The sequence below is a fragment of the Pagrus major genome, chromosome 12 (assembly GCF_040436345.1).
Source record: "Pagrus major chromosome 12, Pma_NU_1.0".
NCBI lineage: Eukaryota > Metazoa > Chordata > Actinopteri > Spariformes > Sparidae > Pagrus > Pagrus major.
The window spans coordinates 26,845,920-26,990,098 of NC_133226.1; the positions used below are offsets into that span (position 1 = coordinate 26,845,920).

A 144,179-nucleotide genomic window follows, 5' to 3' on the forward strand; every position below is an offset into this window, starting at 1 on the left:
CCAGGCTCCACACACCCCTCCAGATAACGTCACTCCCCCTCTTTCCTCTCAGCCGACTCGATGGTGCTTCTCCCCTCTTTTATTATTTTGTTTTATTTCCATGGAGTACTGTGTTTACCTCCTCTTTTCCTCCCGCTCTGCTCCCGAGGGGTTACGGCCTTCCCAGGCTTCTGGTGCTATCAAGTGGGTGCTTCCATTCAGCCCTCTCTCCAGTGTGCTTAAACGTGAGGCTGGATCCAAACAATATGAAATAATATCCTTGTCAGATATCTCTGTTGGTAAATGCTGGTCATGTTATTGTTTTTTTGTATGTATCTGTTTATACCTCACACTGGGAAAATTTTTTCATTGTTAACCGTTGTATTGTTGTTTTGTGCTACCAACAAAAATGGACGCTCGCCCAGTTGTAACCGATCCCTTCTGCCGGTGTCGGTCGTGAAAGGGAACGCCGAGGAGAAACCTGAGAGACGGTGTGCAAGAATCTCATCGAAGCTGTTAACAACTAATTTTTTTTTTTCATTTTGCTGCTGCTACTTTTTCCGTAGCCACCTTCAGTATGACATGTCGAGCAGATTTTTTTTTTTTATCGGTTACCAAACCTTGAATGAGGCAGTTGGGGAAGGACAGTGGATTGAAAACGGTTCGGACTAACTCATCTGCTGGCCGCGGGGGGAGAACGGGAGCCTCCAGAAAAAAAACGAGAAGTGAAATCAATCAAACTGGTACTCATTGCTGTGAACTCGGATGTTTGAATGTCACATTGCTTATACCTGTACCTTAAAGTGCAAGAGAAATGAAAAAAGCATCGTGATTATTTTGCTTATATTTTATATTCAGTATTAATGTTGGTACACTGTTACTAATTTTTTTTTTTCAAATGTAAATTATATGCTAATTTATTGCGTTGTCTCACTTGTACATTTTTATTTCACTGCATGCAAACTGAAATTTAGCATAGTGAAAAAAATGCAGTGATACAGCCCTTCACCAGCCCTTTTTTTTTTATTTTTTTTTTTTAAAAAGTAGATACAATAAAAAGAGCAGCTTTTAAAGAGACTCTGTGTTGGTCGATTCATTTTCTCCTCTGTCTGTCAAAACACGTTCAACTCTGAGGATTCTGTGTTCAAGATGAATTCATTAAAACTTTGATTAAAATAACGACAAGTTGTGGTTTGACATGGTCTTTATTGGTTTTTATCATGTTGGCACATCAGGTTCCCTCGTCTCAAAGTCTATGAATTTTTTTTATTGGTTTTCAGTCGAATGTGTGAAATAAGGTGTGTTGTTCCCACAGGCTGAAGACGTTTTGTTCTACATCATAAAATACATTAAATGTCCCACAGTTTAATTAAAAAGCTCTTACGTGTCTTTAAAAAGTGTCTAAATGAGACTATAGAGGTCGTCGGGGACATTAAAGACTCATCTACTCACTAGTACAACTTTACAACTGTTGTTTACAACTTGTACATTGATCAGTTTATAGAAAACCTGTATGGTAACTGTGTAGAAAGACGCTTAGTGGTGGTGACGTTTAAGTCATGTGCTTGTGATGTCGTCTGTGAAAATTATCTTGATGAATAAAACCTGTAAGAATCATAAACTCCACCACCTACAAAAGTACATCATCTCTACACCTCTGTTGACTGTAAAGCTGGTGGACAGAACCACCGTGAACCGCCAGAATGAAGCTCGGAGTTGTTGGTACCAGACGTCAGCATCTTGGCAGAACCTGACTCCGCCCAGAGCCCTGAAAATAAAGAGTCCCGTCATCTCTGTTTATTCCAGTGGACTCTGGAAGTTAGTGCAAATACTAGCAGTCCAGTAGAGCTGCAGCAGAACAGGCCGTTTTAAAGGGTAAACTGTGTATTATTATCATATCTGAATCAAAAAACATCAGAAGTCTCTGTGCATCATGTGACGACCAAGCGTTTTGAACTTGTTGTCGCGACTCTTCTCTACTCTACAGCTCTGACTCCGCCCAACTCCCAGCAAGTCAAAAATGGGCAAAAAGGTGGAGCTGAAGTGAGCCTAGTTAGTTAAACAAGCCCACCTAGCAAGATAACGAGCAACGAGGGTGTGTTCGTGTTCAGTTTTGTCTTTAAGCCTTTAAAACTGAGGAACAAGAGTACATTATGAAAATTAATTCCTGTACAGCTGTCATGAAGGGATCAATTAGCTAGAGACCAAAACCATATTTGGTACCAGGCTGTTAACATGTTTATTTCTGCTGTGTAGTTGGGCATTTTAACATGAGCTCTTATAGGGACTGAATTGCTTTTGGAGTCTCAAGTGGTCGTTAGATGAACTGCAGGTTTCATTCATTCCCATGAAAGTTGCTTGATAGGCGCCGAAAAGGTTTTAGAGTCAGAAAGCATGCACACGAGAGCCCGCCTCCAAGCCGGCTGACTTCCTGTTGGCTCAACACACTCACGGATGAGATTCAATAAATCGATCGTAATATTTTTGACTTTTCAAATGTTTTTGGACCGAAACAACCAAATTCTGATAACAAGTGTGTGATGTCATGAACGCAGACGTTGCAAAATCCAGGGCGGCCGCTACGCTACAATCCACTCCACAGCCTCGGTTTGTTCCTGGAGAAAATAGTCCACTTAAGATTAAACGAGTCAAGAAGATAGAAGATACAATAAAAATAGCAACTTTCATAGAGACTCTGTGATTGTGGGTAAACCTCAGTAAACGCCTGTGCAACATTTCTGGTCGTCCACACAGTGATCCCTGTGAGAGGAAGAAAAGCCTGACGTACACTGAGGATCGAATGTGTCGGTGCCAGGGTGGATGCCCCGTTCTCACAGGCTCTCAGAGATATATACTCTTGTCCTTTCACTCAACTCTTGGAAAGCACCCACGGCATGAGAAAAGCTAATGGCATCACACCAGGATACCCGTTACCACCGCTGAAGAAATCCATTCATCCGCTGCCTCAGTTTAGGGTGACCGAATCGGAGAAGGAGGGTTTGTAAAAAAAGCTTTTGTCCTTATCGCCCTAACTCTGACACGCCGGCTGCATCATCATCTCAGGCTCAGACATTATAAACGTCAGCTGTTCTAAGTGAGCGGCACCATTCTGAGCTGACCCATCTCTGTTGCCATAGCTCTGGTATGGTACTCTCCTTCCTTCCTCTCATCCCGGCCTTCGAGTGTCTGGATTCACTCTGTGGGAGCTGTGAGGTTTCCACTCTCCTTGGTAATTAATTCCAAATAAACAGTAACTAGCCCACTTGGCTGGGAAACGCTGCCGTCTCCTTCTAATCCACAGTGTCCAATTACAGAGGGAGACAGATGGCCTGTTTGGTCTAATGTAACCAGTTTAGAATACCTGTACGTCTGGCCCGGCTTCTGTCTGCGGCGCTGGCCCGTCTGCAGGGGTCTGTGATTACATTAGTCCTAACCTGCAGAGCTGAGGGCGACAAGGAGAGGGAAAAAAGGAGGGTGATGGAGTTCAGGCCCGATTCGGTCCCTGCAGATGACCTGACAGCCCCGAGGTGGCGACTTCACATGAACCATACGGACGTGATGGTGTTAAATGTGCACATACAGGAGTGTGTTTTTCTTCAGGTGATCTGTTTTCTAAGTCTGATCTGAGTTGCTTTCTCTCGTGTGTTTATGACTTCAGAACTTGAGGATCATCTTTTAAACTTCCTTTTTTGTTTTTGTCCGTCTGTGAAAACACATGAAAAATAAAATTCAGGCCCCCCAAAAAATAAATGTGTGAAACCAACATTATTTTTTCAGGAAAATAATTTTTCATGTGTAAAAAAAAAACCAAAAAAATTTTGGCAGAAGAAAACTTTTTTTTTTTTTGCTTCTCCCAAAACTTTTTTTTAGCTCGGGTTTAAACATGAAAAAAAACGCACAAAAAAATCTGTTGGTTTCACAAAATTTTAAAATTTTTCCTCGTGGGAAAATTCACTCGGTTCTACACAATAAAAAAGAAGAAATTTGTGAAACCAAGTAAATCTTTTTTTTTCAGGAGAAATTTTTTTTCGTGTGTAAAAATTTTTTTTGCACCTCCCAAAACTTTTTTAAGCTCAGTTTTAAACATGAAAAAACTATTCTCCTGAAAATTCAAATTCAAAAAAACAATTTTTCCTCCTGGGAAAAAATTTACTCAGTTCCACATATATATATAAAAAAAAAGAAAAAATTCTTCTCCATCTGTGAAAACACATGAAAAAAAAAATTCAGAACAAAATGAAAATGAAAAAAAAAACTTCTGAGGATCATCTTTCTGAAGTTCCTTAATTTCTTCGCCATCTGTGAAACACGTGAAAAAAGGGCTAAAAAATATTCTCAAAAAATTTTACATTTTTTTCTCCTGGGAAAAGAAATCACAACAAAAACACTTTTTTTTTTTTTTCAAATGAAAAGAAAATATCTCCAGAAAAAAAGTTTTCCTTTCACTTGGTTTTACAATTATTTTTTAGTTTTTGTCCTCCTGGGAAAAAAATGTACTCGGTTCCACATATTAAAAAAAAAGAAAAAGAAAAAAGAAATCCTCTTGAATTATGATCTACATTCGTTTCTCTGCTGTGTTTATAACTTGAGAACTTCTGAGGATCATCTTTCTGAAGTTCCTTCATTTCTTCTCCATCTGTGAAAACACGTGAAAAAAAACTTTTTTTTTAGGACAAACTTTAAATGTGTGAAACCAAATAAATAATTTATTTTCGGGAGAAATATTTTTTTCGTGTGTAAAAAAAAAAAGTTTTGGCAGGAGAAAAAAAACTTCTTTTTTTGCACCTCCCAAAACTTTTTTTAAGCTCATTTTTAAACATGAAAAACAAAATTCTCCTGAAAAAACTATTTTTTCACACAATTTGACAATTTTTCCTCCTGTGAAAAAAAATGCACTCGATTCGACACATCAAAGAAAAAGAAAGAAAATCCTCTTGAATTATGATCTACATTCGTTTCTCTGCTGTGTTTATGACTTGAGAATTTCTGAGGATCATCTTTCTTCATTTCTTTCCCATCTGTGAAAACATATACAAAAATTGTCAAAATTTTTTTACAATTATTTCTCCTGGGAAAAAGAAAACACTCGGTTCCACACATTAAAAAACAGACAAAAAACATTTTTCAATTGAAAAGAAAACATCTCCTTAAAGAAAGTTTTCCTTTCACTTGGTTTTAGTTTTTTTTTTGTTTTTGTCCTGATCTACATTCTTTTCCTGCTGTGTTTATAACTTGAGAACTTCTGAGGATCATCTTCTGAGAATATTTTTTTCGTGTGTGTAAAAAAAAAAGTTTTGGCAGGAGAAAACTTATTTATTTGCTCAGTTTTAAACATGAAAAAAAATTATCCTGAAAAAAATATTTTTTCAGTTGGTTTCACAAAATTTTACAATTTTTTCCTCCTGGGAAAAAATTGACTCAGTTCCGCATATTAAAAAAAATTATGATCTACATTCGTTTCTCTGCTGTGTTTGTGACTTCAGAACTTCCGAGGATCATCTTTCTTCATTTCTGTCCCATCTGTGAAAACACATGAAAAAAAACTTTTTTTTCAGAGCTGAAAACAATTCAGTGAAACCAACTGAAAAAACATTATTGTCAGGATAATTTTTTTTTTTGTCCTGAAAATTTTTTTTTTCATGTGTTTTCACAGATGGAAAAGAAACGAAGGAATTTTGGAAAGATGATCCTCAGAAGTTATCAAGACATAAACACAGCAGGGAAAGAATGTAGATCATAATTCAAGAGGATTTCTTTTTTAATGTGTGGAACAGAGTAAAAAAGATTTCCAGGAGGAAACATTTTAAAATTTTTAGAAACCAACTGTAAGGAGAATTATTTTTTGTCCTTACAGTTTTGAAAATAATTCAGGATTTTAAAGAGGATTTTTATTTTTATGTGTGGAACCGAGTATTTTTTTTTCCTAGGAAGAAAAATTGTAAAAAAATTTGAAACCAACTGAATTGTTTTTGTTTTCAGGAAGATTTTTTTTAGCCCTTAAAAAATAAAATGTTTTCACAGATGGAGAAGAAATGAAGGAACTTCAGAAAGATGATCCTCGATCGAGTAGATTTATTTCCCAGAGGACAAAAACAAAAACAAAAAATTGTAAAAACCAAGTGGAAAAAAAATTTTTTTTAGGAGATGTTTTTTTTCCATTTGAAAAAAAAAAGTTTTTTTTGTTTTTGTTTTTTGATGTATGGAAAAATTGTAAAAAAAAAAAAAAAAAAAAGAAAGGAATGTGTGAAACCAAGTAAATAATTTCTTTTTGGGAGAGAAAAAAACGTTTTGGCAAGAGGAAAAAAAAACACCTTTTTTTGCACCTCCCAAATTTTTTTTTTTAGCTCAGGTTTAAACATGAAAAAAATATTTTTTCGGTTGGTTTCACAAAATGTTACAATTTTTCCTCCTGGGAAAAAAAATACTCGGTTCCACATATTAAAAAACAACAACTATTTTTTTCAAATAAAAAGAAAACATCTTCAGAAAAAAGCTCCACACAGGAAAAAAAGAAAATCATCTTTCTTAAGTTCCTTCATTTCTTGTCCATCTGTGAAAACACAAGAAAAAAACTCCTTTTTTTTTTCAGAACAAAAAAAAATTCAGTCGGTTTCACAAAATTTTACAATTTTTCCTCCTGGGAAAAAAAAAAATACTTACATTAAAAAAAATAAAAAATTATTCAGTTCCTTTATTTTTTTGAGTAAAATAATCTTTTTTCCAGGAGAATTTATTTTTTGTTGAGGCTGCCTAAACATTTTTTTCACTTGGTTTCACACAATACAGTTTTTGTTTTTTCCTCCTGTAAGTTTTTTTTCCAACAGATGAAAAAAAAAAAGAGGAACTTTTTTCTTAAATCATAAACACAGGAGAGAAAACTATTTAGATCAGACTTCATACTTGGATTATTCTTCCCCTCCCCCTCAGGACTTCTGTAAGACACAGATCATTTTTTGATTCCAGGTGTAAATGTGGTGAAAGTCTCCACTGGACGTTAATGCAGAAGTGTTTAACTCTCGCACTCCAGTGTGTTGACTTTACTTGTCGAGGGGACGATGTTAGTCTCCCTGATGTGTCCCACATGTGTCTGAACAAGTGACAAGATGATTCCCTGTACATCAGGCTGCTTATAATACGAGGTGTGGAGAGGACGGGGAGCAGATTTCTCCTCTTCTCTGGGATTCTGCACTTCAAATGGAAACTACTGACAGTGAGAGAAGCCATCACTGCTGCTTATCAGCATTTAAATAACTCTCACAAGCTGCACGACCAAACAAATGTGTGCACGATACGGCAGCGAGTGTAGAGGATGCACAAGAACATGCACAACACGCCATCACGCCCAAATATAAGTCTTCAGCGTCCTCAGGTTTTGTTTCAGCCACATTTGAGTTGGAGTCTCTTGGTTGGTAATCGTCTGCCAACAGACCTGAGGCTTCACTCTTTTCTGGGTCCTGAGGACGTATCACAGCTCTGGACTTAAAGGGCTGTTGGTGTGTTTATCCTCCAGCTGAGAGGTGTGAGGATTAGCGTAGCCTCAAACAACATAGCTCTCTGAGGGTTCCTCGTTCCTAATCAAAGTTGCCGTGGTAGTGCGGTGTCGTCGACGAGTGCTTGAAGCGTTTCCGACACTCTCCCATTTGAACACAGTGCAGCGGGACAAACAGCTCCAGATGGTGTGGCTGGAGACGGTGCATGCACGGACCTGGGGGGGGGGGGGGGGCTGACAGGCAGGAATGCTGGCCTGGGATGGGAAGGTCACGGCTCCAGCACCTGCTATCTACTGGGCTCTGTTTGGGCTCTGTACTGTTAAGCCCTGCTACTCTTTCCCACAGCTGAGGCCCAGATTGAACCGCCGTGGACGAGATCAAAGCCCCGAAGGGCACAGGCTGCGGAGGAGAGGGCACCAGGCCGCCCATCACATGCACCAGGAGGATGTGTTTTTTCCTTAACACCTTCAAAGACGTGAAGAGAAATGCTTCAGCTGTGCACCGTGGCCTCTGTCAGAGCTGTTTTCCTTCAGTGTCCGGAGCTGCGCTGCCGTTATCAGCTGTGAACCAAACACACTACTGTGCACACTGATGCCATCGACACACATGCAAAATTATCTGGTGCATTTTAACAGGATAATGTCTCTCAGAAAGCTCTCTCAGACTGCCAGCCCCAGTTAGCTTCTTAGCAAATCCAGATTGATTTTATAAAGTCTGGACAGCAAAAAAAAAAAAAAAAAAAAAATCAGATTATAACGTACTGTAGTGGCTCTCTTTAGTCTTTCTTATTTTCATCCTTATTTTTAGTTTCTCCTTATTATAAGCACATAATATGGACAATATGAGACTGCTTTACACGTAAATAAAATAGTTTTAATCCACTCCAGTGTGCATTAAAATATATATATACATTTTTTTTATCCCAAATGATCTCATACAAATAACAGTACGGAAAGTCTGTCGCAGATCAGGGTGGCAACAAACAAAACAAAACATTTTGTAGGTATTTTTAATGGTGTTTCAGAGTTTGTATTTCCTGGAAAAAGATCAAAAATGTTAACGACTCATCCTGCACTCTGTGGCGTGAACTAAAGTTTGTCTATAAAACGGTAATTTAAACACTTGACTGTAAAAGAAGGACACGACAGCAGCAGAGTGTTTCTCTGTTCACAAGAACACAACTTTATAAGTTAAATCACTGATTTGGTTGAAATTGGATCATATTATTCGACTTTGGACAGATAGCTTGACTTGTTCCTAAAGTAGCTGCTAACTGCTGCCAAATGTAGCCGCTAGGTTAGCACGGTTAGCTGTGCAGCTAAGTTAGCGGTCCTAGTTTCTGATTCACCCTCTGTAATGTATTCCCTGTCGTCAAACCGGATGCTGTTATTCCCTCCTGGTCCCGTGTTCACTGGGAGCTGCCAGTCTGGGTGGAGTCGACGGGCGGGTGTAGCGCTAATTTAGCTCTGTTTGTAAATGCCAATCAATATCTGCGACAAGTCTGTCCCTAGCTGCCCGTTTTTATAGGAAACATGCAAACGCAAACAGCACTAATTAGTTTCATGGGAACTTTAAAGACCTGAGTTGAGAGATCAGTTTTGCCTGCAGTCTGAACAAAGCCTGAGTGTGATACTGACTACGTCCGGACAACAGATGAAAGACAAGTCAAGATTACTCTTCAGTTTAAGTTCAGTAGGTCTGTGTGAACCTGAACAAGTGCCCACAGATTCTGCTTTCTAGAAATGGACAACACTCAAGGTCTTGACTGAAGCTCTGAACTGATCCTCAGGCAAAGTCAGAAGCATTTTAACCAGTTCAGACAGGAACTCAACTCCTGACATTGGCCTTCAAAGACACCACCTAAAGGCACACAGCGACCTTCTGCTGTGTTGGGGTTCAGTTAGTGATGGATGCAGGTTGTGTCCTCTAACAGAAAAACCTAGATTACCAGATCGTACTGCTGTCAGAAACAGAAACAAGATCGTTTTCTGAAAAAAATGCAAAACTTTCCATCTTGTTCTCCTGAAAGATAAATTCAAATCTTCAAGTCGCCTCCGAGGATATAAAACAGCCATGTTCCTGTGTTTCCAAGCATCAACACAAAGAGACAAATCCTCACCAGCCACATGTCATGATGCACTCCCTGACCCTCCACAGTGTCGGTGGATCAACACGTTCCTCCAAAATGAAAATGTGTTTTCAGTGAATGGTTCTCTGAGTGCAAAGGGCATGAATCTGGAGTCATCAGTCCTGCTGCTGTCCGGTCCACAGGCGAGTCTGAGGTATGTAACCTCAGCCTCAGGTAAAGAAGATGAAAGGGGCTCACAGCCAGGAAACAAGTGGCCGGCGCTCCGTCATTGGGTACCGAAAACAAACAGACTGAGGTCACGTTTGTTTGGCTGCAGGCTTTGCTTCTTCATCATGTTCGCCGAAGTGAGATTTCATCTTCACCTTCGGTTCCCCCCAAATACTTTTAAAATGACATATTTCTTTAAACCTGCTTATATTTTCGATCAAGTGACGGTACACAGTGATGTGGTCAATCATAATGCTGATGTCATTGAGAAATCACACGACTCTGCGGCTCAAGCTTCTCAGGCTCTTCTAGCTCATGCTATTCGCTTTCTACGACAAGTGCTTCCCATCTAACAAACTCACAAAGGCAACGTTTCCAACCGAAATAAATCTCTGATGAATCTTTGGATCATTATGGCGTAGGGTTGGTTGGTTGGTTGGTTGGATGTCATTCTCCTAAACAGCTGAAGTAGCTGGAGACTTGTTTTAAAACGTAATAAACAGCGAGGACAGCTCTTTCCGCTGACCTACACTTGAAGAAGGACTTTGTTCTCTGTTGAGAACAACCGACTGATGAAACTCTAGTTAATTAATAAAATTGCTTGCAAGCAGATCATTTTGTCTTTACAGCCACTTCTTCATTGTAATGAGAGTGCAGAGAGATCACATTAAGGACGACTCACACACACACACTATAAAACAGGATGACTTCTTCCTCCATTAAACATATTGTTACCACAGTTACAAGCTACTGAAAGAACAGATCTTAAAGAGGGGTCACATGACAGCGGACCATCATGACTGCTGTCAAACCTTCGACGTGCCTCCGCCGGACGTCCTCGGCGTGTCCGCATATTAAACAAAGATTCACCTTCTTCCCGTCCAGAGTGAAGGACGTGTGGGCTATGAAACGGAGACGGACGCAGCATTACAATGTAACTGAACAGAGTAATGACCGTGAGCCACGTAGCTTTCTGTTCTGTGCCGGCAGCCCCATTATCATTTGTCCTCATTAGCTTCCTGTCATTTATTAGTTGGAGCAGAGGAGGCTAAATCACAACATAATTCATTCTTGATGGATTTCATAATGTTCTCGAGAGAGAAGATGTCCTTAAGTAAGCTGTACATAGAGTACGCTATTCAAGAGCACCACCCGCCCAAATGATGACACCCACATACACACACTATATTATTCAGTCTCAGCCACAACCAGGCAGAAGTCCTTGGCTTTACTCCATTGGCCTAAGTGATTGGCTATTGATTCTTTATTCACTTAATCCATTTACCTGCCGTCTTTCCTGCTGACAGAGGACAGTATAGGAACAAAGCCACGTCCCTTAAAGGTGACCCAGCTACCTGCAGACCCACAACACATCCAGAACCTGAAGGGTTAAAGTCTCAGTCGACTCACATCGGAGTTTCTGACAAACCAACGATCTGACGCAGAGACACAATCACAACTGTGTGAAAACTACGAGAGTAGAAATGGAGGGTTGATAATTAGCATATATAAGGGTGGGTGGATGGATGGATGGATGGATGGATGGATGGATGGATGGATGGATGGATGGATGGATGGTTGGTTGGTTGGTTGGTGGGATGGATGGATGGATGAATGGAGGGTTGAATGCATGAATGGTTGGTTGGTTGGTTGGATGAATGGATGGACGGATGGATGGACGGTTGGATAGATGGATGAAGGGATGGATGGCTTGTTGGTTGGGTGGTTGGTTGGATGAATTTATGGATGGATGGATGAATGGATGGAGAGATGGATGATGGATGGATGGAGGGCTGGTTGGTTGGTTGGTTGGATGAATGGATGGATGGACGGTTGATAGATGGATGAAGGGGTGGATGGTGCGTTGGTTGGGTGGTTGGTTGGATGAATGGATGGAGAGATGGATGGATGGATGGATGGAGGGCTGGTTGGTTGGATGAATGGATAGATGGATGGATGGATGGATGGATGGATGGACCGACCATCCAGCTGTCCATCCCAGATATAACAGTAGTCCACAAACCAGTGGCTGAGGCCACATCCATCCATCCACCCGTTAAGATACTTCAGTCGGTGATCAGAGTGGTGACGGAGCGACACCACCGTCCTTTGAGCCAAACGATTTGTGTGACTAAAAACATCATTGAACAAAACAGATCAAATTCTTACCTGTAACGATTCAGTTTACCAAAAACTAGATGCTGAAATACTAATTAAAGCATCACGTTGTATTAATACGACTGCAGATATACTATGACTGGTTTGCATTAACGTCTCACATCAGGGCTCCTACTCTCTCGCCAAAATTCAACATGATGCTTCCATCTTTCTCTTACAATCTGTCACAATATGGAATAAATTCACTCAGACCGTACATGGAAATATTTTATAAGGTCCAACTAGGAGGTCAGATAACAACTGCCTTCCATGTAACTCGATGCTAAATATTCTTTCAGCTTGAGGTGAAGTATTTCTGAGGTTTGCCTTCCTGAGTTTAACCTTGGTCTTAGTTGTAGTCCTGGGCTAAATGTACTGTTTACACTAGTTTCCTTCGGTGTGTTCAGTTTCTGAGAAATAGCACTCATTCCTGATCAGTCCTGTCCAATAGCTGTGGTATTGGAAATGTCATGGACGGGCCTCGCTCGGACCTCATGTTTGGCAGGATGTAGAGGAATGAATATGTTATTGTTAATGTCCCGACACCCGGCATCACACAGCACCGCCCCGTTCTCTTCCTCTGACCGCTGACACACACCTCGGCACCGACATTCATCATTCAGGGTGTGTTTGAGTCGTCTCAACAATGACTCACAAACAAAAGACAGTAAAAACACAATGAGCATATTTGAGGATATTGTTCACAGAAGGAAAAAAAGTCAGATTTGATCTCTGATATTAAGACTTTTATTCAAGTTGTTGTGGGTCTTTAAAAGTCTGTGAGTTCAGCTCTCAGAACTTTTGTAGTTTCTTCCTGAATCTACGTTTTTCCCCTGCGTCCCATCTACTTTTTCAAGACACGTAAGAGTTTTATAATTAAATTGTGGGACATTTAATGTATTTTATGTCGTAGAGCGACACAAAAAAGTCTCTTCCAAGAGGGAACTTGAAATCTGGGTTTTAGGACTGTCATGGTGACATCACGGTGGGTTTATACCTGGTTTTCATGCGTACTTTGAAAATGTGCAGAAGAACAGGTGGATGTAAATATGCATCCTATGACCTCCATAGAACTAACACATAGTTCAAGCTGAACTTTCATACATTTGGGTTTTGTCTTTTACTAATCCATCACTTTCCAAAGTAAGTGATGGATTAGTCGATTAATCGATTGAAAGAAAACAAGTTGCCAACTATCTTAAAAATCGATTGATTGTTCGAGTCATTTTTCAAGTAAAAGTTTCAACATTTTGCTGGTTTCGACACCTTAAATATATAGATTTCTTGCTTTTTTGGAAATTCGTGACTGTAGAGTCTTTGGGGTTGTTTGCAGCCGATAACTCTTTCGGTGTACATGTGGACATGTGATGTGAAATCTGGACCTATCCTTTCAGACTAGACACCTGCAGCAGAGACAAACGATCTCCCTGCTCTGTCCTTGGACGTCTGCGAGTGACCAAACCATTAACCATGAAAAACCCTGCTGAGCCTGTCCGAACCATCTTCTCTTTGATCCCACCGACTCATCAATATCCCTCGTATGAGCGCACGCTAACTCACAGAGCTCTCCTCGTCTGTCCATCACACCCCGGGGAGGGAGGACTCGGTTCAGGGGGTCAGACACGTGGTACGAGCTACAGACCCACTTAAACCTGCAGCGTGCAGACCAAGTTAAATGTTAATATTTATGCTTTTGTTTAACGAGAAGAAAAGACAGCCGAGGGGAGAAAATAATCCCCGTCCCAAAAGAAGTGTTGGTTGTATTTCTAAGAGATGAGGAGGATTATCTGGCTATATTTAGCCCTCACACACACAAGGGCACGGGGAGATAGTGGTTGTAGAATAGCTTGATAATGCTATTACCATTCCATCTCATCCCTGGCAGTCACGTGACCGGCAGCAAAGAGTGGTATTTCCTGCTCCGAGCCGGGCACAGTGACACCGGGGAGCGTTAAGTATTCTCCTGGTGGTGCTGGAGAGGAATTACACCGTCCTGTCTTCCTCTCTGCTCGCCACCTTTAAACATAAATTACTGATTTATGTGATGAGCAGTGTCCTTATAAAAAAAGCTAACTCGTCTGAGCGTTTCTGTGCGTCTTCATGAAAAGAAATATTTGACGATTCTTCTCTCAGCGGTTCATCGTCTCAACCTGACCTGCACCCGGCAGCACATACAGTCACTTAGATCACCGGATCACCTGTTTTAGATTTGCGGCAGCTCGGGCCGAGCCGGGCTCATAATGTAACATTAACTCTCCTTCCTGTTCCATATGAAAATTTAAGCATAATCCCAGAAGTGCAGTAAAAAATAGTGTGCCGGCCAAACGCAGCTCCTGGTCACACACATGGCAGCGGCAGATCATTTACCCCGAAACCACCACAGTGAGGTAAAGTCTTTGGTTTAAACAGTTCCTTTTTACAAGCTCTGACTGCTCCAGCGGTGACCTGAGCGGGACGCAGCGCCAGATATTACTGAAAAAGAAATTGCAGCAGGGTGGTGAGGCCATCACTGGTGTCTGCCTCAACGTTAAAGGAACAGTTCACCAATAAATTAAAATCCAGTCATCATCTCCTCCCTCCATGCTGATGGAAAGTCAGGTGTTTAGCAGAACGCTGCAACTCTGTTTCACTGTGAAGCTCCAGAAATGTTTTGTGGACTACGAGACTTCACCTGACTTTCATCAGCGTGGAGGGAGGAGATGATGGCTGGACTTTCACTTGTGGGTGAACTTTTCTTTGATAAGAATAGTTCAACATTTTGGGAAAACATTGCTTGTTTCTTGCCGAGAGTCTGGCAAAAAGTTTGATTCCACTCTATTGTCTTTACGGTGAGTATAAGGCTACAGCCAGGAGGCAGTTAGCTTAGCTTAGCATAAGGACTGGAAACAGATTAAACAGCTAGCATGAAGGTAAATCAAAAGCTCACTGATAAATACGAAATAGTTCCATTACATTTTTTTTTACAGATAAAACAAACAAGATATTTTGTGTTAATTAATGTTGTAAAAAGCACTCAAAAGTCAAACTTGAGTAAAAGATCATGTGATAAACTTTAGTTAAAGTTAAAGTACTCTGTCTCCTGGCTGTATCTTTATATTCAGACTTGAGAGTATTGATCTTCTCATCTACAGAGAATAAGAGAATACATTTCAGAGCTGAGAGGATGAATCAGGTTATTTGTTAACCTCCTGTTGTCTGTAATTAGTTTAATACCACTTTATCTGAGCCGATGATTGTGCCCAGTATTAAGAGTATTTTGGGTTTTATAAAGGGACAACAGGAAAGCTCGACACAGCAGATGTCTTGGCCATGAAAGCACAGCTGTGTCTGAGCTCAGTCTCCAGTGACCAAACTGTCAACTTCACTTTCTGCACATTTCTTTGAGTCACGATTCGTCTTTATTTTGGACAACTTTTGATTATGACCTCAGAAAAAAATTATAATAATTGAATCCGCTCATTTTTTGACAAAGTCACCAAAACCAGAACATTTTGAGCTTCTTAAAGATGTTACTGCATCTTACTGCAGAGCTGTTGTATCTGATTGCATCAGATTATACAGGTGAACCCAGTGAGGTCAAAATCAGATAGAAGAGTCGAATCAGATCGTTACGGACCGTTAACAAATGTCCTTTATTTTTTCTAACAGTCACAGTGAAGCTGAACAGAAACAGACAGAAAGGCGTAGAAAAGTTACCAACACTACACGTAATTAAATCATGACCTCGCTCATTACTACGACCACAGTGAACCTGATGAGAGTCCAGGCGCAGCTGTTTCAAACGGAGAAGCCTGTCCATCACAGATTACAGGGATCTGAGCGCTCAGGTCAGCATCCTCAGTCCAGATGTTCGAGCCAGGAGCCGGTTCAAAGTCTGAAGTGGGTTTTGAAGTGGACAGGCGGGATGCTGTTTGACCAGTTCTTCAGGACCTGACCTCCGACCTCGCGACCTCACCACTTGGCCTTCTTCTCCTTCATGAGCTTCTTGCTCTCCTCTCTCCTCCGCTTGTTGACGGGGTTGCGCGGGTCGTAGATCTCGAAGGTGTCCTCGTCGTGCACGTTGGCATCCTTGACTTTTCTGGTTTGCTCATCAAACTGCAGAACGTGGGCCATCCTAAATCAGAAGGAGAGAGGCGGAGAGAGTTCAAAGAACAGCAGCAGAGGATCCACTAAATCACAGCCCTGCAGGACTTTTACCCAGAGACGAGTCTCCTTCTGCTGTGAGCAGTTTGATTCAATATGATTATCAAAGAAACTTTAGTTATAGTTTCAAAAAAGAAGAAACAAAAACGGCAGATGAAGGTGAATCAACTGAGATGAGTTCACAAACACAAACAGATGAAAATAAAACATTAAAAGCATGAAAACTTAAAATACAAATACTTCAGGTATCTGTACTGTACCTGAGTATCTCTGAGACTTTCCCTCTCTACATCTGAACACAAACATCTGAACTTTCTCCTCCTCACGTTTCCAAAACAGGCTTGTTACTTTAGTTTGATGCGTTTGAGGTGAATTATGGATTATCTTTATTTGGCGTCATCGCACGCCGCCTTTCTATTACTTTGACTGGAGTACAGAAGTTGAATCAATACTTCTACTTTTACCAGAGTCTGTTTTTACACAAGAACTTCTACTGGAGGACAGACTGTGTGGACCTTTGACTCCTCTGTACTTTACTGAAACCGGCTGAAATGATGCTGGTGAGCGTCGTGTGAGTGGACCAAAAGCTGTGGGCAGTAAAACCAAAACAATGAGCTGAAAGACGCTTTGAAGCTCAACAGAGCTGGGAGGAAGAGCAGCGTCAGGTGGGCTCGTCACTACAAACGACCATTTTCACAGTTTACTTATCTTTTCCCAACTGCCTGAACTTTGTCATTTGGACTAAACCTCAAAATACGTCCAAAACATTCTGGTATTCAAAATATAACAAACAACACTAAAGACAACTTTCTGTGCCAGAGGAGCATGAAGCAGGTATTTAACTGTGTCTCTCAGTAAACACAAGAAGTACATGTACAGTTACAGGCTCATATTCTGAGACAGTCCTGAGAGAAAGCCCCGGTCCCCAGAGAACAGACGCTCATGTGTCTTTCATTTCCCCCGTCAGTTTCTCTTCCCCCGAAGACAGATTAAAGCATGAGGACATTCCTCACAGGAGATATCAGCGTCAGGCTCTTCACAGGACACGATTTCTCCAGCCGCTGTGTGAACGCTATCGGTAACATCTAAACAACAAAGCAGGAGTGACTAATCGATCGCAAGCGTTCATTTTTAGCCACGCTAGCGGCTAAAAAACTCTGCCGTGTTTTCAGCCGGTGAAGTCGAAAGTTGTCTGAGAGGAGAAAACCAGAAATAACTGAAAATGTTGGATTCTGATGTGGAGGAGAGCGTTACAGTCGTGCTATCAGCGTGGTTGTAGGTCAGTTTGTGGGTCCACATGGAAATATGCCAACAACAAGTGTCCACAGTATTTTTTTCTGAACTCCAGCTTCTTTTTTTTTCAATTGTTCCCAGTGAGGAGCGAGCGTCTGCAGCAGGCGGCCACCCGGAGAAAAAGCCCAGCATCTTTTATTCTGAGCACTCCGCCTTGTTTGCGCCCGCATCCTCCTCGCTCTGATGTCCCGATGTCAAATAAAAAACAGACAGTAAACCTCAAAGGATCAGTGTCCATCATAAAGCGGCGGTTGTTGTCACAGAGGCAAGATGCACGTGTCCTGGGACCTTATTTTCCTCTGAGAGCAGCTTATTTATTCACTTATGGAAAAAATACATATTTCTGAGTTTGTATTATTACCTCATTAATATTGTAAATATTAAAAGTCTCCATCTACTTCAGTTGTTTTTAAGTCTCCAGCTTCATCCTCCATGTTTTGTGAACTATGAGACTTCACCTGACTTTCCATCCTCCTGGAGTCGAGGAGATTAAAATGGTCTCAGTTTTGTCTGTTTTCTGAATGTTGTCTTACTTTTCCAGTCGACTGGTCTAAATCTAAACTTCAGTCGTTGGGATGGTCCCTTGTTCGCTCGAGCCGCCTCATGTCACGTTCTCTGAAGCTTCCCTGATGATCAGCAGGTCTTTATCATCTGCTGGTGAAGAAATATTTACGTGACCTGGTGCTGTTTATGTCTGGGTGTGTACATTGTGCTCACGTGCAACCAGTGTGTGTTTCAAACTACTAAATAAAGAAACTGTATATTCTCTGCTGTATATTTTAAAATATTTGGTGTTTGATGGCGTGTCTGCCGTGTGTAGCGTGTGGTATGCGTCTCTGGCGTGGTGTGTTTGTGTGTCGACGTGTGTGTGTGTGTGTGTGTGTGTGTGCGCGCTCTGCACTCTCTCCAGTGTTCATTTGAAATCGGCAGGAGTTGTGACAGCTCATCTAGAATGTCATGGCTAGACTCTGGCAGACCCTGAGGACTCCTGCAGTGTGAGCGGGCCGCCTCTGATAATTTGTCTAGCAGTCTCGGTGATGACAGCCCGCCGGCCGTACGGCCTCAGAGTCCTGCAGCTCGGAGACGCGATGTGGAAACCCGGACGTTCAGGGCTTATCAAAACCACTCTGTGCTGCCATGATGCGAGGCCACAGAAGCCTTTCCTCAATTTATTTTTCTTTTGCACAAGTAGGGGGTGGGAGCTAAGGAGTACAGGAGGAGAGAGCAGCTTTGCATTGAGAGTGTGTGTGTTAGAGGAGGAGGAGGAGGAGGAGGAGGAGGAGGGAGAGTCAGAATTTGTAGACACAGACACAGATGGAATAGTTTACCTCCTCTGGCCCAGACTTGACTTCCAATGTCTGACCTGTTGTAACCCACATTCTGTTCGCGGCGCTCCTCGAGTGGCACAGACTTCCCACTGGTGTTTTTCTAGGACTGCTATGCTACCGCCGCTGTCCCTCCCTCCTCGCCATACCTGGCGGGGGCAGCGCAGTGAGGTGTCTACAGGCCGGGAGAGGCTCCGACAGCCAGCCAAGGCCTCGCTCAAATTCACAACACGCGCACACACGCACACACACACACGCACACACACACACACACACACACGGACTGCACTTCAAGGGGGCTTCTGGAGACTAATAGCAACTACAGATTTTGTTATTCTAAATCTCTCACACACACACAGACACTTCTGCTCACATTCAAACACATGGTATTCATTTCAAACCCTCTCTGTGTAGTTAGACTTTGAGATCTTTGGTGAAAAACAGAATATGAGAGGAAAACACAGCGTCAGGGCTGATTTCCTGATGGCCAATCTGGTGGCTGCGGGTTGAAATCCGAAAACTTGACACACACACATACACACACACACACATACATGCACACGACTTGAACTTTGACACACATTTATCAGAACCTGAAGCGAGCTTTGGATCTGACAAAAGGTCAGTTTTATCACTCAGGGAAACAAAGAATGATTTTCTGCCTCTTACTTTTACAATAAATGGTTTCTTTTACCGTCCAGTGTTCACAGTGAGGGTATCAATAGGAACAACACAGCGGAGGCTAATGAAAAAAGCCTTTTCGTGCCAACTTGTCATGCTTCAACTTCACCGTCCACAAAACAGAGCGTTTGCCAAACTGCTTCTTGAACTCTCCAGGAACACTCTGGACTCTGGTGCGCTCACATGCTGCTCACTGCTGCTGCTAATATCTGCTACTGTGAACAGTGTCAGTGATTTAAAACGGAGCACGAGCGCTTCAACGGCACCGACTTTCATTCTGCCTCAGTGTTACTTCTCTTTAACACGAGTGTATCATAAAATCCTGACAAAAATATTCTCTTGACGTTACAATGAAAGAGGAACAAATACTGAAGTGAAACAAAAACCATAAACAGATAAATGTGGCCAGAAATCTGAGCTGATAAAGAAAAATTATAAAAATCATTTACGTTACATCTTCTCTCAGACTTGCGGAAAGAAAACGTCCAAAACACAAACGAAGGTTTTTACTTTACTTCAGATTTCTGTTCTGGTGCTTTATACAAATTAGCACATATTTAATTAGATTTCCTTATTTGCATATTTAAAGATAAAATATCAGAAAACTTGCGATACAAAAAAATAATCGTCTCAACATGAGGAATCAACTGGGGAGGTTTCATGGTGATATCTATACGTTAAAGACAGAAAAGACAGTTTTTTATAATCCGTATCTTTTGTTTTCTCAAAATATTTTTTTCAACACACTCTTAAGCAAACATCTCCACTTCAGCAGCTCTTACATACACTTGGGTGTGTACGTAAGTGTTATGTAACTCTGACCCATTCCAGTTTTGTTCCTCTCTATGTTCTGAAGGTGTTTATAGAGGGGTTTGTTTCACTCACAGCCTGATTTATAGAAGATTTTATTCCTAAAAACATGGAAAAAGTGATTTTTTTTAAGGCTGTTGACATTATTTTCTGGAACCTTTGACTCTAATATGTTAGCAATGTTAAAAATAGTGTGTCGTTTAATGGTTAACAGTTAGTGTAGATGTTTTTCCGTGAGTTTCTGGAGGCGGCGAGTCGGCTACAAGTCCCTGATTTGCATAAAGTAGCCTCGAAGTCAACTTTGTACATATTGTTATTGTTATTCTATTCGGAGCTGATGCCAACATTTACTCCTTTTACACTTTATATTATTACTTGATTGTGTTTTTCTTTTCCATTCTTGTCGAGCTCTGGCACAAGACTTTCCTTCAGGATTAACAAAGTTTTATCTCATCTTCATAAAGCCCTAAACGCTGCCTGCGTCCCTCAGCCATGAATGTAAGTGACTGTACCGTCAGGATGGACTGAAGGAGTCACGGCAGCTACATTTAAAGAATGTTTTGATTGCGTGATGATCGATGACCACAAAACTAAGGAAATACAAAAAATCCACTTCTACATCTTTGATGGTTTGAGGCTCACTGACCATCCTTTGTCGTCGTCCTCTTCCAGCTCCTCCACGGCCTCCTCCGGAGTGTCAGTGATGGCCGAAGACAACTTGGACTTGAATTGATTGAGGAGGGCCAGAGTCTACCAAGAGATCAGACATAATTCATATAGTATTCAGTACAAACTGAACTAGGACAGATTCTCCAGTCTGGCTCCTGATTGAGTTGCGCTGTTTTACCTGGGCTTCTCTGTTCTTGCCTTTCTTCAGTTTTTGCTTCCTGAGCTCTTCGTACTTCTTCCGTCCCTCCAGATATTCAGCCACGGCCTCGTTGGACGGCTTTTCATCCTCTGGAGAGACAAGAAAGACGTCACTACTGATTACTATTACAAATATCTCGTGAAGTCAGTAAAGTATGAAATATTTCTTTAGTTCCTCAGACAACATTTTAACCGAGTCTGGGACTGAACACACTCCACTGAAAGATTCTGCCATCGCAAAACAGATATTAAAATGATTAAAAATGTACTAATTTATTTATTTTTTTGACAATTCACAATCTTATCGTTCATATGTTTCTAGATTTACAATTTTCAAACATTTTCTTTGAAAAATATTTATTGGCTTTTCCGTAAAAACCCTCCCGTCCCAGATAACACGACATTCTCGATTAAAGAAAAAAGAACATTAAATACAGAAAACTTAAACAAACATTAAATAATAAGTAATAAATTAAGGACAAAGGAGAAACTTACATAAATAAAGCAGATTCAAATGGAGGTAAAAGTAAAATAACATCAGTGAAATATGTTTTCGACCATCTTGTTATTGACCAACATTAAAATTAGGCATCTTGAAAGAAATTAAATCTTCCTCCAACAGCTGAATATTTGAAAAACTACTGAATTCAGACATTAAGAAGTTCCCTGATGCTCCCAGTTGACAACATTCGTGGGGAGAAAAGAAATACGAGCGCTTCACATGCTTCCCGGCACTTTGACGGATGAGGAGCTAAAAAACTGGGCAGAACACGATCAGAGAGAAAAGATAAAAGAAGGTGAAGCTCGTCAAGCTGTGACAGTTGCTGCCGTACATGATCTGAGAACATGATAATAAGAGAGGTGAAGAGATGAGGCAACGCAGGGCAGTCCTCTCATCTCACAGTGACAAGCTCTGCATGAATCCATACAAAGATATAGTGAAGCAGAGCCCCGGCCCACTAACCCCTCACTTTATCTTTCTCACAGATGGCCGACTCTCTGGCAGCTACCTTATACCCCAAACCTTATGTAATGGATCGCTCCCAGGCAAGAAGAGACCCTCTGAACGCTCCACAGAGACACGCGAGCATACGGGGATTTTTCACTTCATTCACACAAAAGTCCAGTTTTTTTTTAATGGTTCTGGTCATTCTGAGATTTTGGGCTGTTCTTAGATGAGAGAAGACAGAACTTTATTATTCCTGAAGGGAATTCTTGTGTCAGAGATCGACTCCAGTACAACCAGTAACAGCAGGTCACACACTGGGCCTTTACATAACACGTCTTCCTTCAGACTAGAGCGGGAAACACACCAACAACTTGGGCCATTCAGTCTGATTACATTTAGAAAGTCTAGAAGAGCCACAAGATTAAATTATCTTATCTCCATTCAGGTTAGCCGGGCGCTACACCGGCAGTTAGGGGACCTTATTGTCCTCTGAGAGCAGCTTGTTTATTCACTGATGGAAAAAATGCATATTTCTGACAGATTAACATTGTAAATATCAAAATTCTGAGTTTGAATTTCTTCTCCAAAACTACAGAATGCCCTTTAATTAGATTTAATTTGCATTGTAAAACATTAATTATCAGAAAAAAATAATACATTTTTAAAATGTTTTTTGTAACGTGAGTAATTAACTGGGAAAGTTTCACGGTGATATCTGAGAGTTTTAGTTTTTAAAGCCGTCACACCAAAGCACATGGAATGGAAATTTGGAAACTTATAAAACTGATTTTCTGGGTTCTCATTAACGTGGCACTCTGCTGCAGAACAAAATATGGAGGTATCGTATTATCGTGATATGGCCTGAAAATATCAGGATATTATTTCAAGGCCGTAGCACCCAGCCCCAACTGTATTTGGTTTTATTTATTTTTTGTCTTGGTTTTTGCTGTTTTCATCTTTATCACTTCATTAATTTCCCCCCTCTGCTTCTGACTCTTGAACTGCTGTGACAAGTGAATTTCTCCAGGCTGGGATCAATAAATTCTCATCTTATCTCTGGAACAATTAATTGAAAATGAAGATAATGATCATGTGCAGCTCTGAAGGAACACTAAGGTCTAAACTGTAAACGTTTCATAACTCACTCACAGATGACACGGAGAGTGAAGTCACAGCGCTGACGGCGACGCGGTGAATAATTTTCCACCTCTGCAGTGTGTGTGTGTGTGTGTGTGTGTGTGTGTGTGTGTGTGTGTGTGTGTGTGTGTGTGTGTGTGTGACGTCATCATGAATGAGAGGAGAGACGAGACCATCGGCGTGCTGACATCGGTGTCTCGTACAGTTAACGTGCTTCTGTAAATCTCCGAGCTCAGACTGTGCTCAGGCTGTGAAGTCACAGAGTGGCAGACAGTGAGCACAGTCTGCTGGCTGCTGGAGCGACTGCTTTCCACAACAAAATGTGATGTCACACACACACACACAGACACACACACACACACACAGACACACACATGGCGAGACAGCGTCACCTCGCTGGACAAACTGTGACAAATTCAGCTGCAGCAAATAAATGATGCAACAGAGAAAACACTGAAGTCCAGCGCTCGTCTCGTCTCTCAGAGAGCTGAGCTTCTGTTTATGTGTTTTTTTATTTATGCAGCTGTTTATCACGATGGGAGTGACGTCTCTGAGGACTCGACTATGAAAAGATAAACTGCTTACGAAGATCTACTAATAACTACTAATTTATAGACGGGGAGAATAATAAAACTCAAGACACAAAAGAGGCTGTAAGAAGGACGCAGCATACCTGAACTAACCTGAGTTTGATCCGTCTGCAGAGATTCTGGCACAAAAAAACTTCTCGAGGGTAAAATATATGAATTTAGATAATTAATACATAAAAACAAGTTTGACAAGCCAGATTTTATACAGACCATCTGTTATTCTGCTTGCAAACATATAAAGATTCGAAGCACTAACAAACACAGATTTTATTATAAATACAGAGTCCACTTGTGTACGTCTTAATAAAACAGTTTAGTGCTGCCGTGAAGAAATTACAGTCAGAGTTCAGCCCGAGTGTCTCCAAAATGAAGACAAGTCTCTTTAAACTCAGCTGCTCTCGCTGAAAAATATCCTTAAACGTACAAATGCTTCGATATTAAAGGAATAGTTGGACGTTTTGAGAAAGAAAAGAGGGGTTGTAGATTTCCACTCGAATAATAAAGACAAGGATTGTTCATCAAGTTGAAATATAAAATGCAAACTTCTGAAATCTTAAATGAAGTGTTAGTCCTAGCCCTCATATACTGGTAGATATTTCACTTATGTAACAGGCGGACGTCACTTTTTTTTTAACGTCGAGGAGAAAGTGTTGCATTTATGAAATAGTTCACGTCAGGAAGAACGTAACAACACTCCCGCAGGACGTCTATCATTTAAGAAAACGCTGCAATTATTTTAGGCTGTGGATACTAAAGCAAACACAGGCCTGGAAATCCGAGTGCCACTCTGCAGCTCTGCTCTGCTGCTCGAGGGGCAGAAACCTCTTTGTCTTGATTTATGAGACCAACAAGTGATCTCCCTCCATCTCTCCCCCCGGTCACCTCTCCTGCTCTGCCTCCCTGCTGCAGCCTGTGACATGCTGGATGCTGACTGATGATGCCCCCGAGGTCCTCCCACATGGAGGAACACACATCACCTTCTCCAGCTGTTGTCACTAACTACTATCTTTGAGTTTGATGGCCTTTCTAACTACATTCCTCCCCTCTCCTGTCACCTGGGCTCAGGAGGGCTACAAATCAAGCTGCTGATGTTGTAGCAACCGAAAAGGCTGTTGTGGACGACAAACGCCTTCTTCTATAGGATAAAAGGTTCCTCTTCTCTGTTAAACAATCAGAGGTTTCAAAGAAGAAGTCGAAGCAGCACGGCGCCGAGCTGTGAGGCAACATTACTGCTGATCATCAATCAACTGGAATCAGCGCCTCGTGGTCGTCTTCCTCCACCAACCGGTCAAGACGCAGTTTACATCCACGTCTGTCCAGACTCATATACAGTAATACATGTACTGAAGACTTGGAAGGATTGAAAGCACTAGCATGTATAAATCCAGTGAATAATCTCCAGCGAGAAACACGCCGTCTTCACTTAGAGACTATGTTTTATCACCTGAAGCTAAAAAAAAGAAAGAAGCTGCAAAGAAGCTACAAATTATAAAACCTGGATGTTTCACACAGAACATCTCTATAATCAGCAGAGCTTCATGGTGGACACCAAAGACGAGAGTCACTGATCCAGTATCCGACCAAATGTATGAAATATGATCACAATCGTTCGATTAATGGCCAGAAAAGTGTTTTTGCAGAGCGTGATGATGTCACAGTGACGTTGACCTTTGACCTCGTGTTGCTTTGAAATGAAGACTGCTTGTGGTGATATTTTGGTCGTTACCATAAAGGAACAGTTCACCCAAAAATTAAAATGTAGTCATTATCTCCTCACCCTCATGCTGATGAAAAGTCAGATGAAGTTTCGTCGTCCACAGAACATTTCTGGAGCTTCACAGTAAAACAGAGTTGCAGCATTCTGCTAAACAACTGAAGTAGCTGGAGACTTGATTTAAAATGTGACAAGAAACATAAAATGGCTCCACACAGTTTGTCCAGTGTAATCAAAGCTCCTGAGGCCCAGACAAATTGATTTGTTACTTACACCCTCTCACGCTTTAAGCTCAGCAGCTACAGTGAAGGTTTCTGCTTAAAAAAGGGTGTAAATAACGTCTTTTCAAATTCATTTGGTTGAGTTTTATGTCTTAACACAAGTCTCCAGCTACTTTTTCCAGTGTTCCTTTACAGCAGGGACGTCCAAACTTCATCAGTTGTAGGGTCAAAACTGGAACTATGTTTTGCCGATGTCCTGCACAAAGTGTCGTAGCCCACCGTGATCAGATTATTAGTCTTTTTTCTAGAAAACAAGTGGCCAAGTTTGAACCTCATGGTGGACCAACTGTGGCAACACCAACCATCCATCTTTGATTATGCAACAACACAGAGAACAAAGATGAAGTTAATCAACTCGGTCAAAAACTATCGAGTAGGCGAAATGTCACGCTAATCTTGATCGCAGGTAATTGGTGTGTTCAAATATCACTCTGCTGCAACAAAGTCAACATTATGCATCAGGCACCAGTGTAATAAAACACCAAGAGCACACAGACATAACCTGTATAATATCTACGTGGGATAAAGACCGCTGCCACATCATTCTGGGTGGGTGTTGAATGGACAGTGGTTTCAGAATGGCTCTCTTATTTTTGGCTCTGGTGCACAGCGGTCATGCCAAAAGAGAGAAAACCAGACTACAGGAATAATTTATGTGATGAAAACTGAAGTGATGATTTTAACTTCAAAAAAGGTAAAAGCAGAAGGTTATTTCCTGTTTCCAGCCTCTGCATTGTTAAGATTTGCTGATTTGCTTTGTCGCATGTGATAGTTAACTGAATATCTCTTGGGGTTTTGGACAGTTCGGTCACACAGTTTGGAGATGAATCAATGTTATCTGCATTAAAGCTCAAACCTACACTGCCTGCAGCCCCGCTGACCAGTTTGAGAAGCATATGAGTGGAATGAGACCAGAGGTCGACCTCCACAAAGAGGTCAGAGCAGAACCAGGAGAATGATTTAAGCTTTAAAGGACGGCAGTGTCAGTGTGGGCCTTAATGCGTGTGTGTGTGTGTGTGTGTGTGTGTGTGTGTGTGTGTGTGTGTGTGTGTGTGTGTGTGTGTGCTGCTCCTCCAGTGGGATGAGATAAAACGAGGCCTCACCACAGTGTTCCTCTGTGGCCGAGCTGAGCTTCAAGATTTACAGCATCTGAGCAGACATCCGTCTCCCCTGCAGTGGCCGTTGGCCCATGACATCTAAGAATTCCATCTAATGGAATTAACTTTTGCTTCCAACACAGAGATGTAATGAGGAACTCTTAAAAGAAACTCCTGCCTCTGGCTAAGCTGCCCGAGACGCACAAAACAAAAGGTCCCTGCCTGGCAGAGTTTAAATACCTTGTAAGATAATGGAGGAGCTTAGGCTAGCTGCCACTCGGTGTAACAATGCCGGGCTGTTACTGACTCAACACTTGAGTTTATAACTGGATCTATTAAGAGAAGGTCTCTTTCTGCCTTTTATGTTTATAGAAACAGCTTAGCTCTATGCAGATATCTCTAAGAGCAACACATTAAATCAGACTCAACAGAATCTTAGTTAATCCTTGTATTAAAGTACAATGTCAGGGCTGTATTTTGTGCTCTTTCACCCGAAATCTTGAACCAATCAGCAGCAAGTCAAGAGTGGGCCGAGTGTTTAAAAACATAAAACCATCAGTGTTTGTGGAGACAAAAACAATGTTTGAGCAACAAAAGCCCATCATGGTTTTTAGTAAATTCTGGCTGGTGATAATCCCACAGTGAGGCTGGTCCCTGCAGAACCCCCCGCGAACTGTTTTGTTTTGTTGCACAAGAATATAAACACAACCTCAAGCTAACCTCTGCGCCAGAGCGGCTTTTGGTAATTTCCAAAAATGTGTTTCAGCATCAGCAAAAAAAATCCAAAGATTGACGGCATTATGACAGACTGCAGTGTGGTGAAGACCCGAGGAGATCTTGGGGGGCAGATTTTTTTTTTTTTCTTCACTGACTCGCCTCGGCCAGAGCTGCAAACTAACAAACACACAAAGGGTTTGATGTGCAACTGTGGCGGCCACTCAACAATTTAGCACCCACGCAATTTTCTGTGAGCTTTAACACAAAAAATGCAGACCCTTGGGGAGGAAAAAAAATAGACGTCTGCAACTAATTGACAAAATCAGAGGGTTGCCTGTCTTAGTGTCCATTAGCAGAGAATGTAGCACGGACCACCCTCCAAGAGACTTTGTTCACACTTAGGGCTGTGTGGTGAAACAGTCCTTTTTCAAACATCCTTAAAAATGCACCTCGTTGTGGTACGTGGACAATATATTATGTACCACCAATAAATTCACAGTATAATAACAGTGATACACATTCATCCGGGGAATAAAATCTGCTCACATACCCTCCTTGACTTCATCCACAGCAGGTTTCAAACTCTCCTCTTTCCTTTGCTTTATGGCCTGTAGGTCCTTCTTCAACTGCCGCGCCTCTTTCCGCAATTCATCACTGCGAGGGGAGAAACGAGGTGGAAGAATTTAAACTCAACATATATAACCGTTATAAAGGATTACACCTGTAACAGACAAGAACGATGACAGAGCAACAGGTTCACAGACAAAAAGACAGTCATGACAAATGTATGGAGAAAAGTTTAAGCAGACTCTCGGCTCCACTGGCTCCTGCTGTAGAATAAACACATACATCATCGAAAAAAATTTCATCATACACTGAATGTTCTTCACAAACAAACATCAATTGTTCTGAGACGTTAAGCCTCTCAGAATTTAAAGCTCGTGGCTAATGAGGTGGGTATATAAAACAAACATAAAACACTCGGTAAGGGTCAGAATGAAGAATGTACATTAAAAGCTTTTGTTACTCCAATAAATGTGATGGAGACTTAATAAAGTATTTGTTCTCCCCTCCAGGAGGAGGCTCGAGTCTGAGCAGACTCGGGTGAGAAAAATGTCAATGTGGTCCCTGATTTGAGATCAGTGATCGTGATTTAATCAGTAAAGTTCTCATTTTAAGTCAAGACCAGCAAGTCCGAAATCAAGACCAGCAAGTCCTGAATCAAGTCCCAAGTCAAGACCAGCAAGTCTTTAATCAAATCCTAAATCAAGTCCTAAGACAAGTCCTAAATCAAATCGACATCTATTGCATGACTGATCCCTCCTCTGTGGCTCTTCCTGAGGTTTCTTCCATCGTCTTTTTTTTCTCCCCTGTTAAAAGGGTCTTTTTTCCATCAAGATGGCAAGTTTTTCCTCACTCGAATCGAGGGTCTAAGGACAGAGGATGTCGCTCACTGTACAGACTGTAAAGCCCATTGAGGCAATGTGATTGTGATTTTGGGCTATATAAGTCAAATTTGATTTGATTTGATTTGATTTGAAGTCCATCAAGTTTGAAATTAAGTCCTAAGTCAACAGCCAAAAGTCTGAAGTCAGGACTAACAGGTCCCTAGTCAAGATCAAAAAGTCCCAAGTCTAAAGCAAGTCTCAAGTCATTGTTCTTTTGGGCGACTCAAGTCAAGTCACAGTGTTTGTCAAGTGATGGCAACAAGTCCCAAGTCAAAAGAGACAAGTCCTAATTCAAGACCTATAAATCTTTCGTCAAGACAAACAAGTACTTGATGAGGCCTTCAAAAAATTCAGTGCCTTTGATGTTGGAGTCAAAAGTAGCAAGTCTTTCTGATTTGGTCAGGTCTAAAGCCATCAGATTCATTATTTTAGTCTGACTGAAGTTGTGTGACTTGAGTAATATGCTTAAGTATATGTTAGCAGGGAATCTGCACGTAAAGCAGAGACAACATCCTGGACGACAGCCACGTGATATTATTCCATGTTGTGTTCAATAAACCACATAAACGTCCTGCGATAGATGAAATACACAACTGTCAAATGCTGTGTGTTGCCCAAGTAATGAAAACCTTTTATACTTCCTTCCTCAAGTGGCACAATATTAAGTGTTACAGGCACAGCTCATGTCCAACAACCCTTATAAAACCTTTAACTGGACGACAGCAGCAGGCCAAGACACATCCTCGCTTCCTTGACTCAAGGTAGCGTCCATCTTGGCAAGTGGCCCGAAGCCCAGCTCATGCAAGGCTAAACGCTAGAAGTCCAATGCTGATTATTGTTCCCTTTCACATGATTGAGACTGCTGCCAGTTGCGGAGCAGATATGTTATGTTAGGAAATGATAATATTTTTGTACTGCCTGACAGCTCTGTTTTTGTCCCATTCTCTTGCGGAGCCACAAAGCACAGGTAAGCTGCACAGTCTGGGCCCCTGGCCTAGAAACATGTGAGGCATCTCCAGACCAAACAATGGCTGCCTTTGTTTCTTACATCTGCTTCTCCTGACTGACATTCATTTATGTCCTTTTCTTCCCTTTTATCTGGAACTTTCATTCCCCTGTTTTACCGTTCCGACACTCGTGCTACCTTTGTTCAATTCTCTGACATCGTCCGTGGCAAAGCATGGAGGCATCAAACTGAGTGATATTTTAACTTTAAGTGCCTTGGCAAATATTAACGACTGCGGCTGACTTGATGTCATGCCTCTTCCTCGTTAGCTTCCCTGCTGCTCCCGAGGATACACATGAGGAATCAGTCAGACATACAGTTGTTTTTTTTTTTCCTGAAGAAAAAATGTTGCAGCTGAATCCAGACGGTGTTGCCAAGAGCAGAGCTGGTTGGCAGAGTCAGACTTGGCCTGCGTGAGGAAGTCGCCTGCTCAGCTCTGTCTCGGAGCAATGACAACAAACCTCTTTTCTGGACACACCATTTATAAACAGTATGGTAATGATCCTCAGATGTGTCAAACCAGAGGTGAGCGAAGTAATGTATCAATTCAAGGACTCTAGTTGCCATTCACAATTTCACATAACAGGTAAAAGCCACCCATCAAAAGGTAAACCTATGGAGTTTAACTGAGGCTTTAAATGTTTAATTACAGCAGTTTTTGGAAAAATGACATGAAAATAAAGTCTGTGAAGTCGGTGATTGAAGAGTTGCTTTAACTGTCTTTAAAATATGTCATCATGATCCTGTTTGCAGCCGACGTAGAGAATCTTTTACATCTCTATCTCTCTAAATGAAACATACTGATATCCAATAAGTGAATGAGATTGGATTGCACTGGTCCCTACCTTTACTGGTGTTGTCACAATCCTTGAAAAATACAGATATTCGATACCATTTTCAATACCACGGGGAATAATTGACACATTGAGGGCATCAAATCTTAAATAAAGATAGAAGTAACAAGGCTGTAACATGACCGGATACAACTTTTATCTTTTCTTGGCTAAAAGAAAAGCAGTAGTAAATATTTTAAATATCACACCTTTATAGAAACATAATTTTTTCTCTTTCGATCACGCCTTTAAAAATAAAGCGTGTGTGTCAGTGTGAGAGAGAGAGCAAGAAAGCGGAGCTGCTACCGGTGTATCGATACTGCGGAAAAATAAGTATCAAAACCGTTTCAAATATCCAAATCGATATGTATCGATCAGGGCTGCAATGGTGTGACATTTTCATGGTACGATAACCATCTCAGTAGTACACAGTTGTTATTGTTATTATCAGTAACCATGACACTTTAAAAATAAAAATAGAAGAGTTTCTTTATAGGTTGAACACCCCACGGTGCAACCATAGTATCAATATACTCATGTTTTTTAACAACACTAGTCTGTAGTATGTGTATAAAACGCTGGATCCTACACTTCCCACAATGCAACTTTTTGGTAAAGATTTGTAGTTTCCAAAGCTCATAGTCTCCAAGGTTGTTTTCACAGACCTGGATAAACCACAGGCGATAATATACAACTGTTTTCACAGGCTTTATAGCGCACCTCATGACTAGTAAACTGATCTGTATGTGTAAAACTGCCCCTCAACGTCAGCTCTCGAGGCAACAGATGTGCAGCGAGGCCAGATACCTGCTGTCTGAATTACTGTTGTGTCCGTGGAAAATGCTGCAAAATTATGTAATGAGACAAAATTCATGCGCGCAAAGACCAATAATACATTCACAAAGAAGAACTTAGGACAGAAGTAGATATCTAATTGGATTACTGCGCACAAACTACAAACTACTGTATAACCTGATGATAGTACGAGCTGCTGCAGGGCTGTTTTAATGGATTGCAATATTTTGTGTTTTGGTTGTTTGATGCATCATTTTGTCCAGTTGACGTGACTTCTGTGTGTTTTAGTAAAGGCAACTGAGTCAACAGGGTTTTCCCTTACATCATAACTTAATGTGCACCACCTAAGTCGAATCAATCTAAAAATCAATCAACCGAGAGTCACTTATTTCCAGATCTAATGGTTGTAGTCAGTTCTGAGCAGAGTTTTTTAGTTTTAAAATTAAGCTTTATGAGTTATCTGCTCGAGCTTTTTCCAACTTTCTCCGCTATAAAAGAAAAGTCCGAAATGATGTGAGATTAAATTTTAATTTTTTGGGAAAAATTAAATATTATCTTGGAGTGGGAGCCCTGAACCGCCCACCAAACACATGCACATACATCTTTCACAAACCTGGAGAGAAGACACTTCAAACATGATGCAAGACTCCTGCTTCAACACAGTCCAGCCTCTCCTCCAGGCTGAGGTGAAGCTTCGTGCATACATCCTACAGTGACAAAACTCTGGACCGAATGAGTGATCATTTTTTCGGCCTGCCTTGACACGCTGCCACTCGGAAAACAAGAGACGTATCCGAGGCAACAGCCAAACAATCGGCTGCACAGCCGCGGTGCCAATAAAAGAGAAAGAGGCCAGAAAGGACAGGAAAAGCCCTGACAACACCTGTTAAGACACACCTTGGGGCTCAGCAAATTCCTGCCGAGACCCTGACATCACAACACTACAAATTATTTTGTTTCTACACACTCAGGAATAATGTGAGAACCAAGTTTCTTTTACCAGGATACATGAATCACAATTTGTCGGATTATATGCTGAGTATTTTTTAAGCTTTTGTTTGAGGAAGATCATTTTTAATTTACTTTTAATTATGGGGCAACATATATACATTTACTGATATCTGTGATAGTTATGGCTCTAATTGAAGTATGTTCATCATATTGATAATTAATTAATTGTTTTGTACTTTTAAAGCAAGAATGCAGATCATTTACTGCTTTTCTCCGTTTTATATCAATATAAATATAATATCTTTGAGTTCTGGACTGTTTGTTCTAACAAGAGAAGAAGAGAAGAAGACACGACTTCAGCTATAAAGAGATTGTGATGGGCATTTTTCACTATCACTACTTTTTTAGAGCCCAAGCAATTAATCTATTAATCAAGAAAATAATCGCAAGAGAAAGTTTCCATGGAATATATTCGATTTGTTTGACTACCCCGTAGCTCTCACTGGCCAGCTGGGAGATATGTTAGCGGCTAGTTCGCTATGTTCAACAAGCTCTCTCCGCTTTTTTGGTCAAATAATTACATAAATAAATAACTGTTAAATGCTACAATCACATAAACACAGGTAAAATATCCACACTGAAAAGGCTAACTGATGCTACGAGTTAGCTACTGAACGGTAATAATACCTCGATTCTACCGAGCTGTGTAATAATACGATACTTGGTGGTATTGCGTTATTGCCGGTAATAATAAGAGAAAAAAACATGGAAAATATATTTTTTCAGACAAAATCATAGTTGCATAAATTATTCGAATTTAACAACAACGTGTATATTAGAAATTCATGACCCATCCCTGCTCCGGTCAGGTAGCACATTTAATCATTTCTGAAAGAAACGATTAGATGAGCTAATTGGAGCCTGCGTGAGCCAAAGATACTCGATTTTTATCTTTTAGTTGTCATGGCATTTGATTCATTGATTGCTGTTGGGATGTTGAGGAATATGCTTCTCAAATCACTCACCAACCCGAGCTTTGAGTTTATTATCCAGAAGGAGACTCTGGTGGTCATTTAAAAAAACATTAGTCCGAGCAAAGACATTGATAAACTGGCCTAAAAGGGGCAAAGCTGACACATAATGAATCCTTTCTGTGAATCCCGTCTCGTCTGAGTGGCCCGGGTCTGCCAGCTACTGTCACTCTTTCAGAAAATTCAGAAACAGTGAAACCCAGAGAGCTGTGGATGATTAACTTTTCATAAAGAAAGCATATGAAGTGATTGGCAGGAGACCAAGAAACTCTCTCATGATTCAGAACCTTGCATTTAATACTCCAGTGTCTGGCAGGAGTCTGAGGCTGACACAGGAATTCGACAACCTTAAAAATAGTACGGCGATGACTGTATGGTTCATCAAAAATTCAATCGTTTTCCATAATGGACAAGCAGGCGTGCTTTGCCTTTTTTGGATTTCTCTGGATTCTCATTTTTCCAGCCTTCACGAAATGTAATAACTGATAAAGTCGAACTGTTTTAAGTTAAAATACAGCCGCAGCGTGATCACAAGTGTATATTTAAAAGAAAAATTTAACACCCAAGTCTTATTTGGAGTAAGTACACCGCAGGGATGGCAGCAGCAGCTTCTCCCTGCTACGGTGGACTCGAACCAGTCTAACGACTGAGCAAGTGATGTGGATGAATGTGCTAGAATAACAAGATGGCTGGGTGAACTCCCCTCAGGGGGCACTCCATGGCTTGGTCAAAAGCCAAGGAGAACTGTGAGCTGGAGTGGAGGAATCCAACCTCAACACAGGAATTTGCATGACTTTGCAGAGTGATCTGGACCAACACATTACCCACGCAGTGGACCAAGGTTCCTCTTTTAGAGCGGCTTATCTGCCTTCGCAATTATCGACCAGATCCTTCGTCCTTCTGTTAGTGAGCCGCGATGGAAGAAAGTGTTTTCTGTTATCATTTATATCGGTTACATTTGGTCGTGAATTTTCTATTCCTCTAGAACGGTTTGAGAGAAAAAACACACAGCAAACGTGCACATTTCCAAATGTTGACGTTGATCGCAGTCCAACTGGTGTTCTGCTGCTTTTTTATTCATTTTCAAAAAAGTCTTAACCCCCTCGTCCTAGACATGCATCGCTGTCTGGAACTGTTTCCAGCCAGCGAAATGCCCCATATGGGGTAGACATGCTACAGTGGGCCAGAGATGTGTAAACCTGGCAGTTCCAAAACATACACAATCCCGCTGCCAAGAACTGGATTATCTCAAGCAGTTTTCTGCACAAAAGCAGCGCTGAATGCTTTCTTGATCTCTGCAACCTTTCCCTGCGAACGCGTTGGGTTATGACCGATGACAAGAGACAGGTGCAGCCAATTAATAGAGAGTGACGCACCGTCCGGGGGTACGGCCACTCGGGCAGGATAATTAGTGTCTGATGTCCCATTTAGGTTACACCGTCCACAAGGCGAGAAGGATTATTTCTTAAACAGCAACGTGGCAGAAAGCCAAAATTCAGAAACAATAACATGAAGACTGGAACTGTAACGATCACTCACTTAATCTTAAAATCGATTGATGAAAAATTCATACGTTGTTTGTCATTTTCCCAAACTAAAACTAACAAACATTTAAATATGTCATCTCAGGATTTGGGAACTTACTCTTTTCCACTATTTTCCGACATTAAATAGTCTAAAATGATTAGACTAATAATTTAAATGATTAAACGAGAAAATAATCAGCATGCTTAAATATATAATGAACATAATCGCTAGTGGCAACACTAATTAAGACACACAGCACAATCAGAGGGAACAGTGAGTTTTCAGAGCGTTGCAGGTCGTTGAAACCAAACAATATTTTATCTAACTAGAGTTTACAGTCCTGACACGAGCTGGGCGATAACTCTGTATTACTGTCTATTGACTTTAAGTGGAGTCATGTAATTAATCACAAATTAATGATTCAGAGCAAGTTGTGAGAACTGAATTTACTGGTTCCACCTTCTCACATGTGAATTTCTGTTGGTTTTCTAAGTTTTTTATGAAACTAAAGATCTTTAGATTTGGGCTGTTTCTTCAGAAATAACACTTAATTTCAACATGTCAGCCGGGGATCTACGAAACTGACTTCTGAATAGCTCAACAACACAACAACCAATGAGAGATGCGTCCCAGAGCAGCTGACGGTGCTGCCAAACAACAGCAAACATTGTAGCCCTTGAGGCTAACGTTAGCTAGCATACTAATGTTGACAGAAACTTAAAATCTCGCGTCCAGACTTGTGTAACCTTCTGCTTTTACTACAGCAAGTTGTTTATGTCTGCTTCCCCATGAGATCATGCGAGAGGGATCACGTGTGAGCTCCGCTTCAGTCTGCTGAGCCATGAAGCCAGAGCGCTGAGGACACGCCCCCTGCAGCTGCACATAGCGATGTTTATGGTCTATTCAAAAGGTATTTAAGTTTCCAAACTGCAACAAATTTGACGCTGCACTTCCTCCGGTCCTCAGCAACAAACCTGCCAAGTGTGAAGTAGATCAGAAAAAACGGTTCTCAAGATATACGAGTAACAGACGGACAGATTCCTCGATTTAAAGTTAGTTTTTCAGATTTTTTACACACCAGATGATTGTTTGAGAAGCTGCAGATTAATTATTAATGTATATAATCAAAGCGATCAACTTTATCACACAGTCACTCTCTCTCTCTCTCTCACACACACACACACACACACACACACACACACACACAGTTATTTAGTTACTGTTTTAATGACGTACTGTAAAGGACAATGTGATAAATCTTGACAGCACCTTGATTTTTAAAGCCTCACTGTGTTCATAGTGTACACACGGTATATAAGTACGAGATAACAAGTGATATAAATAACAGGAAGTGCAGCGCTGCCATTATCTCGAGCCTGCACTAACTGAAAAGCGATTAGCAGAGACAGCAGAGGGAGCCAGGCCCTGCTGGCAGAAGCAGCTCACACTGTGTCCCACAGCCATATGGAAGCGTTTTGCTTCCCCAGTCATGCCCCGTCGGGTTTAACAAAAGTGGCGACTACCACATACACTGCTTTTGGGACTTCATTCAGTAGTGTCTTTTATAAAGCAGCCCCCTCCCTTAAAGAGGCCTACTTCAGACACGGCAAAAACCAGACTTGATCAATAGCAACATAAAAGAAGTGTCAAACTGTGAGCACAAAAGCTTAACCAGCATTAACATCAAAACATCACAGCAAGTCGAGACAAACTCAGTATAAACAGGATCTGTGTTGATCGATCGTGACTCTCCTCTCGGTTCAGGTACAGTGCGCCATTATTTGGCAACTTGCTCGTGAATGTGAACAAGTCCAAGCATTCTGCAATCATGGAATATTGCAGTGGAATATCATCTGGCGGCTGGAGAGGCAGCGTAAGATACTTCTGACCTGATGTAAAAACTATTTTGGTTTCAGGGAGACTCCGAATTTCAAGGTTGTCTCAGCAGCCTTGACTTTGAGGAGGAAAAAAAAGATACAATCAGCTTTATAAATCCTCCCCCAACCGAGGCCTGAGTGCACTGCAGAGATCTGTCCCCCACACACATCACACACTGTACACCGAGTACGTACAGTTTGTTAAAGGTAACATTTCTGCATTAAAATGTCGAAGAATGAGAACGAGTTGTCCCTTAAACAAATGTTTCCAACAATGTTTAAACCAGAGAAATCCCCAAGTTTACTAAAGGTAACGGTGTGTTTCATGTGGTTATAACTGACGGCAATATTTTCAAATAAAACGCAATTTTATGGGAACTAAAAGAAATATAACTTTTAATGTAAAACTATTATTCGAACGCCCTTTAGTGGGAGACACTACAAGAATATTTGTTCATTACATCAAGACAATTATCAAGACGAGACACTTGGTTTATTTCAGCTGTTCACTTTAACTTTGATTAACACGCTTTGATCATGATTATTCAATTGTTGCTAATTTTGACGTCATGTTGATGATGGTTGTTTCATTTTAAAGGAGACATTATGCTCATTTTGAAGTTCATCATTTTATTTTAGGTTAATACTGGAACAGGTTTAGATGCTTTAATGCTCAAAAAACACATCAGTTTTCTCATACTGTCCAGTGCTGCAGCACTGTATTCGCCCTCCGACTAAAACGCTCTGTTTTAGCCCCCGCCCACAGTGATCTAGGCTGCTCTGATTGGTCAGCTCGCACACGCCTGAGCCAGCACCGCTCACAACAACAGAGCAGCTGTGCTAAATACATTTTTATGAGCCAAACTAGCTGCTAGGCATAAAGTAATGGAATTAAAAGGCGGGACTACTGACGAGGCGTTTCAGGAGCAGTGCTTTCTGTGGGAGAGAGGAGCTTCTGTTGGTGCAGACTTTAATCTTTTTAACTTTCAACACCTTTTACATGCACAAGAACATTTATAACGAATGAAAAAGCAGAATAAGTCTCCTTTAAATATCCAAAGATGTTTTGTTTACATGACTGTGTCGATGAAACACCAGCTTATGTTGAAAATCCAGCAAGTATATTCAAACTTTTCAGGACTTTGTACTAACCCTGTGCTGATCTGTAAGAACAAACAACTAAAGTCCTGCATTAGTTAAAGTCAATGACACAGAACTGAGAAAAGTGGCTGCTTTGACATCCTCTCTCCTTTTTTTCCCAGGTGACTAGATACCAGTTGGTGTTCGTCCTCGCGCTCAGAGCAGCTCAAAGCTCAAAGCAAAGCAACAGTGGGAGAGCAGAGCTCACCCTGCAACAATGCCCCCTTTGTCCCGGACTAACACTGTACCTACCAGCCTGCTCTTTGATTCCCTGCCAAGACAAACCACTGTGTTGGGTTACAGTTCTTGTAGCAAAACAATCTGCGCTTGTGTTTAATATACTACAGTCTGCCTGCATTGGGCTGGCTGTCAGTCAGGGCGCACACACACACACACTCACACACACACTCACACACACACTGACTGGGGGCCCACACTCCTTATCCCATTAGCACTAATGAGAGAAGGGTATGCTGATTATGTGTGTTGAGGGCTACCTGTTAGGAGGATATGGAGGAGAGATAACCGGCTGACATCAAAGAGAGATGAAAGATAAATCCCTCTCTCGGGCCGTTTTCAGAATAATGTTGTCTCACACACCATCACCTTCCACTCTCACCTTCACGTTGGCTCAGACAGACGTACTGTTTGCCTCGACTGCAGCGCAGTAAGTAATTTGGTTTGAGAGCCAACATTCCTGTTTTCAAATAGCAGGTCCACTGATGTTGGTCCAGTGAGCTACAAACTGAGACGTTTGCATGTGTAGAAACGGAGCTGGAGGATATGTTGATGACGAAGACACGAGGAGCACAGTGTTCATGAAATCATGCTGTCACGATCTCTAAAGTGCTGTTCATGATTAGGTTATTTTTGAGGACCTGGAAGTTTTATTCCCAAGAATTACTTTTGAATGAACTATAAGCTTTCTTCACCCGTTGCTGTCTGCATATTAACCGCAGTCTAAAGAAGAGCCAGACAGATATGATATTAGGGAGTAATCATTCCAATATTGATATATCGGCTGATGTAGACACACGATATGTAACGGAGGCAGGATATTATACAGTTTAACTATAAACTTCATTGTCTAAAATACCATCAGTGCGCTGAAACAATTAACTTCACCATGAATTAAATAATGCTAAATTACATCAGTATATACCAGACACATACGCAGGTCACGCTCCGGTCTATTTATTTTTCTAGTTATTTGTGTGTCCAGCTATATAACTGCAACGGCGACCTTTCCTGAAGGTTTCTGCATCATTTGACTTTTATGGTTGTCTGCTTGTAAACAGAAAAATGTGCGATATTTGAGTGATGCACATGTTTTGAATTACAGGCTGATGAACATCAATCTGTGCATCAAACTGCTTCTGAGGTCCAACCACGAGCTCGTCACAGACAAAAACTGCTGCGGAGAGACTAACTTCCTGCCGAGGGGTAGTAATTAAAACATGTTAATGATTGTTCTTAGTGTGTCTGAGTCCTAACAGGGTCTGAATATTACATGAATCATGCTCGTTTCTTCTGAATGTGTTTTTGTGGTTGTAATATTTCCAGATTGACTCAGTGTGGAGCTGAAACGATTAGCGGATCAACTGGTAACTATTCTGATGATTGATTAATCCTTAAAGTCATTTTTCAAGCAAAAACAACCAAACTTTTCTAGATTCAAGCTTCTCAAATGTGAGAACATGCTGGTTTGCTGTTTCATATATGACAGTGGATGGAATATTTTGGGATATTTTTTGGATTGTAAGTGAAACAAAATACATTTGAAGACGACGCTGTAGAAGTCGACTAATGATTAACCAATAAATCATGAGATTAATCTTCAGATTGATCGACAATAACCATTAAATGCAGCCAGAACTCAGTGATGTGAATAAATAATAAAATAATTAACCGCTGTTGTTGGTTTGTTTGATCGTTTCCGTCATATCTGAATCACATTGCCCTCTTTATTAAGGTTTGTGTTTGTTCAGAAAGCTAAACTTATCATTATTAGTTATTATATAACCGATGTGGTTATTACTGTTATTAATATTTGTTCACTTTGTCTTTTCATGCCAGTAAAGCTCATTAAATTAAAACTGTTCCTCTCTCTGTGGATTTTAATAAACTCTGCTAGTCAGAAAAATAAAAGTTGAGCTCGTCTCATCGAACTTCAGTGGTTCATCACTTCTTTGTGTTACACAGATCAACAGCTCCCCCACCAGGTCGCTACGCCATATTACAAGAGAAACAACGACTTCATGATCCTGCTGAAGCTGTAATGTGGCAAGAATCCAGCCGACTACTACGGTTGTGTCGGAATCGTTCAGTCGTACCTGCGGCTGGACTTCTTCCCTCGCTCGTCCTCGTCGAGCTCCGTCGTTTTCTCTGCTCCTTTGTCTTTCTGCAGCTTTTTACTGATGAGCTCTCTCATCTTCTCTCTCTTCTCCGGGTCGCACTCTTCATCCGCATCCTCGTCGTCGTCAACATCACCCTCAACCTCATCGCCCGACTGGAAGAACCAGATAAAAAATAGAATCAGAGAAAAGCGACTTTGTTTCAGACTTTTGTTTTTCATTTTTACAGCATGTCTGACTCACCTCAGCTGGGTCTCCTGACGCCCCCTTCTTCCTTTTCCTTTTAAGTAGAAAACAGGTTAACGTTGGACAGAGAGAAGGATTATGTTTGTAGGAGAAGATGTTATTGTGTCGTTATTAATTAATTAGTCACTGTACGTACTTATCAACTGCTGGAACAGAGCTCAGTCTGGGATCATCTTTCAGAAGGTCGTGGCTGCTTTTGCTTTTTCCCTTAAACGTCTAAAGAACAGAAATATGAAACTGATTTTTGTTTCCACATTTTACAACGTTTTCAATTTCAGTTTAATAGAAAATCATTTAAATTCAGCATTATTACAAATATCTTTAATTAACCAAAATTTACATTCGCAAGTCCAAATATGACAAAAGTTTGTGAGGCACACAAACTTTCCACTCTAAACATTGTACTTACATTTTCAGCTTCACGATTTATTTATGTGATCATATGACTTGGTGGAAACTGAGGCCAAATAATGACTTTTCAGGAACAATAAACAAGATACTCCCTATTCGTTGTTGTGTCTGACAGTGAACAGACAGAAAAAAAAATAATAATAATAATAATTTCACCCCTATTTAACTGGCAGGCTGCAGAGAGACTCGTTATAGGCTTCAGTACCTGGCTGACTTGATTCACCATCTCCTCTTCCTCCTCAGCTTCCTCTCCAAACGACAACAGACTGAAATTCCTACAAAAATCAACACACCGTTTGTATTAAACGCATCAAACAACGACACTCATCCTGAAAACACATTAAGCTGTGTAGCAATAAATAATTAGTTTAGCTCAGTAACCAAATGAGGCTGAAGATGACCCTGATGAAGGCCACGAGTTGAAACGAGTCTAATAAAATTGTTCTATATCCTGCAAGTGTTGACTTTTTCTCTTCTCCGTGCACTTTGGAAGGTGAAGTTGTGCCAGAAAGCTCTACTCTGCTTCTTGTAGTAAAACCTTTTTAATGGGAATCACATGAAGAATCTTGGATGATTAGTGAAGCTGATTTAAAGTATCGTATGAAGTATATTGATGGATATTTGCAACAAAGTTTTTCCACAGTTTTGTGGCTGTGATGTTATCAAGTTTACATGAAACAATAAAAGATGATAAAGAAGGAAACTAAACAAAAGAAACCTTCCAGTGTTCCAGTCAGAAAGATGAAGGTGAAGTGTGAGGACTCACTTCGTGGCCTTTGACTGGGACTTCTTTCCCTCCTCTTTATCTTTTTCCTTCTTGGCTTTCTTTGATTCACGAGGTATGATGTCATCGAACGGAGAATGAAGCACCTGGAGGAAACGAAAGGTTTGTTTTACATCACAAACCCAAATTCCACAAGAGTTGTCAAGCAAGTAATAAAAGTAGAAGAAGAAGAAAATACCTCGCCCGTTTTGATCTTGTGGGCATTCAAAGGTCTTTCGTCGTCGTCACATTCAACTTCTGCTAATCTGAGCATGTTGTAAACTGTGTCTCCTGTCACCTGCGACAAGATCACAAATAGTCAAGTACACTGTGGGTTCATCGATGCAGGCTAACAACACTACACTGCTCTCAGGTGCAGCGCCCGTTTAGTATCCGGGATGGAGGAAACCAGGTTTTATTCAACTTATTTAATTAATAACTTTTCCTTTTAGAGGCTTACGAAGACATTAGAGTCGGATTCACGCTATGTTACTGATCCAATGGGAGAAATTGGGTCATGTTACAGTTTCGTTGCTCAAGAACAGGCAAGTAACGGCACAGAGAAATTATATCGTTAGAAGGAAGTAAATACAGAATATAGAAGATCAAAGATCAATAAAATGAAAACAGAATTAAAAGTATAAAATTAAATGAAATAAAGATATATGCTTTATAATATATAACTATATACAGAGAGAAAGACAAAATGGAAATATAAAAAAATATATATGTATGTGCATCATATGTGAATGTTCCTGTTTCTGTCTGTGAGTTCATCCCAGTGTTCTTATACCCCTGAATTAAGAGAAACTTCCAGATAGTAAAGTCCTGTGTCAGACATCAGGTCCTGGTCCAGATAGACCTGAACACACAGAAGAAATATTTACCTTCCCGAATATGGTGTGTTTATTGTTGAGTTCATCTGCACGTCCCAAAGTGAAGAAGAACTGACTGCCGTTATCGTGCGGCCCGGCGTTTGCCATGGCAACCAAACCTCTCCGATTGAAGCGCAGTCTGGAGTGAAACTCATCCTGCAAGTAAAAAAAAAAGACGATGATCTTTTTATTCTTCGTGCTTAAAAATGTTGTTAGTTTTAACATTTATTATACAGAATGATTAAATCAGAAGCAGAGAAGCAGTCTGACCTTGAACGGCCGGCCATAGATGGACTCTCCACCTGTTCCCGTCCCTGTGGGATCTCCCCCCTGAACAATGAACTCACGCACCACTCGGTGAAATATCGTGCCGTCATAGTAACCTAGCGGAGAGAGAAATGTTGGACAATAAGGTCAGAGACTGCTGAACAATTTCCAAGGAGTTTCCTGGAAATAACTGCAAATTGGGAGTAATTACAAAGAAAATAGAGACAGTATTCAGTTGGTAGACATCCAACTATTTAACTGCAGTTCATTGTTGGTGTTTCAGTCGGTGCCCAGCTGCTCATTTGTCTGCAGGCGAGCATTAAAGTCAACATTAGAGGATAATAAAGCATCTAATAATTCACTGATTAATCAATACTGAATTTAAATGTAGCTTTTCTTTTAACAACATTATTTTCCCCATAATTAATACCAAATTACATGTTATTATATTATTAAAATTATTAGTGGATTCCAGGAAATTTATAGATCCGTAAAATAAAGAATTACTGACAATAAATGCCAAAAGTGAAGTAACCAAAGCTGTGTTTGAGAAAAAAATTATCTATTAATTTCTTCCATATTAAATTTTTATGTAATGATGTCATGGATGGATCATCAAACCAGGCATGTGATCAGCTACAACCTCGGGCTTGCTGAGAGAATTATTAGGAAAAAAAATACAAATTTGTCAGACTACTATCTAAAGCGTGTAACCAAAACTGTAATGTAATGAAATATTACATTTTAACATTAAGTATTAATCCATATTTTAAATCACAGTGGCTTTCTTTAAAGAAATGAATGATGCCCCAACTGTTGCACCCTCACATCAGTGTGATAAATACATATTTTAATGTAATTTTAGAATATAATATAGGGGATAATTTGGTAATGCATTCATTTAAATTACTAGCACTATCATACCAGAGAATTAAAATTAAAGGGCACCCCAGAAAACTTAAAGAATCAACATTTATTATGATTATTTTAAACATCTCCTGTTTCAAAGTGGTCATTAGAGGCAGACTTCCTCATGAATCTCAACATGGATGCAGAAATGTATTGTGAAGAACAAAATAGTTCTTCAACTCGGATCCATTTTCACTGTTGATTATTTTCTCAGTTGTTTGGTCTATAAAATGTCAGCATAGAGAAAATAAACCAGAAAATATTCACATTTAACAAGCTGGAATCAGAGATTTTTTACTGTTTTTCTTAAAAATGACTCAAACAGATTTATTGATTATCAAAAACAGCCAGTGAATCATTTAACAGCTGACAGTTAGTTGACTTTGTTGCAGCTCTGGTACAAAAGCAGACCTGCCACCACTGAGAGGACAGGTTGGGTTCATCAGGTTTACCTTCCATGCACAGCTGCACAAAGTTCCTGCATGCTTTTGGAGCCTCTTTGGACCACAACTCAATGTCAATGTCACCTGCTGAGGTCTTCAACAGCACCTGAGAAGAAAAGATCAGAAAGTAGAACATTAAAATATAAATTATAACCACATGTTCACATGTACATCCAGAAAGGTGAGCACAATGTTCTCCACCCCCTAACATTCGGTCTGACACAGTCAACGTTAGCTACAGGACGTACAATGAACGGCATCAGTGATTTTATCATAATTTAATCTTTCTAACTCGTTAAAGTTATAAACTGTAAAAGCAGAGGAGAGTTGTTTGAAAGGATGAAGTGGAAGTTAAAAATGCAATAAGCCTCGCTCACCTTTCCATTTGTTGGCGGCTCTTGAATGTAAATATTACTCATTCTGCCGTTTTGTTCGTCGCTGCAGCAAGAAAACTGTGTATTTTACACCGTCTGGTAATTAAAAATTTAAAACAGAAGATAATGTTTAATTGTTTTGCTTTACAACCGACAAAAATCGTACTTTTGTATCAACAGCCATCTTGGCAATACATGTGAGCGTGTTTACTTCCGAGTACGTGGGGGGGATCCTCAATAAAAACATTGTTTATTTATGTATTTATTTGATAAATAACATTTGAATGAGCTCATTTGTTTTCGTATTAAATCGCATAAATCATCTTTTTTATGATTGTCAATCTGTAAACGTGCTGGTGACAGAACAATACCAAGTGTTATCGTCCACACCCCCCTACTGTTGAGTTTTGGTTTGACCCAAGTGTTCCATGACAACACCCCCCCGGAAACAACACAGTGATTTTGTTCCACTGCAGCTAACCTGCTTTAAATACTTCAATTTGAATGGTAAAAATCTAATATAGACATCTTTATAAAACACTAATTATACTGTTGTATCGACGCTGATTCATGTATAAAAATATTTAAAGCATTTGACGTTCTTGCTCCTTTATTTGTGTTTATAACGACTAAACAGCCCGTTTTTATTGCTTAACGTATAACCAGTCGTAAACAAACTCGTCAGAGAAATTGACGGAGCAAATAATTTATTGGTTTCACGAAAATATGGCTGGATATTAATGAGTTAGAGTTAAAACCAGGAGGAGAGAATTCAGAAGTGCAGGCGTTGAACGGAAGTACCGTAATCCCGAAAGGACCACACGGAAGATCGGCAGCAATGGCGGACTCTGAAAACAATGTGGAGCTTAAGCGAAAAGCAGAAGATGATCCGGCTGAAGGTGGGGACGGAGAGGAGGATGAATGGGTCGGACCCATGCCAAGCGAAGCTTCGACGGCCAAGAAGAGGAAAGGTTAGCTCCCAGCAGCGAGATACTCAGCCACACTGTCGTTCTCCTGCAACTCCTGCTAAACGATGCTAACCATGCTAACCAAACTCCCGCTAACTCCCGGATGTGTTTGTTTTGTTTCTCAGTACTCGAATTTGAGCGAGTCTACCTGGACAACCTGCCCTCAGCTGCCATGTACGAGCGGAGCTACATGCACAGAGACGTCATCACACACATAGTCTGTTCCAAGTAAGTGATTTTTCAGTATCCAGTCTGTGAAACAACAGGATGTTATAAGAAGGTGTGATTGCTTTTATGTACCTGTGATGAAGAGGGATCTCTTCCTCATGTTTACCTTCAGGTGTGCTTAAACTACAGGTTATGATTTAAGTTTTGAAATGTAGAAATGTGAAATCATCAGTACTATTATCTGTATTGGCCAGGAGAAGCAGGTATTGGCTGAAAAGAAATGATGATTACATCATATTGTACTTATTGCGACTTGACGTGACTGTATTATTATTATTATTATGAAAGTAAATGTTTATTTAATTTCAGGACCGACTTCATTATCACAGCCAGCCAAGACGGACATGTGAAGTTTTGGAAGAAGAAGGAAGAGGAGGGGATAGAGTTTGTCAAACACTTCCGAAGTCATCTAGGTATGCACTGAATGTATTACCTGGCATTTACTATCTATCTATCTATCTATCTATCTATCTATTGTTCTATCTTAAGGGGAGACACTACCTTCAGAATATAGAGAGGAATAAAACTGGAGAGTCTGGTCTATGTTACTGTTTTCCTGTAGTCTCCACTTAAATAACATGAAGCAAGAAGGAACAATATGCTGACTTCTCTGCACGCACAGTGCATCATATACTCAGTTATAACATGTGCTGCTGCGATGAGTCCTGACATTGTTCTCGCATTTTCTGCAGGTGTGATTGAAAGCATCGCAGTGAGTTCTGAAGGGGCTCTTTTCTGTTCCGTTGGTGACGATCAGGCCATGAAAGTGTTCGATGTTGTCAACTTTGACATGATCAATATGCTCAAGTTGGGGTGAGTCACAATTACAAAGTAATTATTGTTCTTGTGAGATTTGTGCACATGGGGAGCAGAAAATGTAACGGGATGTTTTTTGTGCAGCTTTCATCCCGGCCAGAGTGAGTGGATCTACAATCCCAGGGATGCCATTTCCACGGTGGCCTGCTCGGAAAAGTCCACAGGGAAGATCTTTGTCTATGACGGGCGGGGAAGCAACGAGCCTCTTCACATCTTTGACAAGATGCACTCCTCACCACTGACCAATATCAGCCTGAATCCAACATTTAGAGTCATCGTCTCTGCCGACAAAGCGGGAATGCTGGAGTACTGGACTGGCCTCCCAACTGAATTCAGGTTCCCCAAGAATGTGCACTGGGAATACAAAACGGACACGGACTTGTATGAATTTGCAAAACACAAAACCTATCCCACGAGTCTCACCTTTTCTTCTGACGGGAAGAAAATGGCCACCATTGCTTCTGACAGGAAAGTCAGAATCTTCCGCTTCCTGACAGGAAAACTGATGAGAGTGTTTGATGAGTCGTTAACGGTAAGTTCTCACATCCTTCATCCTGGAGCCGTGTTAATGATGTGGCTTATTCACATCCTAATGACAGCTGTTCTATATGTCAGATGTTCACAGAGCTGCAGCAGATGAGGCAGCAGCTGCCCGACATGGAGTTCGGGAGGCGGATGGCTGTGGAGAGAGAACTGGAGAAGGTGGACGGGATCCGACTGACAAATATCATCTTTGATGAGACCGGACACTTCGTGCTCTACGGCACCATGCTGGGCATCAAGGTCATCAACGTGGAAACCAACAGGTACGTTCACATGAAGGGGGAGACAGGTGGTGTGCTTCAGGGTTTTTTACTCAGGAAGTTGTTTAGTTTTCCACATCCTCACGCTCATTAAAGCGGAGACAAACCACTTCAACTTTCCCCCCTCCCACTGTTTCCCTGTGGTATTACTAACAATGCTTATCACAATTTCCCAGAGACATGTTATGGATGTTTTTTGCAGGGCTTTGGCTCTGTGCAGGCAAAATGGAGAGAAGTTTAAAATTGTTCATTTTCATCTACTAACAGAACTGTAGTGATACAAAGCTGGTTGAAAATCAGCAACGTTTCTGTCTAATTAAAATGATTTCATCTACACTACCACTAATTAAATGTGCCTTGGCTTTACTTCCCAGATGTGTGCGGATCCTCGGGAAGTTGGAGAACATCCGTGTGGTCCAGCTGAGTCTGTTCCAGGGCATCGCAAAGGCCATGCAGGTGGCGCCCACGGTGGAGATGAAAGCCTCTGACAACCCTGCCTTAGACAACCTGGAGCCCGACCCCACCATCTTCTGCACCGCGTTCAAGAAGAACCGCTTCTACAATGTGAGATAACGTGACATCTATATTAAAATGATACAGCTGAAGTTTTTGTCCTCCTGCTCTGTTTTAATACATCACTATTCTTTTTAACTTAAGTTTTCAAAGAGGGAACCAGAGGACACAAAGAGCGCAGACTCGGACAGAGACATCTTTAACGAGAAGCCCTCGAAGGAGGAAGTGATGGCCGCCACGCAGGCCGAGGGCCCCAAGAGAGTGTCCGACAGCGCCATCATCCACACCACCATGGGAGACATCCACATCAAGCTGTTCCCCGTAGAGTGAGTTTACAGAATATCACGTCTTTGTTCAGACGTCTCATTCACACTGAACAACATATAACCAGTTCTTCTCTCCGTCGTTCTCAGATGCCCCAAAACTGTGGAGAACTTCTGTGTCCACAGCAGGAACGGCTACTACAACAATCATATATTCCACAGAGTGATCAAGGTGGGTTTTTCTTTTCTGGTTTGTAAGACGGAATCAACCAAGGATCATCCGTCTGACTCTGTCTACATCGTTCTGTGTGCAGGGCTTCATGATTCAGACAGGAGACCCCACAGGCACAGGCATGGGAGGAGAGAGCATCTGGGGCGGAGAGTTTGAGGACGAGTTCCACGCCACGCTGAGACACGACCGCCCGTACACGCTCAGCATGGCCAACGGAGGCCCCGGCACCAACGGCTCGCAGTTTTTCGTCACCGTTGTACCGACTGTAAGTGTCTTCATTAGCGGCTCGCAAACTCAACTAGACGTGCTCACAACACGAGTCTGAACTGAGAGGTTGAATACATGTCGTAATCTGCGTTTGAAGAGCACAATAAAACATTTGTTACTGAAAGAGAGTTTGACATTTTGGTTAATACTCCTATTTGCGTCCACGCTGAGAGTTAAATGAGAATATCTATAGCACTCTCATCTCTGTACAGTAAATGTGAAGCTACAGCCGGTTAGCTTAGCATAAAGACTAGATGGAAACAGGAAACAGCTCGCTGGCTCCGTGTGAAGGTTGGAAATAATCAGCCTACTTACGTTTTCTGAGCAAAAAATAAAGCGCAGATCCAAAAATCTGTGATTTAACTTTACTTTTACACATAAAACAAATTAGATATAACAAGTTAAAGGTGCAGTCTGTGGTTTTGGGGAAGAAATGTTAATCAGAGGTTCTCCAGCTGTTCCACCAGATGCCAAATATTTCTATACAGGTCCTGTGATGTCTGAGAACAGCTGTGACTGACACAGAAGTGGCTTTAATAGACAAATCCAGCAATGTGACGGATTCAAAGCCTGAAAACAGGCTTAAAGTATCTCGTTATTTGTGATTTTAACGGTTTCATGTCCTGCCTCTTTCTCTCCGCAGCCTTGGCTCGACAACAAGCACACAGTGTTCGGACGGTGTACGAAAGGCATGGAGGTCGTCCAGAGGATCTCCAACGTCAAAGTCAACCCCAAGACTGACAAACCGTACGAAGACATCAGCATCATCAACATCACCATAAAGTGATCCTCTGTCTTCTCCATGTCATGTACAGTTTTTTTTTACCAGATGACTAATTAAAGAATGCTTTGAGTATGACTGGAGTTAGTGGGTGATTTGTTAATGTTAAACAGGAGGATGGACCAAACCTGCAGTTCAAACTGTATCTGTGGTCCTGTCTCCTCTGATATATGTAGTTACAGAGGCAGATCAGTCTGGGGTGTTTTCAGCAGCACAGACGCTACTGAATGATCAGAGAAGTGTGTCTGTGATCCTCTCGCTCTTTACTCTTTTCACTTCGAACATGACGACGACACTACAGAGTATATAGAAAAAAAGGCACAAGACATCTGCTAATACACTATATGAATTTATCAACACACAGTCAGGCTGCTGATTTTGGCCACTAAAAAGGGGGGTGGCATCTCCCCCTCAAATCGCCCACTTCCTGTAAGAAAAATGATTTGTTCGTTGGAGTTTTTAATTTATTTTGATCAACCTGTAGATGGCAAAGGATCAGAAAAAAAATAGATATATATCACTTAATAACCCCCCCTGCCACTCGGATGGATGCAGGGATGGCACCCCACCCCCTAAAATCGCCTACTTACTGCAGGAAGACTTATGTTAGTTTTGGATTAAGATGAGTTTCAGTTTATTTCTGAACAACCTGCAGATTGCAAAGCAGCAGCAACAAATGACCTCAAAGAAAAAAAGCTCCTAGTCAGACAAATAAGGTCAATATGTTTATTTTACAGCATCACATTATGAATAATTTACAAAAAGCCATCATCAAGTCCACTGGTAACAAAGGTTCTGACGCGCGTTGTGCTTCTACGTTTCAAAAACAAAATGGAAATGTTCTCACAAACTATGTAGAAAGGCTGTTCACACGTGCATTTTTTTTTTATTTGTCTTTTTTATACATAGATACAAGTAGTAAACATTACATAGCAATGAATAAAGATCAAATCAAATGACAGTTCCGTAATAACAAGACAAGTGTCAGTGTTAGGTTTAATGCTTCACTAAGTTTCACATTACGTTATGACTGAAGGCTGCTGATTAACAGTGGACCTGCACTCCGGACAGACAGACGGGACTTTGTGAGATGCTTAAATACCAAGATGTTCACCAGACATGTTGTTTTGCACTGAGATTAATATTCAGAGTCTATTAAGATACAGCAGATAGTTAATTTTGCTTCCAAATGAAAACTGGTCGTGAGGCAGCAAACGAGTGCATTTCACACAAGACACTCCACAACACGGAGGCAGAATCGGTGCGTGAAGACTCTGAATATCCCCCCGAACGCCTCGTATCAAAGTAACGTCCGTGTTCCCGCTCATAAATAAGTTCAGTAAACAGTTTGTTCTGTAACAGAAAACACTACATTCAAACCAAAACCCGACCGGTGCACCATTTCAAGACCAGCTGTGGCATTAAATAGGTTCATAGCACACTTAAAAAAAAAACGTAACACATAATTTAAAGACCCCATGAAACATCGACTGCTATTGCTGCTTACATTAGATGCGAAGGCCAAGTGAGAAAACAGCCAAAATCTGAACATCTGACCATCTGAAGCCACTGGAAGTGAAACCAGAGTGAACGTTTCTGTCTCATCTCACCTGCAGTTCAGCTGAAAGCGTCTTGAAGTTATTTCTCAGGATTATTTTGTGTGTTATCAACAGAAGATACGTAAATTATACTACTGTTACAATACAGACTACTCTGCATTTAGTTAAGGTTACTGTCACATATAGTGGTGGTTATGATGAATAACGTGAGATAGAAGACACAGTCCACTCTGGCAGGGAGGAGGAGCATTTTAAACATTGACCGGACTGAAGTGAACTCACTGTGGATAAACAGCTCGTCTCTTGAAAAGAAAAACTGGAGTAAGCGATGTGTTAGGCTGTGGTGAGCTGCCTTAGAGGCTGATCAGACCTGGTATCATCGTCCCTCCTGAGTGATCGATCACAAGTGGACAGCTTTAAGTCCGTCAGTTCACACCTGACATTAAGATGTGTCTCAATAGAGGACCTGCGATCAGATCTCACTTCGTTGCTCTATATGCTAATAAACACGAACATCACTGGGACAAACGGCTACGACATTTTTTTACACAAAGAATAACTTCATGTATGACATTTGCCGAATTTACAAGAAGGCCCGAATAATTAAGAATCTGTCAGAGACGGTGATTCACAACATTCAGAAAGTTTCTCCGAACTCAACAACTCACTAAATTGCGCAATTTTTAAAAGGGAGTCTGGGGACTTTCTCTGCAGGCGACAGAGAAGTTGTCTAAATTTGACACGTTTACTGTCAATTAAATGTTGTCTTCTTTCACAACTTCATTATGATGGCGATGATGTTTCTCCTCACTCAGTTCTCAGGATCAGCTGACGTGTGTTCCCGGACACCTGTGACAGTGAAGCACGTGGTGATCAGACAATCCTTTCCACCTGTTGTTGGCCTCTTCTTCTTGGTTCACAGAGGACTTCAGTTGAGTCGGCGGTCCTTCACATGTGGCCCAGACTGCCTCTGAATGTGGTCTGAGTGATTGGATCTCAAACGCGTCCTCAATGCATCTTTAGGGCACTCACACCTGTGATCGGATCACTCAGGATGGATGTTAATACCAGGTCTGAACAGCGCCTTAGAAATAAAGCAGGATGGGAGCTGTTGTAATCCTAACTCAGGTTTTGTGGCCGGTGACTTTATGTTTCAGAGGGAGGCTGAGAGTGAGGACAGACTTTAAGGTTTAGAGAAAGTATTTACATCTTTGTTTTCTTTGCTCACAATGGTGCGCAAAGAAGGAAAGATGAGGAGGGCGGGCTTAAAGCCGCAGTCTCGTCTTAAAAGTTAGTGTTTGGAAGTGGTGATGGGGGGCTGGGGGCGGGGGGGAGAGTCAGACCAGGACAGCGATGTAGAGGGAGGTGACGTCTAAGCTACGTCCAGGACGCCAGCAGCCACCAGCTGTCTGGAGAGCCAGTCCAGCCCCTCGTGGAGACCCATCCCGCTGCGGGCGTCGCAGCCCTGAATGTGCCAGCTCCTCCCACAGCACAGCTTGTGTAGACTCAGCAGCTCCGTCATCTCCTCCACAGACACGGCACCGGGAACATCCTGCAAACAGATGATCAACTCTGTGTGAGCTCAGATGAGGTCGTTTCAGGTTGTTTCAGGTGTTATTATTATTCTTTTAGTACCTGTTTGTTTGCAAAGATGAGCAGCAGGGCGTCTCTCAGCTCCTTCTCCGTCAGTAGTTTGGCCAGTTCACTGTGAGCCTCCATCAGTCGGTCCCTGTGGCAGCTGTCAATCACAAACACCACCGCTGCGCGCACACACACACACACACACACACACACACACACACACACACACACACACACACACACACACACACACACACACACACACACACACACACACGAGTTACAGGAGAGAGGTGACATGATGCTGCAAAATCCTCAAAAATGACAAAAAAACGATTAAAAAACATGTTGAAATAAATTCAAGTACATGTTGACGTTAAAGGGGCACTACGTAGTTTTGTAGCAGAAAATCAAACTCAGAATTTTAATATTTACAATATTAATGAGGTAATAATACAAACTCAGAAATTTGTATTTGTTCCATCAGTGAATAAACAAGCTGCTCTCAGAGGAAAATAAGGTCCAAGAACACTGTTTGAAGCTAGAAAGGTGGCAGGGTCCGCCACATATAAACAAAGTAAAACAGTATAAATTGTGTTGTCCTTTTAAGGTCATTTTGTTTATTCAGTTTATTCAGTCATGAACACAAAGAGAGTTTGGTGATTTAGTTTGTTTAGGCAGAAAAAAAGATCTTTCTCTGCTCATTAATATTTATTCTACAAAACTACAGACTGCTCCTTTAAATACACTTAAATACACTGTGTCAAAAATCAACAGAAAGTTTAATCTCACACTACGCTGTGTGAGATTAACACACTGTACGCTGCATACACCGGTGTAACATTTAGACAATATAAACAGATATTCACAGCGTGTAAACTCGTCGATACCTTGAGTGTTGAGATAATAGTGTTTCCAGAGCGGTCTGAGTTTATGTTTTCCTCCCACATCCCAGATTGTGAATTTCAAGTTCTTATATTCGACTGTCTCCACGTTGAAACCTTTAAAAAAAAAAAAGATTGAACATAATTTAACAGAATACAGCAGAGAGGTGTGTTCCTGTGTGTCAGCTGATCACTCTGTAAATGTCGTACCGATGGTGGGGATGGGCTGCATGAACTCATCCTGCTTCAGTTTGAAGAGGATGGTGGTTTTTCCAGCTCCATCCAGCCCCAGAGTGACCACGCGGATCTCCATCTTCGGACCGATGTGGACCCGGTTGTCCTGAAACGAGAACACATTTCAGAAAACCCGATCTCTCCATCAGTGACAGATGCAGTCACAGCTGAGAGTGAGGACAGAGTGTACCTTAGTGAAGGTGACGGGGATGCCGGCGTCCAGCTGAATGTGATCCGCCAGCTCTGTGAACTGGTGCTGCTGCTTCTGAAGCGTCTCCAGCAAACAGTTGATCTCCTGCTTTGCCAGCACGACTCTGCAGTCGTCCTGCAGCAGGAAAGAAACAACATGTAGTGTGTGTGTGTGTGTGTGTGTGTGTGTGTGTGTGTGTGTGTAGATACTGGAGGATCTTTCTGTGTCTGTGTCTGTCTCCTACCTGCTGGAGGGTTTTCTCACAGTGCAGGCAGGCGGTGGAGACCTGAGACAGCAGGATGGTCATGTCCTCCTGCTGCTGCCTCAGCCAGATCAGCCTCTCCCTGACGTGGGCGTCCACCACGCTCAGTGCCATCTCCTCCTGCCGGCACAGAGTCTCGTGGAGGTCTGCGAAGTAAGCTCGCACACAGGAACGTGCGCTCTCTGCTGTGCCGGGAACCTGATGAAGACACGGAGAATTATTGTTAAACTTCAGCCATCATCTCCTTCCTCCATGCTGATGGAAAGTCAGGTGAAGTTACGTAGTCCGCAAAACATTTCTGGAGCTTCACGGTAAAACAGAGTTGCAGCATTCTCCTCAACAAGTTTGTGGAAACTTGCATCAGCATGGGGGTGAGGAGATAATGAAGTCATCATTGGGTGAACTGTTGCTGTAATCAGAACAAAAGCACCATCGTTCATGTTTCAGCTGACCAGAAGTCCTGACTTACATGTTCAGTGTGTGCCATGCCGACCCCGTCCTCCACGATCTGCTCCCCGCCCTCGATCTGCTGCACGATGCCCACCAGCTTCCTCGAGTACTCGGACACTTCGTCGGTGAAGCTGCGGATGCAGTGGGCCATGTCCAGGATGGATGCACGGATCTGATTGGCTTCAGTCTCAAGAACAGCATGCTGGAGAGAGAGAGAGTTGGGGGATTCATGAGTGCGTCTGTTTGGACGAGGATACTGCTTACTGTAACTAATGTCACTACCTTATGTCCCTGGTGCTTGCCGTACTCCTTGCACACGCAGCACATGAGCGGGCCGGACTGACACGCCTCCTCCAGGCAGACGAACTCGATGGCGTGGACCTGATGCTGCGGGCACAGGGTCTTCTCGTGAGGCTTGTCGGCCAGCGGCACCCGGCGGTGTTTTGCCAGCGTGCGAGTGGAGTGGGTGAGCTGGGAGCACTCGGCACACAGGTGGGTGGCACACACGGTGCAGTACATGGAGGCCGTGTGGCTCTCGTCCTCGTCACAGCGAATGATACACTGGTTGAGGAGAAGAGATGTGAATTTAAGGTGCAGCAGGAGTGAGCGGGACTTTACAAAAGAGTAAAACCACAGGCGTCTTACTTCTCCCATGCCTTTCAGGGCGTCCTCCGCCATCCCCGACTGGTTGGTTGCTCCATTCTGGAGCCGCTCCAACAGTTCCAGCAGAGCAAAGTTCTTCTTCAGACCCCAAACGCCAGAGTCCCCTGAACACACGTGTTACAAAAAGTTCAAAGTTCAAAGTCGACTTTATTGTCAAAACTGCAATATGTACAAGACATACAGAGAATTGAAATTGTGTTTCCCTCTGTTTCCCTCTGTCCAAACCAAAGACGACACTCTCAGACAAAATGAAGGTGAAGAATTCAAATTCAAATTCAAAACAGAGTAAACGACATCCTGAAGGACTAAATACTCTAACTTCTGAGGCAGGGAGTTTGTAGCTGCAGTTTCATTCATTCAAAATTCTCTAAAGTCCCTGGATGATGATGTCGTCAGAGTCTCTGCTGGTTTAACACAACAGGATGACAATTCGAGGCCAGATGCACCACAGATCATCCACACCATCTCCAGGTAGAGACACATGTCACCTCACACATGTCAGACTGGTACAATCAGACTTGACCTTTAAAAATGAATTTGCACTTCTGCTTTGTGTTGCAACTGCTGCACAACAATCCCCTCTATCTCATCTTATATTACCCACAGGAGCGTGAGGAGATGTTCCTGTGGTGATCCTCTGACTCACCCAGCTCAGTGACCTGTCTGTCGAAGGGGCAGCGGACTGCTCGGCCGTGGAGGGGCAGCCGGGTCAGACAGTCGTGGCACACCGTGTGACCACAGAGCAGCAGACGAGGGACCTTGTCCCCCTGGAGGGAGAAGACGTCCTCACACACACCACACTCCAACACCTGGGAATGAACACACACACCTGATGAACCTCAGAAACACACAGTCTGTGACAGCCACTGATGAGATATTAAAAAACTGGCACTGATTTCACAGTTTGTGTGATTTAATGCAGATGGATGCTCTGCTGGGAGCCAATCAGATTAAGATCCATGAATATCTCAGAGGGAGGTGCAGTCACCTTGACTCACAGTATTTCAGATGGTCTCCTGGTCTTTAAACAAAATATTATTACATCTATGTAATGTTAACAGAAGCTGGTTTTAACTTGAGCGCAGCTACTTTTAAAATCTGAGCTCAGCTGCAGTCACAGCAAAGCGCAGCGATGACAAACCATCAGCTGAGCTGTTAGCGCGCTGCAGACACACACCAGCTGTGGTATAAACGCAGCTACGTTCATTATGAAATATGTAAGTGCGCAACAACCCTCCTCTGACACAACTTTCACACGCAGCTCCTCAGAATGGAGACGACCGTCTGCCACCCAGTGTCACCGACGCCAACGCAGCAGCAGCGTTCGCCCCAAAATCAGCAGCTCAGCTAGCTGCTGCCGACACCCCGAGCACACGAGCCAAACGACGTGTCCGCTGCGAACACGATGAGTCTGAGCTGTGGGTTCAAGTGACAATCTAACAACCTTCACCGTGTTTCCGTGAGCTCCTCTCCCGTGGCGGACACACGGCTCCATCGTCGCTACGGCGCCCTGCTTGTTTATTCCTGCTGCAGCAGCGGCCATTCTTGGACGTCAGCGCAGAGGACTGAGCAGGTGCGAGAGGACAATCCCACGAGTACTTCCGGTTTCGCTCTATAGGGTCGCGTTAGCATACGATACCGTTCCGTCGCCTTCTGTGTTTGTTTATTCGCTAAGAATGCGATGAGCTGGTGACAACATCGTGTCACAAGATGTTGTTTATTGATACGATACCGAAAGTGTGACATACGTCCTCTGCCTCCCGCAGACAGCAAGAAACATTGTCATGTAATGTAGTTCCTGCTTCGAAGCGCATGCGCAGTGCCACCAAGCAAGTTTTAGCTAACTCAGACGGTTTATAGGATCAAATAGATGCCACAATACACGTTAACATTTTAGGCCTGCGAGATTAAGACAGAAAACACACAAAATAATACTTAATTCATTTGAATATCTTTGTATTGTCGTGTCATAAAGCTGAGGGATCGAGAATAATCCAGAAACTCTGAGGAATCACATAGTTTTAATGCATTTTACGACTATCAGGCCTTAAATCAAAGATTTGTACAATATTTTAAGCTATTCAACCATTTAATATATACATTAGTGAACATATAACTGTATTTATTCTGCAGTTATATAAATGGTTGTGTTGTTTTTGCTAAATAATAAGGGTTAGGTTAAGTCTTTTCAACCAAAGCCTAGGCTGCAAAGCTGAACAAATAACAATGGGACAAAAAGTGCAATGATATAAAACTGAGTACTGGAATGTACAGGGATGTAGTAACAAAGTACATTTATTTAAGTACAAATTTAAGCCATGAGGTATACATGAAAATTAATTCAGAGATGCCAGAATTTGCTCCTTTCCCTTCTAAAAACTGTTTATTTTAAATGCAATGTACTTTAAATGTAATTTTAACTATTTCAACAGCCAAGAATATGAGCTGGTACCAGTGTTTCACCCTAAAGTGTCATTTTTTTTTCAAGGTATTTTTACAGAGTGGTGTTAGTACTAGTAACAGAAAAAAACACAAACAAAAATATACAAAAAATACATAATAAATAAATATACATAGGAGTATCACGTCTCACGCAATAATTAAAGAAAAATACTTGGATATTTACAAGTTTCTAATGTTTTTAGTGCTTTATAGTTCTTCAGTCCATGTAATGTTTCATTACAATGTCTTATTACTACTATAATCGCTGTATATGTGGTTTATTTTCAGCATACCTTCTGTTTCTGCTTGTAGAAGGAAAATACCCTCGCAGACTACAAATCCCATGGGACGGCACAGTTTGTCTCATAGCGATGACGTATTTTTGGCGCGCCTCGCCTGTCCCGAGCTGTTGTGGTTAACGATCCTCTCCAAACGCTCATCGCAGCCGACTTAACGGTTTGTTTGTGTGGTTTTAATAATACTTAACAGATAATTAACGTGTTGTATGTGAGTCAGTGTGTGTCCTGCTGTGTTTGTGAGTCAGTGTGCGTCCTGTTGTGTAGTTGAGGAGCTCGGATCACTGTTGGCGGGTAACGTTAGCTTAACTGGAGTTAGCTTAAATGTAGCTCATGTCTTCTGATTCGTCCCCGTCCTCTCAGGTGTCCTCCCAGGTGTCCTCCCAGGTGTCCTCTCAGGTGTCCTCCCAGGTGTCCTCCCAGGTGTCCCCTCAGGTGTCCCCTCAGGTGTCCTCTCAGGTGTCCCCTCAGGTGTCCTCTCAGGTGTCCTCTCAGGTGTCAGTGATGTCTCAGCCGCCGCAGCAGACGGCGCCCTCCGCCCCGGACTCCCCCGCCCTGGTGGTCACCAGTAACGTGCAGAAATACGCGATAAAGAAGAAGAAAGTGCTGAGTGCTGAAGAGACGGAGCTGTTCGAGCTGACCCAGGCTGCGGGCATCACCGTGGACCAGGAGGTCTTCAAGTAAGTGCAAGATGCAACCAGCCTGCAGTGAGGGAATGTAACTGAGTACATGTACTCGAGTACTGTGTTCAGAGTTGCATGCTGCTCTGTGCTTCTCCTCCACTACACCTCTGATGGAAACACAGCTGGAAGCTATGATCACATTAGGGTTAAAACTGTGGATGTTAATGATGAAGCATTAATCGATTAATCACCGTAAAGAGTTTAACCGGTTAAAAACGTCTTGATGGACAATCAGAGGGAGGCACAAATACAATAAAAGGCTTTTGTCATCAGGACGCCTCGACTTTAGAGCAACCCACCTGAGGAGACGAGGCTTCACAGTCAGACTCTTCCTTTAAATATCTTCTAAAACTCACTTCTGTCGACCGGCGTTTGTGTCATCGTCGTCTTTTTATCCTCTTATTCTTTTCACTGTTCGTCATCTGTTTGTAATTCCTCTGATGTGATGTCGTCTTCTTGTCTTTATTCTTTTTATCTGCACTGCTTTACGTGATTTTGCCTGTTTTTATCGCTTTTATTCCTTTTACTTGTATTCATTAATAGATATTTTGTGTTTTATTTGCCTTCTTGTCAAACTGTCTCCTTGTTCTGAGCTTCCTTGTGTTTGACTCAGCTGTCGAGTTGTTATTTTGTTATCTTGTCTTCCAGAGTTTCCTGCTTTTGCTTTGTTTTAAAGGAGCACTCTGTAGTTTTGTTGAAGAAATGTTAATGAGAAGAGAAAGATCTTCATTGGCTGAATAAACTGAATAAACAAACTGACCTTAAAGGACAACACAATTTATACTGTTTTACTTTGTTTATATGTGGTGGACCCTGCCACCTTTCTAGCTTCAAACAGTGTTCTGGGACCTTCTTTTCCTCTGAGAGCAGCTTGTTTATTCACTGATGGAACAAATAAACATTTCTGAGTTTGTATAATTACCTCATTAATATTGTAAATATTAAAATTCTCAGTTTGAATTTCTTCTCTAACTACATGGTGCCTACATATGACCATTAAAAACGTGTTTAATACATGGAAGTTGCTACAAATGGCTTAAAAGTTATTCTAATTATTATTAGTGGTGTGTATTTGGCGGAGGATTTTGGGGTCCTCCTCCAAGAGGACTTTTTACATTTTTCTACTTAAAGAAAAAAAAAAACATTTTACGAAATTGCATCTAAACCTTCTAATGGGAATGATGAGTAACACGTTGGAAGAAGAATATTTGTCTTAATGAACTTTACTTTTTTGTTCTTTTCTGCCCCATAAATAATCTCAAGACTTCTCAGATTTAGCCTCATTTTTTCAGGAGGGGCTCGACCCTCTGGACTAGTGGACTTAACTAGCTAACTGTGTATAAAGCAGTTAGAAATAGCCCCACACGAGCCGCTCAACTGTAAAATGCTGCTTAAACAATGATGCATCAGTATTAACAATGTAATAAGTTACAGGAGCCATTTTTCTGCAGAACGAGTGCTTATATTTTTGAATCTTCAAGCACATTTAGCGAACAAAACTTCTACTCAAGTTTGATTTTGAATTCAGGTCTTTTACTTGTAGTAGAGCACTTTTACATTGTTGTATTGGTATTTTGTACTTCAATGAAAGATCTCAGTAGTTCTTCCACACTTGTAGAAATGTGACTGAAACTCAGATCTCACGTTCTTCCTCGTCCTCTTCCTGCCCTCCCAGGATCATAGTGGACCTGTTAAAGATGAACGTGGCTCCTCAAGCAGTCTTCCAGACTCTGAAGGCGATGTGTGCAGGTCAGAGGGTAGCTGAGAGCTGCGGCGGCGTCGAGTCTTCAACCGCCTCCCACACGACCAGCAGCATCCCCACAGCACCGACAGAGGCCAGAGGTTAGTGTCTGCAGCGCCAACAATGAGATTTAAATCACAGATATACATACAGTCCCAGCAGAGGTGGAACATTAATAACATTAATGTCGGTAATGTTGTGTTCAGGTGTCCCCTGACAGAGTGACAGTAAGCGAACACGCACAATATCAGGACTCTGAATCAGAAGCAGCTAAATGGTCTTTCATCTTGTTATTCACAGCTCTGATCCTTCCTGCTGTGACTTGTCAGATTATCTGCTGTGAAAAAGGTTTATCAGGTGAAACCCGTGAAGACTCCTGCAGGGGATGTGCTGTGTGTTGAGTTCAAATTACACAAAGAATCCACATCACATAAAGTAAACCTGCAAACATCCCGATTCAAGAGAAGAAGCTAGAAGCACAGTTTGTCATCACGTCATACTTTTAAAGGTTCGGAGAGTCATTAGACTTTTCTACCTGCGTACATTGAATTTTTTCAGGAAAAGCACATTAGGGCCAAAATAACTCACAATAACAATATTCTCACAATGTCGATGGAAAATTTACAGAATCCAAAAAACTCCCACGCTGGCTCAGAGGCTGGTGAAGTCATGCCGCCTCTCACGTGACTTTGCGTCGCAGCAGCAGACTTTCTCAAAACAGACGTTTTGACTGAAATCAAAGATAACTTATTTTTCCTCTCACCTGTAGTGTTATTTATCCATCTAGATTGTTTGGATGTAAGTTGCAGAGTTTTGGAGATGTCTGCCTTCTCTGCAATATGATGGAACCAGCTTGTGGAGCTCAAAGCGCCAAAAACATTATTATTTTCTTTCCACCAAACTCCACCGACCAACCGTATAACTGCGCAGAAAGAAGCGTTGGATGTAAACATTAATGGCATCCTCCTTGACCAAGCTGAGGATTATCTTCAGTAACAGGGTCGTGATTTCTGGAAACTGACATCGCTGTTGAGTTTTTCAAATGTTCTATTTTTGTTTCTGGGATGAACTGTCCCTTTAATTACACAAGTTTGAATAATAAATGCATTCTGTTGAGGCGTTTGAGTGCTTTATACATTTTTCTGCAGTGATGAGGGAAAATATCTGGTGTGAGAACATTGCTCGACCTGCTACACCAACGATGTGCAACACTGTGACTTTTGCATTCATTTGGCCAAATAACACTTCTCACCTGGAACGCTGCATCAAATAAACCCCGTCGGCTGGCTGAGTCAAAGTTCTGAAATGTTTGGTTACAAGATGTGGAAACGCAGCAGATAAAACAAACTATGGCAGAATGAGGGTTTGTGTCTTGTGTGTGTGTGTGTGTGTGTGTGTGTGTGTGTGTGTGTGTGTGTGTGTGTGTGTGTTTGTGTGTTTGTGTGTTTCCTTTCTGCAGAGTGAAAGGGCAAAGAGCTCAAGGTCTGCAGAGCACAGGCTCCCAGGTTTTTAGATCAAAGTGTAGAGAGGAAGACGACTTTGAGAATTTTTAAAATGTTCTTCTCTTTTCTCTGACTGACTTCAGTCTGCTCTCAGTATTCTCTCTGTGCTCTGTGATTCACACATCCCTTTTAAAGCATGTGAAATATTCACATTCCTCCAGTTAAGACTGTGGCAGAGGTTCTTTCCTGCACCATGCACCACATGAACCCCCTCACTAACTCTTCACTCCACCCCATGGTGAGGTTTGGGCTCTCAGATGGAGGTGAACTGAAGACCAAGGACATACAGTAGATGATAGAAGCTGATCTTCACTGTGTGCACGTCTCAGTCCTGTCTAATTTCTTCTCTATCCCCCTTGAATTCATTTTCGTCTGTGAAGAAGAGGACTCTTTGGTCTCTGGAAAGAGCCCTAAGCCTCCTGCAGCTCCCCCCTCAGCGTCTGGCCCTAGAGCCACCAGGGTCAGCACTAAGATTGTGGTCTACGGCCCCCAAGACGCTAACTCTCCTCACGCTCAAGGTCCCCTCTGCTGCACTTCATCCTACACCTCCATCTGTCCACTTGCTTGCATTCAGCTACATTCTCCCTCATTTCATGGTTATGCAGAGTGGAACCTCTGTTCTTTACTATGAAGCTATGTGCATGCATGTGTGTGTCATGCATGTGTGTGTGTGTGGTATAGTGTGACTCAAAAATCAACTATCTCACAGATTGGACCTTTAACAGACAGTTAACGATGGTTAAAGCTGAAACACAGTGTAACAGCAGCACGAGTAGAGAAGAATCATAACGTCAGCAGTGTGCATTTTAAGTTTGCTAACTTTAGCTAATGTTAGCTACTGATGATAGAGACTAAGTGAGGCTGTAAAAGCAAAACCACTGACTGTACTGAATTCAGATGTGTTTGGTTTGATATAAAAGACAGTTAGAGGATATTAATAAATGCTAAAACGTAGTGTCACAGTAGCACGAGTAGAGATAAAGTCAGCAAACTGGCAAAAAAAATGTCAGAAATGTCATTATCTACTGGTCATACTCGACCAAGTGAGGCTGCAGAAGCAAAACCTTGGAGAGTATTGAATGAAGAAAAAAAAGGTTTTATGACTTCTTAATTAAACTTTTCATTCGTAAGAGGAAGAATTTATTTCTTCTTTCAGGCGCAGCCTGTATTAACTGTCTCTTGAGACTCTGAATGATGAGTTCATCGTAGTTAAAAGCTCTTTCTAGTCACTTTATGGTTCTTGCTTCAGTCGTGTGTGCAGAGCTGTAAACTGTAATTAAAAGCAGGTAAGTCTGACACCAGGTCTTCTTCTGTTTATGAATGCTGTCCTTCATCTGTATCTTTCCCTTCTCATGGCCCGTTTCCATTTTTCATGTTTGGAGCATGAGAAGCAGCAACCATAGAAACTGACCGCTGGTCTTTACCTCTGCGTGTTTTCCTGCTTTGTGTCAGCAGTGCGCAGTAAAGCTGGAGCGAGCCACAGTGAGAAGAGCCGGGAGGCCTCCAGCCAGAGAGTGCAGCGGCAGCCCAGCGCCACCAGAGGGCAGAAGACCAAGAGCTCCGGCAGCAGCAGTTCCTCCTCACAAATCAACTCCACATGAGACTCAGGCCAACAGAGACCATCTGTACATATGTTGTTGTCTTTACACTTAATTTATCCGTTTGTTTTAAAGGGTTGGTTCACCTAAATTACACACAAAAAAATGTTTTCTCACGGCTGGAATTATGGTTTTATTTGCTTTGGTTTTGAGGCAACTGTTATTCAATCTCGATACAGAGGAGGTGAAGATACATGTGTTATTTGTTGGTTCCAGCACTGAAAAACAACATATTAAAAATTCAAAAAACAATGTCGAGATGACTCTAAACCCCAGTTTACTCATAGTGCAACTTGAAAAAAATATTTTTAACAGATTTTGTCACTATTTGATTTGTAAACAGGAGGTGAAAAAATGCCTTTCAGCGCTCTGCATGGTTGAACCAGGATTGAAACAGAAGTCTCTGTCATACTACTTATTTGTTCCTTGTTGTACAACTTGAGCCCCGTTTCTGAAATTGGCAAAGTTTAAAGTGAGCCGAATTCACTATCAGCACTTCCTGTTTGCAGTGTACTCATGGAGGTACAGACAAGTATTACTGGGTTACCCTGAAACTGAGGAAAACTTAAAACATGATGATTCTCAGGCAGGTTCTGGGGTTATGAGTCTCCTATTTTTCTCTGACTTGAGTCAAAGTTTCTTTGGTCCAGCTGACAGTTGTTCAGTGTGATGACACAGATCTCAAAACTGTGGCAAATATAATATAAAACCTATTTGCATGACTGAAGAGAGAAAACTGAGAAAATGTGTGTTTTTGTTTGTGTTATTATAATTTGAGTGAACCAACCTTTTAAACTTCTGACACGATGTTGGAAAGCGTCTCCTCGTTACTGTGAGTGAGTGAAGCCTTTTGTTTGGGTGCCATGTTACTTTTATGACGACTACAGAAAAGAGAAAAGAGATTTTTTTACTGGAAAATGAAAATGTCTGTATTTAATGTGCAACTTTTTATAAAATAATCTTGAATAAATCCAATAACAATAAATCCTCCATGTCTGTGTTTTTCCTGCTGAACTGTTGTTTCTCATGTACTCGTCAGATGTTCTCTGTGGCTGGAACGAGGCATGTTTGGGTGAAAGTTGATATTTTGTTAAAATAAGGAAAAAACGCTGATCAGATCACTTTATTCAGCGTCCATGTGAACAGTTACATCTCTAATTATAATCATTTAAATATTGTCCATTTAACAGCAGCTAACGAGAATCCATTCTGACTGGACCTTAATATTCGTACGATCATACTTTAATTTTTTTTTGAAATAACCAGGTTTGATTTTCTTTGGTTTCATGACTTGCACAGAGAATCTCCTGCTGCAGTCGATATCACACACAATGATCTCTGAAGACGCTGCAACAGCAAAAGGCAAAGAAAGATCTGCTTCTCTCTCTCTCTCTCTGCTGGTTGGCAACAATTACCTGCACAGATCTGAGTGCAGTGGTGGTCTGTGTTCCTGCTTTGTGTGGCGCTGAAGGAGAACAGCTGTCCTGTCTTTTCTCTCGTGTTGAATGCTTGATAATACAGCCAGAAACCTTGAGGAGTGCAGGTTACTCTGTGATGGAGATGAAACACAGATTTGTGAACGTCATTTTCAAGAATGCTCGCTGCTATTCATCTCTCTCTAACTGCTATGGTCTAATTGATTTTTTTTCTTCTCTTCTCGTCCTGTGATTGTGAGGAGAAGTGCTGCTGTAAGATATATTATTAAAACTTTGGGGAGTGTGATGCGTCGCGCCTCTGTGCGTCTGAGCCGCGTCGGTGCCGTCACACGGGGGCAGTAGAAGCACACAGTTAATGTCGTCACCCAGCGAGACCACTCGAGTGAGCTTTTTCTCAAACGCTGCTCCCCATCATGAATGGAGAGTGGATCTGAAATGAATGCATTCTGTGCGTATTTGAAACAAAAGCATCGTCTCATTCACAAACACCTCAGAGGTGACGCAAACAGAGCCACAGCAGGGACATACTGTGTGTGTGTGTGTGTGTGTGTGTGTGTGTGTGTGTGCAGGCAGGCTGCAGGCCTTTATGTAGCTGCAGGCTCTTTTATGTGGCCGTTTGTCCTGTTTATGTGTTCCTGCCTCGGCTCTCCTCTCCTCTGCGCTCTGCATTGATGGCAGCGTGCCTGTAATTGATGGCACCTTATTGCTGTGGTGTAGCAGGTTTAATGGGGCTTGACAGAGCAAAGGGAAAGCAGCATGCAACCAGGGAGGGAACTTAACCCTTTCGCTCGCAGACCCGGCCCTCTGGTCCCTCCCCACCCTCGCCTGTCCCTCCTGGTCCCGGCGCCCTCCCCCTGGCATGCAAATACAAATGAGAATAGAAATAGGCCCTCGGTGATTAGCTTGTTTACGGCTCCTACTGTTATCACCGGTCATGGTGATGGCAGTTTGGTTCATGATCAAGGAAGCTCAGACACCCCTCCGACTCCACTTCCGAAAATAAATACTCGCCAGCTGTTGGTGCTCTCCACTGTTTTGCTTGGAGGAGCCTAAATGTGTTTGACAAAGGTAAACGGCTGGGAATTTATTCCCTCAAACTTGCTGCCAGGCTGCACTTCCCGACGTGACCTACAGGGGCCAGTGTGGATCCAAGCTGCAGGCGTGGCCTTCCCTCCCCACTACCTTGGATTTCCATAGGCATCCACTCCAGCGTTTTTGGATGTGTTTATTTTGTTATGAGGGAATTTCATAGCCAGTTGCAGACTCCTCCATTAAATAGAGAGTGTTATCCTTCACTCAGGCACACACACACACACACACACACACACACACACACACACACACACTCAGGCATGAGAATGTGTGCGCGCGCATGCACACACTATATGCACCATTAATCAATAGAGACGATGAAATGATGCTATTGTGTGCGAGGCAAGGCGAACGGCACATTGAATAATGAGCTAGTCAGAGCTGTTGGCAAATCATTAATGTAAGGTGTTGGTCTAAACCTGGTTCTCACACTCGCTCTGTGCAAGCTGTTCCCAGGTGACAAAAAACTGGGGGGAGACACTATTTTAGGAGCTGATATCACACCGTTCCTTCCTTTTTTTTTTTTTTTTTTTTTTACCCCCATCACTTGTATTCAGTCCTGAATCTCTTTCTCTGTGCGAGTGCCTGGGTGGGGTGTGGAGGAATATCTTCCTGTTGTCTTTCCCTTCTCTCCGTCTTTCCTCGTTCTCTCAGGCATTCGCTACTTTCACAGTGTAGTGTGACATTTACCTGTATGTATGGACCGCAGGTGTGTTTACATCCTGTGTCGACTCTACAGTAACGTAGCCTACACCTTCAACTGTAGCGATTGCAGTGCTTTTTTTATGCTTGAGTTTGCTTTAAGCCCCATTTATGTCACCTGTAAGTATGAAAATGAATAAATCCATCACAAATGATGAAGCTGTAGCTGCCCACGTACTTCCATGTGTCCTTTACGTTGGCATCGACGTTGTGATGATGTTGAGAAAGAGACAAACGTGGAGGCGGCGGTGAGATGGTGGCGGTCTGGGAGGCCATTAAATACATCGCGACACGTGGACGAAGAAATCTTTTCACTTCACCTTTACGAGGAAAACTGACGACAAACGTCTTTTCTTTGTGGTGTCTTTATAGTCGCCTTGCTTCAAACTAACCCTCATGATTTCTGGTGGTTCTGCTCCATTTCGTCCGAATCCGAAAGCTTTGAGGAAACATTCACACAAACCTGAATGAAATGAGCACAGACGGCTCCGTTCGTGTCCGTCTGTATGTAACGAAGAGCATAAATTAGCCTTTATACATTCTGTAAACGGTATCTACAGTTTGTTTTTGCATAAAGAGATATTTTAATGTTTCTGATCATTTTTGATAATCACCCCACCAGCGAGGTTAGCCTGTCAGCTAGCCCCGCTGGCTGCTCAACTGAAGAACTGCACCATCAAGTTTATGAGCAATGTGAGCGGAGCTTTCCTGTTAGCTGAGTAATGTCAGTAACTAACTTAACTAACTTAACTAACGTAGAGTGACGTTACCTTCACCTCCAGTCTCATGATCACCTCTCTTATGCATATTGTTAAAAGAAACTGGCCATTTGTGTTAGTGTAGTATTTCTGATTTTGATCGATGTCTTAGATGATCAGCAAATGTTTTTTTACACTGTGTGCTTCGAAGAGCTCCCCAAAATTAAAGTGGCCGTATATTAAAGCTCGTCTAGCTGGATACTAAAATGAAAAAAAAGGACCATCAAGTTTGTAAGTAATGAGGCTGGATCCTAACTGTTTGCTTTCACCAGACAGTTTGCTTCAATCACTTTGATTCTTGGCAGCCCTACCGAGCACCAAGTGCGAAAACTAACCAGAGTGACCTAACGTTAGCTAGAAGTTGAGTCACTGCTAATGTCGCTAACGGTTATCTGAGACACTGATCAGAAACACTATATGCAAAAATGAACGGTTAATACTATTAATATGTACGTTGCTTAGATAACTGTTAGCGTCATTAGCTAGTCACTCAGCTAATGTTAGGTCACCATGGCTCTTTTTAACACTCGGTGCTTTTATTTATTTTAGTAGCCAGCTAGGCTAACTGTTATTATCAAAATACTACAAAAAAATGCTAAAAAACACTGTAATGAATATTGTTATCAATATATACAAAGCTAACAACACCTTCACCTCCGACCTCAGTGTTCACGCTGCCTTTACATTTACGCCACTTTTCCACAGTTAGCGGTCACGTTTATGAGCTTAAACCCGGATTGTACAAATGAGCCACAGCGACCTAACGTTAGCTGAGCTCTGAAAAAATTAGGCTAACATTGGTGCTACAGTGACTTGCTAACAGTTATCCAAGACACTGGGGTGATTATCAGTTAATAATATTAAGTCCAAATCTAACTGAGAGGTGAAGTAAGGAACGTCACGATACTTTAGACGTGACGGGAGGTTAAAACAACGTGCAGCGGACGTGCGTCACACTTCACTGTACGAGCAGTGAATTATCCTCTCCTGTGAACTCCTCGTCCACATTTCTCTCTGCATTTATAGGCCACTTTCTCCTCACTTGTTGTCTCTCTACATTCGCTGCCTCCTCTAACCCCTTCACACTCCATCATCACACCCGCCGCCCTCCTCCTCCCCTCTCCACTCCTCGCCATCACCCTCCTTTGCCAGGCCCGGCTGCAGATTGGCTATTTCCTGCACGCGCCCAGTAGAGCCCTTATCAGGGGTAGAGTGCTGATTGTTGGTCTGTCTCTCAGGCTGACTGACAGTTCGGGCGGCGCTGCTGAAATGCCTGATTTGGTCAGTGTTTGTCTGTGGGGCCTTATCTCCACACCTTATATTAACTGCCTTGACAGTATGTGCAGGCAGTCTCTCTCCATCTTGTTGCACCCCTCCTCCTCCTTCCCTCCACCGCCACCTCCTCCTCCACCTCCTCCTCCTCCTCCTCCTCCATCCTCTGTCTCCATCTCCATTCACTCTACACTCTCTGCTGCACACTGTAAGTCTCTCAGCCACCAGGCAGCTAAACACTTTCACGCTGATCCTCCTCCTCCATCATTCCTCCTCGTGCAGCTGGATCAGCATCTCCGAGACCATAACTGTCACTTTATTTCTTATTTGTTATTTCTTTCAAAAGCAATAATGGAGCGAGCATTTTTTTTAAAGGGTCAGTTCACCCAAATTGCAAAAAAATACAGCTGTTTTTCACCCTCTTACTGTGGAAGGAGGTTTAGGTTTAAATACCTGTCTGAGATTTCTGCTATTTGTTTAATTAAAAACAACAGTGACCACCTATTTCAGGACATTATGTAGCCTGTAAAAAAAAGAAATATATCTTTATGACCTTGTTTTTAATTAACTGCATCTTCAGTAGGAATGAATGCATTTGAGAGCCGCAGACAGAAGTCAGGAAGTATTGAGGTCTGTAAAATATAGAATATAACTCACACATAATGCTGATTCATCTTAAATAGAGCTGCAACGATCAGTCGATTAGTCGATCAAAAGGAAATTAGTTGACGCATCGTCTGGTTCCAGCTTCTCAAATGAGAAGATTTGCTGCTTTTCTTTGTCATTGTTGATAGTAAACGAAGAGTCTTTGGGTTTTTGACTGTTTGTTGGACAGAAGAAGCGATTTGAAACCGTCACTGTGTGTTTGTTAAAGGGTCAGTTCACTCAAATTACAAAAATATGTTTTTTCCCCCTCTTACTGTTCGTGGCATCAAGACATTCAGAATTTATTGTTTTTTATCTTGTGAGGTTTTAAATTCCTGTCTGAGATTTCACAAACTGAATTTTATTTTTTGTTGGTCAAACCGTCGATAATTCACCTGCGACAACTGCAACACAGAACATTTTGAGGTATTTTTACTCGAATATTTCCATTTCCTGCTACTTTATGCTTCCACTGCACGACATTTTGGAGGAAATATGGCACTTTTTTTACCCCATTACACTTATTTGCTAACTTCAGTTATTACTTTGCAGATTACATGATGCACCAGAGCCAAAGTTACACAAATATATTGATTTATTTATTTTATAGGCAATCAAAAACAAAACGCCGACTCTGATAATTGGAAAAATGCTGAATATTGGACCCGACTGGTCGACCTCTAGTTTACATTATATACCGCACATACATCAAAATGTCAGATATATAAAGACTTTTACTCGAGTACTATTTGTATGGGTGACTTTTACTTTTACTAAAGTTATATTTTAACACGATATCTTTGTTTTTAGGTGACACTAATTCAAACGTGCTGTTTCATTTTCGAAATGAACATTTTTATTGCTGTGTGCAGGACTACAGTCAGCTTTTTTAGGAATAATGACAAAGAAACTCTCTAAATCCTTGATATTTTATTTATTCAGTTATAAATTCTGCACATATCTTTCTGTTTTATTTAATTGAGCAGGTCTTAAATCAGGGACCATTTTACTAACTCATAACTGCATCTTTTATCTACAGATAAAGATTTATGTTGCAGCTCTGCATGTATCAGAAGACAGTTGTGGTCGTGTTGCTCGGCCGTGTGTTGTTGCTTCGTGTTGTTTCTTGTGTTATTGTTGTTTCCTGTCACTCCGCACAGCTCGTCCTCTGTCTTTGTTGCTGTCGCTGTCCTCGTGGCGTCTTGTCATCTTTATTGTGAACATTTTATGACTGTAGGTTTCAAAACATCAGTTAAAAATGTTCCAGCTGCTTCACACTGACACGTTTACAGACACGGTCATTAATGTGAGTTGTTCCTTAGAAATAAATACAAAACTCAATCAAAGAATCAGCTACAACACAAGTAAGCCAACTATAAAGAATCTAATGTCTTTGTCTCTCTTTTTCCTGAAGTTAGTTTAATTAATAGATTGAATTCTTCCCTCCAGGAAACTTCCTCGGAAATGATCAGGAATTTACATCACGTGTAAATGAAGTACGAGATGCTGAGAAAAGATTAAGGAAGCCGTGAGAGCTGCAGAAGATGAATAAATTAGATGTCGATGATGAAATTAATCACCAACTGTTCGGTTTAAGTAAAACAAAAGCATAAAACTGGGGTTGTGGGCAGAACGAGACATTTTCAGGACGTCGTCTTGAGCTTCGGGAAACATTGATCGACATTTTTCACCTTTTTCTGACCAAACAACTGATCAATCGAGACAATGATCAACAAAATGATCGACAGTGATAATAATCGTAAGTGCAGCCCCCTCGTCTCCAGGAGCTCCAAACTCCCAGAAGACAGAGGACCTCAGCGTCCTCAGTTATAACGAAAATCACCTCTATTATTTTGAAAAAGAGCAAAAGAATCTCAGTTTCTGTTTCTTAAATACAAAACGATCACGTACAGCTAGATTCCACTTTAAATAAGGGGTAAGTGATCTATTGTTATTGGGCTGAACTGCCCCTTTAAAGACTGTCTGTCTCGAAAATCGGAAGCTGAATAAAAATCTTATTTGTAGCCCAAAATTTAATTCCAGAGTTTCCTTGTTTGTCCGAAAACTATTAAAAACACACATCAACGTTTACATTCACACTAATATTCCACTATTACTACAAATATGACAATATTCAGAATTAGATTCAGTTCATGTAAAAACAGCATATTCTGTTTGGATTTATTGTGAATGGAGCATTTGTCAGATTAGGACATGTGGGACATGCTGGTGTTAGTCTTGCTTCAGGACCAGTCTCAGGACATGAAGTCAGCTGTGGACTGTCAACAAGAGACAAACAACGAGGGTTCAGCACGGGAGCAACACGACGGCAGGTTTAAAAAGAAGTCAAATTCCTCCATAGCATTTGAATAGAAGATGTAGGTCAGTACAACATTAATCAGATGCACAGATGCACGTAAACATGGAATATTCATTTTCATTTGCCATAAATGAGTTGGAGTATTGTCTTTTTCAGAATGAGGGCAAACACAGGAATGTTGTGTGCATGTAAACACAGCAGCTGATCTTCCTTCACGACCATGAACACAAACTGTACTTCACTTTGACTCAATGATCTCCGTATGTCTGAGCAGCGTTTGATTAAAAACCACAGTGAGCTGCTGTTTGAGGAAACTATGTAGTTTTGTAAAATCTGAAACTATATTTGAATGACTTTTAATATCTTCAGTAAGATGTTTGTGGAGCTGAGAGCCGCGGACAGAAGGTCAAAAAATATTGTACGAACACGTTGTCAGTTTTGATTTGTTGACAATAACAAAAATAAAGAGCATTGCTCTCCGCGTCATGTGTTCATGCAAACTGCTGACATGTTCACATTTGCACGTTCACATTACATGAATATGAGCCGACGTCCCTGTTGAGAAGACGAGGGGACGGTGGCTTCACAGCTGTGCCGGACGGCTGTCGTGCCAGAGACCGCTGTTCAGGACTTTGCTTCAACGTTTGTTGAAAGTGTGAAACCACTGGATGTTTTTTAACGAGACGTCGGGACGATGTCAAGCTGTGTTTGTGCCGACAGAACCGGGTATCTTAAGTCTGATAGGATCTTTTCTGAACCTCGAACACAGCGTGTCTGCAACATGAACGTTCAAACGTAACGTTAAAGAAATGTAATGTTTCAACATGTCTGTGGTTTGCAGGAATGGACACTGCCAACATTCATTCTGGTGATTGTGTCGACTTTAAAGCGACAGTATTTAACTTTTAAAAGATGATTGATTTTTGAGTCATTCACAAAGAACAAACACCCGATTCTGTTCAGAAGTGAAGTGTTTTCCTTTGTTTTAGTTTCTGTGATTGTTCCTGTTGATTACTTCAGCGTGTTGGCGTTTCAGATCAACCATCATCTGACCAACAATCCACCGAGCAGCCAGTCAGTAGCATCAGAATCGACTTTATCACCCAGGTATATGTGCACTCAAGGACTCTTACACATGAATATACATACAGATAGAAGCAAGAACAACACAAACTGAACAAATACGGTGAAGAATAAAGAATGAGTGAATGGTCAGGACTGTACTGTACCCCAGCCAGTGAAAAGAAAGTGTGTATATAATAAAATCACCATAAAGGAGTGTATATGAGTAGGTCAGATAAACATGATATACACGTTATCTGCGCTGGCAGGATATAATGCAGGCGTACATGAAGAATCAGGAAGCCGAAGCTCTTCCTGCTTTGTGCTGAGCAGCTCTTATCGACGTGGAGGTAAACATGGCCTCTTAAGCGTTATTTATTTATTCACTTTATTAGCGCGAGGCTGTTCATACCGTCTGTTAATGGCAGCTGTGGGAACGAATAGAGTTCACACTCACTTGGACCCCTATTGTGTGGCAGGCTGTCAGGTTACACACACACACACACACACACACATATAAACACTCGTACACAAAAGGCGAGACGCTCTGCACAGCTGCCTGCGAGTTGTGTCTTCAGTTAATAGTTTCTCTGGAATGGTTGAGTTTTACTGTAGAGAGCTGCGTCACCAGGCTGATACTGTAATCTGACTGTGAGGTGTGACGCGGCTGTTTAACTGACTCTGGATCAGCTGTCAGAGTTTGTTTCATTGAGTTATTTTCACCGAATCTTGATTGGCTGCGTTGTGGAGCCTAGTGGAGCTAGTTTAAAAGACATTATATGTAACATTTTTAACATTTAAGGAGCAGTTCACCCAAATATGAGAATCCAGTCATCATCTCCTCCTGATGATATAAAGTCAGGTGAAGTCTCGTCGTCCACAAAACATTTCTGGAGCTTCACAGTAAAACAGAGTTGCAGCATTCTGCTAAACACCTGAAGCAGCTGGAGACTTGATTTAAAACATAACCAACAACACGGCTCCTCGTCCAGTGTAATCCAAGTCTCCAGAAACCCCTGAGATCCCAAAGTGATTTGGAAAGACGTTATTTGTCACCCTTTTTGTCAGCTGAAATCTTCACTGTAGCTGCTGAGCTACAAGTGCCAACGAGCCCCACCTGAAGTAAATAACGTCTTTTAAAAACAATGAAGGACTTGGATTATGCTGGACGAGCTGCATGAAGCCATTTCATGTTTTTCAGCTGTTTTATAACATTTTAAAACAAGTCCGTCAGTTGTTCAGGACAAATCTGCAGCACTGTTTTACTGTGAAGCTCCAGAGATGTTTTGTGGACTACGAGACTGGAAGATAATGACTGAATTTACATTTTTAGCTGAACTGTTCCTTTCGGCAGAAGATGTAAATACTTCCACCGCCTCTGCTCTCAGGACTTTGTCTAAAAAATGTCAGAAAATAGTGAAAAACAATCAATGAATGGATTAATTGAAGAGGACACATCCTGAGCACGTCCGCTGGGGTCGTGTACGTTGTTTTTTTTTAAAAAAAAAAGATGATTTCTTGTCAAACATCTCTGAGAGCGCGACCTAACGCTAACGACCTCGGGCTCTGAAACGCTGTTCTGGAGTTCGCTGCGTTCTTGATGAAGTCCGTCGTGAAATGTTTTGTTCCTACAGGAAGAAGAAGAAGAAGAAGCGTGAGAGCGAGGAGAAGTAACAATCAGCGTGTTGTGGATTATGAGCCGCTAATTGTTGACTAAAGAATAAACAGGAGAGAAATAAGGAGTTTAATCATTTCCCAATTAAGACACTTCCAAAGGTGTTTTGTGTGCATGTGTGTGTTACGCTGCTCCAAATTCCTTTTAATTAAGGCAGACACAGAGGTTACAAGTCTATCTTTGTCTCAGTTGTATTTCATGAATTTTTCTATTCTGCGTATTTCAACTGTGAAGATTTTAATTGCCTTTAATTATGCGTATTTAATTAATACACCTTCAGTTTACAGTTTAGGGACTTTCAAACCTGTTGAGTTTAAATCGTTTTCTCACTTTTTTCTTTCTTCTTTTGTACATTTGATGCTCGTTGGACGGAAATCAATAGTTCGAGAAGAACAAACAACAATTTAGTTTTCTTTTTTATGTATTAGTTCTCTTTTGTGCTCTTTTTAATTGTTTGTTGACTGAGAACGATCGCTGGAAGTTTTGTTCTTACTTTATTTGATACTTTAGCATTGTGTGTGTGTGTGTGTGTGTGTGTGTCACGAAGCAGCATGAAAATCGTCTCATTTTTATCAATATATTTTATATTAAAGAGCTTATTTGTCCGACATATTTTAAACATATTTATGTTTATGTAAATAAATTAAGTTTTTGAACAGCTGCGATTCAAAAATGAAAAATGAAAGTAATGCCACATGAAACGCACAGCAGCACATCACACACGGCGCCAGCTGTCAGTGATTTTCGGTGAAACTGGATCATATTTTTATGGAGGAAATGTTTTCTGGTTTCTTCCCTCTGATGTCCTCCGGCTGCTCCTCGACTCTCTGAGTTTCCTGAAAGCATTATGTTGCTGGATGTTTGCAAAGTTGTCAGCTCACAGTTTTTTCGATCGTGAGCCAAGTCGGCCCGTTTCGACAGAGCTGTAGCTGGTAGCATGTTGCAGCCAGGTGTTGTCTCTGGTTCAGGTGACGTTTGAGTTGTGTGCAGCGCTTGTGTGAACTCAGACGGCCACATGGTAAAAAAAAACAGCATGTTGACTTCAACAGATTCATTTTCCAGACATGACATTGTTGTAACGTGATGAGTTTTGTTTGTAGTTAGCATGTAGCACGTAGCATGTAGCACGTAGCATTACAGTACAGAAACCTGGAATTTGCATTTTCGACAGTTTTGTTGCAAAATTGCCAAATCGCACAAAACAGGAACTCCTACATAATGTTGCTTTAAATACACGTAAAATGAAGTGAAGCTAAAGTACACTTTATTTAAGGATTCTCACAAATGACATGAAATAATAAGTACACTTTCTACACTCAATGATTTCTATATGTATTTGCAATTTAGAGCTACTTTTAAAATTACACTGAAGTACAGCTTAATGGTACACACTTATAATGAAGTGAAGTTAAAGTACACTTTATCAAAGCATACTAACAGTGGTTCACTGTTGCATTCAAGTGCACTGTGCACTACAGTGCACTTGAAACACTTAAAATCAAGTGAAAATAAACTTTAGTGTATTACTAAGGACTATTTTATAATCATTTATAATACTTTTTAAAAGTAGACTAGCTTTCCATTGTAAGTATTTGCAAGTAAATATTCTTTAAAAGTAAAGTGAAGCACAGCTTAATAAACAAACGTTAGAGTGTAGTGTTTGTACGTTTACTTAAATACACTCACAGTGATGTGAAACTAAAGTATACTAACAGTTTTATTATCCCTATTTTCAAAGGACCTGAAAATAATTATACTTTTCAAGAGTCGACTGTAAGTATTTGCAATTGAGTATACTGTTAAAATAATACACTGAAGTACAGTTTAAGTACACTGTTTATAAAGTGCTGTTGTCATGACATTAAAGCGTATAACAGTGTTTTACAAAAGACATGGAAATCAATATACTTTCTATATATTTCCACTATAAATATCTGCAACTAAGCATCATTTTTACACTTGTATACTTGTATGCTGTGTACAATACACATACTTTTAGAAGTACACAAATACGTACATTTTAAATATACCTTAAATTAGTCACAAAATGTAAAAGTATACTTGATATATATATATATTTTTTTACCTGGGATCTGATGGTGTTAGCTTGCACTTGCATGTGTATCCTTCTCCAGGTGTGTGCACGACTACAGATAAAGGTGGATGGATCTATTATATGTCAGCGGTGTTGTGTCATGTCACTGCCCTGACTCGCTGTCAGGACACTAGCATGAGTATTTTGCATGTGTAAAGGCAGATTATGTACATTTTTTATGCCACATGCTTTGGTCTGTGTGCATGTGTGTGCATGTGTGTGTGTGTGTGTGTGTGTCACACTGTCTGGTGTCCTCCTGTGCATGTGTTGGCCGTGCACCCAGCCGACTGCTGTGCTGCTTGCCCATTGTGTTGGCTCCTCGCACACTGGTTCACTGGAATAATGCCAACAACTGCCCCCATTGTACCCACTGTGAAAAGACTGAAAGAGCTCACACACACACACACACACACACACACACACACACACACACACACACACACACACACACACACACATTCACCTGTCTGTCAAACCCACCGTACAATTACCCTATAACATGATGAATATTTACATACACTGCTGATCCTGTTAAGGTTAATGCCGTTTTCATTCAGCTCCTTTTGTGCCTCAGTGATCTGAGTGTGTCCACGCCGTTGCACCTGAATTTAGAAGTTTGCAATTAATTCGGGACTTGACAGTTTATTAATGAAGGTGAGGGCGTCACGGGAGGAACAATGTAACTGCAGCGTTCAGGGACCTTTGATGCAACTCGTCCTCTCGTCTCTGCTGCCTCTTCATTAGACCGAGGGGTTTCACGATGTACAGGCGCTGATCATTATCATAATATTTGAAAATGAAATCATGATATTGTGTCGATGAAACATCATCGCCTCTGAAATCATCTCTGTTTCTTGTCCTGGCAGGTGACGGTCATGAACCTTAGAGCTGCCATAAACGGGAACATTTCAATAAGTGTATTTGTTATTTTCGTACAGTTTTGCTCATATTTTGTGTAATTAATTTGACTCATCATATTTTTTTGTGTGGATATTGCAATAATATTATTACGGTGGATTCTTTAGGTAATCATGTAGTAAATATCTGAGACCCTGACAGGCCTAATTACAACATTAAACTGATTTAATGTTTCTGCTTCTTGTCCAGAATGATGGAGCTGAAAGGAATTTAGTTTTTAATGGTCAAAACCATTTAAAAAAAGTCTAACAAAACAAAAACAAACAGAAACAATCCTCTGAGGCTTCATTCGTACAAATATCTCTAGATCTAGTGTGCTTCAGTCGATTCATCAAAGATGCTGAGCATAAAAAAAAAAAGAGTTTTAAGAATCTCATGTGTAACTTACTCACCTGTGATCTGTAAATCAACTTAAACTGAAGGCACCTGCACTGTGACTCACTCAGCACAGATGAGACTTCAGTCAGAACCACGAAACCAAAAGAGAAAATCAAACTTTTTGGAGGATGAGATCACGCCGACACGTTTTATTCTGACGACCGTACAATCGGTTGGCAATCAAGCCAAACATGCAGTCTTGGGGTGAAAAGACAGAACTGTGGCTGTTCTGACCTGTGAGGGAGAGACAGAATAGCCAAACCTAACAATGATTATAGATCTGTTAACTGATCATTCCCATCACATTATTCATAAAGCTCAAGCAAAGTTCACCGCAGGCTTGGACACAAACTGCAATACCTCGACGTAACCAGCAGGAAAATCACTTCACGCCATGTCCAGACTTTGCTACGAGATGAGATCATGTCCACGTCAGAGTCAGGTTTTATAACTGTGACGTGAAGTTAAAATAAAAACTGTGACTAACTGACTTCTTCTCCGTCTGTCTTATGTAGGTTTACAGACGTTTACACTACAAGGAGTCGTCATGTTGACTCTGGAATCTGTTGAGAGCGCAGCGTGTTTTAATAAAAATATCGATATTTGATGATATCGATAATCACATCACAAGTTGAAGTGATATTTTGTCCCAGCCCTGATCCCGACCGAGGCCTAGTCCACTCCACTCGAGTATTTTTTAAAATGTGTTTATAAAACAGAAAATCTCCGTCGAGGTGAGAAATGTCCGTCCATACGAACACACCTGAGAACACACCTCATGACCTCTCACGTTCACTGTAAACAGGAAGCTGACTGTAAACTCCGGTCGGTTGCTTGGTTACAGAAAATACTCTGAAGGAGGCAGTGAAACGTGACCGCTCTCGTGATCGCCTTCTAAATATACCGTTAAACAACACAACATCCGTTCTGTCCACGTACAAACTGAAATGCTTACACAAAGCAATATCATGATGAAGCTACAAACACTGATAAACGTGTCCGCGTCATCGTGACGTCAGTTTTGTGACGCGAACACTGAAAATTGAATTTCTGAATATCTTTAACCTACTTTTTTTTATTGACCTCAGACGAGGAAAGGCCGAAACATACAGATGATGATGATCTGGCTTGTGTCTCATTTCGGGGGCTGCGTCCTTTTTAAAGCTGCGGCCTTCCCCGACCACGAAGGCCGAACTGAGTGCTACCTATATACGTCACCAGCTCCCCCCCGACCATACCCTCGCATCACGAAGCGCCGCTCTGATCACCTATCAACCTTGACAGTATTTGGGTCCATTGTGTGTTTTAAAAAGTGGTATCGTTAATTATTCGAGTGACTTGAAACTCTGTACTTTTAAACGCATATTCAGCCGCTTTTTCGCTCCATGTCCACCATCGCTGTCTTGTCCACAGCACGGGACACGAAGGCCGTATGTGAAGGAGCCTTTGAAATGGGTCGGCCTTGTCTCACCTTGCAGCTTTGGAGGGATGCAGAGTCCGAATTGAGACACGGCTTCAGAATTCTGACTTTAAACTCAGAATTCAAGGTCGTCCCATTTCGAGAGGCTCCTTCGAATGCGGCCTTCACATCTCGTGCCGTGATGATTACGACCGTAGCGTCCTCCGTGGCCGACTCTCTCCCAGAATTCTGACTTTTCTTTCTGTATTTTTATTACTGTCAGAACTCAAAATCCTTTTTTTTTACAGCGTCTTTAATCCTCTTCTGTATAAACGCACAGAAAAAGCTTTGTTGTAAGAAACACTGTGTCTGAGTGGGACACTTTCTGTAAAGACATTTTCTTTCATTTTAAATTCCTACATTGTAAATGTACTGTTTTTCAAACCTGTGAGCTCCACAGATACAATTTCCATTTCCTGACATCTTGTGGGTGAACTGACCCTTTAATCCATAAACTCTCATTTATTCAAACCAAATCTTTGATGTTAAAACAAAACGTCACTTCTCCTCTTTGTCTCCTCTCCACAGTTTCTCTTCCTGTCTCCTCTGACTTTCCTTCCCTCCCGTCTCCTGCAGCCTGGTAGCACCCTCATATTCAGCCTCCCTCCCCTCCCTCCCTCTATATACACTCCCCTCCTCCTCTCCCCTCCTCTCCTCACCCTCCCACTCCCTCTCTCCCTCTCGCTTTTCCCCTGGCAGGCTGGTGATTGACACTTACAAATTACCCGGCGGCAGTGGCATTGTGTGTGACCCCTCTCTCTCATCTCCAGCCCGCCGCCGTTTTGTCATCTAATTACTGTGAATCCCCGGCCTGCTCCCCACTGCTGCATTTTTAATATGCCTGCCTACCCCCCTCCCTCTCTCTCTCTCTCTCTCTCTCTCTCTCACACACACACACACACACACTCCCCCTCTTCCATTCACCTGCAGCCTACTTTACCTGCTTCTCTGTCCAATACTTGGAGTGCGACCATCGTCTCTATATCCTCCCGTGCACCCTCCGAGTGTTTTCTCTCCACCGCCTCCATTATCACACCATCACCTCTCCTGCCTCCTCGCTCCGCTCTCCTCCTCTCTGTGGAGTGTCACTCCATCCCACACACAGACCAATCCATGTCAATCTCTGTGTTTGCATTTCAGGTTTGCAGCGGTATCGTTAAAGTGTTTGGTAAACACGTTGTCCGGCTCGCACGATCAATACGTGCTAATGAAAATGAGCGCTCGGTGCTTTATGAGCTCTTGTGGCAGATTTGAAGATTTCAGCTTCCTGCCTGACGTGTTTTCATCTCATAGTTATTATATTTTATTATTCTTTTATTGCACTGAATCGCTTGTGTGTATTATTTAGTTGTTTAATTAGATGCAAAACATCTCACACATTGTTTCTCTGCTGCTTCTGTAGTAAGAAATTTAAAAAAAACATTGCACTGTAAAAACAAGAAAGTCTGGGCACCAAAAGATAAAATAATACGACACTTTACTATAATAAAAACTGTAATTTTACGTAAATCAAACCCAGTTCCTAGCTTTCATTTTACATGTGATCTTGTTTATTTTTTGGCCTTTTAATGTTTAATTAAGGATATTTACATATAAAAACAATTAAATGACCTTTGCATAATGCTGAACACTGTTATAATACAAATAATCAGGTTAAAACCTGCCTCAGACAACTTTTTTTGCCTTAACTCATCATTCTGATGTAAATACTGATGTCAGAGTGCGATGACATGGAGAGAAATGACACCATCCACGTAGAGATTGGTTTGCTCACTTTCACGATGCTGTCGATGGGTTCTTCCTGGAAAAATTAAGGTCGAATTACGGCGAAAAGGAAGCAACCAAAGCAAGAAAAGGCGTCGTTTTCCCTGGTCATCACGCTGGAGGAGGTGAAGAAGGTGGATGCAGAGAAGCTCCGGTGTTACGTCAAAGTCTGCTCCCCTGTTAACAAGTGCTTCCTCTCGCCAGACGCTTCAAAACCGCCATTCTTCCTACAAAACCTGCCGACTTATTAATACAACCGGCTGACGCTGAGATCAGGTTTATAGATCGCACTGGGATTCATACTGTTGTTTTTTTGCTGTGGACAGTAGCCAGGCTGCTAGCTGTAGCCGGGCTGCTAGCTGTAGCCACGTTGCTAACGCCGTCTATGAGATTTACTAGCAGGGACGTGTAGAAGTCGTCTATCTCGACTTTAAAGTTGCACAACAATGTTGTTATTAGTTGTGTTTTATTATATAATCTTAATAAATGTAATTACAGTGTTAAACTTGAAAATAACATTTTCAGTATATGGAAATAAATTGAATTTTATTGTTATTCACTGTTACAGATTTTTAGACATTTAAATTCAGTCTTCAGTCTTTTTTTTTTTGTAATTTTATGGATATTATTGTGTATTTATGGAAGCCCTGAGGGGCTGAACATTTTTTTCAGGAGATTTTTTTTTAATTTCTTGTGTGAAAAAACATTTCCCCTGAAAAGCCCCTCAGGTTTTCCATAAATACACGATAACATCCATGAAATTACAAAAATAGACTGAATTTACGAGTCTAATGTTAAATAACTAAATCTGTAGCGCAAAGTTTTTTTCCCACCAGATCGCAAGTCATGAACACAGGAAAGAAAATAAATGAGATCAGAATTAGAAAAATAAACTCTCACTTGTCCCTCAGGGCCTCCGTACATATTTTGATAAAACAAACAGATTTTTGTTTTACACTGATCGTTTCTTTCTAATTGCTTCCAGCACAGTGTAGAGTTCCTGTTTGGGCACAAACATAACGTCTCTTCACATCGCTAATGATTGTATTTTCTTTTCATAACAAAATATATAATAAATGTGTCGTTCTGTTCTGAGTGAAAGTGCACCGAATACCAAAGCAAAGCCATTCTTTCACCTCAAGGTGACGATTTGAGGACGGCGCGGCATCTCTTTAGAAAAAAACACAAAAAAACAGCGTTAAGATGTTGAAAATTTGTTACAAAATGTGGAATAAATAGTTGCACAGAGCGCCGCAATATAATTACACAGCGTTCAATGCTGTGATGCATACTTTGCATTCATTCATTCACACAAACACAAACAGCAGCTGCAATTTAAATGTGCAAATGTCCACAATCACACAACACTCACATCTCATGGACCTCACAAAGACTTTCTACCTGTGTCTTTGTGTGTGTGTGTGTGTGTGTGTGTGTGTGTTGTGCCTGGCTCAGCTGCCCACAGCCAGACTGAGCTCCCCTGCCGATCCCCATCTTCCAGCTAGAAATCAGCAGAGCATGGCAGACTGCTGCTACAGCACAGCTCCAGAGGAAGGAGGGAGAGGAGGAAGAGAAAGAGCTGAAGGAGGTGAAGACGAATAGAAACAGACCAACGGGACGGTTTAGTGTGTTGTTGTTTTTTTTTTCCCGTCTTTGCTCGCGTAGTTCTGCAGATGAGAAAGTTTTATTTAGAGTCCAGTCGACGACAGATGCATCACAGCACGGCTGAAACAGACGTGGAGGCAGCCGGGCCGGCCAGGGGCCGACCTGCCCCTCCACCTTCTGATGTAGCTCCAGGGCGTGGTAGGATTTAGCATGGCCTCATTACCTTGTCATGAGTTTGGAGAAATATGGGCCTCCTGAGAGAGGCTCAGGGACGTGGACTGATGGAAAGAGAAAGGGAAGGGGAGCTGACAGCAGACGCGTGGAGAACGCAAAGAGAAAAAAAAAGGGAGGGAGGGAGGAGGTGGGACGAATGAGAAGAAAAGGAGGGAGGAAAGAGAGAGGTGAGAGGAGGAGGAGGAGGGTAATTGAGAGAGGAAGGGAGGAGAGATGTTGGCAGAGCTGGAGAAACAGAGAGGAGGGATGGAGTATGGCGGGGAGTGGCGAAACTAATGGTCCTGCCTGGAGAGATAGTAGTCAATCAATCATGTTTAAACAAAAGCAGCAGGCCCAGGAGAATATTTAAGAAGTGCTTATTTAATTAAAAGTCCCTTTGCTCATATTTATGGGCCATCCTTCCTTCAAATATTAACCTTCCAGGTCCTGGGAGGCCTCGGACGACTCAGCGCCGCACTGTGGGCTGGACGGCCTGGACGGGGCAACGGAGCTCAGCTCGGAGAGGAAATCACAGATATTACAGTACCATCGTCCCGGGCTCAGAGCAGCCACCACTAATGTGTATTAATCCTTTCTATTTATCAGACACAACAAGTATACAGGAGCAGGCTAGCTCCACGATCGACCACAAGTAAGAAAATGTCCTGAAATCAAAATTCAGATACTTGTGTAAAAACAGACTCTGGTAAAAGTAGAAGTGCTGATTCAACTTCTTTACTCCAGTAAAAGTAATCGAGTACAGGCTCTGAAATGTACTCAGAGTATCAGAGTAAAAAGTCTCCCTCTGAAGGACATTTGTGGTCAAAGCTAACTGAAGCTCACGTCATATTAATATAATTCAAAGACTATTAAAGTTAAAGGTAGAGTCAGTAGGATTTGTCCCAGCTGTTCCTGAACGCACCACAGAGACAGTTGATAGTTGAGTCTCATTCCCAGGACGTCAAACAGCCACATGTTGGGTTGGTAAAGCGTCCCGAGCAGCAACAAAGTGAGAAAATAAGAAAATCTCTGCAGATACGAGACACTAACACGCCTTTTCTCCCCATTCAGCCTCCCTCTCTGTCTGTTCACGTCTTTGTTTCGTCGAGGAGGAGAAAGCTCAGGTGTTTGTGTTCAGATGAGGAGAAGACAAAGTTCAGGTACCTGAAACATCAGTAACGATGTTTGTACTTTGTTACTTGCACCTCTGCTCGTTCCTCCAAGTAGACGAAGAAAAAGTGACAAATAATCAGATGATGGAATGTAACTAAGTATATTTACTTTCAGGTACTTGTACTTTGCTTGATTATTTTAATTTTCTGCTACTTCATTCTTCCACTCGACTGTATTTGGGAGGCAAATGTCTGCTACTTTTTTTTGGGATAACTTTAGTTACTAGTTACTTTGCAGATTACACGCTGCAAGAGCCAAAGTGGCACATTTTAATATAAATTGTATTTATCTATTTATTTATACAGTTGTAAAGTATACAGTTTATACAAACATACATGTTAATATATGTTTACTTTTACACGTACTTTTGATACTTAAGTACATTTAATATGAGGTACTTTAAGACTTTCACTTTCACCAAAGTAATATTTTAACACGATATCTTTACTTTTTCTCACGTATGACTTTTCACAACACTGCACATAATAATATCAGGTTCAGAGGATTTTCTTCTCGGTGCTCATGAAGGAATGCAACTTTTAGTTTTCTTTCTTCCATGAGAAGGTCGACAGTCACGATGTCTGTCTGTCTTCAGCTCGTGTGTTCAGACTCTTGCTGCCACTCCAGCTTTACAGGAGTCAGTCAGTGAAGACTCAAACAATATAAAGATCCTTCAGGCAGGTGTGGAGGCGTAAATATGAACTGAACACGTGTGTCTCGTCTGTCACATCCTTTATAAACCAGCCTTCCTCTGATCCATCATCTCCCGTCTGCCTCCCTTCAGCTGATGTTTGGTGGAAACGGGTTTTCTTCTCTCTCCGACATCAGACGCGTTCTCACGTACTCACACACATCTTCAGACTGCGGGGACTATCAACACTTCACAGTGTTCTCAGTTTCTAATGAGAATGAGATCACAGGTAATGTTCACTTAAGACCTTCAAAAACACTCCACTTTACATAACTGTTTTATGAACCAGTGCTCACTTTGTGGAAGCACCTCACTATGTTCAAGCACCCACCCGGGGAGCGCTTGTTCATTACGCTCGGTGATACTCACACGACGGCTGCATGACTTCGTCTCATACCTACATTTTTGGCATTTTTCTGCCATGAACCTGTACAATAATAATTACTTCATTAGTCTTTTCAGTATTTTTTCATCGTTTCAGTCTAATTAGCGAAGCCATGTGGAGATTCGTCAGAGGGTCTGCTGCAGCGTAGCACCCGGAGCGGTTGGAGGTTCAGTGCTTTGCTCAAGGGCACCACTCGCCCCCCCGTCTGGACTGTATTGCATGCTGGGCTCGTGCTGGCCACCCCTCTGGTCCTGCATGGACTGAGCTGCTGCAGCACTTCAGTTTGAAATCATCCACATTTTAAAAAAGGGAGCGTTCACCCCGGAGTCAAACACATATTTTCCTCTGACCTGTCGTGTTATTTATCCGTTGGATTGTTTTGGTGCGAGTTGCTGAGTTTTACAGATGTCTGCTTTCTCTCTATTGTAATGAAACTAGATGGCACTCAGCTTGTGGTGCTCGAAGCACCAAAAAAAATACATTTGAAAAACTCAACAGCAGAAATCATGACCTGGTTACTCGAGATAATCCACAGAGCTCGTTGTGAAGCTGTTTCATGGAGGAACTATTTTCTTTCTGGGAAGCGTGCGTCTACTCGTGGACGTGAAGCAGCTAGACGTTTACATGTTTACATCTGGCAGTAAACCTGTTGTTCATGTACAGACTACCTGCTTATATGACATGTAAAAAGGGAAGGCCACATCAGCTTCAGCCTTCACATGTTCAGTCAATATGTTTTTGTCGCCCTTTGTTTGTTTGAAACTGAAAATGAAATTGAAGGCGACGTGAACTCCATCCCCTTCTGAAAAATAAACATATAAATAAAAAGAAAAGAAAAGAAAAGAAAACTGATTCAATTTCCAGTCATCTGTTGTGTTACTGGGAAACATGCTCAGTGTGTCGTGTGTTCAGCAGACACAGGTACGTACTCATGTGCATGATATTGTTTGTGTTTATGTTGCATTATGTATGTGATGTGTGTGTGTGTGTGTGTGTGTGTGAGAGAGAGAGAGAGAGAGAGAGAAGGGAAATACAAGTGGACGGCTCTGGAAAAAAAAATATAAAGGATAAAGAACGGGGGGGCGAGAGGAGAGGGAGGCACTGTGCACAATAACAGATAGAGAAACGAGGTGTGTGTGTGTCTGTGTGTGTGTGTGTGTGTGGGGTGTATAAGTATTTTTGTGTGTATTTTTGAGCGAGGGACAGACACACCACAGAGAGGGAGAGAGAGAGAGAGAGGGAGGTTACTGCTGGAAAGCGTGAAGACAATAATGCAAACTGACACTTTAGAAATGAGATGCCGGTTGCCTTGGCAACAGGCCCTGGGCTAGGGGGGCTAACCAGGATGGGGTGAGGATGGGTGAGGGGGGTGAGCGAGCGGCGGGTGAGAAAGGGGCTGCAGAGAGGGCTGAGATAGTGAGTAAATTATGTTTGATTAGAAGCGCAGTCATTTGAGAAAGAGCGGCGATGACGCACCGAGCGGTCGGCGAGACGAGGAATGTGGAGGTGACGAGGAGAAGCTCTACAGGAAGCTGCTTCACAACCACACGGGCCTCTGCAGCCGGTGTCGAGTCGCACATAACAAACAGCCTGTGGTTCTGATGGTGCTCAAAGTGCCGCTGGGCTGTTTTATTCATCCTATTAGCTCAGGTGGCAACGTACGTATGAAGTATGTAGTCAAGCTTTTATAAATATAAACACAGGAGCCGCTCCGATACTTCAGAGATATAATGTGGAACGTGACTCGACCTCTGTTTTATATCGTGTTGAGTTGTGTTCTTAGATTATTATTACAAATGTTTCCAACAATGTTGCGTTTCCAGGAGAGTCAGACAGCGAGGAAGGAAGTCGGAGAACGAGACGAAACATAACGTGAATAAAACTTTAAAACTTGACCTCGTCAATGTGTTCAGTCACATTACTTTACTGTACAGTAGCCGTAAGCTAGCGAGCACTGAGGGTTTGTGTGTCTGTGTGTTTGAACTCAGGTCAACTCTGAGTGAGCTCAGCACTCAGCAGAGACTCTGGTTCTGGTTCTGGTTCTGGTTCTCTGTCTCCTCTCTGTAACGTTACGTCCATGAAGTAAAGTCCATTTCCCCTCCAGCTCCAGTCAGCAGTCGACATTACAGAACAGAAACACCCGACGATGGAGGTCACCTCCGGATCACTGCTGCAGTCAGGCTGATCAACAGGAGTGAAGATAAATCCACTTTTTAATCCCAGAAGTTACAAAGTAATCTCTGAGCTCTCCTCCCGTCAGTAAACGTCTCCGGATCAGAGCAGAATCTGATCAGACTCCAGGTGTTTATTCCTGCAGAAGGTCTGGATCAGAACCCAGCAGAGTGTTTCAGCTCCTTTCAGTTTGTTTCTACTGATGTTTTTTCTACCGATCTTTATATTTGGCTTATATTGCATCTTCTTGTTTTATTAATACTTTGTGATATTAAATTGTCGTCTTATTATTGTTTTCTTGTGTGTACTTGTGGATCCAAATAAAGAACAGAGATCCTTTAGCCTTTAAAAAACAATACACCTACATGACTTATTTATTTAGTCATTTTACAGAGCACACAAAACCATTGTTATGTGCTGGACTTAAACACAAAGCAGGGTTACATGTCGTACTGTCAGTGTGACCTACAGTGTGTAAAGTGTTGACAACACAACGAGGAAACTTGAAGTAAATACGAGCATTAAAAAATAATGAGCAGATATCAGAACATCTGAAGTGTTTATGTTCAACAGTTATGACCTCTCCTCTGCTATGAGGACATATCTTAGTTATTATTACACAAATGTTTTATTATTGTGTTTTACTATGTTGTGATTAATTATCTGTCCACTGTGTTACATTAATATACAGTTATATCTGCTTATACTCCATTCTGCTGATCTTATATCTTTATCTTTTCTGTTATCTTGTAGCAGCAAAACACAATTAACTATTAATTATCATCTCAGTGAACGAGATACAGAATCTCTCTGTGAACATTTGGGAAGAAATCAACAGGTTACAAGAGTACAGATAGTTTTTTTTCACACATGAGGATCATTTTTATTACTGAAAACTATTCTTGTTCAAAAATGGTGCTCATTTTTTTATTCTTCTCAGCTCAGGTCTCAGGAGGTTCAGGATAAGGCTGGTGAAATGTTATGTTTTGAATTAATGTGTCTCAGTTCATAACATCTCTACTGGTTCTGCCCGTCGGTTCCTTTCACATAATACATCTTTTATAACCGGTCACGAATACATAATCTCAGTTTTGAAAAGAAACGTTCATCAAAAAGATGTAATCAGCTTTGTTGGGACTATTTTCGGCCGTGTTTCTGTGTTTCTGGTGAGTATTTATGGCGGCAGGACGGCGGATGTGGGACAGACTCAAGGTAAACTACAGCGCCCACGCTCATCATGATGAAGGAACGTGTCACCGGCGTATCACAGTGGCTCACTCATGTGTTTTTAATGGTTGTGTTACACAGCGGAGCTCTGTGGCACACAGGAAGAAGACGTTTCAGGCTGAGGATGTTTGTTATCAGGATGAAGGCTGAATCCAAATTTCCACCCTCTGGACTTGTGGACTGAGCCCTCGTGGGCTTCGTTCGTACGTACCGTGATGTGTTCACGAGTACGAGTGCGTGAGACGGCGATAGACGGGCCTAAAGACTACAATTATTGTTTCTAGCCTACATGATTCAAGGTTTTACACATTCATAATAAGTTCTGCGATGTCACGTCTGTATTGCAATGGATTGTGGATAATTAAAAGATAATTAACCCTCGTGGACGAGATGAAATGTGACTTTGGACAGCCCTCAAGACTCGCAGACTTCACACGAACCACGAGTCTGCAAGTGTGGTGACGTCCCGACATTCGGATGCAGCCAAACTCACAGTTGGTTTGGACTTACGACTGTTAGACAAGGGAGAAATGGATTATCTTGTAAACTGCGTCTTCTCCGATCCTTCAGTTGTGTTGCATCGATGTGTTGAAATGTTGATTAAGTTCTGGTTTAGTCATAGACCATAAACGAGGAGGGCCACGGTGAAAATGTGACCGAGTGACTGAGCTGCTCATTTCTGCACGTCAGCAGCCAGTAATGGTATTACACCATCTTAAATATGTTCATTTTAAACGACCACACAATGCTGCACGCATGATATGTGGGACGAGCGCGGGACATTTTTAATTCAGACAGTAATGTGCTACTTCTGAAGCCCCACAATGATGCTGTTGTCATCGTTTCTCAGCTTTATGCCACACAAGTCAACTAAAAGGAGCAGCCAGTCGATTCACTTCACTAATCTTTCACAGAGGATGAATAGAAACAGCTCCGTGTTCTTCACCGGCCTGTCAGGTCGGAAGCCTTGGATGCAAAATAAGGATTTAAGGTTGTCTGGACTCGATATCATATGAAGCCGTACAGCAGATGACGCTTCACGTGTTTTAAAAAACAACAATTAAAAATCAAGTTAAAATACAGTTTATAAGAGCGACGACTGAAGAATGCTAACTGCAAGAAGTGTCACAGTTACCTTCATAAAAAAGTAACGTGTCGCTAAATAAAAGTTGGTCTAAGTCTTGATTTACTGTTGCAACCAAAAAAAAAACCTGTGAAACTTTCCTTTTAATTGCTAAAAAATGAAAAGCAGGACAGAGAGGCAGAGATCAGACGACAGCGAGGCTTCACATCTGTGAGGTATTCACTGATGTTTTCATGCCAGTTGAAAAGTCAAAAACAGGAATTTATTGGCAGCAGCATCACAGATGGCAGCGACCTCCGCTCAGCAAAGACTAAAACTACTGACACCTGAACACAACACGTCTTTTAACCTCTCCGATGCCTCAAGAAACACCAGTGACGCCTTTTTAATTCAACCGTGACCTCAGATTTTTAAAAAGACGCCAAATATGTGAATCTGAATTACGTTAAAATCTGTAAATAATGATTGGTGTCAGGGGCAGGGACCCCGTACTACATAGATTGTATAAAATTGTGTTGCACATTAAACCGGGCCTACAACAACATGTAGATCAGCCTGTGGTGTCGTGTATAAACAGTCAGCAGCAGTTGAAGGAAGGCTAATGTTAGCCGTGTTAGCCTCAGCCTCTGCAGCTTCTCCGGTGGTTTCCGGTTAGCTTCATTTTATTTTCCTTCACATTAACCAGCTGATGCTGAGCAGCTACAGCATGCTAAACCGTGCTAAACTGCAGCAGTCAGAGTTAAATGTCTGTATTCGATCCTGCGTTTAGATTTATAAAGACGAATGATTAGCCGGCCGCTCACGTACCGCTTTTAAAACACTGGTACACAAACAGGTTGATGCAGCAGTACTGTGAAACACACACACACACACACACACACACACACACACACACTGCTCTGTCAGACTGGCCGCTGGTGTGTGAACATTTTGCCGACTGTAAGACATGTAATTATGCACCGGTCCAGGAGGCCGCCATCATTACCACACCTGCTCCATTTAGAGCATTGTTAGCGTGTTAGCATTGTTTACTCCACAATCAACAGTCTAACAACAGGCGGAACCAGAGCAGGACAACACAGATCAGCAGCACGAGCCGAGCGACGGTTTCAAACCAGAGCAACACGTCACCGAGTCTGACCTGAAGCAAGGACGTCCAGTCCAGAGGCAACGACAGAGCACGCACGCACGCACGCACGCACACACACACACACACACACACACACACACACACACACACACACACACTGTCAGATCTCCTAACCTTTGATCGCAACGCTTCAAAAAATCACATTCAAAGTGCAGTTAGAGGAGACCTGCTGTTGCTTCAATTAAAATGTGCAAATAAACCGCCGAAAAAAAAAAAATCTGAAGCAAAACTGAAATACCAAAAAAAAAATCAGAAAAAAAGACATCACATTTAGCATAAATTTAAAAATAAATATTGTCCTCATCACGCGTACAAAGTTTGTAATGAATTGTGTATTGCCTCACACACATACACACACACACGCGTGCCACACAGTAGTACACGTATGTACACAAACACACGGACACACACACACGGACACACACACACGCACAGAGGCAGCAGAATTGAATGCGATAGGGAAGTGAAAAATGATTAACCCGGGGTCAGCTCTCAGCCTCAATCTCGGCAGCGCTCAAAGAACATCCTCGCCTGATTTACACTCGTCATGTTCCACAGCACACATTTGCATATATTTATTAAATTCACCACGCGTTGGAGAATAAAATATAACAGGGTGGAGGAGGAGGAGGAGGAGGAGGAGGGTGAGGAAAGGAGTGGAGGAGGGGAATGAGGGAGGGGGTTATTTAAAGGAGGCGTGTTTCTGATAGATTTGCCTTTCATTCATATTCATTTGCTCTCTCTCTCTCTGTGTTTTGTTCATTAGCATGGAGGTCAGCGCAGGCATCAGATGTGACTGTTCAACGCTTCAGGGAAAACATTGCTGTTGGTCAGCAGCCTATTGAATTGACCTTGTTATCATTGTGACAGACTGTGTTATTTATCAGTTAGTTAGATAAGGCAGCGTGGAGGACGGTGATAGTCCACCACGTGAAAATGAGTCTCGATAGCGAAGCCTTACGGTGACAAACACAGCCCCCCCGGGTGTTTTTCACATGTGCTCACTAAAACTCGGTTTATCTACGAGAGCTGCGGAAAAACACGAAGCAAAGAGAAAAATAAGTCGTCTTTGAGGAGGACTGAAAGCGTTTTTCAGTTCCTCACGACGTCTCTATTTTTCTTGGATATTTTTTGGCAGGGACGGCGTGTCGGTCTGTGGTGGAGACAAACTATTGGATGAATTTAAAATTTGGTCTTTCACTTTAGTGATCCTTTAATTCTCCATGTAGTTGCATCATCAGGTCACCAGTTAATTCGTCCAGTGCTCCCATCAGCCTCAGGCTCTGTGGTTATTGCAATAAATCCTCATGACTGAATCCTGTAGCTCTATTATGAGTCACTCCAAAACAACATGCATCACCTTCACCAAAACAACGTGACCATATGTTGCAGCGTACCTTCGGCGTACGCTCACAGTTTGGTTAAGTACAGGCAAGAAAAGCACTCGGTGGTTTGGGTTTACTATGTTACTTCAGTTACTTACATTAACGTACGTAAATGCACATATGTGACGTAACTTCACTACGTTTCTGATTTAAAATAACTCATTGTTGACTCGACATGAACAGTGATCGCCTGAGCGACAGTCTTGACTCGACCGTCCACCTTGAAACTCCTCCCTCTTCATGCTTCTCCACCTGACTTCCTCCTTTACCGCCATAATAATTACGACGGCCACTAGAGGTCGCTGCTTCACAAGAAATGCCAATGGTGGTGATAACCTGCTTTCATGGTTTCATGGTACGACCAAATGTTAACAGGCTAATAAAGCGAACACAAAGGTGGACGGTTATTTCGGCTCTCAGCACACATTTCAACACCACTGATGCCACCAACGCAGCATTTTTGTTGCTCACTGCTTCCTTTCTCTTCGGCATGACAGCTAACCGTTAGCACGCTAACAGACCTTTGGGATAAGTAGCCTGATAGTGAGTCAGACTCAACAGGATAAACTTCAACGTAAAAGCTGAAAACAAGTAAATATTATAATTATTGTTTTGATTTTGGGAAAAATGGGGCGATTTGGTCGTGTTTGACTGATATTTGTCGGGACTCTGAACTCCAGTGGCAGACATGTTAAACATTATATCATGTAACCATCAGTCATTGTGAGCACTTTAGCATGCTACTGTTAGCAATTAGCTCAGAGCACCATTGTAATTCGAGCTAAGTGAGGCTACAGTACAGTAGAGCAGCTGGCCCGGCTGTAGACTCTCAGTCTTTTTGAGTCTGTTTGGATAAGAGGTTGATTTTTTTACTATAATTAATATCGATCCTACAAATATCTAACTACTGAATGAATTGTCATGAAATTTGGTTTATTAATTGTCTTTCACTTTCATTTCCTGATCTTTTAACTCCTCATGACTCCGTGTTTGTCACACAGTTTACCAGCTAAACTATCTACATTCCCATCAGCCTCTGTGCTCTGTGCTAACTGCTAATCACCAAATGCTAGCGTGCTAATATGCAAACATTACCATGTGCTAAATTAAATTAGTTAACATGATAAACATTATATCATGTAAACATCAGCATGTTAGCACTGTCGTATTGAGCATATTATCATGTCAACATGCTGAACTGAAATGGTGTTAATGGTAAATTAGTTAACATGATAAACAGTATATCACGTATACATCAGTGTGTTAGCATCGTCACTGTGAACATTTTAGCTTTCTGATGTTAGCATTCAGCTAATGAAGCTCAGCACAGCAGAGCCGTTAGCGTGGCTGCAGCCTCTCAGTCTGCTTGTTTCTTTTTTTAAATAAAGAGTTTGACTTTTTTTTTATTAGATTCAAAGAGCAGCAGATAATCACGCTGATAAACAGACTCATTAAGTTTAAATTGAGTCCTCCTCGGCTTGTTTAAAACACGAGCAAACAAGATGTTTTTAATTTCGTGTGGAAATAGTTTGACTCGTTTAATTAGCAGTAAATAGCTCACACCCACTCGCTCTACAAACAGTGTAGTAATTAACATCAAGTTCTCCTTTTTCAATCTAATTTTCAGATTTTTTTGATTGTTTTGCAGAGTTCAGGGTTTCTGTTGAACAATTAATGCTGATAAAACATGCACATTAATCACCTCCAGTTCATGAAAAAAAAAGTTGAAACCGGCCACGGGTGAAAACATCCTTAACCCCTCCTCCCCTCCCCTCGCCTCCCCCTCCATCCCATCTTATCCCCCCCTCACACCGACTGATGTGAGCAGCCGTGGCAGGTGAGATCAATAGGGCTGAAACCTGTCCAGAGCTTTAATCCATCAGTGGTGAGCCGGGAGAAGAGACGGGGCAAGGAAGCCATCACTCACACACACACAGAGCCGAGCCCTCTCCACACGGCAGCCGGCTAAATGGGCAACTGGAGAAAATTGTCAATCAGCAAAAGTTCCTTTTTTTCCAGTTAAATGTGTCTGAATGTACTTTATGAAGCTACTTTCTATTTTATAATGTCTGTTTGAGGAAACAGAGAATATCTACGTGAACCAAAACATGAATTCATCTGCAACGTGTTTAGTTTGTTATGATGGCATGAACGACCGTAAACACTCCTATATGTATATATGTATATATATATCCTCATCTATATGCACCATGTTGTTTTTGTGCTATAAGCGTATAAAGATTATTGACATATAAGATTAAAATTATATTGTTTTATGTGTATAATATATAAAATTATTTGCCTGAGGGAGCCTGGCCACGAAATTTGGCACGCTCCGGACGCACTTGACTGCGATTTGGCCGCGCCGCTGCTGGGTTCATGAAAATGTAACCCTGGTGTCCTCTTGTGCACACAGAGCAGCAACTATTGACTTGTGGAAGTGTTTAAAAACCAAAGTACTGATCCTGAGGACGTCTGCTGTCTCTGAAACATGACGCATCAATAATTAATAATAGTTAAGTTTGTATGTTTAAGACTTTATCGTTCTGCAGCTGAGCTTCACGCAGGTTTAAATATCCTCGATCATACGGATCATTTAGTAGTAGTAGAATAAGTACTCCACAAGTAAAAGTCCTGCATTGAAAAGTTTTAGTATCAAAATAAAAGAAACAAAAGTAAGAAGACTTTTCATACAGTACGTCGCGTGTGAATTTCTCTTATCTTAACCTACGATAATACGTATAGCTGCTGATTATTTATTGTGTTATTAATCCAAATTTGTAAACTAACAAATAACTAAAGATATCCAATAAATGTAATGGAGTCACAAGTACAATATTTGCATCTTGAATAAAAGTGTCTCCTTAAAAACATTATTGTGAATTAATGATTTAAAAACGTTTGTTTTGTTTATTTCAAAATGTAACTTAAGTACAGTACTTGAGTGAATACTGCGTTACTTTCTACCCTGAACCCTCCCCAGACAGCTCAACAACCATTCCTACCTGGGCTCACCTTGCACTAGCAACCCACATGAAGGCCGGTTGGGTCAACAACCCACAAGTGGCCCTGAAGGACACTCCCACACAGAGTTTACAAGCCTGCAGCTGCTCCAGCTAGTTAGAAGTGACGAAGCCTCTTGGATGAGACGTGAAACGTCTTCAACAGACTGAAACACGTCCAGTTGCCGACGATACAGCGCTTACAATATCTGTAAATAAGCAGAATGAACAGACCACACTGCAACAAACAAACAAACAAACAAACAAAACAAGAAAACAAACAAGAAACAAACAGAAAAAAAGGAACAAAACAAAAACAAAACATTGGATAAAGTCCACAGCCCTGATGGCCGCCCGCCAGGCCGCCTGCCTCCCTGGAAGGCCTCAGTCTGATACGTAGTAAAACAATTGGCAAGAGGGATGTGAATCTCTCTCTCTCCCCTCCTCGCTCCATCTCTCTCCCTCACACACACACACACACACACACACACACACACAGGCAGTGATGGCAGAGGACCAGCAGTCTCTGCCAGTGGGCGTAGTGGGACCGCTGGGCATGCTGGGACCAGCCTCAGGAGTTAAGACTCGCTGAACTACAGCTGCAACCGACCCAGCCATCGCCAGAGCAGCACAGAGCGGCCATGGGATACATGCTCCGACACACTGCCACAGATACACAGCGACATACGCTCCACACATCACACCCTACACACACACACACACACACACACACACACAAAGGCGTCTGTCTGGTCCCGTGATATGTGTCTCAGCTGTGCCAGCATCGCCACCTCCCCCCCCTTCAGGCCTGGACCTCCCGCGTATGCCACCCCTCTTCCCCCCTCCGCCTCCTCCTCCTCTGCTCCTCCCTGCCGGTAGCCTTTGTGGGCTAATTAGCGGTGAAATTGGTGAATTGCAGGCTCGGGCACACACACACACACACACACACACACACACACACACACACACACACACACACACACATACAGTGAGTGAATTGCAGGCTCAGGCACAGCAGTGCAGACACTTCAGCATAGCCAAGCGCCACTTCAGCCCCTGAAAAGCCTCTGAAATGGGGCACACAACACAAAGACAGGAGTGGAGAGGAGAAGAAAGGAAACAGGGGAGGAGAAGGAGAGAAAGAGTGTAAGTGGAGACGGAGGAAAAGATTCGCTTCGGTTTCCTTTTCTACACTTGAAGGTGCTCCCGGTGTGTATCCTGAGAGTTAAAGTTAAAAATGTACATCTGTTCCCTCTCAGACTGACGCTCACCTGCGTGTCATCAGCTCGTCACCGAGCGTCTTCGATAGAGCGACAGTGAAAGAGAGCTTCCAGCCTCTAATGATTTCTGTGATGGACGACACTCATTCCATCATCCCTCCATCCCACCCACACCCCATAAATTACCTCTCATATTAACAGGCTGTATTAAAACCATGCAACGTGTTAGGGCTCTCATTTAAGATTAATAAGTGGTAATTATGGAGGGAGGGAATCTGATGAGGAAGGCTGAAAAAGGAGTCCACTGGAAAAAAAGACCAAAATGAAAAAGAATAAAAAGTGTGAACGGGTTGAAGGAACGACGGCACCTCTGAGGAGTCACGTGTCGTGTAACTTAAATACACAAAATAACCAAAAACATGGGAAGAAGTAATTTAAAAACAACATCCCACAGATGTTTTGACTGACTGCCCGAGATTACAGTCACAGAGAAAACATGGCCTCCCAGCTGAGCATGAAATAAGAAAAGTGTGCAGATGACAGGAGGAGATGCGTCGCCGTGTTTCGTCTGATGCTCGCCAGAGGCGCACGACCACGGTCAGGCAGGACAACAAACAAATTAACGGTTAAATTTACTTCCAACTGTAAGTCTCGTCATAAACCTCCAGCTTTCTGCTCCTCTCAGCCTTCGTCACCATTAACAATAAGCTGTTCTTCAGGATTAGTTCAGTTCATTTCTCAGGGAACCAAAAAACAATCTCACACCAGGAGAAGACTTGTACCAAGACTCGCTAGCGGATTTCCGTCGGCATTATTCTGATTATTACAGTTTATTTTTGTCGTTTTGGCCGCTGTTTCTATCAGTATTTCTATCGCTCTTCTCACCAAGATAATTACTGTGAGTAGCATGCTGAAGAGAAGACAAATGATGGAAACACAACAAGAGAAAACCAAAGCAAACTGTGACATTGTTACTAAAAGCTGTTAGTTGCAAACAGAGGTGGGAAGAAATGAAGTACAAATACTTTGTTACAGTACTTCAGGTATCTGTACTTATTTTTCGTTTGACTTTTCCTCCCTTCATCTGAACACAAATATCTGAACTTACATTTCCAAAAACGGGCTCGTTACTTTAGTTTGATGCATTTGAGGGGAAATATGGATTCATTTTTATTTGGTGCCGCCTTCCCAGCATCACATGACCGATTTCGATCAGTAGACGTGGCGAGACGAAACTAAGGACGTAAAACGGATGTGAAAACACAGAAACATGGACGTGAACATTAATGTTAGACGCAGAAATCTCCTCGTTACAAACATCATCTTGAGCCATCACCACTTTAAACTCAGTGTTGAATAAGAAGAAGCAGAGCGTCGTCGTCTGCTGAACTGTCCTGCTCATCCTTCTCCGGTCCTCCGGTCCCCCCGGGGACACATTAGTCTCTTAATGCTTTGTCATCACCACAGGTTAATGGACCTCACAGCAGTCTGTTAAAAACAGTCGTGATCAATACACAGTGTGTGCAGAGAGGGATAAGGTCCAAAAATAGATCGACTGGACTTTTTTTTTTTTTTTTTTTACAGTGATGAGTTGTCAGTTTGAGTGACTTCTGCGTGGAGATAATTACAGATGGTGAAGAGTGAAAACATCTGCCATCTAATCAGGCCCGATCCTGCACCGCACCGTTATCTGTTATGACAACAGAAACACACACAGTACGATAAGAATAGTGTTTTAGTCAAACATATACTTTAAGGAACTGATTATGAAACTGTCTCAGTTTAATACTGATGCCTCGATGTGACCTACACAAGCAAACAAGACCGTCAGCAGGATGATTGGCTGTTTCCAAAGTTATTATGGCCATTCTTAATGCTCGGCACCGGGTCGAGACAATTTAAAGTATTTTACTGGTGTTCTGAGCTCACAGTCCAGTCGGGCCTCGGTGCACGTCAGCCAGCTGCAGTGTTGGGCGAGTTACTTTCAAAATGCAGTAAATTACATATTACTGGTTACCTTCATTTTAAAGTAATGTATTTTCTTAGGCCCTGCCGCCAACCACTGCGCCGCCGTGCCGCGTTATATTACTCCGTTACCGCTAAAAGAAACAGGCCAACACTGGCCAGCTGCACAGCTGATTGAGCCAACTAGCTGATGCCAACTACAGTTAGCAGCAGTTACTTCAGCAACAAGTTAAGCTGTCCATCGGGAAAGTCCATTTTAACACAGAGAGGACAACAAAGGGAAAACCAAAGCTTCAACAACATAGTTGGTGATGTGTGGCCTCTCGTGGGAGATTACAAGTTATTTTAAGGTCCATGGTTGCTTTGGGTGTAACAGTACATGTATTCTTCCCTCATTAAAAACAAGCTCTAGCCTGACGCTTCTGGGATTTTTTTGTTTTTTTTGATAAAATCGTACCGAACCGTGACTCCAGTCACATTAGCTTTCTTTTTGAAGTGCAGCTACATCTCACATCGCTGTCATGATAGATTTATTTTTTTTGCCAAATAAAATACTCTCAAAATACAAGTGTAGTGAGGTGGACAGAGTCTGTAACCATAAATTAAACACTTAAAAATAAGTGTTCAAAAAGAATAATCAACTGCTGAGTTACTGGTGAAAAGGCAGCCGTGAACTCACAAACAGAAAGATGCACGAGGCTGAATGTCTTACATGTCTTATGTCATACATGTATTATTAACACAATATCAATATTTCAGTGTTTAATATCACAGTTATCTTGAATATCGCGACACACCTGTAAACACGGGCCGACACACCCGTCCTCTGGTGGTGTTTACCACAGGCAGCTCACCTCAGACTCCAGGTCACCGTGCGCCAGCTTTTTTTCAATGTTGCAAATCAGCCTTTTTTTTTATTGTCATCAGATGTTTTGACATTATTGTTCAGGGTCCCTCTGATTGGTTTATCACCAGAGCGGCGGGGGAAAACGCTATCTGTGCGCCGAAGCATCTGGGTCCTAGTTAACACTTCTGCAAAGTCAAACTCATCAAGCAAAGCAAGGTTGAAGGGGGACAATCAACACAGTCCAAACAGGAAGTAAACAAGCTAACACTTAGACGAGCACGACGCATGGAAGACCACTGCTGCATGCACGCACACACACACACACACACACACACACACACACACACACACACACACACAGCCCTCCTTACATCATTATTTTCTCCCTTCCATCTCCAGCAGAGTGAGTCCCTGGTCTGGCCCTGAGTGTCTGGCACCTTTCGCCCAAAAATCTGGCTCTGAGAGGGGGCTGAGCCGAGGGGGCTGAGCCGAGGGGGCAACGCCGGAGGAATAAAGGAGAGCGAGGAAGGAGGCAAGAAGACAACGTGTTAACACCCTTTTCAACACCAGAGCCTCCTCGCACGAACCGAGCAGAGGGAGCCGTCTAATTGTAGGCCGTGTGTGTGTGTGTGTGTGTGTGTGTGTGTGTGTGTGTGTGTGTGTGTGCAGGCTCTCTCTCTCTCTTTCAAGCTGTGAATATTTCTTTCAGCGTGAAGCTCTAATCTTTATACGACTGTTCCTACGTCGCAGCCAGCTTGTTGTTGAGACTAAAACACAACATTTTAAAGATCTTTTTCTACACTTTTCGGCTGCGATGTGGATTTTTATCTTATTATTTTATTTTTGTTTCTATAAATAAGTTTCTTCTCGTTGTCTGCCTCCTCCTCCTCCCTTCTCTTCGTTGTTTCTTTCCCTTCTTTTGTGTCTGCCGCTCTTTCACCTCTATCCAATATACTCAGACAGTCTCTTTATTTCTCATTAGTGCGTTTTGACAGTTAATGAGTGGTGTGTGTATGTGTGTGTGTGTGTGTGTGTGTGTATGTGTGTGTGTGTGTGTGTTTGCGTGTCTGAGACTGCAGAGCGAGCGAGCGAGGGAGAAAGTGGGGGGGAGAGAGAAAGAGATAGCGGATGGGGGTGAAATTCATGTTGATAAATCATGTGGTCAGTAGCACAGGCCTATGTTTATCTCCTGCTGTCAGTGGAGTATGGGGCCTGAGATACCGCTCACACACACACACACACACACACACACACACACACACACACACACACACACACACACACATACACATCAACAAGGACGACAGAGGACTGTTGTTACCTGAGATTTCTTGCTTCCCCCCTCATAGCTCCTCCTCCTCCTCCTCCATCAGGAGGCCGGAGATACAGCGAGCCTCCCCTTCGTCTTTTTGGGTTTTGTGCGACCCCCCCCCGACCATCAGTCAGCTGTTTGTGCTGATTACCAGTTGACTAATAGATTTATTTCCTCTCTCTAGTTAAGAACATTTCTAATTTGAAATATAATTCCTTTCTGCGCAAAAACAAACGAAATCATCATGTTTTTTTTCTGCTCGGGTTTTTAATTTCCTAGTTGTGCTTTTCATTTGTGTGTGTGTGTGTGTGTGTGTGTGTGTGTGTGTGTGTGTGTCTGGTTTATTGGTGGGAAACAACGCAACTTTGCTTTTTATGAAAATTTATAAGCTTGTAATTTGAAACAGGATGAAACATGATGATAGCTGCCGGCTATCACAGGTGTTACTGTTGTGATTGTTCTTTTTATGACTCGTTTCTGTCCTGATGGATGATGAGTTGTTTTTACAAATATATATATTTTACATGGAATATTTCACACAGTCAGTCGACAGAAAACAGATTTCGGTAACTCTTTACATTAATGTCCGTGTAATAAGAGTTATTGAAAAGGTAATTAGACCCTTCGAAGATAAGACTATATATACAAGCGTTAATAACAGCATCATAAACATGTTTATTGTTAGATTATAAGACAAATATAACCAGAAACACTAGCAGACCAATAGATGAGAGCAGGTATACGTCGCTGTCCTGACGCCAGAATGACCACGCCCTCTTTTTGCCGGCGCCAAATAAAAAAAAGAAACTAGAAGCACGATACCTAAAAGCTGCTGTGTTGCAGTTTGCACAGTTTATGAGTTTCTTTACTTCCCCAAAGAACGAAGGGCAGTAAAAAAAAAAGAGATCTGTTGCTTCAGGTTGTCCACAAAGAGGATGAAATGGTCAACATGTATCCGTCTGTGACAAACACTTCATCGCAGGTTAGTTAAATTACGTGTGGTGATTTAAGCTGTACAGTAAATCAAAGTGAACCAGAGAAGTGTCTTTATGATGGTGTCAGAAATATGACCTGACCATAAAAACAGGTGTTTTTTGAATGGAGTTTGGTTTAACAGGAGCAGAGGGTATTGTATCATTAATAAATCACATTAATTTAACTGACCTGCCGTCTAATAATGAACCTTAACATACCTGTTTTCTAATCCTCTTGGCTCTTATAAACAGATGTTAGTTATTAGTTCACTTGTTAGTTCCCACTAACAGACTTCAAAACATAAAATTGATGCGATATTCTTATTTTATGCCTTCAAATTGGCAAAGACGTCAGTATTTACATTTACGGCCAGTGGAACAGGAGCTGCTCAGGGCTGGACTCAAAGGGAAAGTACCCGGATGGGCTGCGTTTAAATCTGTGCATGTTATAAATCACTTACACGACCAGTCAAGTCTGTTTATTCTGTAAAGCGCTGTGATACAAACACAGAGGAGAGATGAGACAACAGCTGCAGAAAACAGAGCTTTAAATCAGGACTGGACTCTGTCGTGTTCGTCCTTCTCATTCACCACAAACAAAATGTGAGTATTAAAGCAGAGAGGTGGAGCACAGAGCTTGTTCAGAGCAAACACACGTTCAAATATGAACCGAAGGCACCGGAAATAAAACATTCGATATGACAATGAGTCCTAACGCATGTGAGAAATGGAGGAAATGTAACAGAAACTAAACCACTTTGTGTTTTCACTGGTCAGCAGCTGTCAGCGACTGCTTAAACACATCAATTAAAACCTTGCGAGTGTCTTATAATCGTTCATAAAACGAGTTTTGAGTTTTACAGATGCAGCTACCGGATCTGAAGTGAGAACGATGCTTATTAAAGTTGATAAATCCTTTATTATTCACTCATCAACAGCTTACAAGTCATGCAGTAAAGGCTCCGCGCTGGAATTAAACAATACATGTGTGTATTATGCCAATATTAACACCTCTATAGTTGTATTAATGTTAATAAACATTGTATAGGGGCCTTATTACCTGTTAACTAACTTATTACAAGGACCTGAATATAAATCGTTACCGCATTTTTGTTTTTACCCAAATATTGTGTCACAAAACCCCTTTTTCTCTGTGTTTTAATGTCGTAGATGAAATATAAAAGTCGTCGCAGGACAGTGTGTGAACTCAACTCTAATGCAGACTGACTGTTAATTATAGATTGATACAGTAACACTGGATGCTTCTGTTTCTGCAGAGGAGGATCAGGAATGATTGATGATCTCCGGTTAAACACGGGTTTTATTTTCACATGTGTCAGAAATGCACTTTAATACGTGACATTTATTACCATAAATATTATTTCTACGTCGATGTACACGTGAAACTTCAATCACCGGTTCATGAACCATAATTAAAACATTATCTGCATGAAATATGCTCGCTGCCATAGCAACTCATAATACATATAATGTATATTATACAGTTAATCATGTAGTTTTAACGTCCATATTATAATGTAGTTTAGATGTTTTATTGCCTCATTGTTTTAAAATTCTGGTATTTTAATATTACACAGTTTTAACATTTTCAGTGCAGAACTTTTACTTCAGAGCCTCAAAGTGTTTTTATTGTATTTTATTGTTTCAGGCCGTAAATATGCAACTTTTGCCACTAGGGGGCTTCCTATCAAAACAAAACAAAATATGTTTGCTGAGTGTTGTAGATCCAGACCTTCTGGAGGAATAAACACCTGGAGTGTCATCATATTCTGCTCTGATCCGGAGCCGTTCACCGACGGGAGGAGAGCTCAGAGATTACTTTTAACCTTCTGGGATTAAAAAGTGGATTTATCTTCACTCCTGTTTATCAACCTGACTGCAGCAGTGATCCGGAGGTGACCTCCATCGTCGGGTGTTTCTGTTCTGTAATGTTGACTGCTGACTGGAGCTGGAGGGGAAATGAACTTTACTTCATGAACGTAACGTTACAGAGAGGAGAGAGAGAACCAGAACCAGAACCAGAACCAGAGTCTCTGCTGAGTGCTGAGTTCAGTCAGAGTTGACCTGAATTTAAAACACAGACATGTTGATCACTAACGTTAGCTTACAGCTAGTGAACAGTAAAGTAAACTGGCTGTTTGGGGCGGATTAAACACTGCATAAGTAAAGCAAATAAACACAAATGTTCCTGCCGTCAGACGGGCTTCACTATTGACGTAAACATCATCAAACAACCAACACTGCTGATGAAAATCTATCTTATGTGACTCCTACCCTGGAAGTAGCGATAGGCAACCGAATGCTTGAGTAAACTTGTGGATTTCTCTGGTCTGAACATTGTTGGAAACAATCTGGGATAATATACGAACAAGGTCTCGTCGTTTATAGATTTTTATAATAATGATTTATAATGATTTTTATAGACGTTATAATGCAGAATTCCTGCATATTATATCTCAAATCAAATGATCTGGACGTCTGCATTTGTTTATAACATGTTAGTAATTCTGTACACAAGTGTTTCAGGGTGCATGCGTTTCACCATGTGCTCATTGTTCATGTACCAGCCACAGCGTATTTATGCAGAGCGTGTGCATTTACATATGTGTGTGCGATGACACATGCCCGTAAGTGTGTGCTCTCACACTCGTGTTTGACAGTTGGGAGTGTCGCTGTGACATTGTGGCCTCTGTGAAAAGACGTGAGCTGCAGTGTGTGTGTGTGTGTGTGTGTGTGCGTGTGTGTGTGTGTGTGTGTTCTGCAACAGGCCGGTGGGAAGAGAGACAGATTGCGTTTTAACAGCCATCGCTGTCATCTCCAACAGCTGTCCTCTTCCCATTCTCTATTCAGAGGGCCTGTGTTTGCATTGTCTCCCTCATGACCTCCCTTCAAAGACCCACCGAAGAGCGAGAGAGCGAGAGAGGGAGAGAGAGGGAGGGAAGGAGGGAGGGAGGGAGAGAGGAGAGGATAAAAAAAAAGGAAAAAGTGAGACGGAGCGTTGGACAGTGGAGAAGAAAATAGCAAAAAATGCAAATAGAGGCACAAAAAAAGAAAAGCGATGCGAGGAAGATGAGTGAATGGAGAAAGGCTGATGCCATGACAGAGAGAACATTAGATGCCCCAGAACTGTCTCCCATCTCTTCCACCATCCCTCTCAATTTCTGCCTTCCCTCCCCTCTGCTCTGAATCTACTGTATGCTCCCTTTTCTCTCCCTCCCTTCTTATTACAACCGCCACCTCTCCACCTCCCACCACCCTTCACCCCCATCCTCCCATCTTGTATCTCTCCTCCCGCTCTGCTTCTCCCTCTCCCTCTCCCCCATCCTCCTCCTCCTCCTCCCCTCCTCCTCCACCGCCGCTGCCCCGTCTCTCTCCCATGTTGTCTCTTATCAGGTAGGAGGAGAGATAAGGCCGCTATCTCGCCGTGCCAGGGCTTTGACATGACGCTTTAATGCATAATAAGTTCACTCATCTTTTAATCAATGCGGCCAAATGATGAATTTCTGAAGGGTTAACAGTCATTCATTGGCAGGTTTCGAGCTAAAAACACAGAGATAAGGTCTGCCTCCGCATCAGACCGAGTGCTGGATTTTGCACAGACAAAATATGCAAATCAGACGAACGTACAATCGCTGTCAGAAGCATTGTCTCAGCGTTTTCTCAACGTATCCGCTGACATTTTTCTATTAGCTGCTTCGCCTTAAATCTCTCATGAAGTAGTTGTTGCGATATTGTTGACAGATCTGAATGTGTTCTCTGTTAAATCTCTGCGTACGACCACATATTCAAGATTAAAATCTTCAGCAGCTACAGCTTTATTATCTTATGTTATTCTTCAGGTAAACTTGTCAAACTGCACCGTCCAAGCAGGCTTTAAAAACAAATATCTGTAAAATATGCTATTTTTTTAAATGGGAATTTGGTGGAATCAGGCTTCTTAAGCGCGTCACGGTAATCCATATTTGACTGGATCATCGATGGCTGCAGAGCTGCCAAATCAAATACAGGAATAATCACACCATCAGGAAAAGATTAGCACTGAGGACACATTTAAGATAAATGGGAATTAAAATTCATTTTTTTCTATAAAGAAAGAAAGAAAAGAAGAAAATCTGAACCTCAGTGTTTGTTTACCCTTGAGAACTTATGTGGTCAAAAATGTATTTACCATACCATCATTTTTATTACGCTAACTTGTGGTTCCTCGTGTCCTCTCGTGTACTGTCGTTCCCCCTCCATCATCACGGTGGGTCGTCGAATCCCTTGAATGCAACTCAAGGAGACGAGAAGCGAGGTGTCTTCTGGAGGAGACACAGGTGTCTCCCCTCGTCCCTCACTCACATCCCTCTCTCTCACATCCTCGTTGGGAGGAGCTAAGACTGGAGAAAGAGACGCGAGGGAGGTGAGCGAGGAGACGAGGTAGCATCATGAAATAATCCTTGGTAATAGAGGGCTGAAGTCATGATGTCACTTCCTGTTCCTCTTGATTCTGCAGCCTCTCATTCAGCATTTCATCAATCGTTCTCAATCTGTGTTTACTTTCCATATTTTAATACATACTTTTAACATTCAGTGTGTTTTTATTGTATTTTATTGCTTCTTTCTTAAATGTACATTTTGCACCTTTGGCCACCAGGGGGCTCTCTATCAAAACAAAACAAAAGATGTTTGCCGAGTGTTGTGTGCAGATCCAGACCTTCAGGAGGAATAAACAACGATTACTTTTTGAGCACAAAAAAACTACAGCTCCCATGTTTAACTACCTGATGTCTCACTCACATGTGAGAAAACATTTTTATAATGAGTGTAATCATTGAACAGCTATTAAAGGCTCATCTAATCATATCATTCAGGCCAAACTAAATGACTGGACTTACTTATTAAAGGCCTGCAACAGTCACAGACACCGGATTTGTCAGAATATTAGATTTATTGATCGCTGCTGGGATTTAAGGAGCTTTCCTACAAGTGTAACAAAAAATAAAGATCAGACAAAGCAGTCGAAGCACTTTCCTGTTGCTGAAATGCACAAGGTGGATAATATGACCAAAAGTACCGAGTAAGCTAGTTAGTCTAGCCTGCCAGCTAGCACTTTCTGAGTAGAGTACACAATTTAACTGCACACTGGATCCACCCAAATGCTAAATGCTGGAAGAGGACAGAGGACTGAGATGTGATCAACGTCCAACGTTAAGAGTCTTCTATCAACATCCGTCAGCTGTACAGAGCTTCAGTCTGACGCTCAGATGTCAGTCAACAGTTGCAGGTGGAAACATCCACTCAGAAGATCGAATGTTACACAATAATTCAATAAATGTCTCTTTTTAAAAATGGCAAAATGATGCACCATAGCTGCGTTATTTGTGTTTTATATTTTCTTACACGAGAAGTGAAGAGAATTCAAATACTCGTTGGACTTTAAGTAATCCTCGGACTAAAGTCGAGTCAGTCAGGTGGAGTTAAACTGATCACAAGAGAAGCCCTCCTGTTTCCTCACCACCCACTCTGCCTTTCACTCTTCAAACTCCTCCTCTGCTTTTTAGCATCCCCTCCTTCCTCCCTCATCCTCCCTGCAGTCACCCATTCAACCTCCCTGAGTCCCCCCTCCTCCTCCTCCTCCTCCTCCTCTTCCCCTCTTGATGGTTAGTTCATGGGTCACCCGGGTGACGGGGTCTGAGTTGCGAGATAAGAAGAGGCCAGAATGGCATTACGACACCCCGACACTCTGAGGGGTGACGCAGGGGTGACGGCTGGATGCAGAGATGGGATGAATCATGAGGTGGGGGTTGAACGGGAAGGTGGGGGCTAATCTGCCATCGTTTGAAGTAATAATACATTGTGATAATCATCGCTACATGCAGAGAGAGAAGAAGGACACACACGTGCATGTGTGGCTGCTGCACACAAAGACAGACAAACAGACAGGAACAACAAACAGACATTCAGAGAGAGGCTGATTCTTATTCTCTGTCTGTCTCTCACTGTAAATCACAGCTCTCTGTACTTCCACCCAGCCGCTGCCCCTCCCTCCAATCCTGTGTGGATATCAGGCTGGTGCAGAAGGGCTCAGCCCAGCTGATAGCAGGTCCTCTGGGGGTTGGGGGTGGAGTGCTGAGGGGTGAGACATGGGTGGGTGGAGGTGGCGGTGTGTGAGAGTGTGTGTGTGTGTGTGTGTGTTTGGAAACAGCAGCTTAGGGACTAGGAGGCTTACCCTGCTCCCTCAGATATAGAGGTCAGGGGTGAGGTGGGGCAGGACGGCCGGTGTGCTCGGCTGTGTGTTGTGTATTTTTGTCTGACCGACTCTTTAAAAAGGAACAGTTCACCCAGAAAAGTACATTTTATTCATTATCTCCTCAAGTCAGGTGAAGTTTTGTAGTCAACAAAACATTTCTGGAGCGTCACAGCAAAACAGAGTTGCAGCATTCTGCTAAACAACTGAAGCAGCCGGAGACGACAACAAAACAACAACTTTAAAATGGCTCTAAAATAGTTTGTCCAGCATAAAATGTGAAATGCGGCAAAACAGAAAATCTGCATGTAAGTTTTCTGCATGACAACTCCGTACAGCAGGTCCCCCACGTTTAATAATTACACTTCACGATCAGATTTGGTCATTTACGTTTCCTGATTGAGGCCCGAATCGTTCAGCCTGGATGATGACACATAACACAACCAAGTGAACATCAGCTACATTACCTTCTTCACTGTATCCCAGCTGCTGAGCGATCTCCAGCCAGATATTGTCCTTGACCTGGTTGTTGAGGTAGTCGTCTCCCATTTTGAGCTGGACATCATCTGAAACAAAGGATTTCATTGGTTAAACATCTCCGCAGGCAGAAATCAGCTGACATCGAGGTCCGGCAGAATATTTTTCTCCAGCACGAATGTTCTGCAGCGGCGTGCGTACGTTAATAAGAACCCATGAAATCATTTTTTAAAAATATTTCCATGCAAATCTTCTGGACAAAAATCCATGCATTGTGTGAAAAGGCTTGATTCCCGACGTCCTGAGATCCCAAATCAATTTGAAAAAACATTTTTTAAGTCTGGACGTGTGGTCGAGCTTTAGCTTAGCGGCTGCAGTGAACCTTCTGGCTGTAAAGAGGCTGTACAGCAAATAACGTCTTTTCAAATCAGTTTGGTTCATATGGAGTCATTTTACATGATACGCACTCTGTCTGACATGGATGCTGAAGGCTCGACCGCACGTCAAGAGTGTAAATAACATCTTTTCAAATCAATTTGGGTTTTCTGACGAACTCTATGGAGCCATTTAATGTTTTTTTTGTCCCCAGCTACTTCAGTTGTTCAGGAGAAAGCTGCAGCGCCTTAGGTATGAACTTAGATACTTGAAAAAGTACAAGTACCCTAAAAAAAGTCTTAATCACAGTAATCTGAGTAGCTGTTATTAGTTACGACTTTCCGTCTGCATGTGAGTGAACAGATTCTGACTGAATGTTTTATTTTTGCGTGGACTTGTCCTTTAAAATGCGTCTTAACTTCTGAAAGTCTTAATGTGTATGTTCTGATTGACTCTGCAGGTCGTGGTCACAGCGGTGAGCTCAGCAGACGAGCGTGTGCGCAGGTGTAACAACTCATAAAGAGAAATTGTCCTCTTTTCTTCTTTTTCCCAGAGTGATTGTGGAAATATAATCAATTCGGGGGGACACTTCATCTTGTAGCAAAATGGCAATTTGACCCCTGCAGAGAGCAGGTCTGATGTGACAGTGAGCGGTGTATTGTCACAGGTGCAGAGATGCTACTGAGCCACATGCCGGCATTAAAAAGAAAGAAAGCAATTTCCTTTGTTTGGTGTCCGCTGGCGTTTTCCTCTCGCTGGGGTTTGACGATACTGAGCTGAAGTTTGACAAAATTTAATGAAGATTTGTCTTGTGAGTCTTCGTCTGGGTGCAGGAGACTCAGACAGATTTACTCCTTAATAGCTCATTTGTTGTCATAATTTTTTAAACATGTGCTTCTCGTAAAAACGACAAAAATAATTGAGCAGTGTCGTCCAAAACTGTTGCAAATCACAGAAACGTAACTGTTTTCTGGTCTGACACCGCTGTGGGTCCGGTTTGGTTTACGCATAGAAATCATGGAAGCATCGTGGGTCGGCTTAAAATAAAAACTTGGTTACGGTTGGGGAACGAGGTGAACATGGTCGACATGGTTGAAAGAAATCCCGTTTCAAACATCAACATTTTGTCGACTAATCTTCTCTTCACCGCCGCTGACGGACGAGACTTCAGCTCCCGTCACCTCTCCGGTTTTAAGTCACTTGAACATAAACAAACATTGCATGAGCGACTTATTGTGTTTTTTCTTGGGAGAGAAGTCTTCAGTTAAAATAGAAGACTGTCAATGTTATTTATTTTTGGTTACTGTCCAAGGTTTACTAGGTCTACTAGGTTTTGTAATGAGCCACGTCGTTGCATCGGGTCACATGTTCCCTCGTCACCATTAACACACACATTGTAGTTTATGTTGAGTCGTCGTCCTGCTGCTGTAAACACCAGCTCCATCCACACAGAAGAAAACCCTGTATTACTTTCTCTGCTTCTACAACACCTTCGCATGGCAACGACTGCCAGAGAGAGATTGTTGTTATGGAAAAGAAACTATGATATGAGGTAACGCTTTAGTAAATCACACACAGGTAGGACATCCCTACCTTCCCCCAAACTTCTACCTAAAAATAGGTACCCTACCTCCAGTCGGGTGAAAATCTAACATCTGCTTTGAAAGGGAATATTCTCAAAAGCATATTGTTGAGGGGGACACTGAAGATAGTACCACGTCTCTGCTCATGAACTCACTCACTCTGCCAGCTAAGGACGACTTACAAGAATAATAACGATCCATGTTGTCCGCTGGGCGACACAGCTGCTAACCGTGAGACCACTGTCCGAGATGACGTTTCAACAAACCACTGGATGTTTTTAAAGACACATCGCAACATTTTCCAGCCAAAAACAGGCATTTCTAGTGGGATGCTGGGTCAATTTCTAGCTGTTTCTGTGGCGACAGAACCTGGTAAACCAAACCACGATGTTCTCCTAACATTTACCAAGTGGATTTGTGCCCCAAACCTACCCAGAGCTTAATCACAGCCCAGACACCAGGATGTATTGTTGGCAGGTAACGTTTCTGCCAACAAAGCTTCCAAACAGCCGGCCGCAACACCTGGAGATGTTTCCATCTGTGATCGAAGCGACCAACACAGGTATTTTAAGCCAAACCACGATGTTCTCCTAAACCTGAGCACAGCACTGTGACGAGAGAGAAACACAAATTCAATCTAAGCAAACAAAGTTGTGACATAAAGAAACGTTCAGCTTTAACTTGTCTGTGGCTTTGCAGAAACAAACTTAGCTAACATTTATTCTGGCAGTTCGGTCTACTGTTGTGGGCTCGGCAAGATGACCGCTCAGAGACAGCGTTTCAACATTTGCGAGCTTGAAACCGCTGAATTTTTCAGAGATATTGGGATATTAAATAAAACTGAGCATGTATAAGTCAGATGTTGGGACAATTTCCAGCTGTGTTTGTTGACAGAACCAGGTCTTTTAAGCCAAAACACGATCTTTTCCTGATCCTAACAAAGTGATTTTTACCAAACAACCTAAAAACTGAACCGAAAGAAATGCAACATATCAGAAATGTTTGTATTTATTCTGCCGAGCGGGTTGGACGTAACCTAAAGCTAACCCAAACCGAAATGTTAACCGTACGTCTGTGTTAAGGAACATCCAGGCCGCACATCCACACCCTCACTTTACTTGTGTTTGTACATAACACGGGTTTACTGGACGTAAATCATAAAGCGCAGACTTACAGTACGTTATATGAACGTAAATCCTCGGGGATGCTGGACTGGTAAATGCTCACTAAAAGCATCAAATGTGCGTTAATCCGCTGCTGAAAATAGTCCCACGAATGCACCATTTTCTTGTGTTTGCTAAAAGCTACAGCGTCTTTGGCTTTTTGTTTTTTTCCCCCTCGACAGTGTGTTTTTTAAATTCATGTCTTCAGTAGGAATTGATGGTTCGGGCCGTCTCTCAGACTCCTCCACACATTGTTAGTTTGGGCTTTTCATTGATTTTGTTGACAATAAGAGAAACTATAGCACAAACACCAGCCCTGCGCTTTCATAATTTCTTTTTTCTGCACTGCTCTCTTTGTTTTCTCTTCTTCTTCTTCTCTACATTGTCATCTACCTTCCAGCTTCTTTATTCTCTCACGCCTCGCAGTTTCTCTCTAATATACCTTTACGACGCTGCTTCTTGCTTCTATAGTTTCTCTAACCTGTCCCCCCTCTCTCTCTCCCTCTTCTTCTCTCTCTCTCGCCATTTCAGCTCCTGCATTCTTATCTCTGTGTTGCCGTCCCCAGTAATTATTATTATGTGCTGCAGAGATAATTCGAAAGCTGTGAGGAGAGAGAGGAGGAAAAAAAAAAAAAAGGGATGAAAGAAACAGTGGCTGTGGCTTCCTGGGCTGTGCTTCTCTTATCTGACCTTGGGCAGAGCCACTTATTGTTAGGCAAATCTCATGTGCAGAAAAATGGAGTGAACGGCTGTGAGAGCGAGTGAGGTGGCGGTGGCGGCGGCGGTGGCGGTGGTGGTTGGGGAGGGGATGATGGTGTGGGGGGGCTGTCGGGAGGGGATAGAGAGGGAAAGGGAGGGAGAGAGTGAGGAGGAGATGGATGGAGGTGGAAGGAGAGACGTCAGAAAGCAGCGGGTAGAAGGAGTGTTTTATGGAGCGATAGGGAAAGAACCGAATGGCAAGAAAAAAAAAAGAGGAGAGGGATAGAGGTGTAAAAATGCACAGAGAGGTAAAAAAAAACAGGCAGACGTATACACAGGCCCTGAGATACGGGAGGGAAATGAAAAGAGAGGATGTGATGAGGAAGAACATGAAAGAAAAGAGGAAAATGAGAAAGACTGAGATGAAATAGAAATCATTTTCACGGCGAGAGAGCGAGGGGAGAAGGGAGAAGGGGAGTTTAACGTGGGCAGGGGGGGTATCCAGTTTTCATTGCCTAGTGAAGTAGACACTTTGGGCTTGTTCAAATAAATCCCTCTGCTGAAGAGGACTCATATAAAATCAATCCAGTTTTTGTTTGGGGAGAGAGCGTGCTCAAATTTGTCTATGCTAAATTGTACTTCTTGTTGTGTGCGAGCTTTGATTTGTGGCTTCCTGTTCTACATCCCATTGACTGTAGCTGCTTATCGTCTCTCGGTAACCTCTCCTTAGTGAATAAATATAATATAAGCATGACAGCTGACATTTTGTATACATAAGAGCATTTTCAGTGTGTGGTAAAGTGCGCTCATTGAACCCTCAGGTTTCTTTGCGTCAGAACAGTTAACAGCGAGCGGCTGCAGGTGATCCTGAAGTTAACACGTCTGGCTTTCGAAAAGCTGCACGGCAAGCACGTACGCCTCGCGAAGGAGAACCATAAATTCCCATCAGCGGCGTCCAGGCCCACGAGGGGCTGATGTGTGGCCTTTTCCGCCGCCGCAGCTCGGCTTCCTTTAATTACAACCCATTCTGCAGGAACAACAGGCTGTCCTTCCACCAGATTTAAAACGACGTGCTTCTAGTAATTAATCGGCCTGCGTGTCCTTCACAAGGTGCAAAGTGTGTGTGTGTGTAGGTGTGTGTGAGTGTGTCATTCTCTATTCAGAACCACCAGAATAAAAAGAAATCAGCTCCTAAAAATATGAGGAGCACGTTCTTTGTGTGGTCAGAGAGAATTCTTACATCTCATGATGCAGATTTTAAATGGTTTCACGACGTAAAGCCGAGTGTTCGCATTCTTTACTGAAGTGAAAGCAGCAAAACAACAATGTGAAAAATACTCAAATACAAGTAGAAGAAAAATGCATTCAAAGTTTTAAAGTACATAAATATTTTTGTACCTGAGCACGAACATTTTAACATCAGGACGTCAGTGATTTATCTTTTACTTAGCGTGAAGTTTCAGGTAGAACGTTTCTGATAAATCTGTTATTTCTAATTTTATATTTCTAGTTTATCCGACAGCGTAATGTTCAGTGATTATGAGCAAAACAAGCGTGTAAGCCGACAACTATCAACTACTTTGATAACTGATTAATAGTTCAGTTGTTTTTTTAATACTTGCAGGCTCCAGGTTGTTACATCTGAAGATCTGCTGCTCGTCTTCATCACGTATGACAGTGAAAGAAATGCGTTTCAGGTTTGGACTGTCGGTCGAACAAAACAAGCAGTGTGAAGACATTACATGAAGGCGATGTGATCGACGCTTTACACGACTGCCTCTTTAACATTTCATGGGTTTAAATGAATAATTGATTTCTTAATAATTAGTTGCAGCCAGAGTTGTCGCAGGAGCTTTTTAAATGTACTTTTTTCCTCCAGCAGGTGTGAATACAGACTTCTCATTCTGTAAGTCCATCAGTTGTTTCTCTGGTTTGCTTCACTGCAGTTTCTGATATTTTCAGCTCTCCCAGGATTTCTCCTCCCCGTCATCTGTTTCCCTCTGTTTCTGCACCACTTCTCTGTCAAAGCCAGAGATTTGAAGCTCTCGTGTCGCCCCTGGCAGGTAAGTAACCTGCAGAAAAATGGGCTCAAAATGGCAGGGGAGCCTTGGACCGGCTCCACGCTGCCGACTGGGCAGGCGTTCAGCGGAGACCTCTCTGTGCACTCTGCAAGGAAAGAGGTGAATGTGACGCCACGTTTCCTATCTGCTCTCTGACTTTTCCGTATACGAGCTGACCTCTCCCGCCCACCTGCACACCTGTTCCCACTTCCCCAGTAGCTTTGCAGTATATACAGCACATACAGAGGCTACAGGCCCATTCCTATTTATTCTCTGCCAGATTGTCTGCTGTGCTTGTTACTCATCGTTTCAGCCTTCAGCCTTCAAAAGGCAGGCAACTTCTGGATGTCTGCCCCTTTTCTGTCTGGTGTCGACCTTCTCCTGTTTCTGAACGCAACTAAAACTCAGCTTTTAACTTTATCCTACAGGTGTCTGAGTATTTGCATGATGCATTTGTGTCTCTGTGTGTACGGTTGCATAATTACAGCTACAGTGATAGTCCTGGTTAGTTTGCAGAATATTTGTGGTTGTTACGAGGTTTTTTCATCTGTCTTTATGGACAAAGAGTTCTCAAGAGCTCTTTAAAAATTCACTGAAAACAACTGTCACCCCGCACTATAAATACAACTCGCTTCAAATACAAAAACACTGGATTCAAAATAAAGTCTTTCTTCACTTGAAATCAATGTCATCTTAAAGGAACAGAGGAAACAAAGGAACAAAAATGAAACTTCAGTCATCATCTCCTCCCTCCATGCTGATATAAAGTCAGGTGAAGTCTCTTCGTCCACAAAACATTTCTGGAGCTTCACAGTAAAACAGAGTTGCAGCATTCTGCTAAACACCTGAAGCAGCTGGAGACTTGATTTAAACAAACAACCAAAAAAAAAATCAAATGACTCCAAACAGCTCATTAAACATTTGCCAAATTTAAAAATAATCAAGAATATGTCAGATGGCATTTCACAGCGTTTATAACATTTCTCCTAACTCAACAACTCCCTAAATTGAACAATTTTTAAAGGGAGTCTGGTGACGTTCCCCACAAGGGTCAAAGAAGTCGCCTATATTGGTTACTGTTTAGTGTATTTGTAAAATGTGACATGTTTAGCATCAATAAAATGTTTCTTCTTTCATAAATTGAGTGTAAATGGTGAAATCAGTGTAAACAGTGTGTTCAAACAGCTGCTAAATGTTGGCAGGTCAGACTTTAACACTTTAGACACAGAAGCAGACAGGCTGGTGCAGCCATGCTGCCACAAACTGACACTTTTTACAAGGAAACAAACAACTTACTGTTTTCATTTAATTCTTGATATACAAGAAGGAGACGATGATTCAGAATCTGTCGTAGATAGAGTTTCATAATGTTTATAAAGTTTTACGCTACTCAACAACTCCTAAAATTAGCTGATTTGTTAAGGGAGTCTGGTGATATTGTGGATGATAGTTGGCTTCATGTATTACATTTAATGCTGAATTTACAAGAAGGAGACGATGATTCAGAATCTGTCGAAGCCGTTTTCAAGTTTGTTGAGTTTCTCATGAAACAACTCTTAAAATAGTGCGATTTGTTAAGGGAGTCTGGTGATTTTCTGGTTCAGAAACGTCTGCTGCTGACATCGGCAGGTTAAGAGAGTCGGTCGAGTCATATTCCTCCACATCTTGGAAATACATCACGACGCAGAAGCTTCACGCTCTCAAAGTCCGGTTTCATCTGGACTTTACGTCGTTCCTGTTATCACTGATTCAGTCATCAGCACCACGCTCCCCTGACCTCCCACCCTGTGATCTCCGCTCTGTCCCCCTTCAGAGCCACAAGGACCCCCTGCGTCCTCTCCTCCCTGTCCCCCCTCCCCATCCCATCCTCCCCCCTTCTCCGTCCTCCTCTCCCTGCAGTCCACCCCTGCCGGCTGCTCAATTCAGCTTCTTTAACCGAGGAACAAACAAACAAAACACCCTGGGGTAATGAGGCCACCTCGGGGAATAGAGGGAGTGAATGGAGCCCCGCGTATTGATGTGGGATTGACCATTATTGAGAGGGAAGGAGAAGAAAAGGAGGGAAAGGGAGGAGATATGGGGAGAGGAGCTGTGATCTGATGGAGTGGATTGAGCTGTCTGCTGCTGGTCGAGTGAAAAAAAAAAAGGTGACAAGACAAAAACCCTGATCACTGACTCGGGCAGTGAGATAACCACCTTTAGGGGCATTGTGCTCAGAGTGGTGGTCTGGATTTAACTACGCGTTCCCACACTATGAACAGGGCCGGACGGCGCGGCTGTATGTGAGGGCCGATGTGACCGCGGTGACCCGAGAGTGCAGAGCTGTGGTGGACCTCATCAGCTCACATGATCAGAGGAGGCTGACGGCTCATTCAGTCACAACAAAGCAGGTTCAATGAAGCGTTCACCGACACGTAGTGCGATACTTCGTTTAAATGTTTTCATTTATAGAGGATTAAAGGTTCATGACAACAAGATGTAAATAATGAAGCAAGTCACATCTGGTTCTGACCGACGGGAGCAGAGCTCAGAGGTGACTTGTAAAGTTTTGGGTGATAATATTCTGACAGATTTACAAAAAGTTTTGGTTTGTTCATGAGAGAGTTTTCTGGATTTACAACTCATTTCTGCAAACATGTCAAAACTTATTTCACATTGCAACTTTACATTTCTTTAGGTACAATTATATGTACGTCATTTCAAGTCAAAGCAAAACAAAAGATGTTTGCTGAGTGTTGAATCGGGTTCTGATCCAGACCCTCAGGAGGAATAAACACCAGGAGTCTCATCAGATTCTGTTCTGATCCGGAGACGTTTAATGACAGGAGGAGAGCTCAGAGATTACTTTATAACTTCTGGGATTGAAAAGTGGATTTATCTTCACTCCTGTTTATCAACCTGACTGCAGCAGTGATCCGGAGGTGACCTCCATCGTCGGGTGTTTCTGTTCCTTAATGTTGACTGCTGACTGGAGCTGGAGGGGAAATGGACTTTACTTCATGAACGTAACGTTACAGAGAGGAGACAGAGAACCAGAACCAGAGTCTCTGCTGAGTGCATCCCGTCGTTCGCTAACATTAGATTATGGCTAACGTACCGTAAAGTAATCTGGCTGTTTGGGGCGCATAAACCACCACTAATGAAAATCTATCCGACTTGACTCAGACACAAATGTTCCTGACGAGGTAAAGTCTTAAAGTTTTATTCACGTTATGTTCCATCAACGACCAGACCCAGTAAACTTGGGTCTGGTCGTTTTTAGACATTTAAATGCAGAATTCCTCCATATTATATATTTAAGTGTTATTCTTAATGAAAAAGATGTTCTTGGTGAGGAAAGGGGGTCAAATAGAGTCACCTCTCCTGAAGTCGGTTTGATGAGCTGAAAAGCCTTTAAATATAATCCTGTTGTTTTAATCAGACAGAATTGATCAACTAATTGTTTACTTTCACAGATAGTAGCTCAAGTATCGGTATCCTCTGTTGCTAAAAGCTAATTAACCTCCTCTGAGGACGGCGGTTTATTTTTTTTCTTTAATTTCTTCGGAGTACTTCAGATCCGACCCTGTTGGATTAGAAGAGTCATGGTGTTGTTTTTCTGTACGAAGCCTCTCACATGAAGTACTGTTCTCCTGCTCTTTGTTTTTTTATGGTTACAGGGTGAAGGTGTGGACTGTACAGGTGGCTAACAAAGAGTCAACGTGTTAAAAATCAGACTCATCAATTGTGACACGAGGTGCAAGTGCATGAAGCATTTAGCTTGAAAATGTATTAAAGAGGTTAGAAAAAAAGCAGGAGCACGTACCTCACAGCTCAGCCTTCGTCATGGTCCCGTCGTCCCAGCTTCATTGTGTTTGTGTTGTAGTGGCGTCCCTCCTGCTCCTCTGCTCCTCACCAGCCTGACTTCACCTCCACACCTGGGCTGCATCTCCTTCGTTAGCTTAGCCCTGTGTTTTCCCCCGCCCACGCCTCATCCCCTCGTTAGTTTACTTTGTATTAAAGTCGTCTATAGGTCAGAGTTTCACCTGATCCTGCTGTTGTGTCTGTTCGTTGTGTTGCCATTGATCCTGAATTAAAGGTGCTATGTAAGAATTATGGTTGAAAATCCCAAAAATCGTTTAAAATCATCCACAGCTCTAATTAGCAGCTTCTTCTCTTGATATGCTGCACCACTTTTTGTTGTATGAGTTGACTGGTGGCCAGTTCTTACATATTGCACCTTTAACTTTATCCAATGCACTTCCTGCCTGTCGTCTCCTGCATTTGAGTCCACCGTATCTTCTCCATCACGGCAGCCTTGTCTCCTCCTTGTCTGCATACTACAGCATGCGACTAAACAGCAACCGGCAGGAGGGTCATCGATCTTTAGAAAATTGTAATGGAAGCAGAGTGGCGTGGTCCGCCAACAAAGGTTGAATCTGGGTCAACTTTTGCTTCGTGTACTGTGATGTCATCTGGCAATGCGTCTGTGTTGACCAATCAGAAGTGCAAACACGCATTTGTGCGACATTACGAGGTAACACGAGTGATATACTGCTACTGTTCATGTTTGATCTGCAGCCCAGTCGTCAGAATAACGTGTTATATTTCTGTGATGCGTGTCGTATCACGATGGAGGAGACTTCTCAGGAAGTAAATTAGGTTTTTTTTCCTCCTTATAAGTTGCAGCAAAGATCGTTCATCATCAGGTGAGTTTCGTAAATATCGACTCATTCTGAATTTGACACTTACAATACGTTAATGGAGAACTGAGTCCAAACTTTCTTGGAATCGCAGTGAAACAACAATCTCCGTGATCAGGACGGTCCTGGATCAGTTTTAAACCCCAGTCAGTCAGTCAGTCAGTCAGTCAGTCAGCCTAACACATGAAGTCTCTTCCCTCAGTAAAATCTCCTCAGCGACTGTGTTCAGTACGGACACACGGGACCGGCCACATAGTTTCCACCTCCGTTCAATCCCATGTGGCTGGTTGCAGCTTTTATTTTGAAAAATACCAACCAGATATCATCAGCGCCGCTTTAGTCGAACAAAGAAATTAGTTCTACTGGTTCATTTTTTTCAAACCAGGCGATCCACAGGAGGTTCTGACATCACGTTGTAAAATAAAATGCACCTAAAACAAGATTCAAACAGATTTTATTAACTTTGCACCCAATGATGCTGATAATTGTCACAGCCGTCGTTTGTTAAAGAAATCTCATTATGCACCCTTTTGTATTTCTGCTCATTATCTCCGCCCATCACCCACAAGTGTTGCTGCGTGCACGCCACACTCCCTGCTGTCTGCAGGCGAAATGTTCGATTGTCAGCTTATTAAACGGCAACGTTTCTGACTAAATAAGTTCCACGTTCCCTGAAGACCACATGAACTGGACTCTCTCTTCTCTCCTGCTTCTATTAATTTGGTATTCTAGTACACCTTGTTGGGTTTTGGCACTGGCGGACCCAAAAGCAGAGAGACGAGGACATGTGCAAAGAAAAAACATAGCAATTAAAGAGGAATGACAAAGAGGTGAGCAGGAGGAGACGAGCTGCAGGGTCGTAGCAGGCAGCACAGGAGTCACGAAGGAAAGATCGCTGGAGAGTCACCGGAAGAGACGAAACAATGTGGCACCGAAGTGAAGCGGAGAGCAGGGTCATGTAGTGGCTGTGATGAGTCTGATGAAGCTCAGGTGCGTCTCTCTGCTGCAGCGGCAAGCCACGCCCACGAGCACCTGCACTGAGAAGGAGCAGGTGAGGGAAAAAACAAACACGAACAAGGCTGACAGGGCGCACACCGTGACACGCCTGGTCTTATTCATTCATTTTAACTGAGTCAAAATATTTGTTTTGGTGTCAAAATGCAAAAAAAAAAGCATTTCATTAATGTTCTTGTAAGGTTTATAGGGTCACCAGAGACCTGAAGTATGACTGAGGCTGTGATGAGTGTGAGATCTTTTCACTCGCTGTGTGTTGGATGCTGCTGATAACAGGTGTCTCCCGCTTACTGTGAATAGATGAATAAATAATGGCACAATGATGAAAAAGTGTGTTTACATGATGTTTCACCCGGGAGACTTTTAATGACTCTGCTCTGGAGGTGAAGTCGTACCTGAGGCCACTGATGATGAAGGATTTGTCTCTCTGCCGCCCCCAAGATCTGTCAGGTGTCCGTGAAAAGCTCGGTGTTCGGCAGGAGAAGTGTCCCAACTTCTGAAAGCTAATGATGCTCTTAATACCACCGCAACAAACCTTCTTCTCCACGCTGCCTTTGTTTATTTACACCGAACCAAACAATGGTGGCATAAAGCTCCCTAGTGTGTGATTTTAGATGACATGCTGGCGTTCTACAGGCAAAAGAGGCGTGAAGAGCATCAGCGTCTGAGGTAAAGGTTCGTTTATCGGTCATTTCACAATATATTCTCTAAAAGTATATATTTCATATTTTCTTATTTTCCTTACGTAACAGAAAATACAACCGTCCACTGTCTGAATTCCAGTTTCTGTCATCGTCAAACACACTTCATTCAAACTGGACTCCAACTGAAACAGAGTCACCAGAACAGTGTTGGTTTGTCTCCACAGTCACCTCCGGTCCGGTCCGAAGAAATCCTCAGTTCACAGAGTAACATGTGGAAATATTCCCGTCTCTACACGCTGATGATGTCCGACTCTCTCTCTCTGTGTCCTCTCTCTGTCCTCTCCTGCCGTGTCTTCTCGTCCGCGGAGTCATAGTCCTGGTCAGAGCCGCTGTAAATCGCCTCTGTACTGTGTCCTCTGTCTTCACACTGACCTCCGTCTCTCTCAGAGGCTGAGTTCAGTCCCAGTCTGCAGTCCAGACGTCTTCTCTCTCTCGTCAGGCTGCTCTCCCTCTGATGTGTGAATGAATTTGGAAAAATAATCTGACATCTATAAATGACAGATTCTTGTGTGTTTGCGATTGTTAAAGTTATATTCTGTAAAATAAACCAGCAGCACGATTCGGCTTTATCTCTCTCTTATATACGCTACTCGGCTGCTGAAGCCCGAAGATGTCTGGGAAAAAAAAATACTGTTTAGTGGAAGAGGAAGCCGCTGACACAGATCTTAAAGGTGTGCATAAAAAAAATGATATTGTGGTTTTATTTTTGTTGGGACACGTCCAGTAACCAGAAGCCTCTCTGCTCAGATATATAACCCGAGTCGTCATGCGGCATGGAGAGTATTAGTGACGGTGGAGGCCGGGACCAGAATGAAGGGCAGCTGCCAATGCTGGAACCTGTGTGACAGTTGTAAATGCCTGGCCCGATCGGCTCCTTGTAGTAATTATCTAAATGGGCTCATTCAAAACCTCTTCATTGTAGAATCAGTTAATTAATTAGCTGTTTCGCTGACAGGATAATGGTGAGAGCATGCTAAATAGATTAGTCTGGAACTTGATTTATCGTTGCAAGGCACCCCCCCACCCAACTCTGTTTATCACCACCTCTCACCCCCTCTTCTCTCCCCCTCTCTGTGTTTTCCTCTTGTCTTTGTAGCATCTATAACAGCCGCCCACCTACTCACTGAAAATACCCCCGAAGTAGACACAAAGCTGCCGAGCCGATAAGACAAAATATTTAAAGCTGAACGGGAGTTGAGTTTATACGCTGTAAGAGGTGTGCAGACGCACAGGTGAGATGTTTCTCTGTGTTAACACGGCAATCGATTGAATGACAGTTACATTTAGTTGACTCTGCAGATCGCTATCGCCGCTATTTATCTTTTCAAACGGCGGCATCAATGTGTTCGTAATGTGTAACCGTCACCTGTGATCTCATTTACAGAGCTGCTCCAAAAAAAAATACGTCAAGTACTGAGCCTCGTCGTGTTTATTCCTTTATTAAAACATGCCTTCAAAGACATTTTAGTGTTTTGTTTCACGAAGAGAAACCTGATACAGCACAGAAAGTTCTTTACAGACAAACTGGCAGAGAACAGCGACGTGTTACCATCATAACTGTACTCAGAGAGAGGGAGGGAACAGGGGCCCCGGCAGCTCTTTCTTAGCCCCGGGGACCCCTTTGTATGTTAATCCGGCCCTGACAGTCTGTCTAGAAAGAGCTCTGTGAAATACAAACTCAGCATTTTAACATTTACGATATTAATGAGGAAATAACACAAACTCAGAAATATGTATTTTTACCAGCAGTGAATAAACAAGCTGGTCTCAGAGGAAAATAAGGTTTGAGGCTAGAAAGGTGGCAGGGTCCGCCACATATAAACAAGAAAGGTGGCAAAGAGCTGCAGAAAATGCTACAGCAGCATCTACGCTAACCTAACAGTAGCTTTTTTTTTTTTTTGCTCACTGGTCATCGCACCTAAACCACATGAAGGATGCTGATTGGTTCAACCGCAACGTGTTCGCCTCCACAAGCTCACAGGTCGAAACCTGCCTCATGTCACGTGATCACGAGAGGACGATGACACGCTAATACACAGGATGACCAGGAAAGGTGAGATGATTCAAACATGAGACATTAAACTCCAAAACATTTGTTCCAGTGTTCTTCGTCTGCCTCTGTATTCTCTGATTATGACTTATTGATCAGAAAACAAAGAACAAGGCTCACCTCTCTGTTCTGTTGGCTTCATACTGGATGAGATATTTGGCCTGGGATTGGACTTCAACACGGTGAAATATATAATAACTTTATTTTTTAAGTTTTCACCCTGTGTCAAATGTCCGCTCATCTCTTGTTATATCGACCAACGTTGAGCACTTTTTTCCAGGTAAAACTATATTTTTGGGGACTCATTTTGAGGCTTATGTGTATATTTATGTACAGTTTGGATAAATAGCCCGCCATAATATATAAAACTCCACCTGACTGTTGGCTCGTGGGTCGTGGTAGCAGAACAGAATGGTGTCAGCAGTATTTATTGGGTCTAATATAAATGTTAGCTAAGATGTTTCTGCAAAACCACAGATAAGTTAAAGCTTTCTTTATGTTTGTTTTGGTTGATTTTTCTATTTTCTCTCTTGTCACAACTCTGTGCTTCTGCTCTGGTTAGGGTTAGGCACAAAACCCACTAGGTTAGGGTTAGGAGAACATCACAGTTTGGCTGTGTTGGTCGCCAGGTAGCCGGTTTGGGTCACCACAAAAACATCTGGAATTGTTCGGCAGCCTTGTTGGATGTAGCAACACCACCACCTTCCCCTCCATCTGCTGCTGCTGCGACAGGTGGCTAATAAGCAGAGAGCGTGAACACGATGTGTCGCGTTTGGTGCAAATGTCAACCTTGGACGGATCTGTGGTTTGCAGAAATGTCAACTGCTAATATTACATCCTGCCGACTGGGCTGGACTATTTCTTGGATGTAAGGTTGATTTGAAGTTGGGTGAACGGACCCTTTAATACCACGTTGGACACTCAACCTCCAGCAGCTCGACCACAGCAGCTCAGTATAGCCTACAGAGAGGTAATATACACTTTGAGTTATATTGTGTTGCTAGGAAACAGCCTGAGTCCAACTTTATTTCTTTTATCTGCTGAGTTTTAGCAAATAATGCAACAGGAAATAAACTTTTAGAGTTGGTTCTTCTTCTGTAAGCACTCTCACTGCTCCAGATACGTGTCTCGTACTCTATATTTCACACTATGTCCTTCACAACACATTTTACATAACCTTTACGTATATTCTCATATATTCAGTTGCATCTTCAGATGTGGACACTCCTCGTATTATTCTTTACGCCGTTCACACGAGCCAACGATAGCTCACAGTGTGTGTGCGCCTTTGAATAGCGTTGAACTGAATACGCTCGATAGTCGATGATGTGAGACGACATTTCAATGCAAAAAAAAAAAAAGTCATATAGAAGAAGATGAATGAAGGAAGAGCTGAAGAGATTTGTATCAAAAACACAAATAACAATCTCATAATCTGGATCAATGTTTCTAATAAAATCTGAAATCAGTGGAAAGCACTTGTCTTTTGAACGACACACTGAGTAAACTCTCGGTGCACTCCTGTAAAAACCCTCTAAATTAATGTTTTCATGTGTGAGTGGTGATAAAAACACCCACGCATCAGATAAGTCACATGAAAACATCAGATCAGAAAATCTGGAAAAAAAGCGTCCTTCTTCAGCCGGAGACAGACGTGGGCTGTCGGGGTGTTCGGGGGGAGGATGGGATTATTGAGACTCAAGAAAGAGTGTGTAAAAAAAAAGAGAAGGTGTTATTGAGAGCACTGGAATCACTTGATTAATCAAGAAAGAGAGGCAGAGCTCTCTCCTGCCGATGTCCAATCAAAGCCGGAGCGGCTCTGGGCGCAGCGCGGCGGGCCAAATCCTCTTGTTGCTCCACCAGGAGCATGAAAGCCAGGAGGGGAGTCTCCTTTTGTCCGCACAAAGGCAACCCTAACGCGCTTTCACTGCGACAAGGAATGGGAGGGCTGTTTTGGGGGGGGCTGAAAAACAGCCAACAAGAGGTGCGAATAAGATGCCCATTCATCTCCCGAGCTTTACACTAATTCCCCCGACCGTCTCCTTTTCTTTCCTTCGTCTGCTCCGCCACAAAACAACAAACAGTGAGAGGGAGTGAAAACACTAGGATCTAGGGGGCTTAGAGCAGACGTGTAATCCCTGCCACTTCTGACCCTCCATCGGTGTGTAAGTCCCTGACCTCCCCATTGAGGGGCTGGGATGTGTGACTAAAGGACGGGTGACCCTCCCGCACACACATCTGCACTCATACACACACCCTATTGCCCCCAACGCAGCCCCTCACTCACACACCCCACACTCCAAGCCTTTTAAAGAGCTGAGCTAAGGAATTCAGGTTTTTGGAAACAACCTCTGCGGCACTGAAAGGAGCGAGTCTGTGAGGAGTCTATAAGTAGGGCCAGGCCTGATCGTGTTTCTTTTCTCCCACCATTTAATTCGTCTTTAGAGGCCATCTCGTTAACACGATCTTCCCTCGCTTTTTTTCTTACCTCCGTCCCCTCACAGAAAGACCCCCCTCCCCTCTCCGTCTTGCCCAACTTCAAAGGTCCCTGCCAGCCGAGGAAAGAAAGTCACCTCTTTCTTCCATTCAGCCTCTCTCGTCTCTTCTCGCTCCTCTTTTCTTGCCCTGGCTTTCTTTCTCTCCCCTCTCCTCGCTTCTTCCCTAAAGCGGGCGCCGAGAAATCATCTCACTTTCTGCCGCTGCTTTGCATTTGAAAAAAGGAGTAATTAGCCGGAGGCTTCGAGGAGGAGGGTGGTGGGGAGAGACGGGGCTGAGCGAAGGAGGCGTTGAAGGGAAAAAGCGAAGAAGAAGATGGCCCCTCCTTTGCTCTCAGTGTTCCCCTCTTGTTCGCCATCAAACCCAGAGGCCAGTCGGCTCTACCCACACGTCCTCTGCAGCGCGGCACTGGTGGGCGAGTTTGTGATGGATGAAAGACTCCGTCGCACCTGATGTGAGCTCGATGCCGGGGTCTGTGTGACTGAAGGGACCCAGAGCTGGACAGAGATTACAGATATTTATAGTTTCAGGAGCCAAAGTGTGCTGCTTTTAAAGGAACAGTTCACTCAAAGAGGAGAATCCAGTCATCATCTCCTCACCTCCCATGCTGATGGAAAGTCAGGTGAAGTCTCGTAGTCCACAAAACATTTCTGGAGCTTCACAGCGAAACAGAGTTGCAGCATTCTGCTAAACAACTGAAGTAGCTGGAACCAAAAAAACATCTGCTGTAATCCAAGTCTCCAGAAGCCCCGAGATCCCAAACTGATTTAAAAAGACGTTATTTACAACCTCGAATTTTGTCTCATCTTTTCCTTTTCTGGAGGTCAATGGAAAGTTATCGGTGGCTGACTAAAAGGTACAACTAACGGTCCAAATCCAGCTCCGTGCACATGTGAAACTACTGATTTTAAAAGACTTTATTTACATTTTATTCAAGCCAAAATCTTCCCTGGAGCTGCTGAGCTGAGAGCGTCAGCGGTGCACGAGCTCGACTGCTCGTCAAGGGTGTAAATAACATCTTTTCAAATCAGTTTGAGATCTTGAGGCTTCTGGAGACGCTGTTTTACTGTGAAGCTTTAGAAATGTTTTGGACTACGAAACTTCACCTGACTGAGATGATGACTGGATACTAATGTGTGGGTGTCGTGGTCCTGTCATTTCTGTCTCCTATTTGTTTTTGTGGCGTCTTCCCCTCCAGCCTGCCTCTCCCTCTACACCTGCCCTGCATCAGCTCCGTCAGCCCTGTTCACAGTGTTTTCCCAGCTTATCAGCTCCTTCCCTTCACCTGTGCGTCTCCTCCTCTCTCCACCTGCATCTCATCCCCTCGTTAGTTTACTTTGTATTTAAGTCCAGTCATTAGTCCGGTCTTTGTCGAGTCGTCCGTTGTGTTCCTGCTTTTATTTGGAGTAAAACTTTATCCACTGATCTGTCTTCTGCATGTCGGCCCACCTTCTCTGCTCTCAGCGTGACAGTGGGGAAAACTTTTCTTTTCAGGGAACCCTGGATTGTTTTTTCCTGTGGCTGCAGTTTATGTTCAGAAATCATTTTTATAGGAAGCGTTTTTGTCTCTTCTTCTTTTTTATACATAAAGCAAAGCGGCATGAACACATATTTGTGGTTATTTCTGTTTTTGCACGAAAATAGTTAAATGCCCGGATTATACGCCGCTATTCTGTCCGAACAATGTCACAAAACCAAAAATCCTATCACAGTTATCTCTTTTCAGCTCGTTTCATTTCAGGACCCTGTGCAGTCGCTGTGGTGTTGCTTCAATTCATTCACTGTGTGACAGTCTATTTCAATAATCTACATCCGTATAGCCATAAGGCAGAGATAGGCTCAGCCTGAGCATATCTAAAGGTGCAGTGTAATCCTGTAATATGCAGAGTAGTGAGGAAAATTCATTCTCCCCTCACGCCCATCGGGGTCTTAAGCCCCCTGATGCAGCTGATAGAGATCCGGTGTTATCTCCGCAACACAGAACAATTTAACACACTCACCCTGCCGCTGCCACCCCCCACCCCCACACTCACACTCACACACACACACACACACACACACACACACACACACACACACACACACACACACCAGAAATCAACCCCGCGACCACCTTCAGCACATGCACATTTGCACACAGCTGCTTCGTGTCAAAAGGGAATATTCAAATGTACATACATCGACTCTCATTCACTCAGTGTTTCTGTCTCTGCAGAGCTACAGCACACACACACACACACACACACACACACACACACACACACACACACACACGAGTTACTTCCTCTTCTGACCCTGTCCTCATCATGGACCCTCTTACCTCAGATTCACCAATAGAAAATGACTCGTTGACAATGTCTCTTCAGTGTCTTTCATGTCCTTCCTCCATTATCTTAAAAATAAAACACAAAAAGGGGAAAGTGTGTTGAATCATCAAATGGATTTTATGTGAGCGAGTAAAGAGAGGAGAGGATACGAGAGGAGGGGAGATGAGAGGAAAATAAATAAGAGTAGCTGAAAAGAGCAGAGAGGAGAGGAGATGAGAGGGGAAGGAAGGAAATAAAAGGGAAGAGGAGGAAATGAGGAGAGAAGGAGAAAAGGTGGAGAGGAGGCGATATTAGAGGAAACAAGAGGAGACGGTGGAAACAAGATAAGAGAAAGGAGGGAAGAAGAAGAAGGCAAGGAGTGAGGTGAGGAAATGGGAGGAAACAAGAGGAGAGGAAAGGGAAGGAAAGGAAAGGAAATGAGGAGCAGAACAGCCAGTAGAGAGGAAGCAAAATGAGAGGAGAAGAAATAAGGAGAGGAAACAAGAGAAGAAACAAGGTGAGGAAATGAGAGGAAACCAGGAGAGGAAACAAGGTGAGGAAATGAGAGGAGAGGAAACAAGGAGAGGAAATTAAGTAAGAGGAAACAAAAGGGTAGGAGAGGAAATAAGGAGAAGTAACAGAGGGAAATGAAAGGAGAGGAAAAGAGGAGAGGAAAGGGAAGGAAAGGAAATGAGGAGCAGAACAGCCAGTAGAGAGGAAACAAAATGAGAGGAGAAGAAATAAGGAGAGGAAACAAGAGAGGAAACAAGAAGAGGAAATGAGAGGAAAATAAACAAAAAGGGGAGGTGAGGAAATAAGGAGAGGAAACAAGAGAGGAAACAAGAAGAGGAAATGAGAGGAAAAGAAACAAAAAGGGGAGGTGAGGAAATAAGGAGAGGAAACAGGGAAATAAAAAGAGAGGAAATGAGATGAGAGGAAACAAAAGGATAGGAGAGGAAATAAGGAGAAGTACCAGAGGGAAATGGAAGGAAAGGAAATGAGGAGCAGAAATAAGGAGAGGAAACAAGGTGAGGAATAAGAGAAGAGGAGAGGAGAGGAGAGGGGGAGATGAGAGAGGAGGAGAGAAGAGGAGAGCAAATGAGAGGAGAGGAAACAAGGAGAGGAGAGGAAATGAGAGGAGAGGAGAGGAGGAGAGGGGAGGAGAGGAAAGGAGAGGAGAGGAAACAAGGAGAGGAGGGGAGAGGAGAGGAGAGGAGAGGAAAGGAGGAGAGGGGAGGAGGAAAGGAGAGGAGAGGAAAGGAGAGGAGAGGAGAGGGGGAGAGGAGGAGAGGAAATGAGAGGAGAGGGGGAGAGGAAATGAGAGGAGAGGAGAGAGGAGCAGAGGAGAGGAGGAGGAGAGGAGAGGAGGAGAGGAGAGGAGGAGAGAGGAGGAGAGGAGAGGAGAGGGGGAGAGGAGAGGAGAAGAGGAGAGGAGAGGAGAGAGGAGGTGAGGAGGAGAGGAGAGGAGATGAGAGAAGAGGAGGAGAGGAGAGGAGAGGAGAGGAGGAGAGGAGGAGATCAGGGACCTGGATGTTGGTTTAGTCTGGCTCTCATGTTTGTATTGTCTGGCTGGTTCCTGTTGTTGACTGAAGCTTATATGACTGTTTTATCTGCTGAAAGTTGTCTGCCGCTCTGAATCTGCCCGAATCGTTTCGCTGCGCCGCTCTTAAACATTTCCAGGATGTCAAACTGTGCAGCTCTCCAGCTTCCTATCACAACAAAGCTTTATGTTTATTCCAGCGGCTTTATATTTCAGGATGATTCTCGCTGCTCGTGCCTGAATCAATATTCCTTCTGTGGCTCGTTTTCTGGAGGCAGACGTAACTTGGCACGCGAGCGAGGATGAGTGTTGATCCTTGGTATGGCACATATGGGCCGCGGTGTTCGTTCTTAGCGCCGTAGATCCTGCGCTGTTGATTGTGTCCAGTGTTGACTCTGGAGAAGCGCTGCTTGTTGATTCGGTTGTGTACATCTGCTGTCAGGGCCCCCAGTGGTGGCCCGCTAAACGGGAAGAGCCCGCCTGGCAGAGCAGGGTTGTTTGTCTGCTTCCAAACATATTGATCTCCTGCAGAAGGGAAAACATTAGCGATAGCGTCTGCACAGGCCGGTGCTGGAGGTGGGTAAATAGCTTTGTCAGGTCTGGCGAGCCTCCTCTGCCTTGTAGGAAATGAATAGCAGGTGTATTTGCTGAGCGTTTGCAGGAGGGAATCTCCTGCCAGGCTGACGAGGCAGGCAGAACGATGGGATGTCACAGCAGACCCCCACCCACTTTCTACTCATTAATGTATGTGTGTGTGTGTGTGTGTGTGTGTGTGTGTTTTCAAGAGGGAGGGCTTTGTCTGTATCCCTGCAACTATAAATAATCAGTCTTGTATAGAGTCAACTTTTCCCATTTTCTTTCTAGTTGTGCCTCTTGTCGTCTCTAGTGTGTCAATTTTTCCATTGAAAAGATTTCGTTAGCCATTGGTCCTTCGTTACCCCAGTTCCTCGTGACAGCTACTAGCAGTATTTTAATCAGATATCCATCACTAGCAACAACATTTTCATAGATAAACAGCTGTTAGGAACCTCATGTCCTAGTATTTGCTTTAGCTCCCTACATACCATTTCCCAAAATACATGAGAATGGTCTACATCAAAAGACCCGCCCTCTCGAAAACAATTTTGACAATTGTCGATAAAGATTCGTTTGAAAACTCCAAGGCTGGTATTAGCAACAATGCTAACAAGGCAAGTTTTAGTAGTATTCATCTGATAAAGTCGCTCATAAAGATTTTTATGGTTGACAACAGGAGAGATTCAGCTACACGACGTAGCTTCACCATGTTAGTAAGTCAGAATAACTCACCTTCACTTCTGGTTTTGTTTAACCCGACCGTCCATCTCCATCCTCCTCCTTATACAGACTTTTCACTCTTTATACCACTTCCTCCTTTGCAGCTGTAATAATCACTACAGCCACTAGAGGTCGCCAACAAACGTTAATATGGGTCGTAATAAGCTGCTTTCATTTTCAACCCATATGGTTGTTTTTCTGACTGGGACGGGCTGAATCTCCCCCTCTTTAAGAGTTCAAGAGTTTATCAGCTAACACTACAAAAAAAATTATGACTTTGTGGTTTAATAATTCATGCATGAAAGGGTTAATTTCTTCTGCTTAATTCAATAGATTTGCTTCTATTTTCTTGTTTTGTCAATTTGGCATTAAAAAATGTTCACTTACAGGCCTGACTGCTCATAATGAGCGATAGAAATCCCTCAACTTCACTTTATTGTCTTTGCACATTACTTCCATTTAGCACACAAACACACACAGACACACACAGACACACACAGACAGCAGACAGACAGAGCGAGAGAGAGAAGGAGTCCAGGATATGAATATTTAACAGTAGCCTCTTGCAGCGCAGAGCCTGCCAGTCATTGTCAAATAGGACTTAATCTTTTCAATTTCTGGGTGCAAATATTCACACTGGCCACTGTTTGTTGCCCAGATTAATGAGGCTCTCTGCCCATAATCCTCTGCTGCTAATTCAAGTGGCCGCCGGTGCGGTTAGCCAGGGGAGGACGGGATGCTGAGAACACATACACAGCCGAGATTATTTCCTCCCCCTTTCTCCATCCCCCCTTTTTCCTCTGCCCAGCCTTCCCACTTCTGTCGTGCTGAGTCGAGTCCAATTCAGCCTCGGCTCCTCGTCGTCTGCACACAGCTGACCGTAAGAGGTTGTATGTACAGCGAAAGGAAGAGGAGGCCAGGAAACACAAACGCATCTCGTGGTTTGATCAGGATCATCAAATAATTTCTATCGTGTTTGTTTACATCTCGTGGAGGGAATTATGTCATCATTGTTTTTGTCCTTGTAGCCAATGGTAATCCTGAAAGCAGTAAACTCGTTTCTACATAATTGTGACAAAAAATCTCCCGTCAATTAAATTATTTTCATTGAAAAGACAAAAACAGTGAAGATTATTTTGGCTTCCAGTCGAAGGGAACAACCTCTGAATCTCTGATTAAAGACCTTCTTCTGTCAGATTTGTTTTTGTGGCGTCTTTGTTGACACGTATGAAAAATATGTTGCAACTAGAGAAAATAAACTTTAGTTTGATTACTATACATATGATCATAATATGTATATTTATTTAGATATAAAATGGGACGTTTTTTGGAAAAATTTCTCTGTAGAGTTTAAAGGTTAATGCGGTCCAACTTAAGTTATGTAATTAAAAAACAATATATAATAATACCCTTCAGTGTGTATTCTGGCAACTACCTCACCTATACATAAATGTCTCCCTCCATATCTCACCTGTACATCACTTTCAGGCTCAACAGTGGCAAAAAAAAAGCTGTGTGTAGGTATTTTTAACGTTTTTTTAGAGTATGTAACTTCCTGGAAAATCAACGACTGACTGACTCGTCCTGCACTCACGGCAATGAACATAAATATTCTCTGGTTTTCCCTCTGCTGCCCTCGGGACAGATAGCTTTTACTTGTTGCTAAAGTAAATGCTAACAGCAATGAAGCAATTTCAGTGAACACCTACGCAGCCTCAGAGAATGATGACAGAGGAGAGTTACAGCACCGAGGTGATTAATGGAGTTTCCTGGTAGAGACACCGGTAGCTTAGTTGCTAAATAAGCGCTAACTGCAGCTAAATGTAGTGTTAGCGGCTGTAAACTGGTTAGCTTGGTAAGTGGTGCTATTCGCTGCCTCGTCCCTGTGATGCCAGGAGACAAACCACGAACTCAAGTCATCGAACTCACCTCCATCTTCTCTGGGGCTGAGGCTGACGGTCCGGAGAGAGGCAGCATCTGCAAATATTTGGTTAAGGGGTCGGGCATTTCGCGCTGTTGGCTGCTGCCTGTTTTTTTACAATAAACGCATATCTATACCAAAGCAAACAGCACTTTATTATCTGTTTCATGGGAACTTTTAAAACAAAACAAATTCCAAAAAGCCAAATTCAGGTCTAATCTAAATTTTGGAGCCATGTTTTTTTTTGGCTCCAGACACAGCACAATGAACACAAACCAACAACTCAAACAATTTCTTGCCAGGAGATGTGACTGTCCATCACTGTGGTTCATACAGTAAATGTCTGTCGGTTGCTGATCCCGCCGCAGGCAGTCCAGATAGCCGGCTGACCCTCCTGAACCTTCCTCAAGGTGGCTGAGATGAGGTCAGAGGTCGACGTCACACACACTTCTCGCTCCCACTCCCTCGGAGGTGTGAAACATTCCCCCAGTCTGCTGCTTCCACCTCAGGTTTATTCCTCGCAGGATACGATGCCGTCCCTCTCTGCCCTCCTCTCCCGGTTGCTAACCAGAGCTCTTTAACTAACAGCACCTTCAATCCATCGCTTGGTCCATTAGTGCTGCCAGATGGGGGAGGCTGGGTCCTGGCGGCTGTGTGTGACCCTACTCTGATTAATAGAGTAGGTGAGGGCAAAGGTGCAACGCACACCCCCATTCATTACCTCATTAGGATGGCCCACAGTGAAAGGTGATCTCCCTCATTATATCTCAATGACAGGGGCTGAACTCAACACAGTGTGATTCATCTAGTCGGGCTTTTACTCTCTGCAACTACCTCCATCCCGTCCACCTGTCTTTTTACACTGTTGCACATAAAGTCACAGCACTTTACCCGGCGGTTGACTGAACCGAACCCCGACGAACAGTTAAACACGACGACTTGTGACTCCGGCTCACCTGAAGCTGAATGACGCTCCTGTTATCTATTTACAAGTGCTCGCTGGGAGTACGTGTGTGTATTCATCTGCATGTGTTTGTTTGTGCGATTTAGTGCTCAGAGGGTGAAAGGTGAATCTGGTTGTTTGAATTAGTCCTTTATTCCGGGGTAATTGAGAGGGTGATATTTGCAAGTTGAGACTCCTGCCGTGTTTGTTTTTCCTTGATGATAGCTTCCCGTTCTGCACGTCCTTGTGATCAGAACACATTCTTTCTTTCACGCGAGTGCAGATTCCTGTCGAGGCGAAAGCGCTTCACACAAAGGTAATTCAAAATAAGTTTCTTGTGGTTTTTAATTCAAGACATATTTGAAAGGGAATAGCTACAAAGGGTGAAAAAATGAAAGAAATGCCATGTTTTGTGGCAAACGTGGATATTTGAAAGTCACATAACAAAGAAATCGCTGAGAAAAATCCTGTAAGATACTCGTCACACATACAGAGGGAAGGTTTACACGTACTGTTGCTTCACATTATAGTTTTATGTTGTTATTTCTATTTTGCTGTGGCAGCATGACATATTTTTCACATTGTCAATAAAAGTCTCCTAACAAGCACCGTGTGAATCACAGCCTGATATGTCTTCTTCTTCTTCTTCTTCTTCTTCTTCTTCTTCTTCTTCTTCTTCTTCTTCTTCTTCTTCTTCTGCGCCATAAAGCTCCTTTGAAAACACATCAATGAGCCACACTGTCGTTCCTTCATCACCATGAACACACACACACCTACCTGCTGCCACAAACACTCACGAGAGCACCAAATTTGGATTAATCCACCGCTGAAAGTAATCCCGACACATGCACCATCTCCTCCTGTCTGAGTAACTTTTACTAAAAACTACAGGGACCATTTTTAGCAAAACTTTACTCAAACCTTACTAAATTATATGTAACCTGCTCGTAAAGATTTACATCTTGAGTAGGAATGAACAGGTGTGGGGCTAAACCCTCATTCAGCCTGAACCAGGCACCAGTCCTCCCGTTCACACCTGGGGACATTTACATATATTGGTGTGTTTTTTCAGGAAATCTGTGGATATCTTGAGTCGTCTCGTGGCGTGAAAAGTGGATGACTTTTAGGGATACCCGGGGATAAATCCAGATGTTTTTGTGATGACAAAACCAGCTTCTTTTTCACGGCAAGTCATAACATCTCTATCTGTGATCATGGCAACCAAAACTATTTTATCAAATCAAATCAAATCAAATCAAAACTTTATTTATAGAACACTTTTCACGCAAGACACATGAAAGATAAAACAATTACAAAGAAAGCCCCTCCCTCCCTCCCACCCTCCATACTACACACAAACACACACACACACACACACACACACACACACACACATACACATACACACACACACACACACACACCTGCACACTCTCACTACTGACAACAGGGAGACATGGCATGGCACTGAGGGTTGAGGAAGCACCACCTTTGGGGCCGTCCACACTGGGAGGAGTCGGAGGCTGTGCCACAGGGGGCACCAGCGCCCGGGCCCCCCGACCCCGACAGACAACAGCCGGCCGGGCCGAAGGGACCCAAGGACAGCACCCCCAGCAGCAGCCCATTTTAAGCCAAACCGTGATGTTTTCTTGACGTTATCTAGTAAGTTTTGCGCCTTAACCTAAACAGAACATAAGCACAGTGTTGTGACAAGAGAGAAATAGAAAATTCAACCTAAACAGACGTCAAGTTGCAACATTTCTGGCGGTTGGGTTGAAAAAACAGAATCTACTTTTGGACAAATGCAGCTAGACGTCACAATGTGCTGGCTGATTACATTTGCTATCAGTCAGACTGTCAGCATGAATGACAAAAAGCACAATGAATGCAGCGTAATGTAATGTTTCATTTGTATTTTCTAATCCAACTTTTTTTTTTCATCTGTGGACAATCGCTGTCGGAGCTGAAGAAACTTTCTCCTTATGTAAAGATTAAAGTTAACACAGGAATCCGTCTTTAAGACTTCAGGTGAGTGCTTTTAAAACCTCCACAGACTGACATACACATGAAAACATCGCAGGAAGCATCAAATGGAGGTAAAAAAAAAAAGTGAAGTCCTTGAAGGAAAAGACATCAAAAGTGTTTTGCAGAAGTAAGAAATTGATTTTTGTTTCTATAGAAGTATGAAACACCATTTTATGAAACTTTGAAAACAGGTTTGAGGTCAGTGTTCAGTCAGTTTTCACTCTACTGGAGCCTCAACAAATGATTTGTTATTCAAATGCTGCAGCACAAAGTAAAAGATGTTTGAATGAACGTCTGTAGTTCACATGTGGAAACTTACATCTCACAACTGTTTCATTTGTTATATTATTTTCTGTTCACATGTAAAAAAAATGTGTTCGCATGTGAAAATGTGGATATCACATGTGAAGAAAGACATTTTACATCATGTCATGAGCCATGTTTTGTTATAATGTGGAAATTCTAACCCACATGTGAAAATATACATTTAAAATGTGGCCATTCATATTCGAAAAAAGCCGATAATTGGGAAAAACGTCTGTTTCACATGTGACTTTATTCTAGTTCACATTTGAAAAATTCAATTCACACATGAAAATGAGGAAGTCACATGTGGATAAAGAAATTTCATGTGATTTCATGTGGGATGGTTTGTGTTCACATGTAGAAATTCTAATCCACATGTGAAAATATTCATTCATATGTGAAAATGAGGAATTCACATGTGGTTTCATGTGTGATGTTTAATTCCCACATGTGAAACAAAGCAAATTACTTTAAATTTCACATGTCGAAACTTTATGTCACATGTGAAAATGTCCAGGTTACATGTGAAAATGCAAATTTCTAACGTGGAAAGTTTCATTCACATGTGAAAAAAGCCAATGACTTGTATTCACATGTTTTTTTTCACATGTTAAAATTTAAGTTCACATTTGAAAATATTCATTCACATGTGAAATGTGGAATTCACCTGTGACTAAGCAAATTTCATGTGATTTCATGTGTCATCATTTTATTTTCACGTTAAAATTTTACATCACATGTGAAAATATTCAGTTTGCATGTGGAGATTTTCATTCATCTGTGAAAAAATCCAAAGACATGTTCAGACTTGTTCACACGTGACATTATTCTCTGTTTCACATGTTGAAATGTTTGTTCACATGTGAAAAAGCTCATTTCCAATGGTACATCTTTGTAAAGGTGACCTGCAGTCACTGCGGTGCTGAGGTGTGTGTGGTGAAGCATCAAACTGACTCATTTATATCAGTTATACAGCAGAGGACCTTAAGTTTGCTGGAATTAGCTGTCATAAGCCGCCGTAAGCTACAGTCCAGACTAAGTGAGGCTGTATCATCAAATCCCCTGAGTCAAGTCAAGTTTATTACTACAGAACATTTAAAGGTGCAATATGTAAGAATTGACCTCCTGTCAAATTCATCCTCAAAACAACTCCGGGGCAGCGAATCAAAGTGCTTCAGAAACACATGCAGGCAGAAGAAAACAATAAAAATCATGCACGTACTCGAGCAGAGGTCAGGATAAAAAGCCATTATGAGAGCCGTGAATGTAGCACGAGTGCACTGACTCCATGAACAGTGTGTTTTTATTTCGTTTTTAATTTCCAACACTAAGAATGTGTCATTTCTTCCTTCTAAAGCTTCTGATTCTTGCTTTATATAATTAGATGTGTTAATTTATTTTACCACCAACACACACAGAGAGAGAGAGAGAGAGAGAGAGAGAGAGAGAGAGAGGGATGGAAACACAAATGACAAAGTCCCAGCAGACGTGTGTGATATGTGCACATGCATCGCTGCCTGCTTATAAGCATATAGCTGCAGAATATTTATATGTTTGTGAGGCTGGCTGCCTCCTGAGGGACGCAGGTGTGGAGGGAAACAAGACGATCACATATGAAAGTGTGTAATTCACATGTGGAAAGTTTCGTTCATATGAGAGAAAAGATGCTCACTTTTTCCAGTTCTTTTTCCATGATTTCACGTGTGATGTTTTTTTCCCCCACATGTGAAGCAAAGCCAGCCAAATGTCCAGTTCACATGTCATATTATTATTTTGCTTTTCACATGTTAAAATTTAAAAAGTTCACATTTGAAAATGTACATTTAATTTGTGAATTTGTCCACTTGACCAGAAAATAATGTTATATGGGAAAATGTGGACGTCACATGTGGATAAGGAAATTTCCACATGCACCATGTTTTGTGTCCACATGTAGAAATTCTAATACACATGTGACAAAAAGTCAGTTACATGTGAATGTATGTAATTAACATGTGAAAATGTTCCCGTGTGGAAATTTTCATCCATATTTGAGAAAAGCTACTCACTCAACATTGAAGCTCATATTTGAAAATATTAAATTCACATGTGAATAAAGACATTTCACATGATTTCATGCCTCCGTGTGAAAAAAGGGAAATCACATAATTCACATGTGAAAATGGTCACATCCAGTTCACATGTGACGTTACTGTATATCACATGTGAAAATATTGACTTTATGCAGATTTCTAACGTGTAAAGTCTCGTTCATATGTGGAAAAAGCCAATGACTTCATTATTTTGTTGTTCACATGTTAAAATTTGAGTTCACATGTGAAAATATTCAATTCACATGTGAATGAGGACGTTTCACATGATTTCATGTGTCCCTGTTTTGTGTCCAATGTGAAGGAAGCTGATGACTGATAGAAATTTCCGGTTCACATGTAACATTATTTTCGGTGCGTGCTTATAAGCATATAGGTGCACACATGCTTGAATGTAACAGAGGCCTTGAATATTTATATATTTGCGAGGCTGGCTGCCTCCTGAGGGACGGAGGTGTTGGTGGGCTGAGCAGGAGGAGACGGGGAGCCGGGAAAGATGGAGGGGAAAGAGAGAGTCCCTCAGGCGTGTCCGGGCTCTGATGGCTCCCCTGACAACCTCCTCTGTAATGGTCTCCCTCTCTCTCTGAGTGCTGTGAAATTGCAGGCCGGCGCTCTACAGCTGAGGACTCAGAGGAGACAAACGGCCTTTTAATTCAGAGCGCAGAGAGGTGACGGAGAGGGAGGCCCTAAGGGAGGGCTACCAATCAGACATCCATCATACTAACCTCTCCCTTGGGACTGGCCCTGCCAAAGAGGGGCCCTGGAGGTGGTCTTGAGCGTGCGTGTGTGTGTGAGAGCGTGTGTGCGTGCGCGCGTCTGGGGTGACACCGCATGCACGGAATGGCGGCTGCGGGGGAGGTGGGGAGGGCGGAGGAGAGGGGAGGCACCGGGCAGCTCAGGTGTCCGGGCTGTCACGGTGCAGAGTGGAGGGGAGTGGAGCGGAGAGGTGGGGGGCGGTTTCTGTTCCTCCACGTCTTCGCACCTTTTTTCAGATGTATATTTGTCCGTTTCTCCTCCTTCATGGCTTCATTTCAGCTCAAGCTGCATAGCAACCAGCACAAATGACCAGGAAGAAGATATTTAGCCTTGTTTTTTTAAAAACTAGCCTTTAATTCTGCCATCCTCAGACTCTCCACTCTCTGCAGGGGCGCGCACCGAAGGGACAGCAGGGTTCAAGGTTTGCGCGCAGCGTTTAAATCGCTCTCTGTGCATTACCAACAAAAAAGGATGAAAAGAGAGAAAGAGAGAGGAGGAGAGAGGAGAGAGGAGATATATATATATATATATATATATATATATATATATATATATATTTCCTGAAGGCCAAACAAAAAAAAGGGCTGATGCTCACTTCAGATGTTGGTCCTTGAACGATCTGGGTTGATGGTCTGTGAGCGCGTAAACAGCTGCGGTGCACCAACAAAACCACCTCACTCCAAAATAAATAAATCCATTTATAAAAACAGTTAATCAAAATTATGCCTGTATGGTCTGGAGTCCTTTACGAGCCTCTCCTGTAACGTTCACTGGCTCGAAGGCTTTCTGGTATTTCAGTGCTCCATCCTGTGAACGCATCAAAATGTTTTTGGAAGACGCAAAAAAAACAAGGAGACTTTTCTCATCATTACTTTTGTATTTTGCTGCTATCTTAATAAAACATTATGATATTGTCCAATCAGTGTTTTCTTACATTAAACGATCAACTCACACGACAATGTGCCATGTTTTACTCCACCTGAGACACTCCTGATGTAAAGACCAAACTACACCCAGGAAACCGTCTCTATGGAAGAAAAGAAAAATAATAAGATAAAAACTTGATTAAAAAGGATGGTAACTAATAAATATGAGAAATAAAGTCGAAATAATTATATGAAAATGTGAAATTACGAGATTGAAATGTGCAGTAATGAGATAAAAAGGGAAAGTTATGAAATAAAAAGATAAATAATAGATGATTGATAAAAAGCTGAAACTTATGAAATAAAAAGTCGAAAAACAGGACAAACAAAGATGAAAATATGTGATAAGTCATAAATATGAGATAAAAAGTCACAATTATTAATTAGAAGTCATAGTTATGAAGGAGAAAGTCAACATTATGAGACAAATATCATAATTATGGGATAAAAAGTTTAAATTATTACATAAAAAGTCAACATTTATCTCGTAATTATGACTTTTTTTTAATCTTATAATTACGACTTACCATTTTGTCTTTTGGCACAAATGGGCTTCCGTACATTTTAGTCTTCAGGTGAGTGCTTTATAAAAACCTCACAGGAAGCTTCAAATGGAGGCAAACATATAAAGTCCTTGAATGAAAAGGTGTCAGAGGTGTTTTTGCAAAAGTAAAAAATTGATTTCTATAGAATAGTGAGACGCCATTTCACGATGCTATGATAACCGGTTTGAGGTCAGAGGCCAGGCGGGTTTTCAATCAGCCTCCTGTAAGTATCGATGTGTTATGTAGATGCTGCAGAGTGGAGTGAAGATCTGTGTGATGGTGTGATGTTGGATCTTCTGCTGTAAAGAGACGAGCCTGTTGCTTGTCCTTGGCGCGTCCTGTGCGTCAGGACCGCGGACAGCTCCGTCTCCACAGGTGAGGCGTCTGGAGCTCTTTGGTTTGCACAGCAGAGCCGAGCAACAAAGAAGCAAACACAGCTTTTAATTCTCTCTGCACAATGTGATGTGGCTGCATTCAAACAAGAGGTGAGTGGACGCATTTGCCTCACATGCTCTTTTTCCCACCGGAGGCTTTTTGTGTCTGCCCTCTTCTGATTTTTTTCCCCCTTGCAGGCTAAAGGACGCTGCGTTAGGCTCTGATAATTAGAGGAAACTCATTCAGCCTTGTCGCTCTCCACAGATCTGAAATACACAGGTTAGAGCTAAATCCTCACTTTGTATCTGCTCAACCAAACACACCCAAAGAAGTGGAGACTTCTTCTACATCTGGAGAGAAGAAGAAAGAAAGAAAGAAAGAAAGAAAGAAAGAAAGAAAGAAAGAAAGAAAGAAAGAAAGGAAGGAAGAAAGAAAGAAAGAACATTAATAGTGTCAATGTTAACAAACAATGCAACACATATTAAGCATTTATTTATTGTAAAGTTTCAACTGATGTTTATTATAAAACTTCTTAAATGGTTCATAAATACTGAGTAGTTAATTTATCTGGGTGGCCGTGAGTTGTTCCTGATCGCTTGTGAACCAGCTGCTGAGTGACATAAACTATTAACGACTCATTAATTACTTATTACTTAATCATTAGTGACTGTTTTTGTTCATCTTCACGTAAAGTGAAACATAAGTTTGAGTTTGAGATTGCAACATGGCGTCTGCATCACTAATGATCCAGAATATGACCTGCATGTGAATATTAATATAAATATGGTGTGAATATAATCGCTAAAAGGTTTTTTGAGAATCTGTCTGTCTCTGGTTTGTTATATAAAACTAGGTTAAATAGGTAAAACTAGGGACTAGTTAGTAACTACTCAGTATTATGTTTCACATTAATAGAAGATGCACAAAAAGAGTAGTTAATGATTAGGTACTTATTAATTAATGAGGCTACTTGGTAACTACTCAGTGCTAACCCTCGCTAATGACTAAGTAATTAGTATTTAATGAGTCTTTACTAGTCTGTTCCACTCAGCAGCCGGTTCACAGTTAAAATCAGGAACAACTCGTGTAGAAATTGGTCAGTATGTCGAATCACAGATATTAACTAATCATTACCTAATGATTCGTCTCCCGGTCTGTTCTCTAGTAACTTTCATTACCTACGACATCGTTCGAAAATCAATATTATTCAGGAATTATTTGATATCTTCTCACTTCCAGCTCGTAAAACATGGCAGCTCGGTCAGTGGCCTTAAACCTCAAACGAAGACGCTCTACCTGCCGCTCGAGCGTCACTTTTGCACTCGAATAAGCAATAATATAACACAACATGCAAAAGTTGTCCTACGTTTGTGTTTTGGTTTGGTGTTAGGCCCCAGAAGTACCTGGTTAGGTTTAGGAAGAGACCCTCCTGTGGTTTAAAATAACTGCTTTCAGTCTCATGATGTTAGTTCATCAACGTGTACGTGTGCAAACTTTCTTACGTTACATACATTTAACAGTAATCGCTCTTGAATCTTGGTCACAAACGGGTCACAAACCCACCGACCCTTCAACAACTGATGTTACAGCTGCAACTAGAGTCAAACTAAGAAGAGTAGGATCACTGACCAGGCAGCTGTTTGAGACACGTCGGGAGAGAACGAGCTGTTTTACTCAGTAACGATTCATTAATTATGAAGTCGTCGCTGATTCATTCCTCAGTAACGATTCACATTATCGTGCTCCTTATTCATGAATAGAAACGTCACAACAAAGAGCGATTATAAGAAAACATGAATAAAGAAAATATGAAAGAAACAGAGACGTGTGCCTCAAAACTAACTAATAATAGTCTAAAAAATAACCCAAAGAAAATGAAACGTGTACCGTAACCAGGGCCGTAGCTACGCTGAGGTCATCTCCTTTGATATCTCAATACATATTTGTGGTAACACTTTATAATCATTAAAATAAACAATTTTATATGATAGAAAATGACAAATTTATATTTATTTCACTGTTAACAAGCAATGAAATGCTTCATAATCTATTTATTAGCAGTTCTTTATTGGAAAGTTGCAGTTGATGTTCATAATACTTAATAAATGGTTAATAACTGCTGAGTAATTCATTAATAAACATTATTTTAACGCCTTTAGTTGCAACTGATGTTTTTAATCTTTACAGTTACTTAATAAATGCTTTATGAAGCATTTCATTGTTTCTGAGCAGTGAAATTATTTCACTTCATCTAATAAACTAAATGTAGCAGTTATTAATGATGGTTATTACAAAGTGTCAGTAAAGATCTTTTTAGCAAAGAAATAAGTTTAATACATTTAAGTTAAAATCAGACATATTTGTTACTTTTATTCTTCTTCTGTCAGAGTCCAGTTTTCATCTATTTTCCGGCACTGATATTATTTCCCATTGATTATCGGTCCTGTGAAAATGCAGAGAGATGCACAGATTTATATTTCAGCATGTCCTGGATGGATGGATGGATGGATGGATGTGTGGAGGTGGAGGTGGAGTTGGGGGGGCCAGGACCTCAGTATTTCTAAAATCCTGGCTGCGGCCCTGACTGTAACTGAGTCCAACATAAATATTGTCACTTAAAATGTGTCACTTGTGCTTTGCTTCCTTGTTTCCTCTCTAAATGTTGTCTTGAACGATCAATAATCGCGTAAAATGAGCCAAAGTTCACACCTCGCGTCATTAACGCGCAGAGAGAAAAGCCTAAACAAGTCTCAGCCCTCCACTTACACGAATTAGCGTATCGCCTGTTTGCTTAACTGCCAACTAACAAAACGAGGCTGTTGGTAAATATTGAAATTCCCCTTTCGATTGGTGGCCACTCTGTTAAAGCGCATGCAGGCCGGCCGGCCGGGCTCTCTCTCCTTATTGATGAGCTGCAGCTAATCCATCGCATTTCCCTGTAAATAGCTTTCTGCATGAGAAAAGGCCCGCGGCTCCCTCCTCTCCACCCTTGCGCGGACACACTGTGATGCAGGAGCTTTTTGTCACAGGGCCATTATAAGGTTGTGTAGCATTAGCCCTTGTTCGGCTACTCCCACTCCCAGTGTGTCTATTCACATGCATCGTGCAGACGCCCTCCCCTGCCGGTCCTACAGGTATTTCCTAACCTTGCTCGTTTTTGTGAACTTTCAAGTTTAAGGTCCGATCTAAATGTTGCACGGAGGGTTTAGTGATGAGCTTCCTGAGCAGCAGCTGATGTTTTCCCCTCCTATAAAGTGTGTTTTGTGTCCATGACCCCCCCCACACCATCATATACGAGCTGGCCTCTGGAAACACCCAGCATCCACGGCCCTGGTGTTTCTGCACGGCGTGTGTGATTCAGGTTGTGCTCGGAGGCTACAGCTATGAACGTGTAACCATAACAACTGTCTTCTGATTGGCTCTCCGTGCACGGGAATTAACAGGGGCGTCATCCAATGTGAGCGCAGGACGCGCGCCGCGCTGGCGAAAACCTCGTGATAACCCAGGCACAGTGATGCTGGAAGTGGCGACGTGAGGTGAGCCCGGAGGAAATGACTGGAGCCAAAACAAAGCAGGAGCGAAGGGATGAAATATCAGAAATAAACACGTTTGAATGATGAGGTTTTAACTGTGTGCTCGTGAGAAAACATGTCCGGTTCGTCCATTACGCAGTCCATCAGCTGGCGCGGCTGAGATCTCCACCTCCTCTGCTCTGGATTGTGGATTGTGACAAGTGCCAGGACGGGCGAGCGAACCGGAGCAGGACTACCACAGCTCAGGGGATTGTCACTCGGGAGCTTCCTCCAGTTTTCGCCTGACAGCACACCTCCCGGAGCCAAGACGTTGTTCCGCGTAGACCCGGGGTGCCCCAGTCCGAGCAGCGC

At 42.3% G+C, this 144,179-nt stretch overlaps 4 protein-coding genes across 13 annotated transcripts; 2 read left to right on the plus strand and 2 right to left on the minus strand.

The window, feature by feature from the left end:
* Positions 1–15,535: 15,535 nt before the first annotated feature.
* Positions 15,536–44,969, minus strand: cwc27 (CWC27 spliceosome associated cyclophilin). Its single transcript, XM_073478700.1, has 14 exons — positions 44,780–44,969; positions 44,412–44,508; positions 43,054–43,166; positions 42,796–42,939; positions 42,108–42,206; positions 41,912–42,015; positions 41,351–41,420; positions 40,871–40,950; positions 40,732–40,768; positions 40,468–40,643; positions 28,077–28,180; positions 21,022–21,131; positions 20,821–20,924; positions 15,536–16,036 (listed from the first exon to the last, which is right to left on the minus strand). The coding sequence occupies exons 1-14, from the start codon at positions 44,819–44,821 to the stop codon at positions 15,874–15,876; spliced, it is 1,443 nt and encodes a 480-aa protein (XP_073334801.1). The 5' UTR covers positions 44,822–44,969; the 3' UTR covers positions 15,536–15,873.
* Positions 44,970–45,586: 617 nt separating this feature from the next.
* ppwd1 (peptidylprolyl isomerase domain and WD repeat containing 1) lies at positions 45,587–49,725 on the plus strand. Its single transcript, XM_073477830.1, has 11 exons — positions 45,587–45,747; positions 45,870–45,972; positions 46,282–46,385; positions 46,665–46,785; positions 46,873–47,320; positions 47,404–47,594; positions 47,966–48,155; positions 48,249–48,430; positions 48,518–48,599; positions 48,682–48,864; positions 49,510–49,725. Exons 1-11 carry the CDS (start codon positions 45,615–45,617, stop codon positions 49,651–49,653), a joined length of 1,881 nt encoding a protein of 626 aa, XP_073333931.1. The 5' UTR covers positions 45,587–45,614; the 3' UTR covers positions 49,654–49,725.
* A 634-nt stretch (positions 49,726–50,359) lies between these two features.
* trim23 (tripartite motif containing 23) lies at positions 50,360–57,021 on the minus strand. Of its 3 annotated transcripts, none has more exons than XM_073477677.1 (11): positions 56,915–57,021; positions 56,117–56,279; positions 55,453–55,574; positions 55,090–55,368; positions 54,827–55,009; positions 54,340–54,555; positions 54,096–54,230; positions 53,882–54,011; positions 53,678–53,788; positions 52,842–52,966; positions 50,360–52,758 (listed from the first exon to the last, which is right to left on the minus strand). In XM_073477677.1, exons 1-11 carry the CDS (start codon positions 57,011–57,013, stop codon positions 52,579–52,581), a joined length of 1,743 nt encoding a protein of 580 aa, XP_073333778.1. In that variant the 5' UTR covers positions 57,014–57,021; the 3' UTR covers positions 50,360–52,578. The 3 variants fall into 3 exon arrangements, with proteins under 3 accessions (XP_073333778.1, XP_073333780.1, XP_073333779.1); XM_073477679.1 differs by having other exon boundaries at positions 55,087–55,368; positions 56,921–57,005; XM_073477678.1 differs by having other exon boundaries at positions 55,087–55,368; positions 56,915–57,005.
* Positions 57,022–58,259: 1,238 nt separating this feature from the next.
* Positions 58,260–64,717, plus strand: mzt2b (mitotic spindle organizing protein 2B). 8 transcript variants are annotated; one of them, XM_073477688.1, is made up of 5 exons: positions 58,260–58,368; positions 58,572–58,888; positions 60,567–60,733; positions 62,515–62,652; positions 63,590–64,717. In XM_073477688.1, the coding sequence occupies exons 2-5, from the start codon at positions 58,713–58,715 to the stop codon at positions 63,733–63,735; spliced, it is 627 nt and encodes a 208-aa protein (XP_073333789.1). In that variant the 5' UTR covers positions 58,260–58,368; positions 58,572–58,712; the 3' UTR covers positions 63,736–64,717. The 8 variants fall into 8 exon arrangements, with proteins under 8 accessions (XP_073333789.1, XP_073333785.1, XP_073333781.1 ...); XM_073477684.1 differs by lacking the exon at positions 62,515–62,652 and having other exon boundaries at positions 58,272–58,368; positions 58,572–58,619; positions 58,704–58,888; positions 63,587–64,717; XM_073477685.1 differs by lacking the exon at positions 62,515–62,652 and having other exon boundaries at positions 58,277–58,368; positions 58,584–58,619; positions 58,704–58,888; positions 63,587–64,717.
* The last annotated feature ends 79,462 nt before the right edge of the window (positions 64,718–144,179 follow it).

Coding starts and splice junctions, on each gene's coding strand:
- cwc27 (XM_073478700.1), bottom strand. CDS start 44,821: ATGAGTAATATTTACATTCAAGAGCCGCCAACAAATGGAAAG. Junction 43,167..44,411: donor TGTGCAGCTGTGCATGGAAG/GTAAACCTGATG, acceptor TCTCTCCGCTAG/GTTACTATGACGGCACGATA. Junction 16,037..20,820: donor GAGGACGACGACAAAGGATG/GTCAGTGAGCCT, acceptor CTTCTGATTTAG/GATGGCCCACGTTCTGCAGT.
- ppwd1 (XM_073477830.1), top strand. CDS start 45,615: ATGGCGGACTCTGAAAACAATGTGGAGCTTAAGCGAAAAGCAGAAGAT. Junction 48,156..48,248: donor AGAAGAACCGCTTCTACAAT/GTGAGATAACGT, acceptor TTTTAACTTAAG/TTTTCAAAGAGGGAACCAGA. Junction 48,600..48,681: donor TATTCCACAGAGTGATCAAG/GTGGGTTTTTCT, acceptor TTCTGTGTGCAG/GGCTTCATGATTCAGACAGG.
- trim23 (XM_073477677.1), bottom strand. CDS start 57,013: ATGGCCGCTGCTGCAGCAGGAATAAACAAGCAGGGCGCCGTAGCGACG. Junction 54,556..54,826: donor GCATGGCACACACTGAACAT/GTAAGTCAGGAC, acceptor TGTCTTCATCAG/GTTCCCGGCACAGCAGAGAG. Junction 52,967..53,677: donor CTATTATCTCAACACTCAAG/GTATCGACGAGT, acceptor GTGTGCGCGCAG/CGGTGGTGTTTGTGATTGAC.
- mzt2b (XM_073477688.1), top strand. CDS start 58,713: ATGTCTCAGCCGCCGCAGCAGACGGCGCCCTCCGCCCCGGACTCCCCC. Junction 58,889..60,566: donor GTGGACCAGGAGGTCTTCAA/GTAAGTGCAAGA, acceptor CTGCCCTCCCAG/GATCATAGTGGACCTGTTAA. Junction 60,734..62,514: donor AGCACCGACAGAGGCCAGAG/GTTAGTGTCTGC, acceptor TCGTCTGTGAAG/AAGAGGACTCTTTGGTCTCT.